General features: G+C 41.2%; 3 protein-coding genes and 1 pseudogene across 4 annotated transcripts; 3 read left to right on the forward strand and 1 right to left on the reverse strand.

The window, feature by feature from the left end:
* Positions 1–50,466: 50,466 nt before the first annotated feature.
* LOC147625551 (phosphatidylinositol-3-phosphatase SAC1-like) lies at positions 50,467–85,109 on the reverse strand. The gene is made up of 16 exons (XM_086817058.1): positions 83,701–85,109; positions 83,204–83,408; positions 82,860–83,025; positions 82,516–82,741; positions 82,311–82,387; positions 81,950–82,134; positions 81,768–81,865; positions 80,342–80,475; positions 80,125–80,259; positions 79,686–79,989; positions 53,091–53,212; positions 52,547–52,657; positions 52,003–52,215; positions 51,698–51,841; positions 51,511–51,613; positions 50,467–51,011 (listed from the first exon to the last, which is right to left on the reverse strand). The coding sequence occupies exons 1-16, from the start codon at positions 83,806–83,808 to the stop codon at positions 50,802–50,804; spliced, it is 2,541 nt and encodes an 846-aa protein (XP_086673184.1). The 5' UTR covers positions 83,809–85,109; the 3' UTR covers positions 50,467–50,801.
* LOC147625552 (uncharacterized) lies at positions 56,810–58,048 on the forward strand. The gene has a single exon (XM_086817059.1). It carries the CDS (start codon positions 56,825–56,827, stop codon positions 58,037–58,039), a length of 1,215 nt encoding a protein of 404 aa, XP_086673185.1. The 5' UTR covers positions 56,810–56,824; the 3' UTR covers positions 58,040–58,048.
* LOC147625553 (uncharacterized) lies at positions 58,648–59,759 on the forward strand. The gene is made up of 2 exons (XM_086817060.1): positions 58,648–58,748; positions 58,872–59,759. Exons 1-2 carry the CDS (start codon positions 58,704–58,706, stop codon positions 59,304–59,306), a joined length of 480 nt encoding a protein of 159 aa, XP_086673186.1. The 5' UTR covers positions 58,648–58,703; the 3' UTR covers positions 59,307–59,759.
* A 21,803-nt stretch (positions 85,110–106,912) lies between the features above and the next one.
* LOC147625554 (alpha/beta hydrolase domain-containing protein WAV2-like) lies at positions 106,913–117,861 on the forward strand (annotated as a pseudogene). The gene is made up of 7 exons (XR_015268705.1): positions 106,913–107,262; positions 110,121–110,156; positions 110,402–110,480; positions 110,625–110,679; positions 110,766–110,882; positions 116,963–117,127; positions 117,233–117,861. The product of XR_015268705.1 is annotated as an alpha/beta hydrolase domain-containing protein WAV2-like (transcript).
* The last annotated feature ends 26,318 nt before the right edge of the window (positions 117,862–144,179 follow it).

Here is a 144,179-nt window from a genome sequence, read left to right on the forward strand (position 1 = left end):
ATACGTCCCCCTAGTACAAAGCTTAGACAATGCATGGGAGACTATTGCTAGTATTGCAAACTTAGCACATTTGGAATGCTAGATGCACTAAGGCCATTGAGGGCACTTTTCTTTATGAGTCACAGTTGCAAGATTTGGAGTGATATCATCCACACCCTCATGGCCACTTCATCTAGATTTGGAATGGTATCATCCACACCCTCATGGCGACACTTTATCTAGAATACATGGACCTTCGAGGGGGGCTATAGAGAGAAAGTTATACATATATATATATATATATATATATATATTTTCATGCTGTGAGAACTGACAACCTGAGCGTAGGTGTCTGAAGCTAAAGGTACAGTTGGTACAGCATAAACTCTCACAAGCTTGCGTTAGTGGCTAGGCTTCCTCCTGTGGTGGTTGCTACAAAGCGGCGAATTAACAACAATGATGCCCGCTGTGATACTCTTGAGAGAGAAGAGAGTCACTGAAATGCCTGAGAGAGAGAAGCTGTAGCTACTGTGAACTTGTTTAAATGTATACCTAGAACCACACGCTAGAAAATTTGAAGTTCATCAAAAAGAAAAATAGGGTACACGTACGCTTTATACTTTTAAAGTGCTATCTAAGTTTAGAAATGGTACATACTATTTATTCATCACTTATAATCTTTTAAAGTGTTATCTAAGTTTATCTAAAATAAGCTTATGCCAACACATCATAAATAAGAAAAACTCTTAAGGCTAACTATAGGTAATCCCAAACCCTACAATGACCCTCCCTCCTCTAATAAAGAAACTTCCCCCTCAAAATTTTAGCTTAAGGAAGAGTCAACATTTAGTGCAAGATCCCAAATGGATTCCATCATTATACCATCAGATAAAAACACCAACAAGCCTCCATGCAAGTGACTTCACCTCAAATAATTTTGTGTTTCCTATCAATGATTTGGTCAAAGCTCCCCCCTTGTTTGGTTAATATCTATTTTAGCTTATCCTATTTTGTGCATATTGTTGGAGTGGAGATTAATGTAGCAACACACACATAGATTCAGCAAGCAAAGAGAGATAGATGGAAACACAACACTCCAAGTAAATTAATGAGAATGAGTGAAGTACAAGTGAAGTGACATGATAAGGTCATTTACACACTCATAGGAGTGTGCACATACGCTCGGGAGAAAAAGCCTCCTAAGGAGGGAAAAAGTGTACTAGCCCATTATTAAACTATGTCCACACACACATGACTACCATATAAATGGCTACAAATCTCTAATGTAGTGATGATTTGAGCATGTATGTATAGGGATCCTATGCAGGTCAATTCCCAAATAGCAATAAGCCCAAAAAGAGTCAAATTTCTCTTGTGAGAGAGCCTTCGTGAACATATTTGCCGCATTGTCATGTGTAGAGACATAATAAGCCAGGCTAATCTCTCTTGTAAATAATGTAATAATAATGCACCTCAATGTGTTTTATGCGAGCATGAAACACTAGGTTCCTTGCAATGGTTAATGCACTATGGCCATTAGTGAAGATGGAGGTGGGGGACTGTTGTCTAACACTAAGATCTACCAAAACGTGTTTGAGTAATACACACTCTATAGTCACTTCTATAAAAGCTGCCATGTACTCAGCTTCATAGCTCAAAGTGGACACTGACAGCTTCTTACTTAGTCACTATAAAAGCTGCCATGTACTCAGCTTCATAGCTCAAAGTGGACACTGTGACAGCTTCTTACTTAGCCATGATATATATGAATCACCAAGGTGAAAACAAAAACCCACTAGTGGACACTCGCATCATGTCATAACATCCAGCCCAATCGGAATCACTAAAAGCATGTAGTAGCAGCAGCTGGACATCACCCCCCTTAGCATAGAATAAGCCAAGGGACTGAGCACCCTGTAAGTATCCAAATACTCACTTAACAGCTTGCTAATGCTTACTTCCAGGATTGTGCATAAACATGCCCAAGTGTGGGAGACCCCAAATTGAATGTATGGCCTCATATTACATAGATAGGTGAGGCATCTAATAGCATGTTGATAAAGTGATGTATAAAATGGTTCACCTGCATCTTGGAGACTAAGCGTAGAACTTGTCTTTATTACTGGTGTAGTAAGAGGCTTACAATCTTCAAGACCAAACCATGTAAGAAGCCTCTATACGTACTTTGACTGCAACATCATCATCATGTTGTATAAACTATATGCCTAAATAATAATCAAATGAGCCACTCTTTGGTGGAAAGGTCATGATTTTTGGTGTTGGGATTTCAAACAGATTTTGCCAGTTGTTTTGAAGGGAGAAAGAGAGGACATTGCCAATTCAACATTATGTGGAGAGAGACCAAAGTGTTAAAGCTTATGCAGAAGAATGCAAGTAACTTGACAGAGGGAGAATTTGCAGTGGATCTAGACATTGGTAATGGGACTGTACATAGCAAAATAAAAGAAGGTGTTGTGTCAAAATATCCCAGAATGTTTTTTTTAGATAGTACCTATGCAATAACTCATTGAATGAGTTGAGTATACATAGGCCTCTTAAGAATTGGAGACTATGCAAGTTTTTTTTTAAAGAGCGTGCTATCCTTGCGCTTTGAAATGTTAAGGTTTCTCTAAGTGTAATGCCTGCAGAGCAGAGATCAAGGAATACTTGAGTGTAGATTTTGTGTCTGTAGCTCGTGAGGCTAAATTTTTTTATGCAATAGAATATCTTAATAGCTTAAATCTATGCAATGGTTATCCTACTCATTGATTGGTTTTAAAGGAAAATACTCCTATTATTTTGTTACAAAATTTAGATCCATGAAAAGGATTGTGTACTAGGGGGAAGAAATTTGAAGGATTTTTTAAGAGAGAGATGGTGGGTTGGTTTTTAGAGGGGGACTATGTGTGCATGTGTGCGTGCATGTATGTGCGTATGTTATCGTGTGCATAGAGAGTGTACACGTGAGAGCGTGTATGTGTTGTGTACACATGGGTGCATATGTGTTGTATACACATAGGTGCATATGCATGTTTTAAAATTTTAGTTGTTTTTAGTTTTGTTTTGGGTGTGTATGTACAATTAATAAGAAGTGATATGTTACATATGTACAATGGGGTTTTAAGGTTTTGCTTACCATGTGTCCTTATTGAGCAAAGGTGGAGAGTTGCTTCCCCACCCATGACGAAAGCCTTGACGTTAATACCATGTTGGCTTTGCTAACATGCTCAATTGAGCATTGTCTTTCTAGTTTCAATTGGTGAGTTAGTGTTATGGCATGGCACACACAGGTAATGTGGGTCGTGGGTAATGGCATGGCACACATGGGTACTGTGGGGTCGTGGTAATATTTTTAAGCCTCGGGGTTACTTGATGCCATGGAAGTGTGTGTAATATGGCCCTCTTTGGGGTTTGGTACCTTTTGTGGTTCTTCTTTTAATGGGAACATGGATAAGTAAGGCCAATACACATGGAAAAAGTACTATCTCTTGTTGCTTGGCATCCACTAAGTCCTCCAACTTCCCTAAAGGTGGAATCCACTACTCTCCATTCCTACTTAAGCTTTAGGGTTAGCATTAGAGGCATGGCTTTGGTCTCCACTCCATCTTTGGTTTGGGGTTAAGGTGGAGTGGCATATGGTAGGTCTTCTTAAAACTCTGAAATGCATGTACAATGTGTGGCGGCCAATTCAAAAAGTCCCTGTATATATTGCATGTGTAGTGCAAAGGTGTTTGATAAGAGCTATTGGAAGAAGGCATCGGGCACTTGAAAGACTGATTACAAGCCAGTTCTCGATATTCCATTGTCGAGAGTCCACATTTGTATAATGCATGCTCTTTGTAGAATCATTGAAAAACTCTTGTTTTTATACATATGTTTCGCATGGACTCTACAATCCAATACAGCAAAGGTCAGTTCTATTAGACAACATCGGCTTGCATGGTGGACATGTAAAGATTGAACAAGACGAAAAAGGGTCTAAGGGTGGGAAGGATGTACCTAAGAAACCTTCCATTGGGGGGGGGTGCTAAAGCAAGAAAGTTTCTATCTCCATTAACACCATAGGATAATCATCATCGTAGAAGAAGACGATCACTGTAGACAGTGAAATATAACTGATTTAAGTTTTGTGTGACAAGAAAGTGTGGAAGAAGACAGACCATGAAATCTTTCAAACAGGGTTAGATGAGTTCAAGCGATCAATAATTGATGCATGGATAGATCAACACATCACCCACTATATGGTATTTGATTAATTATACATTGAACAAATTTTTAAACTATATGTTGAACGATATACTAATTAATGTATTGTTTTATTCTTTTATAACAGATTATCTACAATCATACTCCTTGGTTTGCAAAGAAGTATGGTAGTTTATCAATATGGTAAACCCAAGGAATGGAGAAAACACATTATCAAGTACGCTCTGGGTATTTCAACCATACAAGACATGGTGGAGGAGTAGAAAAAGCTAACAGCTTAGAAGAATTGCATCAATGTGGACATATAGGAAGCTTCTTCATAGAGCCAAAAACAAGGAATAATTCAAAGCATAAAAAATTAATCAAGTAGTGAAAATTATGAACAGAGAATGAAAGCAAGATATATGGAGGCGATCTAATGCAAGTATTAAGCATGCAGAATAGACAAAGACATGGAAAGTTTTGGATACCCATAGATCAATGATTAATATTTAAACTTTTGTAGAAGTGGTTATATTATAATAGATAGGAGTCTACTACTACTTCTCATCCTTGGGTGCATGAAGCCTTGCCCTTTTTGAAGATGGCTATGCAACATCATGTAAAACTAAAGGAGCCCTGGGTTTCTTGAATCTTAGAAGCTCAATCACTTACCATCTTGGGATCCCTGATCCCACATGTTAAGCCGTACGTAGTATATGCTAAGAAATATTTACTCCTTATTAGTGAATATACCCCAAGGACATGCCCGAAGATTTACAACGCTAACTACTTCTCTAAAAGCATGACTTTGCCTGTATTCCACCTTTCGGGATGTCCTCCAAGGTACCTAGATAATGTCTTGATTATAAACAAAGGGAATTCTACATTGTCCTCTGAGAATTTCTTGTGAAAAATGATGAGTTGTGGAAATTTCAGTCAACTAATGTACTCTCCCAATGCTGAGTCCTTTCCCAGTGTTCCCACATGTTTGCCTACACCGCATGCGAATAAAATCATCCTTGAACACCACAAGCTGCAAAACAATGCTGTCCACCATGAGTCAGCAACACAAATGTAATAAGGAACTTAAGCATGATAATAAACATTGCTCTAAACATACCTTCTGATTCTCTTAATAAGTAAATCATCTGTCCATATGTTGATTGTTGAGTTGGTGTCTTGGACCGATGAGGATTCCCCTTTCTTTCCCATATGAGAAATATTTAGTCTTCATTGAATAGCTTGAAACTCCTCTTTAGTGGAAAGGTTAGCTTTATACTGAACTGCATCCTTGTACATCTAGCTAATGTCTCGGCAGGTAGAATTGAACTGACTATCCTTGATATTTGAATCCAATAAGAGATATTTATCAAGATCTGGATCAACAAAACCCTCATCTTTGCCAAGATTCTGTGCAATAATACTGAGACAATTACGTCAGACACAACTTGAATATTTATAGTTAAAACATATTCATTATCACTAATAGGAAATGGGAGGAGTGGGAGTGGAAAGACATCTGGTTCCTTTGTCACATAGGCCTCCTCATCACTTGCCACATTAGTGTTTTCTCTTCTGAGAGCATCAATATCAATATGTCCCCTTAACTCCCTCTCCGCCAACCAAGTTCATCTCCTTTACAATCTCTTAAACATCATCATCTGCCCTTGGAGCTCCCTCTGCTCGCTCCTCAACATCTTCCTTCCCAACTTTCTCATCCTCAAGCACCACATGAAGATAGCAAATAAAACCGTAGTGGTAGTTTAGGAGTCGATATTTTCGATTGTGATTGGGGAACTTATTGTCTATCTTCTTCTTATCCTCAGGCACCTTCAAGATGTCCTTGTTGAACTTCTTCCTTTGGGATGTTGCAACCAAAAGATCATTAACATGCATATATTGAACATTGTTGTAAATGACTGCATTGGTTGAAGTGATTTCCTAAAATTGTTGCTCTTTTTCTTGGATATACAAGCGTGCAGACAAGAGCAATCTTCGATAGAAAATTACAGTCAAACATGTGTGAAATTTTTAACTGGTGATGATGTGCAAGAAGTCGAACAAATTCTACTCAAGGGCTTCTGTAACATTAACATCAAGATTGATCTTAATTTCCAACAGAGCCATTTAAAAGGGTAGAAAAATACATCAACATGCAAGAATCTGTCGGCAAGACGAGCAACATTGAAGTATAATAAAAAAAGAGAAATAAAAAAATTATGAACAAGGTCTTCGAGATCCTTGAGAGGTAGCATATCGCGTTATAGTGATTTGAATAGAAAAGGACTCTAATAGCACAATAATGTATTAATTGATGACAAATGACATTAAAACTATTAAAAAAATCAAGATCATAATAACGTGATATGAGGCCATCAGAAAAAATCATTATGCCCTTTTCGCATTGTAGTGATTTGTCATATGAGAACATCAAACATAGGCATTAGTCAACCATGCATTCTGATTATTTGTTAAAATGTTGTAAATTTATCATCAGCACAACAAGTCCAAAGAAGTATAACCAAATGGAGCCATCTAAAATATAGAAGGAAGAAAAATGCATCAACATGCAAGAATCCGTGGACAAACAACATTAAAGGATAATTTAAAAAAAGACAAATCAATATAACGTGATACGAGGTCTTCCAGATCCTTGAGAGGTAGCATATCACGTTGTATATAAAAGGACCACAATAGCACAATAATGCATTAATTGGTGATGACATTGAAACTACATAAAAAAGGAAGGATCATAACAACGTGATATGAGGCTATTACACAAAATCATCATGCCCTTCTCGCGTTGTAGTGGTTTGACATAGCCATCATTCGTCCTTGCGTTCTAATTATTTGTTAAAAAGTTACAAAATTATGCATCAGTAAGCGTCCATAGACGATAATGCAATAACAAAAAGTAGTAAACGACAACGATTTAAGAAAAAAATTAAAGCACAAAAACATTTGCCGAATCAAACGTTGAAGACTTTGAAAATGTACCTGGAAGTTATAAATGGGCCGAAAAGTGCTAACGACAAGGATATGAAGAACACACGGAAAAAATTCAAGGAGAGCAAGAATGACCTTAGTTCGTGCAATCGATAATAAATGTGGGCATGCTTTATGTAACAGTATTTACACATGGCACTTATGCATGGTGCCGCCTCATGTAATCTTCAACATGTGTTGGAGTCACATGTTAAGCATGCATTGGAGACACGTGTCACACATGCATTGCCTATAATCATTTTGCGTCATAACTATTTATTAATGCGTACACATGTCATTTTACTTCTCACTTTTGCTTCTTCGATTGTTTTACGATCTTGTCTAGGCTCTATATATGCTTCGCAGGCTCCACCTCTTTGTCCTCAGCACTTTCTTCAATCTCATCTATTCTCTATCTACACTTCGCGGGCTCCACGTCTTCATGCTCAGCACTTACTTTGATCAAGGTAACTACAATTAAATGTCACAATGTAATATAAGACTTTGAATGTTTTTTGAATTTCCTTTTTGCGTTATAGTGTCTCCATTCATTTTATGCATTCTGATACATTTATGATTCATTTTATACATTTGTGATGCTTTTAATACATTTGTGATATATCCTTAAGTGCTGATCACTACAGTGCGAAGTGAGTGACACGAAGTCCTCGCATTATTTTTATCTTATATTACCAATTGTGTTTTTGCCTTAATTTGTTTAAGCTTCTTCGCATGAGAAATGGTGGTTAGGATTGCATGGTGGTAATTTCTGACGTCCCCATGTTAAAAATTAGTACTACGTGACAAATATCTACAACGCGAGACAAGGCCTTATATTTTTTTTTGAATATGGTCTTCACATTGTAGTGAGTCGTTCAAGTTTGTGCATGCATTATACGTTCTTAATCATTTGTTAATTTATTTAAGCTTTTGATTAGTAATTTTGTAGAGCTCTGCATGAGATATCACTACAACGCGAGGAGGGGATCAAGATTGTGTCTGATGTCCCCATTTCGCGTTGTAGTGATTTGGTGTCACTTTCTTGTTTGTTATATTTTCTGGGAGGACTTGTAACATAAATGCCCATTTTAATTTTTTGATGGCGCATATGAAATAGATCACAAGGTGCTCGGACGACGATCCTAAAGTAGGGAAAAAAGCTTCAAAAGCTAAGAAGGCTAGTCTTGGGAAGAGTATGTCCGCACTCTCGATAATGACAAAGTGGAGGTACGAGCAGCATAGATCTGTCCTCTGTGAGCTTAAGAAGGGTGCAGAGATACATGAAAAGTGCCATCCTGAAGCTCCCTTTTCAATGCCTTGTAAGATCCATTTGCGATAGGTTCAGTATCAATGTGTTGGGTGGTAGGCTTCTCCCATAGGTTGCCAGCAGGAGAATGCGGAGGACTTTCTTATTGAATTCTTTCCTGATAGTTATGTCCTCATTGCTCATGCGCACATAGTCACAGTGATGCCGAGGGATATTAACTCCCTTTGGCTTGTTAGATTTTGATATAACAAGACTCTTAAGCATGTGCTTCTTTTCGACACAAAGATGAAAGACATTCTTGAAATCCCTCATTTGAGGGGAAAAGTTAAGGTCACGGATGTGATAGATGTCACTCATTCTCATGACACACGGCTCAATTCACAAGCTAGAGGCAACCAAGCCACGGATTAGGAGTTGGAAGAGAGGCAGAGGAGGGATGCTACTATTAAAGATTCTTATCGTGTGATTCATCATAATAATGTTAAATCATTGCATATCTTGGGTCCAGACCCTTTCTCTCTCTAGAGGAAAAAGGCCCAAAATTGAGTCCAATTCTCTCCTAATGGTTTCAATATAAAATTCAACTTTCAACATGGACTAGGAATTGTTTATTGCGGGGTAAAGGTTGTTGTAGATGGTGCGAGGGGTGGGTGGCCTAATGAGATCCATGTCTCCCAAGATAACACAATAGCCCTAGTGTTAACTAAGGTAGGCCACACACCTAGTTGTCGAGGGGAAATCTAACCCAAGGTGAGCGGATTCCACCACTAGTTCTATTTCAAATATGTCAAGCATGAACAAGGATGTGATTTTGGCACCATATAATCCTTCAAAACTTGCCCTAAGCTTATGCGAAAGAGTGTCCATGGTTACAAAATTGAATCCAATCCTCAAAGTCAACACACTCCAAGAGGAGGTCATATTCTTGGTCCTCGTCTTTACCATCCCACATCTTGTTACAAGTTTAACAAGATGTGGGAGAGTGTCCATGGTTGCAAAATTGAATCCAATCCTCAAAGTCAACACAATCGGAGAGGAGGTCATATTCTTGGTACTCATCTTTACCACCCCACATCTTGTTACAAGTTTATCATATATCAATTAACGTGGTCCAAGCGGTTACGTTAGACTCATTGGTAAGAGTGCCTCAACCTATGGGGTGTCTTTCATTTTTTCAAGTTTATTTTTAAGGATTAGTTATGTTTGCGTATGTAAATGTGATTGGTTTCTCGCTTGTGAACCAACCTTGCATCTCTCATGTAAGGCCTTTCATGGTGTATGACCCTCTTCTCAAAAAGTCCATCACCAACGAATGTATGGGACGCTTAGCTCAAAGGTCTTAATTTTTGCATCCTAAAGTATGCCCAAAGGTTTAGTTGTGTGCTCGTTTGCAAGCTTGACCATGAGGCTCGTGCCTATGAGTGGTGGACTTCACAGATCTCCTAGCAATCCTTGGTGATTATGCTGACACCAGCACCACCATCTAAGATTTCACAGACCATAGTGCCTTTATAAATGATAGGTAACATGGAGTTCATCACTTTTGAGGTAGTGTCCTAGCTTGTTCGTGGGCACTTTTGGATGTCCTTATGTCTAGGGTATGGAAGGAGAGCCCTCAGTGTGGCATGACTCATCCTCCTCTTCAAGTTTAGGTGTGTGGGCTCTTAGGTACTCAGTGATCCAGTCTGATAATTATCTCCAAATTTGAGAATTTTATTGTAAAAGAGAACATATCAAGACTCGAAATTCCAAGGATAAGAAGGCTATGAGGCTTGCTATTGTTGGGAGTCCAAGCATTACCCACCATCATCACTAAAAGGAGTCATTTAGCCAAATGTGTATTAGTCCAAACAACCTTAGAGTCATTCAAGCTTTATAAAAGGCAACAAGCAAGCCATAAATTCTACCTAGGAATCTCTACAAAATCAAGTGAGAGTAAGAACCAAATGAGCCTACCTTTGTAAAAGGTAGTAAGGAAGTAAAAGAAATAAGTTCTACCTAGGAATCTCTATAAAATCAAGTGGGAGTAAGAACAAATGAGCCCACCTTGAATCTAGTTGAGGGCCTACATTCTGGGGAGGGTCAGAAGGAGAGAATAGTGGAGCATTTTGGGGGAAACTAATCTAACTCATGGGTGATTAGTGCTCCATTAACTCTTAATCATCATTATTAGTCCTTAAGCATGTTTCTAATTAAGCTCTCCTCATGTTATGATCCACCATAGCTACTCAATGTGCAATGCCATGTTTCTCAATTGGTATCAAAGCTAACTTATCCATCTTAGACGAGCCAAGTACCTTGAAGATTTTCTATTAGATTTTGAGCAAAGAAGGAGCTTCCTAGCATCTAGAGGACTAGTCTATGCTATGCAAAGTTCATCTTGAATAAGTGAAACCTCTAGTAGATCATTCTCTACAAAAAGGCAACGGGCTGTGAAAATTTGCACAAAAGGGTAAGAAGATCCTCACAAAGTATGGTGAGAAATGGTTAATTTGCTACATGAATCACATCTTCCTTTGTTTTGGTCTTAGAAATTGTCTATTGAGATAGAGTGATTAACATTGAATTATTTAGTATTTATGGGCATCTCAAGGTTCTAATCATTAGTTTAAATGATGCTATACATGCCTACTTTAACAAAATCAAATTGCCCCATGATTAAAACCTTAAATTACTCACTCTAATTTTTTGCATCAAAATATAGGATAATTATTCCTAATTACACTAATTAGCATACCCTTATCTAGTTAAACCTTGGCATTGTGAGCTTTAAGCTAATATCAAGGAGCATAGTCATGGTATGAGGTTATTTTCATTTTTCTTCATCATTATAACCTAGGCCTCATTAAGCCTCTCAAAATTAGTAATTTGTTCTCTACATGATGTCCCCATCTCCAAATCAAATCAAGGAAGACAAACCTATTTTAAATCCCAAAAAGAAAATTGTTAAAATAAAAAGAAAACCATGTTTTTATCATTATGCAAAATCAATAGGGTTTTTTGAACTTTTGAGCACAAATATGCATTTGTATGGTGAAGGGATCTAGAACATTATTGTACTAGGGGACTAGACACTGCCCTTGGGATCATTATTTATATGGTGAAGGGATCTATAGTATTATTGTACTAGTAACTAGACACTGACTACCTTTGGGATCATTCACTAAGAGGTAAGACCTTTCATCTATTTCGTTATGGCATCTCATTCCATGCATCTAGATAAGTTTGATGGGCATGGATTCCATGGATGGTAGATGAAAATAAAATATCATCTAATGAGAGAGAGCATATGGAATGTAGCCGATGGAAAGGAAAAGAAGCCAAATACTTGCATGGGCCACTAGAGATGATAAGGCATTCTCCATCATTGCATTAGCTTTGAGTGATAATTATATACATCATATTTTTTAATCTTCAATCATTATTTGATACTTGGGAGAAGCTTGAGAAGATATTTGGGCCAAAAGGAAATAATTCAAAAATTGCACTGAAAATTGAATTCTTTGAGAATGAAAACACATGATTCTTTTGCCACACATTAGTCACATGAAAAGTCTGATGAACCAATTATTATCAACCATTGGTACACCAATGTCAGATGATGCCATAGCTCGATGATATCTATGGCCACATTGCCACTACATTGAAGAACATTCCAGAGCCAAATTTGGAAGGGGTGATCACATCACTCCAAGAAGAGGAGAGAAATCTCCAAAGAAAGAAAGAAGGGGGAGATTTCAACATAGCATACTTCTCCAACAAAACTCCAACAAAGGGTCTACCAAAGGTCCAAACAAAGCAAAGGGTAAACTCTAATGCAACTACTATGGGAGGACCAATCACTTAGAGAAGGATTGTTTCTTTAAGAAGAAGTCTCAAGCCCAATTTGTAACCAATGAAGAAGAAGGGGAACCTAACTCAAGCTTGGAAGAAGGGGAAAACCTTGCCAAAGATTCTAAATGCATCAAAGGTCTTTGGGCCACCTCTAACTCCTACTTGTGCAAAACATCACCCATTATTAAAATAGTGAAAATCTATGTATCAAAATAGGTTAAATCCATATGTTAAAGTTATGGAATGTTGGGAGTGCAAGCATTACCCATCATCACTAGGAGTCATTTAGCTAAACGTGTATTAGCCCAAACAACCTTAGAGTCCTTCAAGCTCTGTAAAAGGTAGTAAGCAAGTAAAGGCTTTGTAAAAGGTAGTAAGCAAGTAAAAGCCATAAATTATAGCTAGGAATCTCCACAAAATCAAGTGGTAACTATAAGAACAAATAAGCCCACCTTGGATTTAGTTGAAGGCCTACATTCTGGGGAGAGAAAAGTGGGTCAAAAGGAGAGAATAGTGGAGGATTTTGGGGGAATTAAGCTTGGATTCTTCTTCTTGTGATGTGTCTATAAAAGAGGATTCATTTTACAAATAAATTAGTCATGTTTCTCTAATCTAACTCGTGTGGGTGATTAATGCTCCATTAAGTCATGTTTCTCTAATCTAACTCGTGTGGGTGATTAATGCTCCATTAAGTTATTTTTAGTCCTTAGCATGTTACTAATCCAGATCTCCTCATGTTATTATTCACCATAGCTACATAATGTGCAATGCCATGCTTTTGAACTATGTTCCTCGTGCAATTCACGCTCACTTGGATTGTATGCACTCGGAAGTGGGCTTGGACCTGCCAATGTCTAGGGGATGTGCACTGATCCTTTTCTAAAGAGGTGGTGCCTTTGATGGTGTGGTCTAAATGAAGTTGTCACCTATCACATCAAAGAATATATTATGGTGACTATGATGACCCATCGGAGAATATAATATATTATGGTGTGACTATGATGACCCATGGAAGGCTAATTTTCTATCCCCACTATAAGTGCATCTAGAAATGCAAGTCATATTAGATTAGTTCCAAAGGTAGAGGCTCTGAACTGGCTCTTTTTGTGACTTCTTAAGATCATGAGCTCGGTTACAATCTTTGGCACACTGTGATGTTCCCTTACTAGCTCTATGATTGACTCTAGAATAGAGTCTAAGATAGGTTCAAGCAAGGTCAGCGGTTTGTACTTGACCACTTGCTCAAGTACTAGTTCTAGTTCAACATGCACCTTCCTTATAAGCTCTTGGGCTTATTTCATTTTCTCCTTCTCCAACATGGGGTTGGGGTACTCTTTAAGTTTATTTTAAAGGCTTGTGTAGTTAAAATGTTCCTTCTCTCATGGAAGAGCTGGTTTGAGCGGTTGATCACTCGTTGTCTCCACGAGGAAGGCATCTTTAGAGCTATCATATGAACCACTTTCAATGGTCATGACATTGTTACCCTTGACAACTGATCATGCGCTACATTTTTGCATGCTCTTTAAGGTTTTCTTCTTTTTTTAGACTCTGGTTCCATTCCTTTAGCCTTTTCAGGGGTCTACAACCTTTGGGGCTTGTAGCTCTCATGCTCTTTGACTGCTAACTTAAAGGGTAAAGCTTGAACTTTTTGCTTCTTTGTTACCTTAGAGTTTTCCTTGGCAACTACCCTCAACTTGGTTTGGAGCCTTGTGATAGCTTTAAGGGGGACTATTTGAATAAGTCCACCTTGTACACTTTAATAAGTTAAGGCTCATTGAAGTTGCTAATGCTTTGATAACTCACGTGATTGTCACTTTGTTGGGAAAATTCTTGAAAGCATGTTTAAATCCGCACTTGTAACATGTACCTTCATATGGAATGATATTGGGATTTGAGACCTCACAGGTACCTCTAAAGAGCTTTAATGCATGCAACTCTCTGCTTCAACTCCAATTCAACACTAGCACAACCTCACCTTGGCAATGTACTCATGATGAGGCATCCAAATCTCTAGGCATCACACTATGAGTTTAGGGTATACTATCATGTTGTGCCAAGAAGATCCGGAGTTTCATCTAGTGATGCAAATAATGTAAATTATTTCCTTGGCGATCTCCTCGTGCTCATTCTGCCAATCTTACGATACAGACTACTTCTACTAAGAACTACACAATTTTGAAGGGTCCTAGCCATTTTCACAATAGAAGGAGGCCTCACATGAAGGAGGCCTCACATGAAGAACTTCTACACGTATATACCTTTCCTGCCACCTCAATAAGTTGCCTACCACTAGGCTAACCAAATCTTCTCACCAAAATATACCCTGCATCATTTGGCTGTGGCTCGATCCTGAACCATACCACTTAACCTTGCATATAACAGCGTCATGGCATATCCTGGACCATCCATACCTTTCCACCCCAGTAGCAACTTCACCATTAACTTGGGTGGCATGAGGATGTGATGACTATTAGGAAGGGGAATATATTGACCACTCAATAGGTTAACATGGTTTCACTACTGGACCCTAATATAAGGCACTTTTCCATCTTACCCGCTCGAATGAGTACTTATCTTTTGTAAGACAGCTATGGAATATATAAAGTGACCTTACCTTGTGCTTAATATCAAATAGGGAAAGTCTAAGGACTTTGTGTACACATTTACTTAAGACTAGGAACAGAGACCATACCACTTTTAAGTTTGGTTGACCAAGTGTGAAAACTAGTCACTTGTATATAAGTCATTTTTAACAATAAGAAATACATAATCATTTCCTTTTACTTGGGAATCCTCTTCTTCTCTATCCTTGCTTTCTTATATGCTATTAAATCTTGCTTACTTAATGGATGTATGCTAGATAGATTTGTTTGTAGATTTTTTCCTCTTGCATTAGCTTCTTCTTCTTCCATTAGGGGAAAAATATGGACTCTCTATTTTTTCCCTTAAGGAGTGAAGAAAAAAAGATGGGCCTAACCAATGAGAGAGCTAGGATTCTAGATCCATGTAACATGGATCTTTTTGTCATATCTTTGCCCAAATCTCTTAAGACAATAAAATAATAGAGCCCATATCTTTAAAAAATAAAGAAATGTCAGATTCCATATCTTTCATGTTAGATGTACCTTGTGGTCCTGCACATGGAAGTTTGAAAACCGAATAATCTTTTTTCCCTTTTTTTATGTTTAGATTTTTACTTTCCCTCCTTTTGCATTTCACTACCTTTTCATTTCCCCCCTTTTTTAGCGGAATTCAATTTTGCCATATCTTCTGCAACTCTAGTTATTTCTTCATGAAATTTTACAGGTATGTTGTTCTCCACCATAGCTCTCTGCAACTCTAGTTATTTCTTCACGAAATTTTACAGGTATGTTGTTCTCCACCATAGCTCTCTGCTCATAAAATTTCATCTCATTTGGACAAAACCTCTATAAATTATGTACGTTTTCTCACATGAACTTTCTCTTCTTTGCGCCACAAATAGCTATCTTGATCTAAAGTGGCATCAAATTCTTATGAGTAATGATCATATATTTAGGGTTTGTCTATGTTTTGTCTTGATGTAAGATAGGTTTGTTTATGTTTTATCTTGATGTGTTGTTTATTTTCACAGGATCAAGGTTGTGAGCAACAAGATTGTGCAAATCAAAGCAGTAAGTTGCTGTTTATTTCGTGTTGTTTTAATGTTTATTTGTTGCTTATAATCTTCTCTACACCACAGATAACTATCTTGATTTTAAGTGGCATAAAATACTTGTGAGTAGTAATGATCATAGGTTTAGGGTTTGTTTATGTTTTTTCTTGATGTGTTTATGTTCATTTTCATAGGTTGTAAGCAACAAGGTTGTGTGAATCAAAGCAATAGGTTGCTGTTTATTTCTTGTTATTATAATGTTTATTTGTTGCTTATAATCTTAATATAGATATTTATTAATCATGCAGTCTAACTTTGTTAATCTGGTGCTTTTTTTTAATTGTAGATGTCTTCAAGGAGGAGGAATATTAGTAATATTCACACAATAGAGGTGTTTAATAGGGAGATAATGAAGGTAATTGGATCTCTGATCAATACAGTAAGTTAAATTGGGAGTTTCAAGGTCAAGCTCAAAGATGTAACAGACCCCAACAAACAATGGAAAGGTGGAATCATAGAGTTCAGGAGACGCACCAATGGTACAATAACAGAGCCTTTCATTCATTGTGTTTATATGCACAAAGAGATTCAAGTGCATCATGACAACTTCAGTGTGCGAGACATAAGCCTAACAGTAAGTTTATATCTCTATGCTTTGTGTTCTTGCGCTTTGAGTCCATGGTTATTAGATAGAGTTTTAATACAAGCATGTGTGTTGCTTGCAACTTTATATCCATCAACTCTGCATGAATGGCAAAATGTAGAGTGCTTAAGTGGAAAGCTAAATGTTTTACATGCAGAGATAGGTGCCTTGATCTATGACAACAAGAGTGCAAGTGAATTGACATCTCAAAATGTTTACTTTTATGATTCCACATATGTTGTGGAGAGACATAGTTTGGAGTACATTCCACTACCACCATTGTCTAGCCCCAGGAATGGTATAATCCTAGCTTAGACATGTCAGAAGCATGTAGGGTAAAGATAAAAACTGACGTTCATGCTGCCATGAAACCCTCCATAGGCTCTAGAGATGTGCATCTAAGTTGGTTTGTACCATTTGGTTTGTTTACACATTTGTTTAGATCCTATGAAAGTAGTAAAGAAAACTAAGATTACGTATCAATGCAAGTGCCCATTTGAGGATTGGATGACAGTTACTAGGTGAGTCATTGCATCTCAAGAGAACTCATCATGATGATATCATTGAGTGTAGAATCACTGTGTCAGATGTTACCTTTAGGTAAGATTACACTACTATTGATTGTTTATAGTTTTTATTCATAAGTACTTCATTGTTGCAAGACACCGATCGTTGATTGTTGTTGTTGTTTTTATGTTTTTATGTTTTTATGTTTTTATGTTTGTTGTTGATTGTTGTTTTTATGTTTTTATGTTTTTATGTTGGTTGTTTATTTTTTATGAGTGACAGGTACTTCATTGCAAGACAAACTTTGTGCATTTGCTTCAAGTATAGGTGGTGGCGACTTCTACAATGGGGGAGTGGCTCAGCTTGGACTAAGACATGCCAGATGGCACACATTCAGCACTCATTGATGTGAATATTCTTTGGGAGGGTCATGAACCTTTTAGCGTTAATGTAGAAAGTCATTGGCCCCTTAGTTTTCTGAGGCAGGAAATAATCCAACTCATGTCCAATGATCCCAACTCATGTCCAATGATCCCCCTTGTAATTTTTATTTCAAGTTGGATGGTAGGAAGGTTGGAAGTCGAAGTGAACATTGCAAAACATGCAAGCAGTGTGTTGCTCCACACATCCTTGAAATTGTAGAGTCCACGTAATTCTTATTCTTCCAAGTGAATATTAAAAACCGTTTCTCTAAAAGTGTTGTAAATTTAATTTATTTCATTTTCATAAATTATAGTGATTTTTTTAAGTCTACTGTGTTTCGAACCTATTAATATGTAAGAAAACAAAGATAAGTATAAGTAAGTATAATTATAAATATAAGTATAAATATATATTTAAGTGTAAATAATAATATAATTAATTATCCTAGAAATATAAATATGATTTATGATTTCTTATACTTGAATGAAGTGTCATTAATTTTAAGTCTATGGATATAAGTATAAAAATAAATATAACTTTAAGTATATATTTAAGTATAAATAATAATATAAGTAACTTTGTAAATAATATAATATAATAATAATAATAATATGTAATAAAAAATAGAAGTATGATTTATTATTTATTATATTTTATTAAAGTGTCCTTTATTTACTAAAGTGTAAACATAAGGTATTAAAATAAATATAAGTTTATAGATATTTTAAGTATAATAATAAACATAAGTATTAATTGCATCCATCGAGCCTCACGAAACCTAAAGTCATGACCCACCACTAGCTTCATTGAGTGCCATCACCATTGAAGGGGTGGAGTACCTCCTCATGCAGGATGTGTTGGAGCTCTTGGAGTTTTAATGAAATAAATATTACTCCATTAAAATTTTAATAAAATATATATTACTTTATGAAAGTTTTAATGAAATAATATATAAATTTATATTTATAAGTATAAATAGAGGTTATTTTCATTCACTTCTATTGCATTCTCTATCTCTCACTTTCTATCCACCTTGCTTGTTGCTCCCTTTACGCCTTCACCATGGCTTCTCATCTCATGATGCGTTCAGTGGATGAGTGAAACCTGTTATGGTCAGATGTGGGACTAGATTTACCCTAGATTTTGTTATAGTGTTGAGCTAGAGAATATATTTAGGACTCTAGAGCCCGATAGCTCAGTGCTTGTATATTTTTACGTGGGATGTGATGATATCACATTTTTTATCCCTGACTCCACTGCTCGGGTGGATACCCCTAGAGTTCCTCTTCTCCATGAAGAGTGGTTAGGGACAACCATAGAAAGGTTGTGCAAAGAGCACTTGCACATGTTCCCCCCCCCCCCTTCCGATCTACCTCTGTGCCCCTCACTTTGGAGTCGGTAGACCCGATTAATCTCATCGAGCGGGATATTACCTTTGTTATTTGTATATTATGCTCTGATTTTGAAGAGGAGAATGATGAGGAGCCAGTGGTGCCTCTTCTCACCTATGAAAAGAAGGAGCTAGAGGAGACAGTCCTAGACAAGCAAGAGGAGGAGGCATGTAGTTTGGCTTTGGACTTGTCGACTATCCACCAGGAGAGAGCCCATCCTATACTGAGAATGAAAAACTTGCATCATTGAGTGCCATCACTATAGATGGTGTTGAGTACTTGCTCATGCAGGATGTCCTTGAGGTCTTGGATTTGAGGGAGGAAGAGCTATACTGCAGAATCAGGGCCATCCTCGCCAACCTTTGGTTGGCATGCTTGGAGGGCCCCAATGCATGCCAGCTTGCATGTGTGGGATCCCCGGGCCCCTCAGGCCCCACACAAACAATTTCAACTTATTTTAAAATACTTTTTTTCATGAAATTGTATTTTGGAATAATTTTTGATATTTTATTTTTGCATGAAAGTAATTTCTTCAAGAAATTAAATATGTCGATGAGTTTGCATCAAGAGCTGGTGGAACAAGGGGTGGCAGAGGAAGACTCCAGGATGCAACTTTGAAGGAGTATATTGGTAAGATTTTCTAAGACATCATTGTCTTCCACAAAGTATGCTCCCCTGATGGACAAGTCTCTCTCATGAAGATCAAGGCTTTAACAAAGGGTACTGCATTCAAGTCCATGCCTGTGACATCAACAAGCTTAGAGAAGGTGGTGATTGTGAAGCACTCCAAGCTTCTATATTTATTTGAAGCTCAGCGTGGAGGGAAGATTCATTCACTTGTTGGCCTAGGCCTTGCTACCGGGAAGATTGATCTTCATGCTATCCAACTCGAGCTCGATGGAAATTTTGTTGTAATTCCTTCGCCTAAAGCTCCTACTGACTCTACTGAGCCTAGTACTAAGAGGCGCAGAGTTTAGGGTTTTTGTACTTGCTTCTATGTCATAATGTAACAGTTTCTATATTAATAAAAATATATTTTTGAAGTTTTGTTGTATTCATGCGATAACAAATAATATTTAATCATTAATTTAAAATTAAAGTCACAATACAATTATGATTGCCAGATATAATCAAGTAGACACTTGGCGCAAGGATCAAAAAAATATTTTTTCATTAAGTAAAGCATTTACATCATGATCACATGAGATTACAAGATCTCCCTAAATCTGCAGCTCATCACCATAATCTTCCCTCCACTTTTGCATGCGTAGAACCAGCCGCATGTCTTTGCCAATCATGGTGACTCTCTTGGCATGGACTGTTGCGTACACTGTGTCACCAAACATGTCCACCAAAAAAGCTTCAATAGCCTCTTGAAGAGCTTCCAAAGCTACTGATGTCCATCGTGTGAGAGCCTCACTATTGTCGACCCGATGATGCCACCGAGATAACCGGCTCGCGTCTCCCTAACGAGGAGATGAAAAGGTCTCCTTGGGGATCAAAAGGTCTGTCATCTTCTGATACTTTCTTATTTCTCAAAGAGCGACGGTGCCAGGTCTCCACCGACGTTTGTGATGTGTGGGCGGTGTTGGGGGCCTGACCTTCACAGGATCAATCCTCCTGGCAGTCTGCTTGGTGCGAGCCATGTTTTTGACGAAGATAAAACAAGAATATAATGAAAATGAAAGACTCTAAACTTACATTTATAACTTCAAAATTTGAAAATATAACTTATATTTATATTTTTATAGAATAAAAATAAATAACTCTTAAAATTTTATTATATTTAGTAATTTTCTTATTTTTATAAGAGCCCCTCTGATGCAACATCTCACTAATTACCTAGGGTTTCTAGAGCTTCGTTCCATGTTTAAAGTAATCTAATTTTTAGAGTAATTTTTATTATATTTTTTTAGTAAAGACAAAATTTTTAAATTCATTTAGATTTTATACACTTATAGTCTTTCATGCATACCTATTGTGTGAAAAATCTTAAATCCATATGAGGCCTATGAACAAAAAAATAATGCTTTTGATAAACTTGAAAAACTATACGAGAGAAAAAGATAATAACACCCAAGATATTGAGAAAGAAATATCAAATTGCACTTGTATTAAAAACACTTCTCATAGATTACAAGTACATTGAAACACAGGTTTACAACACATCATATGATTTACTCAAATCATATTATCCATGTTCAAACTGAAGGCATCGCCATTATTTTACGAATCCTTCGTATGTAAAGTCTCAAATCCTTGTCTATAAGAGTGATGTGCTTCGCATGAATAGCTGCCAACTGACCATCATGCATGAGGTCCACCAAATATGCCTCAGCTGCTTCTTGAAGAGCTAGCACCGCTTAGGCTGACCATTGCTGCACATTGTTGACTGTAGAACTAAGTCTTGCATATAGCACCTATTACAAGACATTCGCTGCAGGAGATCTTGCAATATCTCTTTCACCAGTCTTGCAAATGGCACCCTCGGTATGATTAAGTTTATACTTTTCTGATACTTTCTTATTTCTTGAAGAGCAGCAGTGCCTAGTCTCCATCTATGCTTCTTGTGACGTGGCGGATGTGGATGCGTTGCACCTATAGTAGTGCCTCCTGGGGATTGTCAGATTGGGTGCGCTCACTATCAGTCTTCGTTGGTATATTGACCTGGAGTTGTGTTGGGCGAGTCTTAGTAGGGTTCCTCTTAGCAGTTTGCTTGGTGCGTGCCATGCCTTGAAAGCTAGAAGACTATAAAATGTAAATGTCTCACCACTTATAAGCACTTATAATAAGTAATAGTTTAGTCAACTTTAAAAATAACACAATTGTTCACACACAAGTATGCATATACTCTCACACATAAAATCATTTATAGTTAATGAGATTATGGGTGATATATCACATTGGTTTACAAGCTCTATGTGAAAGCCATTTTGGTTTAGTAGAGTAATACTTGCATCAACAAAAAATTATAGAGTTTCAACTTGCATTTGCTCATTTGAAACACTTGACTCTCGGGTTTTCCACTTGCTTCCCTCTCTTTCTTGAGTTCTCAGCCATTCAGCATGTTTCTCTCTACCTGATGAATTCTCAAATCGTGCCTTTCTAACCTCGCATATGACTCTATGTATTGCATGTGATCCATTAGACATAGGTTTACTATCTTTCTATACCACCATAGAAGTAATTGTTTCATTGGATTGACATCATAGATTCCACCTCCATGAGCAGTTGTCTTTTGGAAAGCACATCGTGCTTTGCCAATGAGATCGCTCCATGCCCTGTGTAGACCATATCACTAAACTTCCTTCATTTGCAAAGTAAGGACCATCGTGCTCTGCCAATGAGATTGCTCCATGCCCTATGTAGACCATATCACTAAACTTCCTTCATTTGCAAAGTAAGGACCATGAGCATGCAATATATGCTACATCAATAAACAACGTAATCATAGTTAGTCTCTAGTTTAACCATATAAATTAATTATAATGTTACACTTACCATGTAATGTGTTATACTACTTGAAGTACACGCTTCAACAACTGATGCATAGAATATACCAATCACCTCCTTAAACTTCTTGGAATCATCTGGTCCAAATGTCATCTTCTGCAAAAGCCCTGCCAATTTGTCAAGAGCAATCCACACATTTGCTTTTGCTACTCTAGTCTTTCCTCCATTGCTTTGATTAGGAACGGCCATATATAACTTTTTCCATGCTTCATATTTCTTTGGTTGTTGTACTAGTAGTTTTCCATTTTTATTTCGTGGTACAGAGAGAAATTTCCTTTCTTTTGAGCCACCAAAGCAAGGCTTGCATGGTACATCGCCGCTTGCTCTGGACTTTTTTCATCCTTATTTATTTTTACTTGGCCTTGATGTAAACCCATCCTAGATAATACTTCTTCCACCCTTTTACATGTTTCTTGGGCATCAAAAGCTAGCTGCATTTTATAAGCAAAACACACATATTCATAAACCAATTTGTCTATGATCCTCACTAGTGCATGCAAAGTGCAAAAGTGTACTATTGTCAAGGGGATGTCAAGAATAGGATCCCACTTAGGATCTACTCGTACCATTTGGCCCCCACCATGGCAAACAAATTGATCACATGTAGGACACCCTTCTCTGCCTATTTCTTTCCATTCTTACCTTTCTTTCTAGACCTCATACAATATATGTAGGGAAACTCTGCATTTGCTGCATTTGGCACACCAAACATGCACTTCAAAGTTTTGAGATCTCCAGCAAGGTGCCATTCCACTTGATACTCACCATAACCTTCCACGTGCAAACTTTCACCATGATTTTGACGTTGCACTACTGTATTAGGTATCGCTATCAAGTTAAAGAAAATCTTCAAAATCTCATGATCTTCCTTTTGTACTTCAAATGCAGCAAGCCACCAAATTTCATTCTCAGACTGTACACTAAAGTAATCAAGATGACCAAGCAAGATGTTAGGATCCAGTGCTCTATTTATGAGAGTTAGACTAACACGTTCTAACTTTTGACCTTTGATAACCTCACTTTCATCAAGCTTCAAAACAAATTTTATCTTTCCTCCACATTCTGATATACTGTAAAATTTTACCATTAGAGATTGTAACTTGCATTATTACATCTAATACAAAATTGTTATTTGTGTGCAAGACAAACGGCACTTCCTTTGACCCATACTTGTATACATGTCTGTGACATAAGTGCATTGGCTCACCAATTAATTGTTCCACTTTACTGTTTAATGATTGTCGTGCTTGCAATCACATGAAATGGTTTAGGAAGAGGCAATACCCTTTTCTTTTGCAACACTTTTTTAAACCTTGTATCTAAATGTTTATATATCATGCCATAAGAGTGAGAACTTATTCCTACCTTATCACATATTCCCTACATATCATTTGATGTGAAGGAATCACTTACCTCTTGTAAGCATGTGATAACTTCATCATGAACTGACTTAACTTTGAGCATTGAAGCGCGGACTTCACCATATCTTTAGTGAGTAGCTTTTCAATTCCTTGATTCACTTCATTTCCTAGATTACTAAACATCTTTTGCATGTTATCATATTGTGCATAGATCCTTCACCTGTATTGTCCACTTGTCTTTGCCAACATATGCATAGGTTTATATGACCTTTGGCGTTCACATACTTTCCATGTCGTTGTGGCCCATAAGTGACAGTCTTCTCTAGCATTGTCTTCATCTTCTTATTGCTAGCCTGTAAATCATTCACTTGGTTAATCAAACTGGCATTTTGCATTACCATGTCATGCATAACATCTTGCAAAACATTATTCTCTTCTTGTTTTGCCAACAATGATCTATTAGGTTTCATGATCTGTTGTGTAGAAACAAGGGCTTAGGTTGCAACTTGCAAGTCTCCAAGTATAACCTTGTAACCCTGCATTACCCTCACAAACATACTTGACAAATGATGTTAGTCCTGAGAATTGGGGAGATTGTTGTGTAATAGGATCAAGTGGATATATAGATCCATCAACCCAAAGATCTATATATTTTTTCCCTACTATTTTGTGTAATTGCATCATTGAAACCTCAATTCTCTTGTACAACGGGGCATACTCTTCATCTAGCTGGAAGTGTATACTTCTCTTCTTAGAGCTTCTTGCTTCCTAAAACATCAAAAAACTAGAAACAATTAGATACATCACTATCTCATGATTATTAACACATGTGTAACTTAACACCAACTTTAACACATATTATTATTATTAACCAACAGTAATGCACATATTATTATTATTATTAACCAATAGTAAAACATATCTTACTCTCATCTTACTATTAACTTTATTATTTACAAATAGTAATGCACATAACCAATAGGAAAACATAACTTATAGAACTCAATTGAACATAACCAACATCAAAACATTGCTAACCTCCATTTTTGTTCTCTGTTGCTTCTCTGTGTTGGATCTGTGTTGTCTCTTTGTTGCTTCTTTCCTTGATAGCAAGATTAATAAAGAGGGAAATGGTTTGTTGGCTCCAAGAAAATGGCACCAAAAAATCAAATCACTCTCCATTCTCTAGCTTTGTAGTGAACAAGTACAATAGAACAAGAGGGAAATACAAACTGTTTGGAGATGCAAATTTGAAAGTAGAAGAAGAAATGACCTCTAAAGAGAAGAAGAAGCTCTATAATTTTAAAAAAAAGAAAAATTCATAATGCACTATTCTCTAAAATAAGATAAAATCCTTCTAGAATCACGAAATGATTGCTTCTTCAGTCATAAATGAATCTAGGCATTTAAGAATGTCATATCTTTTGAAATATTCAAAACCAGCTCAAATAAAAAAATAGTTTTTGAGATATTCAAGTTCTGAGCAGGTCTGGTACACTTCTTGGACAGTCAATAAAATAATAAGTGAATCTATTATAAAACTAATATTTTGAGATGTACAAGATTCAAAAAGAGAAGAGAGAGGAGCAATATTATAACATTATTTTTGCACTTTTCCTTCATTCATGGAAGAGAGAGAAAGCCCTTAAAGGGTAAGTTTGTGAGTCCAAATTTTTCTAAGAGAGCTCTCCCTTCACCCCATTGACAAGGAGTATTCTGGTGTGATAACGGAGTGAGGATGGGATGGGTGAGCTAGCACGCCCATATAGGAAAGTTATAATTATGGATCTAAGGTAAGGCCTAAGTATACATACTTTGGCAAGGTTAAGGTAAGCTCTTGACATATTTGGCGCTGCTTATTCTGCCAATCATAGCGCCTGGATCGCTTCTACTAACTACTTACATATGAAGATTTTCTAGATCGCTGATACCTTTCATGCCACCTTAATAAGCTCTAAGCATCTTACCTCTTCCCTCGTCTTTTGTGAGAGAGAACCACCGTAAAAACGGGTCTTGATTTTCCTTTCATTTAGGTGAAGAGAACTCTCCCTCCTTCACCCCATCCGCAAGGAGCATTCCGATGTGACAACAGAGTGAACGCAATGGCACATGAGCTAGTGCATCCACATAGGGAAGTTATAATTACGGCTCTAAGAAGGCAAGGCACAATGACACATACTTCTTAGCAAGGCTAAGGTAAGGAGCATTTTGATGTGACAATGAAGTGAGGATGTGACGGACAAGCTAGCACGCCCGTATAGGAAAGTTACAATTATGGCTCTAAGGCAAGGCCCAATGACACATTCTTGGACAAGGCTAATGTGCCCTTGTAGGGATATCCTTAAAAAATATTCCAAAATTATCCTTGCCCTTGTAGGTACAAGCTCTTTAATGTGCCCTTGTAGGGATATCCTTAAAAAATATTCCAAAATTATCCTTTACTTAGGTATTCTTTACATGACATACTTGATATCAAAATCAAGGAGGTGAATGTTAAAGAGTGTCTTTTTTATTTTTTGCATTTCATTATACTGTTTACACTTGCCTTGTAAAAATGTGTTAGTAGACGACTTTTATTTGAGGTGATGGCTTCAATGTGTTAGCGGATGGCTTCTTTCCAAGTGAAGCTTCAAAATTATATGTATCTTTCTTAAAGAATCATCAATAAGGAATAATAATTGTTTGACCAATGAGGGTGGACATGCATGCATGCATGGATCTTAGGGGAACAAAAAATAAAAAAGAGAATGACTATGATTGTTAGCATGCCTTTATTAAACAATTGCTAATCAAAAAATACTAGCTAAGGATTTTAAAAATTAAACAAAATTATCTTTGACATATTTTATTGAAACAAGTAGACTAACATTATGATTATTTATTAACTTCTTTTAGGTTATTCCAAATCTCTCTCTCTCTCTCTCTCTCTCTCTCTCTCTCTCTCTTCATTGACACACACACACACAAAGGTAAGGAGCAAGGATGATTTTTTATGGGGTGGGTCATGCTTCGAAATGATGCGTCTAGTAGAAATAGTGTTGAGTTTTTATGCCCACAAATGGACATGATACACGATACACGTCAAAAAGCAACCTTGGGGGGAATATTAAACTTGGATTGGGCTCTCTCTTCCAAAGAAATGATGCTCTAAAATGTTCTTTTTTCAAGTAATACTTTTAAAACATCAAGGCAAAGGCCTATAGTGGCCCTATACTAGAGCCGTTCTTATCTTATCTTACACACATATTCAGGCTGACTTTCAATTTAATTAATTAGCGCCTTTACGAGCGCTAATTAATCAAATTTAGCTAAGCTATTAACCTTACGACGACCCACGTAGTGAAAAAAAAATTAAAAATTTCATCGTTTAGCGTGTTCTCTCTCGCTACGTTCAGCACTCTCTCTCTCCAACGCTCTCTCCTGCTCGCTTGCACGTTCGAAAAAAAAAATCATCGCTCAGTGCGTACGCTCGGTGGAGGCTTTGCCCCAGCTTGAATACCAACCACACCTGCTTTTAAAGCCTTCAATGAAGACTCCAGATACCGAACACTCTAGACATAGCCGATTTTTTAAAAAAAGAACCCTAAGGTGGCCTTTTATTTTCCCATGTCTAAGGTTCCCTCTTTCCAAGTAATTAATTAAATGCAAAACAGAATTATAGAGCCATTCTATTGTTTTCCTTGAAGAACTACACACTTCTTTACAAATTCTTGGGTGGTACATCTCGTTGTGAAACTTGGAGAATGCATAAATATGAAGAATGGACCTTACCCAGCTCCTTACTAATTGAAGGTTGGGAAGTCCTCATGTTCGTCTTTGAAAGCTGCTAAATACCCGTCGGAACCATGAGGTTCGAAGCCCTCTTCAGAAACTGCAAAATGAGGCATGTGAAGTGGCGGTGAAAGGAGAACGTTATGATTTTGATACTTGGCATGGTCATCAACGTCTGCATCAAAGAGGGATTGAAAATCCCACTCATTTAAAGGGAACTGATGATTATTATAAATATTGCAATGATCGACTCTCTCTTGAGTTACGTCTTGATCATCGAATGCAATATTCATTGATGTGTTTTCGTCAGGGCAGGGGAGTTTCTTCTGGATATGCTCACGGCCAGCAGTTTCGACCAAACCAATCATCTCTCCCCCCTCTTCGTGAACAAGATGGTGAAGCTGCCGACTTACATGAATCCAGTCGGCTGTGCCGCTAATTGGCGGCGCATTCATGCCGGTGAGCTGTTGCACCACGGACTTGAACTCTTCAGCTTCTGCTCTCACGAATTTGGGCGGGTAAATCTGAATGAACTTTATCGCCGGACAGCGTGATCTGAGTTTGAAATCAGCTGCAGCATCGACTGTGGAGGCCATGATATATAATATTGCCGCAACAATAACAACAATAATAATAATGCTGCAAAGAGGCTTATCATTAGTATCTATGATTGTGAGCTATAATAAGAAACATACATGTGTGTGTGCGTTGACAAAATATCCACAGTAGCTCTTCGAGAAGCGCCCAAGAAGTCAGGAGGAGCAACTGTGATGAGCGCAGGTCACTGCCTGCCTGCGCATCCATTTTCCCGTTCAAACATCACGTACCTATCACACAAAGAATATATTATTGAGCACGCATGCATGCAGCAGGTCAAGCAATATGTAACTTTGAATTCTCGGTGTTAATTAATCAATCCCATCAATTAGCAACCTAAGGTCAAGGTCAGTTATAGCTGGATTCCGTTTTCCAGCTATACATATATGACGGGGGACTTTGAATTGAAGAATCTAGCAATATCTGATACGTCATGAAACCTCAGATAGCCCTCGCCGGCCTCATCAATTTCTCAAATTTATCTGCTTCAAAATCGCGCCCAGTTTTTGCTTTCAGCTGAATATATATATACATATATATATATAGTTTATTTTTCTTTCCCCTTTTTGTTGGAAAATTCACGCAGCCATACACTGGGGCAACAAAGCAAGCAAAATTCAGTGAAAGAAATCAGTATTTGTATGAAAATTCGTAGTTTTTAATGCGAATTGAAATCATTATTTTGTTAGATTTGCTGCTAGCTTGCTGTAGACACGTGCACTACATGCAAACATGACAGCCCAAAACCCCCCTAGGGATTCACAACTTAATTATAGCCAAAGGCTAAATTTTTCCTGCTCTAATTTTAGCCATGCATGTTATTGTATGACCCAAAAATGATCGTAACCTAGGATTTTGTCATCTTTTGCATTAACTAAGAACAAACGTTCTTTCTAAAGGGGTTCTGTCACGTACAATGTTTTCCGCTTCCTTGTGTTGAATTCTGTGCCAATTGTTTTGAAATCATACATATAAGCCATGCCCGGCTGCACCACATATTATGCTTGGATCGACATTTATTCCAATAATACTATAAATTTTGAGTTCCATTCCTCAAAATTGAAATAAGGTTAAAAAAAAGTACTACTTAAAAAATGATATTTGTAGGCGCATTCAAATCTTGAATTCTTGTGTGTCCATTTTATTTGAAAACTCTAGTAAATCCAAATCTTTTTCCTCACATATTTCTCTACATTGAGGAAATCCACAAAACTGGGAGAAAATATCAAAAGTTTATAACATCATCATGCGTGTTAAAATAGAGAAACCACTCATTTAGTTTACGTCATAGCACTATTGCATGAAAGCGATAGAGTAGAATACAAGCATTTGGACGGAATTCCAAAATCCCATTCTTATTTCCACAATCCCAAAGATGGATGCGAACAATCCATACGAAGACAGAAAAACGATTATTAAAAATGATCTAATGTATTATTATATCACACAAATTTTGAGAGAGAGAGAGAGAGGGGGGGAGAGACTACAAGAGAATGAGGTACCATAGAGCGGCCCGGCAAGGGAGGAGAGAGAATCCAGGCAAAAATTTAAATATGGCCACCAGGCCTGAAATTTGATACCCATTTTGGGCGTCATCGACAAATTTGGGCGTCAAATACAGGCGTCAAAAGAAACCCTATAAAAACCCCTAAGGAGTCATTGGTATATATATATATATATATATATATATATATATATATATGGGCCTAAATATATAATTAATAGTGAGTCATGGACTCATGAGAATTGAACTCGTTACTACCTCATGCTAATATGCTATTTTTAAGCTTGATTTTTTAAGGCTTTTAACTATCGTTATGCAATCACACTGTTAATGAGTGATTTGATAGTTTGTAAACTAAGTGATTTACATTACTGGACAATGGCCTGTGGGCCGTAGGTGTTTGGGGCTAGAGATAGAGATCGATACATAAGGGTTGAAACCTTGAAAATTACATCAGGGTATCATTTGATGCCTTGAAAATAAGGGGAAGACGTCATTGGATTTTTTATGAAGCCCAATACTAGGCATCAAATTTCAGGCCTGATGGCCACACATACACAACCAGATGTGCGACCACACACGCAGCCAAACATGTGACTATGCAACCAAACACGTGACCAACTCCACGACCACACATGTAGCCACCCCTTGAGGTTGAGTGCTACCTTAGACTTACCATGGCTAGTACTTGATAATATCTAAAATATATTGGGTCATTGGATTTGTCATGGGAAAGAGTAAAATATCACATTTCTCCTACAAATATAAGACATCTAATTTACAAAGAACTACATGCTAATCCCATCCTCTACTAGGTCTTGATAAGTTTCTTCATCCACCTCAAGACCCATGGAAAAACATCAATAAAAAGGTTGATTCCACCATGTTCAAATCATCACCATGATCATCATCGATGTCAAGATCATCCTCCTCGTGGTAGTCTTCATCATTCTCCTCCTCATTTGCATCCTCCCATCATGTGGCACCTCCTCGTTTGCATGGGCTCCATGATGTGCATCCAATACCTCCACCTCCTACATGACTTCCAGGTTGAGATCTTGGAAAATGGCCTTTTCACGACGAGTTACTTGCACTACATACCACCATCTCGGTTCATTGATATTCGGATAGAACACACCCTTCCAAGATGAAAAGGGTTTTCTTTAGGCCCAACAAATGAAGTTAAAGTAAATATTGAAACTCACATATAGATATGTTTGGAAGTCTACATGTTCACAATGCATGGGCAAGACTAGAGTGTCCTGATTAGATCGCCAAAGCCTTATAGAGTCTATCTACATAAGCCCACTTGGGTGTTCACTTGCCTTATTGTTGCATTAGGACCTCTACCTATGGGCTCTCTGAACCACTTGATATAAAAAACAAAGACCTCAAAGATTTAGAATCCAAATTTAAGGATGTCTATGATGACGCCACAATAGTGCTCATCATCTATGAAAGTCCCCATGACCCCACAATCTTCGGTATTTCTCCTTGAGTCAATGCAGTGAGTGCAAAATGCCTCCCCTTCGACCAAATGGCATTGTACAAAGTACACTTATCATGGGACCTCATGTACTTTTTGAAGAATTAATCAAACTCATTTATACATAAAGGAATAAACCATAGAATTAAATCAAATTGACAAGATTAAGCATCAAATAAAACATGAGATAGAGTAAACATGACCATTGACACACTATTGGGTGCAATCTCCCTCCCCATGCATGCAGCTTCTCCTTTCACGACCAGAGTATTTTGAGAATTGTATTCAAAATATAGCCCAAGGAGTTAATAATAGTTAAGCATACAAAATAGCGTTTGCTTTTCCACTTTTACACAAATAACTCAAGCACTAGAGCTTATTCACACAATAAGTATAAAATAGCCAAAACTCTTCTAACATATGTGCCAGTAATATAGCAATACCATGCACAAGCATGCATAAATAAATTATAAAATAATTTGGCCCATAGCTAACAAAATAACTCATATGAGTCATAATAATCTGAAATGATATAGACAAGATTCTCCATGTGTGACACACACATTGCTCATCACCTATCTCATAAACGTAAACATATTAGTTGTTCCAATTAATTGTTATCACAATAATTAATGAAACATTGATAGGCACAAACACAACATACACTCACCACTTGTTACACTTTCAAGAGAGTATCATTATACACATCATCTAGCATGGCGTGTATTACCACTTGTTACACTTCAATAAGCATACTCTATACACATCATCTAGCATGGTACATCATTTACATAAACCATTTATTACGCTTCAACTGTGTGTAGTTGTCTACCATAGTCCACTTGTTTCCTTTGACCACACACAGTCGTCAAGCATGGCACTAATTGTTACACTTTAACAACATGCACCCATCAAGCATGGTCTCAAGCTATACCAATAACACTAGATGACTAGTATTTAATATGGAGTCACTAGCATCTGAGCATCCCCATTCAGCTACATACACCCATCAAGCATAGTCTCAAGCTATACCATCAATAACACTAGGTAACTAGTATTTAATATGGGGTCACTATTATCCGAGCATTCCCGTTCAGCTAAAGGTGGACATTATGTAACATCCCTCCTTCTTGGATAAGCATCTGACCTTAGTTGTGTGTTTGCTTATTGTGAGCAAAGGAGATTAATGTCTTACAATATACAAATTCTAGTATCTTCTCTAATTATGACAAAAAGACATTCTAGGAATTCTATGTGTAATAAATTCTAGTGTCCCCATACCACCAGAAATTATCCCACATAAATTTAGAGATAAGTATGCATCGGAATCCTTCACACAAGATGAATCTTTGTGTTCCATACCACAAGACTAATACGTAGTGAAAAAATCATAAAGCATAGTTCAAGATGAAAGGGCCAATTCTTCCAAAAAGTTCTACTTTTGATGCATAAAAACTCTCCTTAAAATTTACAAAAAGTCTTAAATAATTTTTTTGTAAAAATGATCAAATGAAATGAATATGTTACCTCAGGAGTTGGAATACTTGTCGTAGTAGGGGTATTCTTTGTTGTCATCATTGATCATGTTTATTCTAAGTGAAATATGCTTTGACTTTCGTGGACGATTCGATGCGATATGTCCAATCAACACCATATTGGGGAATATGGGAATTTCCCACAAGTTTGGGACACGTGTTCAAAAGTTTGGATTAACCATAACTTGAACACCACTAATCCAAAATGAGCGCTTTATAGCTCTTTAGATTCCATTTTTCAAGCGCTTTCCAACGATAGGTCATATGATAGGGTTTTGAGAAACTTACAAACATGTTATCCATGTCCCCTTTTTTAAGTATTCAAAAATGAGAATTGGGAAATTCCCAAATTCACTAATATGGTGTTAATCTCGTTGCACCTGAAACACTTCTTTGAATCATCTTTATTAGCTTGTTGAGAATCATCAACCTTGGTGTCAATACCTGTGTTATTACCATTAATAAGGGGGTTTATCAACAATGATTTTGGAAAGGTTTTAGGCTTCCAAAACTTTGATGTAGAGGTTTGAGGTGTCATTGTTGCTTTGGGAAAGACATTTTTCTTTTCACAATTTAAGGCTAAGGAAATAGCCGAGCTAAGAGAGTGCGATCGAAACATGTTCACTGCTGATCGAATTGTGGGTTTCAAACCTGTTGTAAAGTTTCTTTTTTGATCCTTGGTGTGAACTTTCTTACTTACCTGTATTTGTAATAATGTTTGCCAAAATCTATCCACATAAGCGGATATATTTTCTTTCTCAAGCTGTCTGAAGATAGACCATCATTGTCTAGCCCTAGCTTTATATTGTGAGGGTAATCTTTCTTGTTGAGCTTCTTAAATCTCTTCCAAGATTTAGGTTTGTGCTTGCTAGTTCTAGTCACATTTCACAATGCTGCATTATCCACCAAATGATTGGTAGCACACTTGATTTTATCATTCTCAGATAATTTCTTCCGCGAAAAAGTAATCATCAAGTTTACTAAGCCAAGCAAGTATTACGTGAGCATCTTTCTTGCTATAAAAATTTTGAAAGGTAAAAGCTTTATGGCTAATTTTTCTCTCTTTCCTAGACTTGTGAGCTCTAAGAATAGCTTGAGGAGGTGCACGCATGAGGGGGGAGATTGCACCCAATAGTGTGTTGATGGTAATGTTTACTATATCTCATGTTTTATTTTATGCTCAATCTTGTCAATTTGATTTAAGTCTATGGTTTATTTCTTGATTTATAAGCGAGTTTGATTAATTCTTCAAGAAATACATGAGGTCTCGTGACATTGGTATCAGAGCTATGGGTAACTTTGGACTTGAAGAATAGGGAGAAGCTCATGAAAATCCAAAGGATAAAGAAGACAAAAGCTTAAGGCCTCTTAGACAAAGTTTGGAAGGTTTATGACAATTTTTTGAGCCATAGGATGAAGAACTAAATCAAAGGCTAGCAATTCATGTCACCCTTTCTTCCAAAACTACTTATGTGCAAGAGAAACCATGCCTAGATTCACAAAAGTGGTTTTGGCAAATTGAGGATGGTTTGCATATCCTTATTTATATTGAGGATGGTTTGCATATCCTTATTTATATTGATCTATAAGGCTCCAAATGGACCCTTTTAAAGCCCATTGAAATAATATAAGCCCAGCCAATGAGAGTGCTTGGATTCTAGATCCATGTAACATGGATCTTTTTTGTCAGAGTGGTCCCCACAATTTCGAGCTAAAAAAAGAGGAATAAAATATATTGACATAAAACTCAAAAATAGAAGAATATTAGGCATGAATACCACCTACCAAAACGTATGTCAAAAGGAATATTAGGAAAGGGTGGTTGCAGGATCAGGGTGCCTAGTTTTGTCCACCCAGGCACCCTGTAAACAGTAAAAAAACATGCATTTATTTACCTTTAGTGACCAATCTCTCCTAGCTAACGAAGGAATTTCCTTTCAAATTCTTTTGTTAGAAAATCACATGCAAAGTTGGGAATATAGTTGCATATCTGATTAAGCATTAGATAGTCGAAATTCCTCATTTCCTTAGGTACAAAGTCAATGTATATAGCCTGTCCCAAATTTGGACTGATTCCATAAAATGCTAATATCTTTTACATATAAACTCATATGAGACTCCCACTTTAGACCTTAGATCTTCACATAATATAGATCTTAGCTTGATTTTTTTAGAAAAGTTTAAGCTATTTGTCTATTTTCTTTAAATATTTCAAGGTCTTTAAAGTATTATAATATATGCCACTTTTGCACCCACGATAACTACCACTTAAAATGCTCAATCTTGTAAACCAAAAGAGTGGTAGATAGTGAGACATTAGTATACTATGATGGTTAATCAAAATTACAAATCTAATGGTTGGAATTTTAATGATCTCTTTTCTAAAATTCTTCCAAGCTATCAGAGAAGGGCTAGAAATATTAATAATATAATTAGTAAAATTATATTTTTGATGTAAATCATCTAAAACCTATAGGGACTAGTGTACTTGTAATGGTGCATCTATGAAAAAAAATTGGATCACTCTAAGTATGGAAAGATCAATTTTTATCATTTGATTATTTTTGATTAATTAGACTAATTTATTATAATTTAAGTTATATTGGATTAATTTGAGTGCATGTGTATTTTCTATTAGTTGCTTGATCTCATTTGAAGTACTTTGCCCCCCAAATTTTCTCTCCAAGCATTGTCCCAGTCCAACATATACTGGACAAAAATGGACACCTTGATCTTGCAACAACCCATTTTTAGAGGTCAGACTGATTGAAGACTTTCTCCATAATTTGAACATAGTTCTCTTTGTTTCCTACCTCTCGGATATAGCGTCACTTATTTTCGCTATATCTGCTTCATCTCTTCTTCTTCTCTCAGCCTCTTTTTTATTCCATCTTAATAGTATGGTAAACTTCGTTAAGCTATGTTTGCTAATCATGATCTCTTTGTGATTTTATTTTGTTGGTTATGTTCGATAATCTTCCTGACCATGATGCCATTTGTGAAAACTTACAGGGTTATTTGTCAACTCGAAACAGAGTGTAAGGTTCACAACATTTCTTTAAAGTTTTATTTTTGTTATTTACATTGTTGAGCCCAACGAAATGGTAATAATATTTTGTTTTCCCTTTGTAGATGAGCTCTAGGAGAAAATGCATCTACAGCATTAAAAGTGTGTAGCTTTTCAACAGGAAGGATGCTGATGGGGTAGCTGGATCCCTCAGCGGTTCAGGAAGTCAAAATGGATCACGAGGAGATCCAACACTCGAGGAGCATTCAAGGTAAAACAAAAAGACATTGGTGATCCTAACAAGCATTGGAAAGGTAGGATCGTGGAGTTCTATAGTAGGTAGCCAAATGGTGCAATCGAGGTCCTTGTGCAGCATGTTTATATGCACACAAACATAATGCTACATCACCACGATGAAAGTACAAGATCTAAGACAAATAGTAAGACTCAATAAGTAGTCTTTGTTTTCTATGTTGTGCTCTATAGCTAAGCATTAAAATTTTCTTGCAGGTTTATATCCATCAAATGTGGAAGAGTGGCAGAATGTAGAGTGCATCAGTGGAAGAATCAATGTCTTCCATATAAAGATAGGCACATTGCTATATGATAACCCACCCAACCATTTAGCAGCTCAGGAAATCTTCTTTTATAATCCCACGTATGTTTTGGCTAATGCAAACAATAATGTTGGTAGAGTGGAGTCTATCCCACTACCACCATTGTCTAGCCCCCAAGAATGGGTTTGTTCTTACACCGACAGCATTGTAGCATATAAGAATAAGATAAGATGCTCACTGACACTAGGGTCTTGTCATATCTAAACCTAAGAAGCTGTAAACAAGTACAAGTCCTTTGACATTATTGTTACTCTATGTGCATGGGCAACTAGAACGTAGTTGTCCTGAAAATGCTCAATGAGCCAATCCTCAAACAGCTTCATATACAAGCAACCCAATATTGATCTCTGCTAACGCATACCATAGTGGTTCCTTTCGCAAATGGATCTAACAAGGTGCTGGAATGGGAGCTTTGGAATTGTGCATTGCATGTGCCTCTGCACCTTTCGCAGTTCACGTAAAATGGATCTATGCTGTTTGTTCCTTCGAGTCCTCATTGACCGAAGGCTAGAAATATTCTTTCCCTATCCAGCTTTTTTGACCTATTTTAGGATCCTTTGACGAGGAGGCCCTCGCAGTCCTCTTTGTCCGTGCCATCTATAACAAAATTAGATGATTGGCTCAAATGACTAACCAAGAAAAATTTTGGATAAATATCACTACAACGCGATATGCAAAAAACGAACACACTCAAACCCAAACATCGTGTTGTACTGCATTTAGAATCAAAGAAACTCCAACATGCAAAAAAGGCTCAAACAAAAAAAGTTGGATTAAATTCACTACAACGCGATGGGAAGACTTCCAACGCCCCCATATTGCGTTGTATTGAATTCACAATGAAGAAAACTCCAATACATAAAATCGGCTCAAAGGACCAATAAGGACGAATTTTGAACAAGACTCACTACAACACAATAAGAGGACTTCCAACACATTGAATCCCCCATATCGCGTTGTACTGCATTCACAACCAAAGAAACTCCAGCACACAAAATAGGCCCAAGTGACAAACAAAGAAAACATTTTGGATAAAATTCACTACAACACGATAAGAGGATATCCAACACATTGAATCTTCCATATTGTGTTGTATTGAATCCACAATGAAGGAAACTCCAACATGAAAAATCAGCCCAAATACAACACGATATACAAACAAACGACATATTCAAACCAATAAATCACGTTGTACTACATTCACAATCAAAGAAATGCAAAATAGGCTCAAACGATCAACAAGGAAATAATTTTAGATTGAATGCACTACAACACGATGGGAAGTCTTTCTACACATTGAAACCCCCATATCGCGTTGTATTGACTTCATAATGAAAGAAACTCTACACATGTTAGACACCTATTTTACAAGTATTGGTACTAATCAATACAATGCGAGATGAGATCCCGTAACTGTGATGTCCTCGTGTTGTAGTGATTATACTAAAGGGAGAGCAGTGTTGTAGTGTTGTGTTTTTTGTTAGGAATCTCTCGAGAGTCCACATAGAAAAGGAAGAAGAAATCATGATGCAAGTTAAAAAATTTGGATTGAGAAATGGATACTTACTTGTCAACAGGATGTTGTCCACACGAAGGGATGAGATGGCATAGACAACGGAGAGCAGATTACGTCAATGAAAAGCTACTTTTTACAAAGAGCTTTCTACTTAATTCTGTGATTAAGGGTTTAACAGAAGGGGCCCCACCTTAAGTAGATGTGACGTCGCATGATGACGTCAGAAGTAATGGTGTTAAGTGCACGCGGCATGCAATGATGATGATCGAATGCATGAGTGACATGTGTCTATCACTCATGTGAAAGAACGTGGGTGACCTCCAATGTAATCATGGCACGTGTAAAGACCGTGGGATACCACACATACTCCCACATGCATTATTTATAGCACGAGTTTTAAACACTCAAGAGGCTTTTTTTTTCATGTAACTATTTTCTTGCGCTTGCTTGCTCCTCTCTGCTGATAGTGCGATCGTTTTTGGTAATTCTCCTAATCTTCTCGACACTGATCCATGATAGTCCCCAACCTTAAGGCAATTTTAAGGTGAGTTCTCAAGTCTTATCGGCCTTAAAATGTTCGTTTTCATACTTGAATGATTGTGAGCGTCATTCCTTCTTTTCCTATGCAAATCATGTATAATTGATTTGAGCTTCAGTACAACGCGATGTAGGGCTTCCCTCAAGAATGTCTACCCTAAATCGCGTTGTATTGACTTGCATTATATACAAGGTCAATATAGCACAAATTCGAAACCCTATGGGCAATCGCCGGCCCATACTCGCGTTTTTAATAGAAATTGGCTAAATTCACAAGCTTTAGAAGCTGCTTTTTAGTGTTTTTTACATGTTTGTGCAGTATAGACCTAGTATATTATCAATACAATGTAATAAAAGGCTTCACCCACCAACATCCACCCTATATCACGTTGTACTGACTTGCAATATAGGTGGTTAGTATAGCACGAATATGGAACCCTATGTCCAATTGGCTACGTTGCATACTTGTGCAATGTGAAACCATACGGTCGTTGTAATGAAAAATTATAGTATTGCGAGCTTTAGAGGCCCATTTGTTGCATATTATTGCCATATAGACCTTGTATATATTGTGAGTACGACACGATATAAGGCTTCCCCCCTCACCAACGTACGTAAAGCGTGTTGTACTGACTTGCAATATAGAAGGCCATTTTAGCTCGAATATGGAACCCTATTGCATATCTCTGTCTCATGGTCATGTTTGCTGAAATTTTAACAACGTAGCTTGAATACATAACCTTACAAGGGATTGTTGTCTGGCCCATAGTTGTGTTATAATGAAAAGTTATAGTATTGCTAGCTTCTAATGCATATTTGTGCAACGTGGACTGTATATATTTTGGTTCAACACAATGCGATATCAAGCTTCACTCACCAACATCCACCGTGAATCATGTTGTACTACTGACGTTTGCACTGTAATTGTAGATCTCCATTATTCTTTCATTGTTGTGTAGATAACAATCATTTCGGCATCTTCTTTCTGCTTGTAGATGCATCTTTTTGAGATCAAGGTCGAACATGATATTGGGTTTGACCAAACTCCTAATGAGAACTTGTTCGATTTCCTTCACAAAGTTAGCCACACCATCTCCAACCTCAGATTTCACGTATGTTTTCTTTCCATTTCTCCATCGAGAGTATGATCTTGTCTAGATGCACATATCTCCAAGAGAGAGTAGCAATACCAGGGGACAACTTTGAATGATGTAGTCATCCTGGACAATGTTTAGTATATGCATGTGGACAATCTTTTTTCTGTCATATCGTCAAGAGATAAGGTAAACAAGGATATTTCAAAGGTTCTGGGGGATAAGAAGACAACACACAGTAAGTGCCTAGTACACAAGCATAAATGTCATCTTGTTGACTACCACTATGAGTTTATTTGCTATTTGCATCTGCTACTTGAGGATGAGAAAGGTTTAATAGAAGGAGATGAGGAAAGGTTAAAGGGAACCTTCAAGAGCAGAAGCTGATGAGGTTCACGAGGTTGCAGAGGAGATAAACTTGGCCGCGGAGAGGGAATTGAGCAATTTAATATTGATGCCCTCAGTGTGAGAAGATACCCAAGTTGTTATAGCTGCTATGAGGAGCTCATTGTAGTAGAGAAAACATAGCACATTCTGACCTCACTCCTCCTTGTATACCCAATAGGTGACCACCAGTATGTCCTCTTAACAAATATTCAAGCGTTTAACATCAGGGAGAACTACTACCTCACCATCATCGCACATAATCTTGACAAAGATAATGATTTCATCGATCCAAGTGTGGATAAGTATCTTCTACCGGATTCAAATATCAAGGACAGTAAGTATCATATTCTTGCTCATATATTAGCAATGATGTACAAGGATACTCGTCACTATGAAGCCAACCTTCCCAACTGAAGAGGAATTTCAAGATGATCAACAAAGATTCAATAGTTCACAAAGGGAAGAGGAGTCTTCAATTGTCCAAGATGCCAAGTCATTAATCAACTTATGGACAAATGATTTACTTGTTGATGACAAGAATCAAAAGGTCTAATTATAATAATTTTGAATATCATGATAAAGCTTCATATTTCATTTGTTTTGTTGGCTTATGGACAACTTTGTTTTGTAGCTGGTGGTGTATGACGATGATCAAGATCACAAGTGGGAGGACTCGAAAAGGACTCAACATTGGGAGAGTATATTAACCGGCTCAAATTTTTAGAGGTCATTATATTCTACAAAAAGTTTTCAAAGGATAAAGCCGAATTCCCATTGTTTGCAACATGTCTTGGGGGATACCCCATCAGGTGGAATGCAAACAAAATCATGCTTTTGGAGAAGCAGGTAGTGGTGCGAACCTTCGGGCAGGGCCCCGGAGTGTATTCTCTAAGGAACAAATATTACTTAGCCTACATCGCATATGGGATCAAGGATCGCAAGATGTTAAGTGAATATGGCAAAAGGCAGCTTCTCATATTCAAAAGACCAAGAGTTTCGCCAGTTTTACGATTGCAAGATGATGCTGAGCCACAGGATGATGCCAAGCCATCTATAAAGAGGGAAAAGCTTCACGCACCAGAGGATGCTAGCGGCAGGATCAAGAGTAGCAGAGGATGCTAGTCGACAAGATCAAGAGTAGCAATAGACTCCCATCCATTGTAAAATATTGGTTTTTTAATGTAATACAATGACACTTCTAGAGTATGGGCTTTTTGATTTGGCTCTATTGTTGTATCCATGTTTTTAATATCTAAAAGTTTGAAAGTATCCATGGGAGGTGGTGAATATAGAGAAGCATAAATTGAAACAAATTAAAATTTTATTCAAGTCACTAATTTATAATTGTGAATTTAATTAAAGAATCAAAATTTCAATATCTAAAGCATTAAGCCTCGTGAATTCAATGTGTTCTATCGGCTTTGGCTTCTTTCTCCTCTATCCTAACTGCAAACCTCATATACCACCACATGAGTAATTGTCTCAATGCACTCACTTCATGGATTCCACCACCATGCGAGGTGGCCTTCTGAAACCTACAACGAGCATGCCAATGTGACTATGCCTTGGGTCAACCAGATAGCTAAGCTTCCCTGATTTGCAAAGTAGGGACCACGAGCCTCCAAAATGTGCTGGAATAAAAATGACAACAGCATATGCACATTGGTTATTTTCAACAAGAACCACTAAACAACATAAGAACATACAAAATTGGAGATCTTACCATATAATGTGTTATGCTACTTAATGTCCATGCTTCACAAATACCTTGAGCTTCAGTTGCAATAAATGCATTCTTCACATCTTGCAATCGTGCATGCACAAGATCATCACTAATTGTTCTGAACATTAAAGTGAAAGTGTAGACTTCACCATTTGTCTTGACAAGACTTTTGAGAGTTCTCCATTGTTGTTTAAGGTTCTTCAGCTTATCAATCTCGACATGTATACGACGTTTGTGGTTACCACTATTTTTTGACAATGCAATAAGTGGTCTTTGTTCTCTTACTCGTTCACATGCATCCAAGTTAGAGGTGGGTCCATGTTTGACTGTCTTCTCTAATACCCCTTCTAATTTGTTATTCTTGGCCTCTAGATCCTTTGCTTTTTGTTCCAATTCATGGTTCTGCAAATACTGAGCATGAACAACTTCTACCAACTCATTGTATTCATTCTTTTTGTTAGACAGTTGAGCATTTAACTGCTTGATACGAGGTTCCTTCATCATCAGCATCCTTTGTGATGACGATATCCAAATGCTTTATACCTGACTAGCAAGCGTTGTTGTGTAACCCAAAAAGCCAACATTTCCCTCACAAACATATTTGATCAAAGAAGTTAGGCCTAAAAATTTAGGTGGTTGTTGGGTCAAGGGATCAGGTGGGTAAATTGATCCTTGTATCTATATATCAACATGCTTTCTCCCCAATTCCCGGGCTTGTTGCATTACATAAGGGTTGACCTTAGAAGCCTATGTTCTCTTATAAGAGGAGCATACTCATCATCCAGGTCCACATGTATAAATCACTTCTTAGAATTATCTCTGATGTTCTGCAGACCACAAAACAATATTGAAATTATAATCAACTCCTTTCTTTGCAAAAATATACGGTGTAGTAAAAAATTATAATTAACTCCTTTCTCTGCAAAAATATACGGTGTAGTAAAACATTATCATTAATTTCAGACACTTGCATTTCAAATAACATAAAAATTAATGTCCTCTAAACATGTGCGTACCTCCATTGAGCACTGTAGCAACACTTCTTGATCCCCTTCTTAATGCAATAATACTTCCTCGTAGCAAAATAATTGAGTATAGAAAATCAATGAAGGAAAATATGACTTTTTGGTTCCACTTGAAGGCACCAGAAAGCCAAATCTCTCTTCATTGTTGTCCATACATAAATAATATGTGAGGAAAGAGGAGATTCAGGTGAAAACTTAGAGGCTTCCTTGAGAGATTGAAGATTTGAATGGAGGGAATTAAAATGGAGAAGAGTGCCTATTGAATGAGAAAAACTCACCCAATGACAACCACCATAACTTCATGCAAATACACTAGAATAGAACTTAAGCATGTTTAATTGCGCTAACAAATGACTAGCTTTCACACTAGACTGGACAAAACATAAAAAAGATCAATGGCCACTAGTTCTAGTCTTAAGCAAGTATGTACACAAAGTTTGTGACTTCCTATATTAAGCTTTGGGTAAGGCCACTTCATAGATTCCAATGCTATTACAAATGTGAATGGCAATGCACCTTACGGTAGGATAGACGACAAAACTACGTTAACTGAAAAAGTGGTTAACATCCTTCCCTTCCTAATGGTGACTTTTTCTTGTGTCACCAAGATCGGGTGGTGAAGATGCTACCGGTTCCAGAGATGGTCAAAGATGTAGTTAGTGAGAGACCAATCTATGAGCTTTGGGTTTTGTTAGAGATAGAATTCAGTTAGTTGTTGAGTTAGGAAGCATGTCAAGGTTATATGTGGTGTATTGTGGGTGTAAAAATGATTGATGTGAGGCCTCATCTCCAGGGTTGTGAATTGTTTAGGTTCATACAAAAAGAAAGAGAGCTCATATATAAAATTGCTTTGCGAACGATGAGTGCGTGTAATACACTCTTGTTTACTCACTTCTCTTGTAATGTTTCTTAATGAGTAGCAAATATAGATATCTAGTAAGTATGTGTATAGTGTGTACACGCCGCTCTCATGCAATGTCATATTAGCTTTGCCTGGTTCGTAAAGTATGATCCCAATGAAAAATTGCTTTGTTTTTGGACCCACTCAATTTCATTGCCTCCTCTATTTTCCATTTGGGTTTCTAGCTAGTGTGAAATTTCCTTTATATCTACCTAGAATCTAGGTGGCTAACATATTTTCGGTGGTTCTATACATTGGCTCATTCTTGCTTATATGGTTTGGATAATTAATAATATGGTCTAAGTCTATCACAAATTTAGATTAGGACACTCCTTTACTATGGTGTCTTCCTCTTTCTCTTCTATTTCTTCAATAAAGTTCACCCTTACTACTGTATTAGGTTTGTTATGCTTTGTCAACTCTTATCTTTGTCTTTGTAAATTTTTTGTCCTTTATGATGCCTAAAATCCCCCCCTGTCACACAAGCCCGAGCGGAGCGGCCTTCCATAAACCAAGCTTCATAACACGGCTCCACCGACCTATCGAGCGCGTCTCGCGCGTTTTCCTTGCGGGTCTCACAGTCACTTGATTTCATCCCCAGCCCGGCTCCCACAACCTAGGCTCGGGACTTGCCTTCCATCCATGATCCGTCGGCGCGTCTCGGATGGCTCACCGGCTCATCGTTTCCATCGTTTTTGGCCCCGTTTCCATGTTTCGGCAATGTCACTGTCAAGGCGGGGAGGGCATCCCCCAGAGGCACTCGGCACCACGGAACCTCACTCGCAACGCGAGAGGCCTAACGTGCCTACCCGCCGGTGCGTGAGTGCTTCTATGTGTGCCTAAGATGGGTCCGTGCTACGCCGCTCCATCGCACCTCATCCCCATAAAGATGCATATTCTTTGGCACGGGCTAGCATACCCCCAAGGCACCAAGGGTCTTGGATAGTACTCCCACCTCACATACACCCCCCTTTATGGAATTGACGCCCTCATCAATTGCCTTCGACACCAAAGGTTGAGTATATGCATCTCAAAGTATGATCTTTGTGCATAGTGATAGATAGTAAGTAGACGCGGGAATCGTAACCCTGCTTTATAGCCATCAGCAAGGTCAGTGTCGAACCTGTTTTACAATGAAAAAAATGGTGCATATTTTTGTATTTTTGTATTTTTTTCATCTAAAGGCCCGAACTTCAAGCCCCTGCTTGAGAGTCCCCCAAATCCCCCAAAATTTGGCGAGGTGACTAAGTGGTCTCGTCGAAGCTCCTATGTGAGCTGAGTTTAAGTGATTACCTAAGGCAATGTAGTTTTTCCCGGAATGCATAAGCCTTCATGGAAGTCGAGATTTGTCCGCCGAGTTGACACCAACTTGGTTGCAACATCTTTTCTTCAAATCTGACTTCACATTCCTTTCCGTTGGAGCGTTGTTCTGAGCCTTGTTGCTCATCGATGCCCCTTAAGCTCTTTGTGCAAAAATCTTCATGGACAAGAGTTGCCCACCTCACTGACTCCAGCTTGGTTTGCCCCCTCTTGTGCCACTTCCAACCCTGTACTTGGTTGCCTTGGACCTTCTTGCCCTGCTTCAACCTGCTTTGGTACATAGGTGCATTGATCCTTTTTGACAAAGTGCCTTTGGCCCCACCTGACGCTAAGTGAAACCATCGCGATTCTTTGGCATTCGAACCTTTGCACCTCTTCGGCCTTGGTTCGTCGGCCTTGGTTCAACCTGACTGAGTGCTCTAGCTTGCCTTGACATCAACACTTGCTTTGCCATGCTCTAGACCCGAAACCTGTTTAGGCGATCTTGACCCTTGAGTTTGAGTATGCATGTTCATGTTCAACAAGGCACAAAGTCCATCAACTTAGTCCTGCTTAGGCCCCCATGACACCATGACGACCTTCACATGAGCCTTGTTTCCTGACTCTGCACCATCCCCTTGAACCTTTTGTTCAGATCGTGTCATGCCGTACTGTGAAGATTCTAGTCTTCTTAGACATTATCCCAACAAGCTCTGCTTGGACGGCTAGATCCCATGTTTTACTTGCTCCAACTCTGTCTCGGGCCATACCTTCTGCTTTGCACTCACTTTGCCCTTTGGCTGGATATGAGTGCTTGCCACAACCAAGTTCCCTTCTAACTTCAATGAGCCAGAAGCCACTCTATCCCACCCAACTGCATGCACACTGCCACTTGCACATCCAGCTGTTTCCATCTTTAGGTAGCCTGGGCCAAGTCTCCCTTTGGACTTCAGTGAAACGACTGCCACTTCACCTCACGCAACCATCTACACAACTGCCACTTTGCACAAACGGCTGTTTCCATCTTTCGTTAGCCTTGGCGAACCAAACGACTCGGGTCCACTTGACCAACTCCACTTGTACCTGTTCACGCCCTCACCCAAAGTGCTATGTTCCCGACACTACGATTCCATGTCCTGTGCTTGAGGGTTTGCAAGTAGTCACCTTCATCAAACTTGCTTTCCAAAGCCATTCAACTCATGAGCCATATAACCTGAGTCCACCTTCTCAAGTCTAGTTATACCTGCTCGCCCCCTCATACAGAGTGCTATGTGCCCGGCACTATGGTCCTTGTCCTGCACTTGAGAGTTCACAAGTAGTCACCTTCTTCAAACCTGTTTTCCCAAGTCACATAACTATGTGCCTTTGCAGTCCTTGTTGACCTGATCTGACACGTTGCTGCTTAAAGAAACTTCACCCTCCCCGGATTGCTCCAATTCGGGCCATCATGGGCCCCAAAGCGCTTGTGGCAGCACCTTAGAACCCATGGGTGTAGTCGAGGTAAATCAAACCTGCGTCGCTTGACAACCCACACAATGACCTTGTGCGCCGCTTGACGACCCGCACAGCCACTTCCTTGGACCACTACATGGCTCACTTTCCCTTTATTAAACGGGGCTCTTGGTGCCATGTCTCGGCCTTACCCTTACCCGAGTGTGGTTTTATTTGGTCCTGCTTTATTCGGGCAATGCGTACACCTCTGCGGGCTACACGACCACATGGGACCCCTCATGGTCCGGAGTGTTGCTTGCATTTCCCATGACTCTTGGTGCCTTGTTAGGCCTTACCCTCACCCAGGCGAGTCTTCGGTGTTGCGGTTGCTGGCGAGCAGCTCTCCGGACCGAGAGTGGTCCCCCCCTTGTGGCCGTGTAGCCCAGGGATCTTGGTGCCTCTCCTAGGACTTACCCTTACCCAAGTGGAGAGCTCAGTGTTGCTTTGGGTCATGGGTCTCTTGGTGTCGTCTTTGGCCTTACCCTCACCCACATGCCCGATGTGTGCCACCATCATTACATCTTCCGGGTTGATTACCGTACCGTAGCTCGGTGGTCTTTGTGCTTTGCCACCATCATTACATATTTCGGGTTGGTTACCGTACCGTAGCTCGGTGGTCTTTGTGAAGGTTGATTGCTTGGCTCTTAGAAACCTGAAAGGGATGTCGACACCTTCTGTCTCACCTTGCTTGGCTCTTAGAAACCTGAAAGGGATGTCGACACCTTCTGTCTCACCCTGCTTGGCTCTTAGAAACCTGAAAGGGATGTCGACACCTTCTGTCTCACCCTGCTTGGCACTACGGAGGAGTGCGGGGATCGGCATGCTTGCCTCACCTGAAGTGATCCTTGGTTGATCTGAAAAGGGGCTTCAGCTCCTCCACCAACCTAACCCTTGTTCTGGCACTTCGAAGGAGTGCGGGCTCCCTCTTTGCTGCGTTCACCCTTTGGCTTGATCCTGCATGATCTGAGAAGAAGATTTGGCTCCTCCGACCTAACCCGTGTTCTGCACTGCGAAGGAGTGCGGGCTCCTGCTTTGCTGCGTTCACCCTTAGGCTTGATCCTGAATGATCTGAAGAGGGACTCAGCTCCTCTGGCCTATCCCATGCTCTGCATTTTGGAGAAGTTGGAGCTACTACTTTGCTGCATCTGCCCAAGACGTAATCCTTTATGATTTGAAGGGGCTTCGGCTCCTTCGGCCTAACCCGTTTGCATCATGATGAGAGAGGGTGGCCCCATTGCCACATGGCACACCATGGCCTTAGCGGACGCCTTTACCACTTACATGATTCCCAAATGATTGGCTTGGCGGCTTGCATTCTACTCTTACTTTTGGGCACCACACCAACACGACGTCCCATTTCGCCGCATCCAATTTCTTAGCATAAGCAAACCCGGCCCCATAACCAATGCTCTTTGTGCGTGCGTGGCCCCTTTGTTTCCTTCTTTCCTTGACCTTTGAGTGGCTACTAGCCCGCGGTCCCCATTTGAGGTGATGCTGGTCTATCAAGTGTCACTTTATCTCATTGCCTACCTCGTCGTTTTCTTCAAAGCATCACCTTCCCTTGGTGGTAACTCTTAAAGATCCCGAGCTCGCTATTCTTCTTTGTTTGAAGTGCTGTCAGCCCCACCAGGATCCAGTTGCATGTTTCTCTAATCAACTTGAGTGCCAACATCTTCAGATGGACTTGCACCCGAATACCTTACCTCACATGGAACCCAACTGTCCATTGGCCTCATGGCCAGAATAGGCCAACTTTGGAATCTCTTCGAACGGACCACACGCTTGCTATCCCCTCGAAAAACTGATCATTTTTCATATATAGCGTGTCCCCAGATTCCATCGTTCGGACCCCCGTCGGGGACTGCGTTGTTCCGGGACGCCTCGCATCAGCAGCTTGGGGTCTGGCGGGTTCAACCAACCACACCATCCTATGCCTTGCTTCCCACTGCTCGAGATAGGTATAAGCAACCATGGGCAAAAGCCGCCCGCAGGCGGCCCTCCACAAACCAAGCTTCATGACATGGCTCCACTGGTTCGTCGAGCGCGTCTCGTGCGTTTTCCTTGCGGGTCTCACCGTTCACTTGCCTTCATGCCCGGCCCAGGCTCGGGACTTGCCTTCCATCCATGATCTGTCAGCCCGCCCGTCGCATGGCAGGGCACAGCTTGCTGGTCCGTCGGTTCCACCGTTTTCGGTCCCGTTTCCATGTTTCGACAATGTCACCGTCAAGGCGGGGAGGGCATCCTCCGGAGACACTTGGCACCACGGAACCTCACTCGCAACACGGGAGGCCTAACGTGCATACCCGATACGTGAGTGCTTCTACGTGTGCCTAACATGGGTCTGTGTTACGCTGTTTCATTGCACCTCATCCCTATAAAGATGCATATTCCTTGGCGCGAGCTAGCACACCCACAAGGCACCAAGGGCCTTGGATAGTATTCCCTCCTCACCCCCCTCCCCCCTCTTTCTTTCATAGGTGTACAACGAGTTGAAAGGGCCCTTGCCATTATTATTAATATCCTCTTTGCCTTTTCGAGATCCTTGATCAAGTTGTGTTCGGAAGAGGCACGTAACGAATCAAGAAAGTGTGCACGCGTATTGATAAAGCCAAAAGCTATGTGTACAGATTAAGGGCATCATTATCAGTCGAAGAAGCGAGATGAATTCTAGTACCTTAATCTGCTGGCGGCGGCGGCATGTAGTCGATGACGCCAACTTTTTCTCCATTCCTATAATTAAACAATTTATTAAAAATATTTTTGGTGTTAGATTTCTCTTTGCTATCCGTGTACCGACTCAGATACGCAGAAGGGTACGGCGGCAGCCAAAGAAGGGCGGAATGTGTACGCGGCGGACTGATCTACTAAAGGATGCGATGGATACTTCTGTTCTCAGAAAGGTATTATGCCGTAAGGATTCGTACGTCCGTGGAGGGTTTTGCACATCGATTTTCTTTTCTTTCGTTTTTTCTTTAAAAGGAGTATTTTCTCAAATTTAGGTTTTTTTTTTAAATTATCAACCTTACATGCAAACAGCATAAGTTTTAGCACGAAACCTCCCCGCAGCCAGCGAGCGACGATAAGAGAATGGGCCGAAATCTGATGATTTTGGGATTTGCTTCAGAATTCATTTTATTCTAAGCTCTATAAGAAATTCTTTAAACGTTTGTGTGTAGAGGAGCAATTGTGGCCTATTTGGAATCCTGCTTATCCTTGAAGCCTGTATACAAGAAGAAAATGCTGGAATTTTTCTTGAACTCTTTACCTAGTGGTTATGAATGCGTTTGATGCTTATAAAGCTGAAAACCCTGAGAAGAAAGCTGTGATGGATCTGACTTCTACATGCAGCTTCTTGCGTTAGTAGTTTTGCAGATCAAGAGTAGTGCTGTAACCAAAGTGCTCTTCTGCCTGCAAATACCACAAGGTCTATTGGCCGTTCATTAAAGTCAAATGTGTTCATTGGGAAAATGCTGCATAGAAGTGCCAGTGGATGGCAAAACTGAATATGCAGTAAAGCCAAAATGCAGAAGTGTTGGCATGTCAAACGTGGATGTATGGATTACATCTTACGCAAGGCTTGTGATTTGGCGTGACGGTGTGACTGTCAAATCTGCCAAATCTTTGTGAACAGTCTTGGTGGGATCATGTAAAGTTGTTAATGGGCTATTTGGATAGCCTATTAAACATCTTCTTGGTACACGAGATAAGTTATGGGGCTACAGGAGCAGCATGAGTTTGGGTGAAACATGTTCTATTGCTGTACGACCATATGAAAGATATCTAGAAATTGTTTTGAACTGGCCAATCAAGTTCTTCGAATGCCTGGGACATTTTATTACTGCCTGAAGATCCTTTGGTTTTTGGATCAAGGATGTCTGCAAAATGTTATGGAAGATTGGGAAGCTTTGATGCAGCAAATGACTGGACAACAATGGCCGGATATGCCTGCATTTGTTGCAAAGTACTCTTCCATAACCAAGGGAGAGTGTATATAAATTAACAAATATATAAGATAACATAATTAGATTCAATACCTGAAGGTGTCCCAGGAAGGTGGGCATGGCTCTCCTAACAACTGGCATGGCAGCTCATGTGGAACTACTCCGTTGCTTCTTGTCCACTGCCTTAACCAGAAAATATAATGAAATGACTTTCATGCTCCAAGAGGTACCTTCTACTCTGCTATGGCACGATCATTTGAAAAACCAAGTTAGTTCATAGTTCAAAAACTGAAGACATACACAATGCTTGGGAGTAGACTACTGCCAGGAGTTCCAACAGCTTCTGTTCACCCAATAAATTCACGCCTTGTCCTCCACAAATTCAGATGAGCTCATTACATGTGGACAATCCTAGCTAATGGATGAAGTTAAAGTTGTTAGAAGATAAGACGGACACTACTAAACAAGACCCAATGTGGGAAAAAGTTGCTCATCAAGATACAAGTAGGATGGCTGATGGTTAAAGTGAGTCAGCTTTAGCTTATGCACTTATTGCATATCATAGATGTAGCTTTTATTATTAAACGTTAGGGTGGACAATGACTAACAATGTATGTACACATTATTTCTTAAGGTGTGGTCTCGCTAGTAGCAGAGTGTTTGGCCTTTGTGAATCCAGTCCACAAAGCTTTTGGAGAAGACCCCGATAGACGCTGCTCGGATCCGTATGATCCCACTCCCAACATCGTGTTCTTGCAGGGTGCCGAATGCATCCATGTCGTCAGAGCTTTCCGTCCTTGCATCCCTGTTATACTTCCGCTCATTTGAATTGCCCAGCAGTGCATTTGTCAAGTCCTGCATTGAACACATACCATTCCATCAGTGGTTGAAAATCAATAATTGAATTAGGAACTGATTAAATTATTAAATACTTATAACATCTTATTGATGTATAAAAGGGGAAGTCTGACACCAAAGCCTGATCCTGGGAGCAGTTAGTGGATGAGCTGGGCAAGAAGGCAGAGTTATAAATGCATGTGTACAGGCACAGGCAAGCACATATGCCCATGAGGGGCGCACAAAAGTGCCCTTGCACATGAGGCTGGATACACAGCTCCCACCTGCCAAGGAGAAGCAAAAAGCGCTTTCAAAATGTCACTCTCCCCTACCCTACTGTTCCCCCAACCAACTCCCGCCCCTCCACAATTTCAGGGGAAAAAGCTGCAGCTTTGAGTTGACCCAACCTGGTGGGCAGGAGAAGCACAGCTGTCTGTATCCAGCCTGCCCATGTTCGTGTTGGTTTTTTTTTTTGGGAGGCGGGGGTGTGTATGTGCATGACATTGATGATCTATACCTGAAAATATTCATTGTTCTCATAGATATCTGACTCTTCACTTGTGCCAGGCAGAAGCCCACTGCCTTGCCAATTATCACCATCAGTAGCAGTCACCGAATGCCTGTACAAAAAGACAACCGCACTGATTTCTATGAGGAAACACCCCAGTTAGAACTCAACGATGACCATCTAATTGACATCTCACCTTTCCTGTGCATCCTCTTCGCATGAGTTACCCGACGAAGACAGCCAATCAATATCAGCACAATCACCAAGGCCTCGAGACTCTGCAGCTTTGTTAAGCGAACTGTACGCACCATGTAGCGTGAATGGGTTGGCTTCTTCATGCCTACACATTACACACTACCATCATTAATCCCTTGATGTTTTAAACAAGGCCCCTTTCCTCCCCCTCTCTAGTAAAGCATGTGAGGGAAGCTTGCAAAGCCACAGCCAGCATTAAAAGAAACAAACATTAATATACTGAAAAAACATGAAAAAAAAGGATACCTTGCATCTGTAAAGCACATAGATTCCTCATCTACGAAACCTTTTCTCATTTCTGCTTCACTTATTGTTAGACCTCGTCTTGCCAATCCATTTGAAGGAGGTGTTGTCTTATTAGTGTAAGTTGGTTTCATGGAAACTGTATCCGGCAACATGCTTGAGTTGCCATTCTGTTCAAGCATGTTCCCTGCAGACAAGGATCTTTTGAAGGATAACCTGTGAGCAAAAAATAATTAAAATGTGGATCTGAGAGCTATGCTCTGGAATTTCTTAAAGCATGATATTTTTTTCTGTAACGAAGATGGAGACAAGGTTAAAATATCAAAGAGACACTCCGTTATCTTTAAAGAGTATGTTAGGACCATATGCACTCAACAACTCGTGAAACACAGACGGCAGGGGCTATGGACGCGGCTTGAGGACGCGGCTTGATTGCGCCTCCATAGCCACCCACCATCGTCAGACCCTGACAGCACCGACAGACAAGGCATAAGTGTAGGGGAGCTTGATTACACACTTGATTATTTTAAAAATGTACCCCTCTCACCTCAAATCATTCAGGGGATCATCTCCAGCTCGCCTTATTTGCAGATGGTTATCAGAATCTAGCTGCCAAAGCTCAAGTTTACCAACTTCAGGACGGAAATGCCCCAGAAATCTGCATTCACAGGCTCATGCAACACTTGCTGTAAGGACGCGTCATCTCTATTAGTCTAGATTAAATTGAATGCAGATATATTTAAGAGCTGATTACACGCGATATTAGCTGCCAGAGTAGAAAGAAAACAATGATGAATCCAAAGTTCTAGCCCCGCAGCCCCCTGGCACAGCAATGTGGCAGCTGCAGCCTCTAGATTTAGAGGGCTTCGGAGATAGAAGCTCCAACGTCTAGATTAAGAATGGGGTTTAGAGGAGCTTGAACTCTCAAATGGGAGGGCACAAGCCCAAGAATGCCCACCCATCATCAAATATCTCAAATCATTTTGAGACATCATCTTGCACAACTCAGACAGCTGGACAGTATCCGGTCTCTGCACAACAAACACAAAATTGAGGCCGTAAAAAAAGAGAGGATTGATGGTGAAGCTCACATGTTTATAGCATCCTGCTTTTCCCCATCCAAGTAGGCATTATTATAATGTCGCCGTATGGATCTGAAAAATTCCAAAGATTGGATAGTTGCATTCCATCTACCTTGCCGCTGCGAGAAAACCTGTGATCGAAAACACTGGCTTCAATCAAAAGAAAATACGAGGCAGCTCCCCACCTGCACTGCAGCTTCTAGTTAAAGATGGATGGATTCAAGTCAGAGTCAGGTGTTCCAGTTATGATCACTACAAGCCAACCTGTAAGCATTAGTTCTGTTTTTTGGAGGCCTGGCCGGTTCTCATGAAAGGTCTTTTTTAAAGAACTTGATCTAAAGGGCAGACAACAGGTCCTGGCAATCCACAATGCACATATGTGATGATCCTTATTCCTGTTGAAGAGAATCTAGAGATTGTTCAAAGCACTGTTGCATCCATTAGTTTGCATTTTCTGGTCCTGAGTCCTGACCTTGCCAATGTTGTGAGTGAGGTGGTAAGAATGAACACATGCAAGATGACCAACCTAAGCCTTTGTCAATGAATGCTCAGCCATAAGTAGAGACCGTGGGGACGGAGAAAGCCGGCATGGAAACTTTCTGACCGTGTCCAACTAGGCAGGGGAAAACATGAATTGTTTTTTCATTTAGCTGCCTTAGGAGCCAAATTGGATGTTCATTTCAGATTGAGGAAGGTGTCCGCATGGATACACTGAAAAAAGGTAAAGGTGTGTGCAAGACTTGCCAGTTGGCTCGGAGACTTTGGCTCCCCTCCGAGTCTGTATGATCTTCTACCACTCTTGATTCACCACCCCCGACAGTGGCACAGCGGTCTCCTTCTTCCCCCTCAGTGTCGCCCCCAGTAGTGACTCGGACTGCGAGACAGCGTCCTCCGCTATCCTTTCTCAGGCAACCACTCTCTCCCTCCATGTAGGAGAGACAGATGACTCAGTGATATAGTCACCACCCATTGCTGGCCCCTGGCACACATGAAGCTAGGAGGGTCAGGGCACTGAAACCAGATGGATCCCTCGCCTCCTCGAGTCTAGAGGTGGTCTTGTGTGTCTTTCTGCATGCGTCAGTGGTGGTACCCCTTATGCCGGCTTATCACTGCCTCTACTGTGATGGGTGGAGCCCCAAGTATGCATATAGCAGGGCGAGAGCAGAGTGGGCTTTCATGGAAGGCAGGATCAGGACTCACCTAACTCGCCTTCAGCCACAGACAGATAGTGACTACTCCCCCTTCAAACCATCCCCAAAAACCCTCCATGCAGAGGGTGCACCGAGCAGGTCTCATTCCCTCCATCCGTAGCCATGTGGATAGTCTCCTCAAACATTCATGGGTGGGTGGGGTTCTTTTTCAAGAGCTACAGAAAGCCGTTGTAGGAGTCTCGGTGGACATCCTTTTCCATCGGGAGCACCACTTTCTAGGACGTACCTATAGAAGTGAGAAGGTCTTGCCACGCGTAAGCCCAACAGAGCATGCAGTGACAGATGCAACCACATGTATGAGAGATAAAGACAGAGAGAGAGAAGGGGGAGAGAGAGATGGGAATAGGGATTTGACATAGTACACCATGCTGAGTGGGGAACAGGCCCCGCCCCCTCTTCAGGAATTTATTTTAGGAACAATCCACGGGCTTTTCCAAGCCAAGACCAATACAACAAATGAATACAATATCAAACAAAAGTGTCAATGTTGAGATTGGGCCGAATCGGTGTCGAGGCACAAGATAACTAATGCCAAGCTTACCACGAGGATGACCCACGAGAGACTTACACCGGGCTAGTACCAAAATCCAAAGTTTGAATCAAACTGAAGTTCCCAAGTTTCCACAAAATTCTTCTACACTCAATTTGGACAAAGACAATCCCAAGTGACTCCACACCAAAGTGATGAGTATGTTTTTTTTTCCACAAGGTAATTCCTGTCACCAGCTTGGACATTTCCCAGTATGAAAGGGGTCCGGTGGACTCCAAGATGTCTAAATATTTGGAAAGTACAAGCTTTGGGAATGGGGGATTATCCTAGAATACAAAGGACCACACTCCTAAAATTTAGGAGAGTTGCTATTTTTGGCCCGACTCCGATGGAAATTCTGTTCGCGTCATTACATCTGGAATTAAGCAGATACCAAGAGTTGGCAAAGTGCCTATGACAGAATGTCTACTAGTTGGGATATTTTTAGAGGTAAAGATTATGGAAGGACCCATCTTTTAGATTGGGACATGTGGCAAAGAAAGTGGACCAAAGTGAGACAAGTGGCCTGACACTTGTTAGAAAATGGATCAAAGTGAGACAAGTGGCCTCACACTTGTCACTTCAGCTATTGTGTGGCTCAAGGTAGGATCAAAACGTATGTACGGATCCAATCCGTACCGTACATCCGTACAATACAGGGATCCGTACGTACGGAGGGATCCGTACGTTTTTTTTTTTGGGTGGTTTCGGGTTTTTGCTTGCGATAGCGTCTGTACTCCGTATTTTTTTTTTTTGGGTTTCGACGATAGCGTCTAGACTCCGTACAGCATACACCTTCCGGTAAGGGCCTCTACAGTCTCTCTCTCTCTCTCTCTCTCTCTCTCTCTCTCTCTCCACTACTGTTGCCACCGCCTTTCCTTCAATTCGCCTCCCTCCCGGTGCCTCGCCACCCACGCCATCTTCTGTGTTCGCCTGTTGTTGCCCCCCTTTCCCCACCCACGCCATCTTCTATGTTCGCGTACGTACGGAGGGATCCGTACGTTTTTTTTTTTGGTGGTTTCGGGTTTTTGCTTGCAATAGCGTCTGGACTCCGTATTTTTTTTTTTTGGGTTTCGCCGATAGCGTCTAGACTCCGTACAGCATACACCTTCCGGTAAGGGCCTCTACAGTCTCTCTCTCTCTCTCTCTCTCTCTCTCTCTCTCTCTCTCTCTCTCTCTCTCTCTCTCTCTCTCTCTCTCTCCACTACTGTTGCCACCGCCTTTCCTTCAATTCGCCTCCCTCCCGGTGCCTCGCCACCCACGCCATCTTCTGTGTTCGCCTGCTGTTGCCTCCCTTTCCCCACCCACGCCATCTTCTATGTTCGCTTGCTGTTGCCTCCCTTTCCCCACCCACGCCATCTTCTATGTTCGCTTGCTGTTGCCTCCCTTTCACCACCCACCCTTGTTCAGGCCCCCAAGGCAGCAACATAACTCTCTCTCTCTCTCTCTCTCTCTCTCTCTCTCTCTCTCTCTCTCTCTCTCTCAGAGCCTTAGCCCACCATCTGTGGACCGTGCACTGAGCTCTCAGCCTCTCTCTCCTTCAAGTCTCTCTCTCTCTCTCTCTCTCTCTCTCTCTCTCCCTCTCACTCTCACTCTCACTCTCACTCTCACTCTCACTCTCACTCTCACTCTCACTCTCAGCTGAGCTGCCCACTAAATATTATGCATTGCATGATTGCTGAATCCTGATTGAAATTGTATGGCATTGTGCATTGAATTTGTCAGAGCAATCATGCCGAAGCGAGAGAACCCATACTGGAAGGAGCACACAAACGTCATTCGCATTGTGACTACTCCAGGGCAGGCAGGTAGTGGCACTCGACAATGGCAGTGCAAGTACTGCAATTTCACCCTCATGAGTACAATTACTCGTGTCATCAAGCACCTCACAGGCATTGGCACCACCAACAATTGTGCAGGGTGCAAGAGAGTGCCACAAGCATTGAGAGATCAGTTGATTGCTGAAAATTTCCCTGCAATGGGGGCAGGAAAATTTCCCTGCAATGGGGGCAGCTGGAAGAGGAAGAGGCACACAAGAGACACAGGATGCGCTTCATGATGCTCTTCTTGGAGACTTGGCCGGTCCATCCACGCAGGCTGATGAATCTCAGCCTGCCTCTTCTGAGCAGGCATCGTCTGCCAGAAAGAGGCCTTCTGTCATGCAAGATGAGAATGAGGGTGATACATATACGAAAAGGCAAACCACCTTGCCTTCTCGTGTGCATGCACAGTCTTGGGTCAAAGAAAGGCAAAAGGTGGCTGAGATGGAGATTGCTCGCACTCTCATAGAGTGCAATATCTCCTTCAATGTTTTGAGGATTGACCAATGGAAGAGGATCGTCAGAGCTATAGCCCAGGTTGGACACACGGAGTCATGGTCAGGGCTTGAGTACAAAAAGATGCGCACCACGATGCTTGATGAGCAAAAGGCCTTGATAGACAAGGCATTGGTGCCAGTGAAAGCAGGTTGGCAACAATTTGGTTGCACTATCATTTCGGATGGCTGGAGTGACACACAGCGACGACACATCATCAATATTCTTGTCTCTTCATGTCTTGGTACGTATTTCTTACGCGCTGTGGATGCTGGGAAGGCAGGCGAACGCATCACTGCTGAGAGTATCTATGAGCATATTCGCCAGGCAATTGTTGAGGTTGGTCCAGAGAATGTGGTGCAGGGCAAGGCAATGGGAGACATGGTGGAGGCGGAGTTTCCTCGCATTGTGTGGACTCCATGTGCAGCCCATTGCCTTGATTTGCTTATGGAGGACATAGGCAAGCCGAGTTGGGTGCAACCCACAGTTTCTGATGCCACGAAGATCACTACATTCTTCAGAAAGAAGCAGCAGGCATTGGCTATCTTTAGGAGCCATGGCAACCTAGATATGGTGCGGCCATCCAAGACAAGATTTGCCTATATGTATTTGGTGCTACACAGGCTTTTCAAATTGAGAGATCCACTATTACAGACAGTTGTGGATCCAAAGTGGAGAGATATGTATCATTCACAGACAGAGCCCACCAAATACATACAGAGACAGATACTGGATGAGACCCTCTGGATGGATGTGCAAACTCTCTTAGTGGCTTTGCAGCTAGTATTTGTACTTCTGCGAGTCACAGACATGGAGGGCTCCACTTTGGGCTTAGTGTATCACCTCTTCATGCAGATGAAGAGTCATATTGCAGCCTGTACGTCCCTGACACAGAATTGGTAAGTAAAATCTTGATTCTTGATGGCCGTTTACAGAATCTTGATTCTTGAGTCTTGACTTACTAATTGCTCTACTTCTCTGTTTATTTTACTCTTGCAGCCGAGATGATATATTGGCTATTGTGGATTATCGATGGGGGTATATGAGTCGCCCCATTCATGGGATGGTTGCATTCCTCCATCCTTTCTACAAGACGCCACTTCTCTTTCATGATAGGGAGCTGCTCACCTTACGAGATAGGTACATTAATAGTATGTATGATGTGGAGCAGCAATTGGAGATTGATGCGGAGCTCTGCAGCTGGGTCAACAACTTGGGACCCTCATTTGCTAGAGCTGTTGCTCTTAGACCAGAGGCCACCAAGCTTCCTCTTACTTGGTGGCAAAACTATGGAAGACAGGGTCTTCCACAGCTTACAGATATAGCTCTGCGAGTGCTATCTCAGGTATGTATATCATGTATGTACTATGCCATATATACTAGTCTAGTGAAGCTTATTGGGAATTGCCGAGCTCACATGAATGAAGCACTGTTTTTGAATTGGAGTGCAGGATTGTTCAACAGGTGCTTGTGAGCGCAACTGGAGCGCTTACTCGCTCATCATACAAAGATACGCAATCGTTTGAGCACCTCTCAACTAGAGAGACTAGTCTATTGTAGGGCCAACATGAAGCTCGTAAGAGCTTATCATGCTTTGGGCACCCCAAAACAGGTGAGTTTATCCTATTCATTCTCTTATAGGGATTGGCCTCCCATTTACATAGCTTTTATACTATAGTATACAAAAAGTTGAGTTGTTGACACTCCGCGTTCTATTTGGTTTTACGTTGAATAGGTGGATCCAACACGTGTCAAGCTGGTCCCAGATCCTACCACCATTGATGAGGCAGAGCAACGGTTGAGAGATGAGCAGGACGAGATTCTTTGCCTCCTTCATAGAGAGCTGGAGAGTGTAGACAGGCGGGTGACGAGATCGAGAGCCCGGGCTTATAAAATTCAGCTACATGAGGGACCTGCAGATGCAGAGAGTTCTGGCCGGAGAGGAGAGCTGCCTATTCAGACTCCTCGAGCACGTGCGAATGAGGCCGTTCGCCTCATTCACACTACCCAGCAGGATGATGCAGAGGTAGGGACGGGGACATCTGAGGCAGCCCACCCACCTGTGCCCATGATGACAGGGCCTGAGTATGATGACGAGGGCAATGTCATCACGGAGGGTTATATGCTTGATTCTCTAGGGTCATCATCCTCATCGGATGATGAGTTTTGATTTGGATTACCTTAGTTTTGTTTTGGTGTTGTATGGACATGGCACATTTTGTCATTATTCATAGACTCGTTTTCAAATTCAATCATTTTTTGATGTGAATTGTGAGTTGTCACGACTCACTTGTGACAATGTGACTTGTCTTAAGTAATAAGTATTAAGTATTAAGTACGATTAACTTATTAAGTATGATTGACGACTTTGTGATTCTAATTTCTCACTTTTGAATTAGTAGGTTTTTGACCTTGTTGTGTCTCTATTTCGAAAGTTTTATATGTCAATGTGGACATGGACTGAAATTTTATGTAGGTGGCTGAAATTTCTGAGATTTTATGTATTTTTATGTATTTTTACCAATGGTACGTATTTTTACGTACCTTAAAAATTTTTTCCGTACCAAACAACGTACAGTACGTACGGATCCGTACAGTACATAACGTTTGGAACCACCTTGGCACTGTGGCTCTCCACTTGTCATTGTAGCCTTCTCTTACCATTTTAGCTCATGGGAGGCTCAAATCTATAAATTGGAGCCCTCTCTCTTCATTAAGAGAGGCTCTCTTGCTACACACTAGCCTCTACCATCGTTACACGCTGCCCTAATGATGGCTACTCTCTCTCTCTCTCACTTGAAGGCTGCCCATGAAGAATACCGGCTGTTGGGGACTGTTTTGGAAGCTTCCATCGCGAAGAAATACTGAAGGCAATGGTATTTAATCATTTATTATGGTTTCTAGCCATTGTACTTGTTGTACCAGCCTTTGTACCTACTGTACCAGCCATTGTACTGGCTGTACCAGTCCTTGTACTTGTTGTACTTGCTGTACCACCCATTGTACCGACTGTACCAGCCACTGTACCTGTTGTACCAACCACTGTACCAGTTGTACCAGCCATTGTACCTACTATACCGGCTGAATGGAGAGTTGTACTTGCTGTACCAGCTCTATTGCATGAAGACCCGTGGTTTTTGGGGGGAAGAATCAGTACCCACACGGAGGTATATGGATTATGTTGTTGGCTCGGAATTTCTACAGCCTATGTTCCGGCTTAGTAGCCTCGTGTTGGGCTGTGTTATGGCATTTGTGTATGGATAATCCGGCATCTCCCGTGGGGAGAGTGAGGCCCTCAAAGCTTGTACATGATATTATTCTCCTTGGGTAATAAAATACTCCAAGGGGGGGATCGGCCAATTCCGGCCTGTATGCGGTGTCACATGTGCAAGCTCCATTTTCAGCATTTGTGGATGTTTTGTCCATCTTTTATGTTTTATGCAAAGTGATGATGGATATGTGTTAAGGCTATGGCCATGTTTAAATGTTTTAATATGCATTGATGGTATCAACAAGTGTGTCAAAGGCCCTAGTCCCCCGGGCACCGCTGCGAGTTACATTGGTATCAAAGCATAGGCTTTCTTGGAAGCATAGGCTTTCTTGGAAGCAGAGGCTTCCTTCTATCAATAAGGAAGAGAAAAGATCTCAAGTGGGGACCACACTTACCATCATTGCTATTAAGCATGGCCAACCGCTTCATAGCTTATGAAGCAAGAGCATGAGCAGTAGACAGCTTGTTGATCTAAGGATTTATGAATTCACAAAATTTTATCTTGGAAGTGTGGAGTTGGCTTTATGTGCACACGTTTAGCACTCTTTCCATATGGATATTGTGAATTATAGTATCAAGCTTACACGCAAGCTATATGGAGATATATCTCAGGATATCTTAAGGATATGGTGAGGAGATATTTCTTTTGGCTTCATGACCAACCTGGCAAAGAAAAGCTAAGTATACTTTGAGTTTGCAAAGTTGATGCTTTGGCTATTTACTATGAAGTATTTTTTATGTTCACTAATCCTTGTGTAGCCATGCAAGGAGAAAGGTGGTGTTGTTTGCCTTGAGATGGTTTCAAGGAAACATTGTTTAAGGCTCCCTTTATTGGGATGGATTATATCTATGGAGATTTCTTTCTTGGACGAGATTTATATAGATATTGGGCTTCACACAAGCAATTTTTATGGACGAATCTGTCTGAGTTAATAGAGAAGAAATCTTTGAAAATCTCATGGATATGATGCTTTTATGGATAAAGTCCACCTCTACTCCGAGGTGTGTGGTTAGCACGGAGTATGTGGTTAGAGTTATGGTATACAGGTCTATGGATTCCTGGACTTCTTTTCTAGTGATTTGGATCTATCCTCAAGTTTATGGATTATTCTTTTTGGCTCCCTTTATTTGGGATGCATTGGACTTATGAAACTCATGGTTCACATACCCTGCGTAGTGTTCTCTTGTCCTACGTGCTCTCTTGAAGATTGCTTCTACCATGTGTGGATGGAACGATAGAGAGCAGATGGAAGGGAACGTGGGCACTTCAGAGGGTAGTGTCGAGCACAACATGCCGTGTGTAGTGTTCTCTTGTCCTGCGTGCTCTCTTGAAGATTGTTTCTACCATGTGTGGGTGGAACAATAGAGAGCAAATGGAAGGGAACATGGACACTTGAGAGGGTAGTGTGAGTTGGTGGCCGAAATGCCTATAAACTATGTGTAGCAAAAATGCTTATGGAACACCAGGTTATCTATGCCTGCAAGTGATTGTTTTATCTTGTTACTTGAGCCCACCTCTCATCCAAGGTGTGTGGTCAGAGTACCAACATGGAGTGCAAGTGGTAAAGTGGACATGACGCCTGGTTGGCACGGAACTTATATCTATGCCAAGGGTCATGTGGACCGATGCCTTATTGGCAGGAGACTTATTTTGTCTCGCTCATTTACTTGGGACATGGATTATGATATCTGGACTTATGGGACTGATTTGTTTCGCCTATTTATTTTGGGACATGATTTTGATATTGGTATTATGGAGACTTATTAAGTCTCACCGATTTCTTTGAGACATGGATTCTTCAGTTACATTGGATTTTTGAGACTGTCTTGTCTCGCCCACTCGATGGGACATGATTATATCTTGAATATATGGCTTGAAGCTTAAAGTTGCGGACAACTTTTAAAAAGTTGGGAAGGATGTCACCAGCCTGGACATTTCCCAGTATGAAAGGGGTCTGGTGGACTCCAAGATGTCTAAATATTTGGAAAGTACAAGCTTTGGGAATGGGGGATTATCCTAGAATACAAAGGACCACACTCCTAAAATTTAGGAGAGTTGCTATTTTTGGCCCGACTCCGATGGAAATTCTGTTCGTGTCATTACATATGGAATTGAGCAGATACCAAGAGTTGGCAAAGTGCCTATGACAGAATGTCTACTAGTTGGGATATTTTTAGAGGCAAAGATTATGGAAGGACCCATCTTTTAGATTGGGACAAGTGGCACGAAAGTGGACCAAAGTGAGACAAGTGGCCTGACACTTGTTAGAAAATGGATCAAAGTGAGACAAGTGGCCTCACACTTGTCACTTAAGCTATTGTGTGGCTCTCCACTTGTCATTGTAGCCTTCTCTTGCCATTTTAGCTCATGGGAGGCCCAAATCTATAAATTGGAGCCCTCTCTCTTCATTAAGAGAGGCTCTCTTGCTACACACTAGCCTCTACCACCGTTACAGAGGCTGCCCTAATGATGGCTACTCTCTTTCTGTCTCACTTGAAGGCTGCCCATGAAGAATACCGGTTGTTGGGGACTGTTTTGGAGGCTTCCATCGCGAAGAAATACTGAAGGCAAGGGTATTTAATCATTTATTATGATTTCTAGCCATTGTACTTGTTGTACCAGCCTTTGTACCTGCTGTACCAGCCATTGTACTGGTTGTACCAATCCTTGTACTTGTTGTACCACCCATTGTACCGACTGTACCAACCATTGTACCTGGTATACCAGCCACTGTATCGGCTATACCAACCATTGTACCTGCTGTACCAGCTGAATGGAGAGTTGTACTTACTGTACCAGCTCTATTGCATGAAGACCCGTGGTTTTTGGGGAAGAATCAGTACCCACACGAAGGTATATAGATTATGTTGTTGGCTCGGCATTTCTACAGCCTATGTTCCGGCTTGGTAGCCTCGTGTTGGGCTGTGTTATGGCATTTGTATATGGATAATCCGGCATCTCCCGTGGGGAGAGTAAGGCCCTCAAAGCTTGTACATGATATTATTCTCCTTGGGTAATAAAATACTCCAAGGGGGGGTCGGCCCATTCCGGCCTCTATGCGGTGTCACACGTGCAAGCTCCATTTTCAGCATTTGTGGATGTTTTGTCCATCTTTTATGTTTTATGCAAAGTGATGATGGATATGTGTTAAGGCTATGGCCATGTTTAAATGTTTTAATATGCATGGATGGTATCAACAAGTGTGTCAAAGGCCCTATTCCCTCGGGCACTGCTACGAGTTACAATTCCCCTCCTTTGTACTATCACCTGTGTGAAACCCCTATTCCCATCTCTCTCTCCCCCTTCTCTCTCTCTCTATCTTTATCTCTCATGCATGTGGTTGCATCTATCACTGCACGCTCCGTTGGGCTTACACCAGGCCGTAGCCACACTTGGTCACTTGCTTTTTCTCTAGCGGGAACCCAAGCGGGTGTTTGCATCTCAATCAATGAGCAGTTATTACCATCACTTTTGGACTCAGGCACCATTGTTCAAGGGAGAGCTTAGTGGGTGATTATTAGAATTGGGGAGGATCAGGTGGGCCTCTTTGTTTGTATTTGAAGTGTTTTCTTGTCTAGTATCGGTTACAGTGGGATCAGAGCTCAGCTTCTCCGTTTGATCAGAGAAGAGCACAGATCTTGGAAGGACCCAGATATTGTTTTACTTTTCTAAGACATCTATCTCATGGATAGACTAGTTTTTTTGACGCAGTCATGCGTCAAGAGCATGAGCAGTAGACAACTTGGCCTAAGGGATTTATGGATTCACATAAATTATCCTCGAAGTATGGAGTTGTGCCCATGTTGAAGCTTACACGCAAGCTATATGGAGATATATCTCGGGATATCTTATCATTATGGTGAGGAGATATCTCTTTTGGCTTCATGACAAACCTGGCAAAGAAAAGCTAAGTATGCTTTGAGTTTGCAAGTTGGAGCCTTTGATGTCTATCATGAAGTATTTTTGATGTTCACTAACCCTTGTATGCCTGTACAAGGAGAATAATGTGCTGTTGTTTGCCTTGAGATGATTTCAGGGAAACATTGTTTATCACTCCCTTTATTGGGATGGGAGTATGTTTTTGGCTCCCTTTGTTTGGGATGCATTCGACTTATGGAACTCATGGATATCTCATGGATCGATGATTTTTCTATGGATTTCTATTGGCGGCTGAAACGCTTGTAAAACTATATGCCGCAAAACTGTTTATGGAGCACTAGGATCTCTATGCATGTGACTCATTTTTTTATCTTATGTTATACACCTGAGCCCACCTCTCCTTCCAAGTATGCGATCAGGATACTACCACGGAGTGCATGTCGTAGAGTGAACCTGAGTCTATCACCATTTGGCCACCCAACTAGTTCACCTGTGCTTTCTCATTCTGTATATACAATGGACTGGCTCCATGGCAATTGCATATGCCGGGGATTGATGCCACTCATGTGATACTGTGGACTTGGCTTTCTGTTGGGACTTGTATCTGTGAGTACATGCCCGGAAATGCCTGGAGGATTGGTGTTCCATTGGGTCTACTTGCCTGGAACACTTCTATTTTGGTATAGTCTCATGAACAAGGATTGTCCAGATCAATGTTGCATTGCATAGCATCTTTATGTGCTTGCCTGCGAAATGAATTTGCATGTTGTTTTCATGCTTGCTTGACTAATGTGTAGTTCAGGGTAAGGGAGCTGTCACCAGGAGGTGAAACTTTTTGCAGTTGTTTTCCTTATTTACATTTCTTTATAAATATATATATTTTTCTTTTCTTTCTCTTTGGTTGCTGTTGCTTTCCCCCGGGATCTCTTGGAAGGGCTTGGGCCATTGCAATGTCAGAATGGGTCAGCCAGTGGGACTTTGGACCAATGGTTGGCTAAGCCTGAGAACTGCACTGGCCGCCATCGAAATGTGAATGTATCTTGAATTCTAAGCAAATTCTGAAGTGACCATAGTGGTCAAAGATGGTCAGGAGACCAGAAGGAATGCAGATGACATCATCCCTAAAATTTAGGGAACTGCTATTTTTGGCAGTGTCGGAATTGAAAAGTGTTCGCGTCAGTTTGTGCGGAATGTCAAGGGGACCAAAAGCTGACAAAGGACTGTTGTGAGAATGTGAACCAGTCAGGAGATTTTTAGCCTGGAAGATTGCATGTGGAAAAGGCTTAAAAATGTGCCAAGTGTCAAATTTTGGTGCATTTTCCTCAAAAAGAAGAGGGAAGCGTGGGAATTTGGAAAAGGAGGCTAAATTTGCAGCCATCGTGGTGTTTTGTTGCAGGAAAAACCAGCATTCGTGGTGCATTCCCTTGCCCTAACTCAGGAATTGAGGGTTGAGCTTGCTCCCCACAGCCTCTCTCTTTCTTTCTCTCTCTTGCAGACTATGGAAATGCTCTCATCAGATAAAATCAGGTACAATTGTGTGAATTTCATGCTTATATGCAAAGGCTAGTTGCCTCCTTGAACAGGAACAGGTGTAGTTGGTTCCTACACCAAAGCAGGGACAGAAGAGGGTGATAACCTCTTCAAAACAATGCTGTTTCAGCACTGTTTAGGTGCTGTTTTTGGGCTGTTATGTTGCCCGGTTGATGCCAAAATGCAGTAGGACTTTGCTAAAGTCCTCCAGGACAGTACAAGGGTTATTTTGGGCTGAAAACAGAGCTGAAAACAGGTCTGTGCAGAAAATTACAGCAAGCTGAATTGTGATGTTTTGGACTCCATTGGGTAGCTTGATGCCTATGGAAGTGAGCCTGTCAGTTGGGATTCATTCTGAGATGTTATGGAACAGTTTTAGTGCAGTTATGCTGGCAAATTTCTTCTAGAATTTGTAAAATTCAGCTGATGCAAGTAGAGTGCTTTGTTGCACTTGTGCTTTGTAATTTTCAACCTTTTAACAATAAAGAAATACCGCAAGGGGCGCCGGACTTCGGGGCCAATGTGTTGTTGAGCGAGGGAGCGAGGAATCTGTGAATGTGTGTCTCAGTAAGTCCAGGTTATTGTGAATGAACTACCGCTTTATGTGTCCATAGACCGGTTTTATGGTTCCATTGCCGGGATTGGGTCCTCTTTCCTGCAAGAGCCCGGACACGGATTGGATTGGGTGAACAGGAGACCACACATAGTGAGGTACAACTGATTACAGGTGAGAAAGAGTACGGTCTCTTTCTTTGGATACAGGTTCCCTCAAACTTTCAGTTGACACTATGACAGACAAAGGGAAAGGCAAGCTCCCTGCCGAAGAGAGTTCCTCTTCTACTCGCAGACAGCATATAGAGGTGACAGGTGCCCAGGTGTCAGCCTCTGCTCGGATGGAGCCAGTAGTACAGCCAGCCTTGTTAGAGGAAGAACAGGAACAAGAGGATTTATTTCATGCGCAGCTCCTGAGCATGGTTGGTACCTTTGAACAGTTGGTGAAGAATCCCAGGATGAAGAGGTATTTGCAGTCAAGGACAGGGGATTCCCAGGCTGAATCATCTCAGCATGCAGTTGAGAGGACACATGAACAAATGCCAAGGATGCCACAGCATGTACAGCAGACACCAGTAGTGGCAGCTGATACAGTGCAGCATGTTACACAGGCACAGGTACATGTATTTAATGGTCAGGAAAGTAATGTGCAAAGGGTCATGCCGACCATTCCTCCATTCGTTGCTTTCCAGCCTGGCTATTTTGGTGGTGGGTCTGTTTTCCAGGCCATGGCTAGACCGCCCACACTTTTGCCAGGATTGATGTCAAGAGGGTCACCAGGAATGATGCCTATGGAAGCTGTGAACCTTTGTGGATCACAGAGTTAAAAATTTGAAGCTGCCTGCACTCTTTTCTCAAATGTATTCTCATGGAAACCTGTGATGCTTTTAATACAGAAGACGAGCAGTTCGAAGAGGAGAAGGAGCTTCTTATCAAGGAATTAGAAGGCTTGACTAACCAGTAAAGAACTGCTGCAGGATGTCCTTGAAAATCTTTATTTGGTGAAATGCCATTAAATGTTCTTGCAGCCTTTCCTTATTTAATGAAATGAGATTAAATGCATATAGGTGTGCAGCCTGGATTTCAAACTTATTTTAGTCCACCTTTGGGGCCCGTAGCACCTGTCAGTGTGGCTGAATTTTCTCAACCTAGTGGACAAAGAGCAGTAAGGACTGATGCAGAAAAGGTGCAAAAGGATTACAAAGAAGGAGGTCAAGCAGTAAAGTTTGAGACTTTCAGTGGGATGCAGGACAAATTGAAAGCGCTGACTTTTATTCAGCAGTTTGATGCAGCATACACTGGGGGTAACTTTACAGAGTCTTCTAAGGTGCGGAAGGCTGCTACTTTCTTGAAAGGTAATGCATTGCAGTGGTGGACCTCACTGTTGATGCAAGGACAAGCACCTGCTACATGGGTTCAGTTTAAGCAGCAGTTCTCTTTTGCATGGCTTACAAATACTTTTGAAGTGGATGTTATGACAGCATGGCACAAACTTGATGCAGCCAACTGTGTAATTTGGAAGAATATAATAAGAAGTTTTGGGATGCACTCTTGCCAGTAACTTCCTACAGGACAGTGCCGTTGTCAGAGCAAATAGAGAAGTATTGCTGTGGTTTGCCCAAAGAAATCAGGGATTATTGCATTAAGACCAATGTTTCTAATATGACTCAGCTCATTGAAAATGCAAACATGGCTAATGCATTGCTACAGGGAGGTTCACGTGGCTTTAAGAGCACAGTGAACAAGGAACCTCAGGGCAAACAGGAACCACTTGTGAAGAGGGATTTCCCACCTAGACCATTCTATAGAAAGAAGCCATTTGAGAAGAAGACTTGGCAATCACAACCTCAGAAAAGTGTTGGTCAAGGCAAAGGACAGAAGAGGCCACTATATGGCAAGTCATTTGAAGAGAGAAAGGCATTGATGCAAGCTGGGAAATGTTTCATCTGTGAACAGAAAGGGCATATGGCTGCAAAATGCCCACAACAGCCAGCAAAAGATGCCGAGGATAAAGAAGGGCCACCCAAGAAGAAGACAATGCCGAGTGCAGGATTGGTACCTGACATGGTTGGTGACCAGCCATGTGATAATGCTACAGAATTGTGCAGAGCATGGGGTAAAATCAGAGATGCTACAGTGCTGATTTTCTTTGACCCTGGTGCTCGAGCCAACTTTATTTCACCGGCATTGGCAGCCAAGTTGGGAATTCGTGCTGAAGAGATGGGACCAGTTGGACAGGCTGATTTGGCATGCCCTGGGCATTCAGTTCCTGTCACTCCTATATTTGGCAAACTTCGCATGCATATACAGAGTTATGTGGACACAGAGGAGTTTCTTATCATGCCCTTGGAAGGATGTGATGTCTTGTTGGGAATTCCATGGTGTCATAGGAAACATGCAGTGTTGGATGCTTTCAACAGGAAAATCACAATTGTACATAGGGACAAGACCCATGTTCTGGATGTGAAGCTGAAAGGAGAGTCTGTCCCAGTTATTTCTGCTTCTGCTATAACTTCAGTAATGAAAAATCATCTTTCTGCGTACTTGGTTTTTGCAAAGCAAGTGAATGAAGTTGAAACTGATTTGTCTACACTAGACGAAGGTAGAAAAGCTTTCTTGGATACGTTCAGAGACTGCTTTTCAGAGTCTTTACCAAGAGAGTTACCTCCTGAGAGGCCAGAGGATCATGCCATAGATCTTATTCCAGGGTCTAGTCCGCCCAATAGGCCACCATACAGGGTTAGTGCAGCCCAGCAGAAAGAGATTATGACACAAGTTAATGAGCTGTTAGAGAAGGGACTAATTCAGCCCAGTAGTTCCCCGTTTTGTTCACCTGTGTTACTAGTACAGAAGAAAGACGGTTCATGGTGAATGTGTATTGACTACAGAGCCTTGAACAAGAACACGATCAAGAATAGATTTCCGATTCCGCGCATAGATGATATTCTTGATCGTTTGCAAGGAGCAGAAATGTTTAGCAGGATAGATTTGAAGAGTGGGTACCATCAGATTAGAATCAGACCCGAGGATGTGCACAAGACCGCATTTCGCACTACATTTGGTCTCTATGAGTTCTTAGTCATGCCTTTTGGATTGACAAATGCTCCTGCCACATTTAACAGAATGATGGATAGAATTTTCCGTCCTTACAGAAGCTTTGTGGGCACATTCTTTGATGACATGATTGTCTATTCAAAGAGTGAAGAGGAGCACAGAGACCATCTGATAGCAGTCTTTAATGAGCTGAAACACAACAGATTGCTCATTAATGGCAAGAAGAGTGAATTCTTTTTGAAAGAAATTCACTTCCTTGGGCACATTGTATCAAAGGATGGTGTCACAATGGATCCTGCTAAGATTGAAGCAATCGTTTCATGGCCAGATTTACAGACTGTGCATGATGTTCGCAGTTTTCTTGGCCTATGCTCTTACTACCGCAGATTTGTAAGGCATTTTGCAGAGATTGCTTCACCGTTACATGCGCTTGAAAAGAAGGCCATTAAATGGCAATGGACAGATAAAGAGAAATCAGCATTTAGATGCCTGAAACAGAAAATGACTACAGATCCTGTGTTGACATTGCCAGATTTGTCTAAGTCATTTGTTGTGCAGTGTGATGCATGTGGGAACAGCATTGGTGCTGTCTTGATGCAGAATGGCCGAGTCGTGGCATATGAGAGTAGAATACTCTCTGACACTGAGAAGAACTATCAGATTTATGAGAAAGAGCTGCTAGCTGTGATCCATGCACTTACTAGTTGGAAACACTATTTGCTTGGTGCTGATTTTGTTGTGCAAACGGATCATCAGACGCTCAGATACTTTCTCACACAGGCAAAGTTATCAGAGAAACACATGCGCTGGGCAAATGGGGAATCTTGTGATCGTCCTGTGTCATCCGTTTGCATGTGGACTTGCAATCAAGGTCGCTTGCTTCTTTCAAGAGGGGGGTATGTCACCAGGAGGTGAAACTTTTTGCAGTTGTTTTCCTTATTTACATTTCTTTATAAATATATATATTTTTCTTTTCTTTCTCTTTGGTTGCTGTTGCTTTCCCCCAGGATCTCTTGGAAGGGCTTGGGCCATTGCAATGTCAGAATGGGTCAGCCAGTGGGACTTTGGACCAATGGTTGGCTAAGCCTGAGAACTGCACTGAAAGATGATTGACAGTGTCCAGGACATGGGCACTGAAAGATGATTGACAGTGTCCAGGACATGGGCACTGAAAGATGAATGACAGTGTCCAGGACATGGCCACTGAATGAGGGTATAGGCCAGTTTACATTAGTAAGTGGCCGCCATCGAAATGTGAATGTATCTTGAATTCTACCTGTTGAAATCTCAGTTGTGGTAAGCTTTACAAGTTTTGAAAATTGGGCATTTTTCTCTGTGAAAATTTTCTGGCAGATACAGGCAGATTTTCTTGCAAAGAAATCTCTACAGGTTTTTTGCAAGGTTTTGGGTGCAGTAATTTTGGGCATTTTTTTGGGCATTTTGGCACTGTGTAAGCCATTTTTGCTGCTCTACTCAGTCAATGGTGCATTGTGTTGCACATTCAGAGGATTGAGAGTGCAAGCATATTTGGGTTAGCTGTATTCAGTGGAGTACAGTTGCTTTCAGGGTTCTTGCTATTGGGTTTTTTGATACACAGGTACAACATTGTGCATTGGCATAATGGCAAATCAACAGCAGAGTGATGTATTCACGTATTTGTCTAAGGAAGACAAGTTGGACGGCATGAACTACTCCTTGTGGAGTTTTATGCTGAGAAATGTGCTCGTGGCAAAAGGTCTTTGGGATTTTGTTAGTGGTGATGAACCACGTCCAGGTCCAATGGCTCCAGAGACTCCTCCCCAAGGGGGTGCTCGTGGACGAGGACAACAGGTACAGGCACCAGGTCAGCCATTGCCTGTTCAAAGAACAAATGCTCAGAAGACATGGGATGCCAGAGATGCACAAGCCTTGTCACTCATTGCATTGTCACTACAGAGGTCTATTATACCTCATATTCGTTCAGCTGGCTCTTCACGGAATGCATGGGTGACTTAGGAGCAGATGTATGCTGCTCGTCATGAGGCTCGGATCTTGTTTTTGAAAAGAGAGCTGGAAAATCAGAAAATGCATGAAGGAGATGATATGTCTAGCCACTTAAACAAGCTGCAGGATTTGAGAGAGCAACTCATCAATGTGGATGAGATTATTCCTGAGACACAGCTTGTGTCCACCATCTTGAACTCTTTGCCAAGATCTTACTTGGCTTTTCATACCTCTTTGAACCTCAGCATGAGGAATGCTGTTGAACCCCTTAAGTATCAGGAACTCGTTGCTCTCTTGCTACAAGAAGAGCAAATCAGGAAGAATATGAATATGAACACAAGTGCTGAACAAGCATTTACTACAGGTCAAAAAGAGAAAGGCAAATCTCAGCCAAAGAGTTCAAATCAGAATTCAGGTGACGGTGGTTCATCTTAGGATACCAAGAAAGGTGATGGACAGTCCAAGAAGAAGGGCAAATGCCATTACTGTAAGAAGCCAAGTCACTACATCACAGAGTGTAGAAAGAGGATTGCCAAAGAGAAGGCAAAGGAATCTGGGATGTCTGTAAATGATGCCTCTAAAGCTCCTCCAGAGACTGCTTCTTTTGTTGAGGACAGGGATTACTGTTTCTATACATGCAGCTATGATGCCTCTTGGTCCTCACAAGCACTCAGTATGACAGAGCATGCATATACTTGGTATTTTGATAGTGGTGCTTCAAAGCATATCACATCTCGCAGGGATTTGTTTTGTCATGTAGGCCCTGCCCCTGTTGGCAAAACTGTTCAGTGTGCCAATAATGCTTCATATCCAGTTCGTGGCATTGGGGAGATTCAGCTCACAGCCATTGATGGCTCTTTTCTTCGCCTTACAGATGCCTTATATGTACCAGGGATAAAGAAGAATTTGTTGTCCATTTCTTCTTTAGCACACTGTGGTATGCAAGTCCACTTTGATGATGACAAATACATGGTCAGAGACAAAGCTAATGCTTTGACCTTGATGCTTACTGGTACATTATGTCATGGACTTTATCAGTTGGATGCATTTCAGCCAGTGGATCAGTCTGCTTATAATGCATTCACTCTTACTCCAGCTATGGTTGATGCGGAGTTATGGCATGCTCGCATGGGGCATGTAAATTTTGGTAGTCTTATGCTTATGCAGCGACATAACATGTTTACAGACCTACCTCTTATGGAGAAGCCTCCAGATCACATTTGTGAAGGATGTATTTTGGGAAAAATGCATCGGTTTTCCTTCCCACGTGATCAGGCTCTACGAGCAACTGCAAAGTTGCAGCTTATATATAGTGATCTTTGTGGTCCCATGCAGACGAAGTCATTAGGAGGTTGCTTCTATTTTGCTACATTTATTGATGACTTCTCTCGTATATGCTGGGTCTATCCGTTGACACAGAAATCACAGGTATATGATGCATTTTTGGCCTTTGTAGCACTTGCTGAAACAGAGTCAGAATGTAAGGTCAAGACTCTCCGTTCTGACCGAGGGGGGGAATATAGGAAGAATCGGTCACTCATGGAGATGGCCAGATGTATGCTAAAGGCAAAGAAGCTACCACATATCTTTTGGGTGGAAGCTGTCATGTGTGCTTGTCATATTTTGAATCGATGTCCCACAAAGGCATTGGTTTCCATTACTCCTTTTGAGGCTTGGCATGGCCACAAGCCTTCGGTATCACATTTTCGTACTTTTGGGTGTCTTGCATATGCACACATACCCAAAGAGTTGAGGAGGAAGTTGGATGATAAAGCCACAAAATGCATTTTTGTTGGGTATAGCCGTGAGAGCAAGGGCTACCGGTTATATGACCCACTATCCAGGAGGATATTCACTAGTCGGGATGTAATTTTTGATGAAAAATCAGAAATATCCATGGCTGGTTATGATGCAAATCAGGCTGAAAATGATGTGTTTGAAGGTCTACTACCTATGGAGTTTCATTCCACAGTTGGTGATCCAACTCATGAGGGTACAGGACAACCAGTAAATCATGAAGGTGGTGCAGAAATTCAGCAGCAAATTGAGCCAGAAGCTGAACCAAATATGGGGCAGCAGGCACCACAGGTCAGACATATACCTAGATGGTATTTGAGGACATTACAGGACAGCCATCTAGAGGGTCCTCTTGCTGGTCGTACTCGTAGGGAGACAAGGACCAATGAACATGCACACATCATGGATTTGAATATGGTGATGGCAGCCAGTTTACAGGATGATGATGAGCCTGATTCATTTGTGGATGCACGAGACAATGTGCATTGGAACAAAGCCATGCAGGATGAGCTTGATTCTATTAAAAGGAATCAAACATGGGATTTGGTTGATCTACCCAAAGGCAAGATAGCCATTGGAACTAAGTGGGTCTATAAGTTGAAAAGACATGCAGATGGATCCATTGACAGGTACAAAGCCCGTCTAGTTGCAAAGGGCTATTCACAGAAGAAGGGCATTGATTATGAGGAGACATTTGCTCCTACATCCCGTATGTCGACACTTAGGTGTGGCTGCACATCGTGGTTGGGTTGTTCACCAGTTGGACATCAAGACTGCTTTCCTACATGGGAACCTCGAGGAGGAAGTTTATGTATATCAGCCCATAGGTTTTGCAGAACATGGTCATGAAGGGAAAGTATGCAGGCTGAAAAAGGCCTTGTATGGTTTGAAACAAGCTCCAAGAGCTTGGTATGCAAAGATAGATGCTTTCCTACTCACTCAAGGATTTGTGAACAGTCCATCAGAAGCCACTTTGTATGTAAAGAAAGAAGAGAAAGATCTGCTGGTCATCAGTCTTTATGTAGATGATCTCTTGCTCATGGGATCAAATGATGACAAAATTGCAGCTTTTAAAGCGATACTGCAACAGACATTTGACATGTCTGATTTGGGGCTCGTACACTACTATTTGGGCATACAGTTTGTGCAGGATAACAGAGGCATTGGGTTGTCGCAATCTCGGTATGTTGCTAAACTTCTGGAGAAGTTTAAATTTCAGGATTGCAAGCCTATAAGCACTCCTATGGAGCCTGGGATGAAACTGTCACTACAAGATGACAGTATTTCTTTTGATGCCACTACATATGCTCAGGCTGTTGGGTGCCTTATTTATTTGTGTACTACACGGCCAGATATTCAGTATGCCGTATCTCAGTTGAGCAGATTCATGCACAGCCCGCGACTGTCACATTGGCAAGCTGTGAAGCGTGTATTCCGGTATTTGCAGGGTACCTTGTCTCTTGGATTGCTTTATCCTGAGGGGGGTGACATGCAGTTATACGCTTACAATGATTCAAATTGGGCTGGTGATTTTGATACCAGACATTCCACTAGTGGAAATTATTTCTTTCTTGGCTCTTCATGCATTTCTTGGCTAAGCAAGAAACAAACCACAGTGGCCACTTCGTCTTGTGAGGCAGAGTGCAGAGCAACCTACACTACTACTGTTGAGTGTGTTTGGCTGCGTCTCATGACTAATATGGATATTTCAGTCGAGGAGCCTACACCTATCTATACTAATAGTCAGAGTGCCATTGCTGTGGCCAGGAATCCTGTGTTTCATGCTCGCACGAAACACATTGAGATTCACTATCATTTTGTTCGGGAGAGACTCCAGGCAGGTGATATCAGTCTGATCTACTGTCCTATAGATCAAAATGTGGCAGACATCTTCACCAAGGCATTACCACGTCCGAAATTCGAAGCATTCCGCACTGCTTTGAATTTGTTTCCTTTTGGTGGATGATGTACAGTGATCACATATCACTCCAGGGGGTTTGTTGGGTTTTATGCTGTGTATGCACCCAAAGGAGTGCTAGTGATCATCAGTAGATTACTGGGGCACTTTTTACTTTAGTTAGTGGAGGTTTTTTTCCCCAGTTTAGCTTAGTTTCACTTATAACAGTTTATAAGTGTTTTGGTCCACCCGACCGGCACACTTTATGGCCGGACATGTGAACACATCTTTTAGGTCACTTCATTATGTGGCTATTGTACTTCACATGATCACAACTGAATACACAAAGAGTCGTGTTCTCTCTCTCTGCTCTCTACGTTTCTGTTTGCAGTACCTCCAAACCCTAACCCTAACTGCTGAAAGCCTTCGAAAATGAATGAAGTACATGAAAGGGAGTTAGAATCAAATTGCGGATGCCTTGAGTAGGATTGGTGAGATGAACCGATTGAGTTTCACAGAAATTGGGGCTGATTTATATAAGACTTTTAGGAGACTATGCAAGACCGATGGATATTTTGGTCGGTATTGGCCAAGAGGGGAGCTCCATTGAAAATAACCATAGCTCGGAGAATCTAACTCTTGATACAGGGGTAAGGCGTCAGTTACTTATTCAGAATGGATTACTATTCCGAAATGGTAAGGTTTGTGTACCAGATATGCCGGAGTTGAAGAAGAAGATCCTCATTGAATGTCCCAATACTCCATTGGCATTTCATCCGAGGCTATGATTTGGTTAAATGCTTTACTAGCCGAAGATGAAGGCATATGTTCATGACTATGTCGTGAAGAGTCCTCGGTCTCGAGTGAATAAGGCAACACCTTAAGGCTGGAGGATTGTTGCATCCTTTGGTAAATGGGGAAGTATTTCCATGGACTTCATTGTAGAAATACCTCGATTCAGTTGAGAACATGAAGTTATTTAGGTAGTTGTTGATTGACTAACCAAGATGGCTAGATTCTTACATACTAAGTCAACCACAAAGATGGCGCAAAAATTTGTTCAGCAGCTTTTCATACTTTTATCGATTGCCTTCTGATATTGTAAGTGATAGGGACTCCAAGTTTACTCGACATTTCTGGCAATGAGTTTTTTAGAAATTGGAGACTACATTGAGTATGAGTTCCTCTCATCATCCTCAATCTAATGGGCAAACAAAGAGGATGAATCAGATATGCTTCACGCATACTATACCTTTGGTCAAGTTTGCGTACAACAGTGCCAAGCATATGACTACCAGAAACAATCCATTTATGCTTATGTATGGGTATGAACCCCGATCCCCAATGACCTTACGACTTTGAGGGTTTGAAAGTAGATGCGGCTAGAGATTTTTCGCTTGACATGCAAGAGATACTTGCGCATGATAGAGAGACTATAAGGAGTGCTCAGGATGAGGATGATTTTACGCTGATAGGCAGCATTCAGCAAGAGTTTTCTTCGAGGGAATTCTGGTGTTTTTGAAGGTACCTAAGAGTTACAAGACCTTGAGGACAGGGAAGTATCTGAAACTATCCACTAGGTACAGTGGACCTTACACAGAATCCTGGTGAGGTTGCTTATAGACTTGAATTGCCTCCCCCAATGCAAGTTCATCCCATTTTTCATGTGAGTACACTCAAAAAGAAACTGGGTGGCAAGGATAACATTGTGTCACCTCAAGGACTTCTTGATGTTGAGGACTTGTCCTTTGTTCCACATGAGCCAGAGCTCATTGTTGATTTCAGGATGAGGAAGCTTCAAAATAAGTTGATTCCTGAATATAAGATTAGTGAGGACTCAACTTGGGAGATAGTTGCCAGTTTGAGGCATAGATTCCTGGACTTCGTTTCCAAGGACATAAATGGGCATGTATGTTACAACTTACATAGTTGATGCTAACCACAGGGTCAGCCAACCTAATCCCAGGGCTAGGGGAGCCTGGATTAGGAAAGCACGATAATTATAAGGGTCAAGGCTTATAATAACTTATAAGAATAATCCCATTAGCATAGCTTTTATTGGAAAATGCTATCTGAGTGAGGGTCATGTGTGCAGGGTATCATTGTCACCATTTAGTCCCTTCACCAGTCTTGATTGGTGTTTCACACACTGAATGGAGCCAAGGTGTGAACGGGGATTTTCCACAGAAGAAAGCTGAAGCATCTACTGGCAAAGTTTGGCCCGAAAGATGGCTACAAAGCATGAGTAGCATGGGATTTTATTCATCAAAGTGACTTATAACGTTTATAAGTTGGTGTGTTCACACATCATTAAAACAGGGCTAGACTTATTATTATTTTGGGCATGTATATGCAGAAGGAGGCACCTAGAGCAAACTTGGGCTACAAGCCTGGGAAAAGCACAATAGTTGATATTTTGGGCATATTCAACCACTTTTGGCAAAAAGGGGGAAAGCATAGCTATTTATGGCCTGGTCGACTTCTTTAAAAGCAGGAGGAAGGATGCACATGAGGGAAGGATGGTGGGCAGTAGTGGAAAAACGTTTTCCTTCTCCCGAGCGACTGGCCGAACAGCAACACCCTTCTCTTTCCTCTCCTAAGTGTAGGCCATACAGTTCAGCTACAGCCTGTTTCTTGATCCCTCTGAGCGCTGGCCGTACAGCAGCTTTCTCTCTCTTCCTCCAGAGCTTGCTGTACATTGTTTTCTCCCTCTACTGGCTGCGATTGAGGCAGGCCGTACAGTGGACGACTCTCTCATGGTCTTGGCCTTGTTATGGGCAGATCCAGGACAGTTTTGAGAGCTCCTCTGGGGCTGATTTGAGGCTCCGTTTTGGGGTTGTTTTAACGTGGAATTCGGGACTGTTTTTGGCTCCATACTGGGCTGTTTTATGGACTGTTTACGAGCTGATTCATGGGACTGTTTTGAGACAGTTTTGAGATGGCTTTTGGTGCTGAGTTTTATCTTGGCACTGGATAGTTATATCTTGGCAAGAGATTTGCCGATGCTTTATGGAAAATCCGGTGCTGTATGCACCTGCACCTTGGTTTATTGTAAAAGCTTCTCTGTCAATAAAGAAGTTCCTACAGGGGCCAGCCGTTCCAGCTCAATGCGGTGTTTTTGTATTGTTTATGGTTCTTCCACTGTGTTTTCGTGCTCTGAGTCTGGTATTGAAAGTGTTGGTCTATCGCTCCGGGTCCCTACTTCTAGTTACAATCATTGTATTGTTGTAGCCTTGTGCTATGATGGTCAGTACCTAGGCCATGAGAGTACCCACTCCTCCCAATCCTTACTGTTTCAAACAGTGTTATCGGTCCTTTGGGACGGGTCATGGTGGTATGGAACACCAAGGCCCCTCTTGGTTGGGTCTGTCTGAACGAGAGCCTTGGCCCCTATGCTGGGGGGTGATCCGACATTCTCGGATCTACGGTTTGGTGGTGCCGGCTGATCCTCTCCTCCACTGAGAATTTCAACGAGGTGGATGTGAGGATTATTGGTTTCCATGATCACCAGTGGCACACTAACCCTCCTCTGACCAAGGTGGCCCGCGACAAATCTTGGCGACTTTGGCTCTAGGAGACGCATGTCTAGTGGGAGTGACAGGACCCTTTCAGCCCAAAGAGCCCGACTACCGCCTTTTTTCATTACACGGTGATGATCCAGATGCATGAGATCGATGGCAGTAGCCCACTCGGCCTCCCACGGCATCTCTTCCCACTTCCTTGGAGATTTTTGGAAGTACCTGTGGGACAGCTATCAGCCAAGGAAGATCACGCGCCTTGCCGCCACCGTCACCGAGAACATCCCATGGAGTCGCGGCGGCACTACCTTTGGGACTATCCCAAAGCATGACAGGTTTGGCAGAGAATCCTTCGCCTCTACACAACGGTCCGATATGTGCCGCTTACCATCACATGGCCCCGCTCTTTCCTGAGAGGAGGCAGCTGGAAGACAGGCTCTCCGACTCTCTTATTGCAGGATTGATACAGTACCCACTCCAACTCTCTTCCGGTAGCAGGAGGACAGGCTCTCTGACTCTCTTCCTGCAGGATCATCAGCAGAGCCCTGGTCTCCAGGGACTAGTCAGAGATGGAGGATCATCAGCAGCATAGCTGCATGGCGTATTTGGCGGGCCATTGTACCAAGGCCATTGAGGGCACTCCCCCCCAGTCCAGACAGTGAGGCCGCCTTGTGCACATGGCACCGGGGCTCCTTTCCTTCCAATCAGGCCGGTGAGATCACTTGGCATCCATGGCCATCAGGGTTACCTTACCCCCCCCCCCCCCCCCCCCCCCCCCCCGCGCGGCCCCAGAGGTAGTTTCCTTCTGAGAGCTGCCAGCCATGGAGGGAACCACCCTCCCCGTTTTCTTTTGCCTCTCATGAAGGTTCTTAGCATGTACACTTAGCCTATGGCTGCTGTTTTTAACTAATGGAAGGATCTCTTTCCCAGAAAAAAAGACTTGCCAGTTGGCTGCATGCATGCCACAGGCACTTTTGAGTTAATTCTTAAGAAGATTTAAACACAGAAGGTGATGCATTTAAAACTTAAACACAGAAGATGATGCATTCAGAAAATAAACATCCAACCTTGTTGTGAGCAGCTGAGCCACCATACTGGATCGCAAGCACATCACCCATGTTTTCATACATCTCCATCAATGTAACTGCCAAGCCACTATCTGATGCAACTCGGGGTATACAGCACAAACCAAGCACATGCATCTGGCGGCCCAAAGCTGCTAGACCAAAAGCATATTGTGCCACATTTGTGCGGTCCAGGCAATCAATGCAATTCGATCTCAAAACTCCATGTTGGAACATACTTCTCACAGACTGTTGATTTCTAGCCTCATCACCGTCCTGCTGTGTCTCATGATGGTTTTCTACCTCACTAGAACAAAATCCAGTTAATTAATCAGGATTGTGGGCTAAGATAGGAACCAAGCACATTGATCAACCATAAACCAAAAAGAGAGCACCTAAAACAATGCACTCAATACATGACTAATGTCACAAGCATACCTACTTTGAAGCATCATTAATGCTCTGTAAATCAGTATCAGAGTTGGCTTCATTTGCTTTCCCACTGTAATAAAACCCTGTGAGATCTAGCACATCAAGTGCTATTGAGTCCAGGACTTCCAGCACATTGGCAGATTTGCTGCACAAGTCAGCCAATGGCCAGCTAATCAGAGCTATGCAAAGAGAGATTTGAAACAAAGCATGTCATGCAATAAACTCACCGCCTTGCAAACATGTGAAAATCCCACTGTATGAACTTTATGCGATTGGCCTTTGGTAGTATATGATTCAGATAAGCGACAGAACTCGCAAACTCCCTGCACAGGATTGTCTCCCGAGGTCTTTTCTCCACTGTCTGAATATTAAAACACCCAAATGTAATGTAAGCCTTGCCAAATGACATTCTCACAATAATGTGATTCGTTGGAAACAAACACATGGATATGGAAAGAGCAGCCTGTACTATATAGCACTTCATATGAAGCTACACAGCACCACCCGGCCATCCAGGTTCCCCCATCAGAGATGGATGGCCAATTTTACCCATCCAAGCCCTCATCTGCGCCACATAGACGGGCAATAAGGTGTAACTACCTTTGCCAAAACCAAGAAATGGCAAGCAAAGTACATGGCATCCAATTGGCTTGTGCAATCATCAAATAGAAATCAAGATAAAGAGTGAGTTACCGAATTGAACTTTGACAAAAAACAAAAAAAGTTTAAAGGTAATGATAGCTTTGCCCTTCTGAAAAGGAAAGAGGGAGCTCATGTCCAGAGACATGCTTAGCATATGTGCGTGATTGTATATGTATATAAATGCATGCAGGCATGCACACACAAAAACACACACACACACACACACACATACACCTATGATTATATACCTAGATGAATCCAGGAACATGCCCAAATTCACCTTTTAGAAACGTGCATGTTATATACTCATGGTAGTCAACCCACAAGACTATATAACTATCAACTCCATTATGCATAGTATGGACTAGATACTTCGACATCCCCACTAACATCATCAGTGCTCAATAGTGGGAGTAGAACTCTGTATCAAGATATGCTCTTACACACGCACTCCAGACACACACATAAGAGCATATATTCACACACAACCCTTCGTACTAAGTTTCTGTCAAACCTCCGGAGATGCAGGGCAGACTCAGCCGAATGAAGCCTAGCACTAAGGGAAGTAGCATAGAAAGAATTAGTACAGCAAATAAGTATATTCACACACACACCTATGATTATATATACGTACACAGATACGTGCACACACACACACACACACATAATCAGAAACATTCACACAGACATACATATGAGTACCATGTACACACACACACACATACATAAATATCCCAAAGACTGATGGCATGCCTTATCCAACAACATAAAACAACTCTTGAGCAATCACACATACTGAACTTTCCAAGATCCCCACATTTCTTTTTAAATAGCCATGTCACAAAGACTAACAGATACTCTTTGATGATGTAACAATAAAGCTAAGAGCAGGCCCAGAATTGCATTATGTTAAAGGAGCGCCATTCTCATAAGCCCTACGGCCCTAATTGGACATACTTAAAACATTTTGAACTTCAAAATTGAGTCTCCAAAAAATACTTGCTAAATTACCTTGACAAGATTCAAAACAATAATAGGGTTCCCATATCTAGCTGCAAGGTTGTGAAAATGTATTTTTGTCGCCTCATAAGTAGGGTCATTCTTGTGTACTGCAAAGAAAAATTGAACAACTCAGAAATTAAGAATGCCCTTAAGAGTATCAAGTTACTAGAAGACAATGTGGGATTACTTACAAACAATGTCTGGCTTTGGACTAAGTATTGACGTTTCTTGGGACCAAAAAAGAGGAATTGACCCTCGGTGTTGAACTATGGAGCTGATTTGTCCCAATTTTCCAAGAGGTTCTTCATGGACTAATTGTTCCGTCTCTACATCATTTGCCACTCTACCTTTGCCATTAATACCCCTTTTGAGATATCTAAAAACAGTGGAATGTGTGAATCAGACACAATTTATACATACAAGATGCTCAAACTGACCTATTGACGGACCCGCGAAGACACAAAGCAAAATACATAGAGAACACAAGAGACCCACACCTACCGACCGACACGCAAGACAGCCCACAACAAGTCTATAAGGAAGGCTGCTTACCTGGTGCCTGCAAAATGCCTGGAGCGCCTTGCAATGAGTGTCAGTGTAAAATTGGCATTTCCAAAACTCAACTTCACCTGCAGAAATTTGAAAATTCCAATCCTTTAAATCCATGTCATTAAGACAGGCCCACGCAAAGGTATGGCGAGAGAAGCAAATGCGTAATTATCAGTCCTCATGAGACCGAAACTTAATCCATAATCACCTGTCTGAAAAATCCATGGACAAGTGCCACTGTCCATAGTGAGCTTCTGAGTTGGCTATGGATCTCACGAGTGAGGAATGCATTCCAGACAAACATATCATCATAAGGCATTCTCTGTTGCTCGTCGCTTGCTTTGACATTCCTTTGCAAACACCACATGATTCGATACGTATAGCTGTAGAAGAAGTCCTTGGTGAGATCAATCGAAGTGAAGAGCCTCTTGTACCTGCCCCATTCCACATGGACATTTAGATTCGACACTTCCCACGTGGCCATTTAGATTTGACACTTTGTAACCATTCCACATGGACATTACTGTCAAACATTATTCATTTTTGTGGAACCTGTTTTCTGCCTTCAAATGTGTGAGGTCCGTCAGAACAGAAGGATGAGGCACTGTCAGCAACAGGCTTTCACCTATGCCATAGATAGCATGGCCACAGATGTTACCGACCAGTCTGCGTTTCGTGATGAGGATCATGTAGTAGGGTTCCAAAAATTTGATAAAGCCTGCATCCAAGCAAGAGCAAGAGTGAATTTTTAAGCTTGCTATGATCAAAATCATGGTCTCGAAGAGTCAAAAAAATCATCATAAGGCCTGAACGTGCAGTTAAATTTATCCATTGAGCAATTTATTAGAACGTTTTCCTGCTAACACGTCTCTTTTCAACGGAGAGCATGTACTGACCCACAATCCCATATGCCTTTGTTACAAAATTTACACCACCGCATGACCGGTTTCCCTCAGCTAATCTGTTCAAAAGATCATTGCAGTCCTGCCTAGTGTAGATTGCTGGGTCTTCATAAATGTTGAGCACAGTGGGTTCCGATCTATCAATCTTCAGAACTCTCCATCGAGACCGGCTCTTATCCCTACCTACTAGATAGAATCTCTGCAGAAAAGCAAGTCTCCCGTATCAAACCAATGACTTCAAACCAACCATCCATACAAAGCATTAAGACCCAATAAATAACTCAGACATAAATTGTTCCAAAATCATAACAACGCCCAAGATCACTATCGTAAAGATGCAATGTAACTCAAGCCATTGCGGTCAACCAGCCAATAACATTATAGCAAAGGAAACTGCTCCAAGTCCCAGTTACTAGAGTGCAAAACATCGAGATTAGAATTCAGTACCGAAAAAATGTCATTGGGAGTAATTATATTGTAGCTTTTTTTACCGCTCGGGTTTCGTAGACGGTGAATTTCTGTAGAGAGTAGCTGTTAGGCTCCAGGTCTGCATCACTCTCCACAACAGGTTTTGTGCTCTTTGGAGAACATCTACTCATGGCGACCGGTCCTGTGTGGATTTGGTCCAGTCGAAGTTTTTTAGCTGCTCCAAATGGGTGACTCAGCCGCACTATAATTGGTTCAGCTGAGGTGCAAATTGGTGACTTGGCTGCAAAAGGGCATCCCACCTGAGACTTTAACAGGCAAACTAGTTACTCTGCTGCAAATGGTGTGCTGTGTGGTTGGTACAGCTTGGAACAAGGTAAATGGGTAACCGACTCTGCGCTTGAGATGGCACCCAAAATGCACATTCAACAACAGTAGATTTGCAAAGCAATCCATACAAGGCCTGCAACTTTGAACTCACACAGAGTGCCCAAATGGGCACTCTGAGCATAGGTTAGAAGGGTAGGATCAGGAGGCCGGCCCTCAATGATTGATATTCGTGGGTTTCTAATCCAATGTGCCCAATTCAGCAGAAGGCAGCAATCTGCGTGAGGGTGTAAGGGAATGTGCAGGCATCAAGTACCGGGTGTCATTGGATTGCCCGTCCCCCCGCAAAGAAGAGCCATATGAGGTGCAGCAGGAGGTCATTGTGCCACATGAAAGGGGACTAAGGGGAGGAGCCGATGGAGGGAGGGAAGAAGAGGAAGAGAAACTGAGAAGAGGGAAAGGGGGAGTTTTGCATAGTTTTGTTGAAACGGGCTGAAACAGAGAAGTTTCGAGCGGCTGGATCTGTGTAGAAGAGGAAGCGGGCTTGCGTTGTGTGAAGGTCCCCCCACTCCCTCCTCTGTCTCTCTCTCTCTTCTGTTGTGTATACCGGTATGCTTTGTTAAGCGTGTACTCCTTCGACTGTGCCGCCCGCCCGGCCTGTCGTGGGTGAAATTTGAGGCCTAGCTTTCCTGCTTTCCTGTAGCCTACGGCTATGGCTATGGCTATGGCTATGGGCCGCCTTTTCTCTGCTTGGTGGCGTGGAGGTGCTGACTAACAATAGGGTTTTTTTGGCATTTCGCAAGGGGACCCTTTCTATATGGGCTCCGCAAAGCTAGGGGCAAAGAAGCAACAAAATGCACACAGCACCACCACCACCACACTGTAGTGAGAGAGAGGAGGGGGGCGGGGGAGAGAGAGAGAAAGAGGTACTAACGTCAGCAGCAGCAGCAGCACCACCACCACCACCACCACCACACTGTAGTGAGAGAGAGGAGGGGGGGGGGAGAGAGAGAGGTACTAACGTCGGTAGAATGCAACACGAGGGCATGACTTGAACTCAGGTGGATCAAGAGAGAGAGACGAGACGGAAAAAAGGCAATAATTGGGAGAGCCAAAATGAAAACTTTGGTTGACTGGCATGCCACCCGCCCGTCAGAAAGCCGCCCTTAAATCCCCAACGTCAGGATACGTGCCACCATGGCATGTGGTTACACGATTTGCCCACGTGGCATTCCTCGAATTCATTGCCCATGTCATCAAAGCTACATAGTACACACGACGCAATGACCAGACTACGCTCAGTCAGCAAATCACCTACGTGGAACCATCGGGGGAAGTACACCCGCAAACGCCAGTCGCGTACGTGGACATTGCCAGCATGGACAATGACTACAAGTAGTAGTTAGGGGGACGTAATGACGAGCCAACAGTGCGGAAGTACAAGAAGAGGCATGCTGGCACGATACACGGAGGCCGACCCCTCCTGCCACGCCACCGTCCACATTTTTTTTTCAAGAATTTATACATGCGCTACGAGTAGAATCCAGATGCTTTTTTTTTTGGGGGGGGGGGATGATTTTCGGTTAAGCCGATTCCCTCCACGTCATCATCCCCTTCACGCTATATTGAAAGCAAACAAGCCTCTCTCTCTCTCTCTCAACGTTTCCATCCCCCCACTTTACACAAGCAAGCAAAAAGCCTTTTTCCAAATCCAAGCTTTGAGCTCGGTCATTGCTGATGAGAAAAGCTCTCGCTTTTGAATTTGCTCAACCACGTTAGTAGGCCTCACCCATTGCCCTAACGCAAATGATTCTCAATCATTTTTTAAGAACTATAAAAACAAGCCCTTGTCCATTTCACCTTCCAAAGTGCAAAATTGTCCATACCAATGCATGCTTGAGTGTTAGTCTGTTTGCTTGCATGCTAAAGCCTTAGACATGTTCTTCCAAGGGAGATACATGCATGTTCTTTTATAAAGTTCCTCTTGGCACTAGTCAAACCATGGGAACCACAACTTTACACCCAACAAATTCTTGTGATTCAATTTATATGACAAGCAAACACACTAAAGAAATGACAACTATGGTGCACACTTGTGTGGTAGGTAGTCTTTTGTGATGACTAGTTGGGAACCCGTGCTTCTCACTTCTTTTGAGGCTTCCAAAATTAAAATTTACCCAAACCTCCTCCTCTTCTTCTCGAACCTCCAAATTCTTGCCACGTGGCAGCTTTGTGAAACTCTCCCTTAAGATAATATAGAGAAAAAAGTAATAGTTATCTCATGACACATATATATAGATATATTGTATAAACTTTTACGTTAAAGATGGTGAATAACAAATCTTTTGAATAATAACAAAATTATGATGCCCCTGAAAAGCTAGTACAAGACATGCAAGCTATAATGTACATATATGCAATCTATTTTTGTACATGCATGCAATCCCTTACATGCCTAATCATAAGATGTACCTAAAAAGATAAGTTCACACATGGTGTCCACACAAAGTAAATCATAGACAATGGCAAAGATTAAAGAGAGTGCAAGGGATTTCATGATAGCAGTCCAACCCCTTTTTTTTGGAATGAAGGAGTTGGGGGTGGTGGGGTGGTTCTAAGGTAATAATGTGAGAATCATAGAAAGGGGAATTGAAAAGAACATGACTCTAATTTGACTACTAAGAATTTCACTTCAACAAATTAAATAAAGAAGTAGCTTGAAGACTCTTTTATCTCCACTTTATACAAAATTTCCATGATTTTACCATGAATTAAAAACACAATGAGTGTTTTTGATCTGTATAAATGCATTTGGAGAAGCATATGGATAGCTTTAAATGGTGTTTAAGAAAGAGAGTAATAGGTCATTTTTTATTATGTAAATTATGTTTGTCATAATGGTTCAATCACAGGAAGAAAACTTGTTAGTTCGCAACAAGGATTATTTTATTGTGGACACCATCTAGATATAACACATTGATATCATACATTATGTTTATGGAGTTAAGACTTGAAGAACCCAATCGTGCGACATTTAGTTTGCATATAATATAACAAGATCTCCCAAAACCATGTTATGCCTATATTTCCCTCCCAAAAGCTATACTTTTTCCTATGCGAGGTTCAATGCACAAGCCCTTATATATATATAAGGAAACATGGACATGACACATGGCATAGCATGACATGATTTTGTTTCCAATCTAGTGGTCCAAGAATGGGAATCATAATAACGTGCTTAGAGTTGGGTGGTTGATTTGGGGTGACACAACATTCAACAATTTCATGTTTGTTGCATTTAGAAGAGTTTGGAGAAAATTTGTAGAGTTAGAGGAATATAAGGTTATAAGATATGTAAATAATAAAGTTTAGGGGGGTGTAATTTGAATATTCTCAAGGGTGATTTGCATGTGTAAGAAGGTTAGTGTAGAAAGGGTGGGTTAGAGCTTATGAGGTTAGTGTAAGGTTACAATGTAAGTTTACAATTTAAGATTATACAATTAGTGTAGGGTTAGTGTAAGGTTACAATGTAATTTGAATCTTCAAGGGTGATTTGCATGTGCAAGAATGTTAGTGTAGAAAGGGTGAGTTAGTGCTTATGATTTTAGTGTAAGGTTACAATGGAATTTTACAATTTAAGATTATACAATTAGTGTAGGATTAGTATTGGGATAGTGACAAAACCATATGAAAGAGATGCAAGAACCCCCCGCCCCCCCCCAACAATCACCTACCCCTTCCCTCACTATGCTCCTTGATGTTGCTATGATGTTACTCGTCTCTAATCTCTTCTAGGGCCACCCCCCCCCCTCTCTCTCTCTCTCTCTCTCTCTCTCTCTCTCTCTCATCCTTGCGTAGCTTGCAAAAGCCGTTGCAAACCTTCTCTCCTTCTCAACACAATAAGATAAACTCTTCTCTCCTTATTGTAGGGTCTCTCCTTTTGTAGACACAGGTTATCTCTTCTCTTCTCTCTCTCTCTCTCTCTCTCTCTCTCTCTCTCTCTCTCTCTCTCTCTCTCTTTGTGTTATGAGTTTGGTGCATGTAGGGTTGGGTGAAGGAATAGGCCAACAAGGAAACAAGCTAAGGTGAAGGTGAAGCTAGTTGAGTATTAGTAGTAGGGTGGAGAAGTACCATAACAGTGGGGCTAGCTAGAGCAAAGGCATAACAATAGTAGAGCACGGCTTGGTGGGGTGACTCTACGGCTTGGTGGGGTGGAGAGTCCACCCCACCAAGCCGTGCTCTACTATTGTCTTGCCTTTGCTCTAGCTAGCCCTACGAGAGAGAGAGAGAGAGAGAGAGAGAGAGAGAGAGAGAGAGAGAGAGAGAGAGAGAGAGGCCTATGTAAACCATGGGTGCTTCACTAGTACAACCATGTGATATGTACATCTATGCATGTGGCCTTTATACACACATTTCCATGTAGGACGGAAGATACATGTCATTATCTTTTATGGCATCATTCGATAGAATTTTTTTAATAGGAAATAAAATGCCATGCTACCTCATTGCTATATAGCTACAGGCTTTACTTTAGTCCACCCAGTGAATCACAAGGTTTGTATCTAAATATGTAGATAAGCCACTAGGTGTTCCATGACCTCTCTCCATTTCCATTGGTTCTTGGGTACCACTAGGTACTACATGTAGATCATGGATTAATGTGTTAGTATGCTTGGGTGAGTGTGATGTATGATGTAGGAGGTGGCAAGAATAGAATACTCCCTCTTGGGTGAAGGAAAAACCTTGGTTTATGACATAGGTTACTTGGTCTCTTTATGGACAAGAGGTAGATTATTTTCTAAAGTATTTAGATGCCTTGAAGCGTTCGAAGGGTTATGTGAACGTATATTCAATAAAGCATGAATGGTGCACCATTTTAAAATTTTACCAAATAATAATATTGGTGTCTTTGAAAGGTTAGAGTAGTGTCGTGAGTTGTAAATGGGTGAAAAATAATCTAGGATGGGTGAAAAAGGTGTAGATGAGTTGGATGGATAGAGGATGCATTTATGGAAGTCAAGGTGGTGGATGAGATCTAGAGAATTCCATTGGGGACTATAAAATGATGTAAAATGCCACGCATTGTGTGTGAGTTTAATGAAGGTTTTGTTATTATTATCTTGCTTATCACTTTGTGATTAGTGTTATCTATAATCATCTATAATCGTTATCTAATCATGGAGTTTAGGACTTGATTTGAGGCATCCTAGCTTGCCTATAAATTTAAGTAGGTAGTAGGGCATCCTAGGTTGGCTCATAGTAAGTGATTAGAATGATTATCTTTCATGGAGTTTAGGACTTGCTTTGAGCCAACCTAGCTTGCCTAAAAATGTAGGTTGGTAGTAGGGCCTCCTAGGTTGGCACATACTAAGTGATTAAAAGCACAAGACTAGGATTTTCTTCATGTTAGAATAAGTTTAGGGTTTAGGTATTATATTAAGAGAGAAAGAGCTTCTTGTGCAAGTTGCATTGAGAGAGAAGGGTTTCTTCTATCATAGAAAGAGCTTCTTATGTGACTCACATTGTGAAGAGCTTCTTGTGTGAGTTACATTGAGAGAGGGGTTTATTCTATCATAGAAAGAGCTTCTCATGAGAGTTACATTATGAAGAGAGAAGCATCATTATTGTAAAGTTTTTTTAGAAAAGAAAAAATCTCATTCAATAGCAAAGGGCAACCTGCCTCACAATATTTGATCTAGGTTACATTGTGCAAAAAAGGAGTAACTACATAATAGGGCTTCAAGTGCATTAAGCTTCTTGTGGAAACAACTCCATAATTCATAAAAGCTAGATTCAAAAAGAAGAAGAGTGGAACTTAAAACAATAGCTAGAGCATGATTATTATCATTCATTTGTATATCTCAACATGGGTGTCCCATGCGGTAACTTGACTTGCTCCTGCCATTGGTATGGAATAGAAGAAGGCACATCCCAACAACAATGCTACATGGGACAATAGGGCTTCAAGTGCATTAAGCTTCTTGTGGAAACAAGCTCCATAATTCATGGGACAATAGGGCTTCGAGTGCATTAAGCTTCTTGTGGAAACAAGCTCCATAATTCATCTTAGCCCTAGGGAAATAAAAGCTAGATTCAAAAAGAAGAAGAGTGGAACTTAAAACAACAACTAGAGCATGGCAAATAGTTATTATCGTTCATTTGTATATCTCAACATGGGTGTCCATGCAGTAACTTGACTTGCTTCTTCCATTGGTATGGAATAGAAGAACGCACATCCTAACAACAATGCTACAATACAAAAAACACACCACTAGTCCCAAACTTCTACAAGTCCAATAGCTACATTGTTATTCTTACTACACCTATTACAAAGCAATATTGCACCCCACAACACACATGTTGCAAGAAGCTCTTTGACTTCAACTCCAAAGTATTTCTTTGTAGCTTGGTGGCAATGTTATTACGGTCAGTCCACGTTATGCCCTTATCCATTTTTTAGGGTTGAGAAGGGTGTGAAAACATTAATAAATGTTGTGATGCAAACTTAACTCTTCTAAGCACAGAAGACCATAAGGGATTGTTTACACACACAATTAAAGACATTTCACAACATTAAGGGGTAAAAATCATCATGCGCCTCCACAAGGTTGGCAACATAGTCGTCATAAACAATAAGCTTCATTTTAAAAAAACTCATTGGATTCTTTATGATCACAGTTAATTTCACTAAACACCAATTTTACTTGCACACCAATATTAACTTCTAGGCAAGCTAAAGTGGCTTACAGAGCAAGTCCTAAACTCTATGATTAGATAATGAGTGGTTTAAAGCAAGTCCTAAACTCTATGATTAGAGGATCATTAGATTAAAGCAAGTCCTAAACTCTATGATTAGATGATGATTGTAAATAAAATTAATCACAAAATGATAAGCAAGATAATAAGCTTAATAGTGTTAGCAATCTTCATTAATCTCACACAAAAATATGTGTGTTGCTCTACATCATTTTTCCAATAAAACTCTAAATCTCATCGACCACCTTGACTTCCATAAATGCATCCTCTATATCCATGTAACACACCTATCCATTAATAACTCACCACACAATTTAACCTTTAAACAAGGCAACAATACAATTTGATTATGATTAGATGAAGATTGTAAATAATACTAATCACAAAATTATAAGCAAGATAATAAGCTCAATAATTGTCCACAATCTTCATTAATCTCACACAGAGAAATGTGTGGCACTATACATCATTTTTCCAAAGGAACTCTCTAAATCTCATCGATCACCTTGAATTCCATAAATGCATCTTCCATCCATGTAACACATCTACCCATTGATGACTCACCACACAATTTAACCTTTGAACAAGACAACCATACAATTTGGCATTATTATTCACCTTAAATTTCAACACTCTCCATCAATGTCAAATTGAACTCATAGGTATCTAAGATGCCTTTAATACCATTGAACTTAAGAGTCAAGGGAGCATGTTGTTCTCCTCCTTATCGGCATCTTACATAGTTTAATTTCCAACGTTGGGGTTAGTCTTTGTATTAAGAATTTCAGTTATTTTGAGCATCAAATGCTCAAAAAGAGCACACGTAAAATTTTCCTCTTTCCACCAATGCTCAAGAAGAGTACTCGTAAAAATTCCCTATTTCCACCAATGCTCAATAAGATCATCAATGTGCTCAAGAAGAGCATCAAATGCTCAAGAAGAGCACCGGTAAAAATTACCTCTTTCCACCAATGGGAAAATACAATGATCCAAGTGATCGAGTTTTTAATGCAACATGATTAAGTATCTCCTTAATGATAATATGTCCAAAATTATCTCATGGCAATTTTACACCCCTTCCTCTTCCCCATGCCCTTCCCCCCTCCTCTCCTCTCTTTCCTACCCTCCATCCGTGCCTCCTCCTCTCCCTTCCTCCATATTCCAACATGTCTTACTGGCATGCCAATAGTAAAGAGGACAAGAAACATAATGTGCTAAAAGCAAAGAGGGGCTTAGTTGTGCGCATTGAAGAAGAGGGACATTTAGGTTTTCAACAAGCAAGGGGAGGGGTTTTCAATGGTCAAGGGAGATCACAAGGTGGAAGATAAGGAACAAGGCACACGAAGTGGAAACATGCAATATAATAGTTGGTAGGTAAGAGGGTTGAAAAACTATGCAAGAGGTGAAGAAGGGGGGAGGGTCGTGGTGGGTTGTGGTGGGAATGGGGACATGCAGTATAATAGTTAGTAGGTAAGAGGGTTGGAAAACTATGCAAGAGGTGAAGAAAGGGGGAGGCTCATGGTGGGAATGGGGACATGCAATGGGTTTGGTAGGGAAGAGGGTTGGAAAACTATGCAAGGTGAAGAAGAGGGGAGGGGTATGGTGGAAATGGGACATGCCATGGATTTAACAAGTTCACAAGGTGGAAGGAGATGTCACAAGTTCATAAGGTGGAAGGAGATGTCACATGACACCCAGGGAAACAAAAAGAAGAATCTATGGCTACTACTATCCTACTCTTGTGGAAACTTTAAAGTTTAGGGATGCTTGCCTTCCTCACATTCTCTTATTACACTAATGCTTGCTCATGTTCTCCACATTAACATCGCCTACTTCTAAGTATTTTATTAATTGCATCTCTTTGGTCCTTTGGAGATTCAATCTAACTTCCTCTAAACAATCAAGGGTCACACGGGTGTAGGCAAATATCTGTGTGTGTGTGTGTGTGTGTGTGTGTGTGTGTGTGTGTGTGTGTGTGTGTGTGTGTGTGAGAGAGAGAGAGAGAGAGAGAGAGAGAGAGAGAGAGAGAGCCCATCTATTACCAATGGGTCTTTGCAAGGATAGGAAAAGTCCCATTTTCAAACTCTCATGCATGAACATGGCAATATCCCAATCTTTCAATTTACTCTCAAAATCAGATAGTCACATAAAAGCAAAGTGTATATGCGAAGTAAAAAGCAAACACAAACTATACCATATTTTTGGATTGTCTTATCTACATACATTTTAGTGCCATGATTTCTATGTCTATTTAGCATCTATAAACTTTTAAGTGTTAGAATTTATATATAGCTACTTCGAAAATCTCAAACATGGTCTATGATAAGAAGATTAAACTGTTAGAGAGCATATAGAGAGCCAGCCACCATGGAGCTCGAATTAAGGGATAAAGCTTGGAACCAAGGTTCGTTGCTTAACACTGTAGCATGGTTGGACCTTAACATATGGAGAAAAATATATAGCGCTAGGCAAAACAAGTAGCTCAACTCCATTCAAACTTTGAAGGTTCCAAGTTAAAATGGGTAGATAAATACTCTCTTAGGGATGGTATCAGAGTGGTATCACAAGTGTGCCTACTAAAAACATTGATAAGGATGAGGCTTGGTGACTAACTCCTCCTACAATACCCTTGATGAGGAGGAGGAGGCCAAATTCAAATTTTCATTCAAGAATGATCCATATTGGGCATGTGTAAGCATATAAGCAATAAGTGATAAGCAATAAGTGGGAAGCCATAGTACTTCCCATATTATTTAGGTTTGGGCTACACATCTACAATGTGGATTTGCTAATACCCGTTTGAAAGGGCCATGTCACAGATGGCTACTTTTGAAAATGCACATTCTTGATTCGAGGATGGTAATAACAAGTTTTACAAAGATAGAGAAGATTGATGACTTACTCATAATCAAGATAATTTATTTCAATGGAAGGTGTCATGAGTTAACCCTTGCTAACTTTTCGTAATTATTCATATCCCCCCTGACCACTCCAACAAGTTTCACACAAAAACTAGCACTTGTTGATACGGGTGCTAACTACAACTTAATGTCCTATGACACATGGCATTATCTCAGGATGCCAACCTTACTACCCACCCCACCACCATTACTATTACTTTGCATACTGTTCAATGTTTAGGTGTTGGTACAATTCTATTTCATGTTGGAAATAACCCCTTGTAAGGCATGTTCTATGTCATACCTATAGGAACAATGCAAGAAGAGATCCTTATAGGACGTGGATGGATGAGACACAACCGGTGTCAAATTGATTGGGATGCAAGGATGGCAACACTGTAATTAGCCTCAAGACAAGTTAGTGTCCTTATAATAGATGAAGAACCGGAGCCACCCATAAGGTGATTCCTCCCCTTCACCAACCATAATCACCATGTTTACCAGCCAACATAGGACTAGGCCACCCGAAAACAGGCCTTTCCTTCACCAAGATACCCACCTGCCCCAAGCTTCGTAAAACAACACAAACCTTCACCAAGATACCCCATACACTCAAGAAGCCTCACCTGCCCCAAGCTTCGTAAAACAACTCAAACCTCGCCAACTGAGCCCACTAACACAGCTAACTCTCCTAACACCACTAAAGTGCCAACAGATACCAACTCACCCTTGTACTACCCAACCCACTGATTCTCACTGTTGGGTACCCAAGAAGATTCTCATTGCCCAGGGTTATTATATGAGGGTGTTAACACTATGGATTCCCGAAAGATCTAATCTCTCCTCTCAAACCCAAAGCTTCTGCAAACCCAAAAGCTCCTATTCCTCGTCATATGGGCCGACTCTTGTGGGGCGGCCTCCGATAAGGCAACCACAAGCCCACAAAATCAAGGAGAACATCCAACAAGACCCTCATGATTGCAAAAAGGTAGTCACCACCCACCTCATCCTCAACCCGCAACTACGGGTGGATACCTAAACCTCTTCTTACTGCCCAAAAGTTCTATGAAGGCAATTAGCAAATCTGGTTACTATGACTCCCGACGTACACCCCCTACTTCCAAGCTCCCAGCACCACAACAATTCCAATGGGGGCCAAAGCAAGCCCCATTTGTTGTCACCACCAGCACTCTGAAGGATAAGGGGAAAGCAAAGATCTAGGAGGAAGCCAAGGCCACGCAACCCCCGCCTAGTGTCTCCACCAGTGATATCCCATCAACCTCGACTATCCCTCTAGCCCTTATCATCCGACTCCCTCACTGCACCTTACTCAACCGCTTACGTCTCCAACCCCCCATCATCTAGCAGCTCCGTCCTATGAAGCACCAAAGCTTCCTGAACGAGCTATCGACCTTGCCTAAACCCAATTGGACCTGCCTTCTCGCTATTGCCAATTAGGTAAGGAGTCAGTACAAAACCCATGTAACGGGGTGCTAACCATGTAGTCTTGGGGTACAAAACTTGTTCACAGGGTGCCCAAACGTACGGCCGTTCATTCAAAAACCCACAACCATTTCCTTAAGAAGCCATGGCCATTCATTTAGAAACCCATGGGCCGTTTCCTCAGGAAGCCACGACCATTCGTTCACAAAGCCATGGCCGTTTCCTCAGAAAGCCATAGCCGTTCACTTGTCCATCCACAATTGTTTCTTCCTATAGCCAGGGTCATTCCTCCATAAAGGAACACCCGTTCCTTTGTGAAGCAATGGAATCTATATAAAGGTCCACCCCCATTCATTTCACTCACTTTTCTCCTTGCCCCCTAGACGAACTATTGCAGTTTTTCCCCCACATTTTTCACAGCTTCCTACCTACTCACTCACCCACAGCTCTCATGAAAATCTATATAAAGGCCCACCCCCATTCATTTTTCACAGCTTCCTACCTACTCACTCACCCACAGCTCTCATGAAAATCTATATAAAGGCCCAGCTCCTAAACGAACTATTGCAGTTTTTCCCCCACATTTTTCACAGCTTCCTACCTACTCACTCACCCACAGCTCTCATGAAAATCTATATAAAGGCCCACCCCCATTCATTTCACTCACTTTTTGCCTTGCCCCCTAGACGAACTATTGCAACTTTTCCCCCACATTTTTCAGTGCTTTCTACTTGCTCGCTCACCCACAGCTCTCATGGGTAGAACAATCACATTTTGACTCCTCCTATGAAGTGAGTGCTCATACCCCCAAAAGAAAAGGAGGCATGCCAACCACTGAAAAGATGCAGGGGAGAAGAGAGCTTGAGCTCTTGCAAGCACACACACACACACTCACACAAACCCTAGAAGAGAGCACACAAGGTGAGAGGCTGAAAATTCTTCTTTTTCTTCACACAACAAAAGAGGTCTACAAAGAAGATAAAGTGACTAACACACATAATAGAGTATATACAAGCGGTCCATAATTTGAACACGCTAAGAGGAGTGGGTATATGTGGGCTAGTCAGTGTAGTCTAGCTATAGAATCTATGGTGAAGATATGTTGGTGCCAGCTACCAAACCCGCCAGTGATATAAATGTTGAACAGTCATGCAAGCGCTTTGTGAGTGTCAACTCATGTTGAGCTTGACATCTCAACACTCCCCCTCAAGCTCAACTCTAGCTCATGAACTCCAAGCATATCTCAAAATCTGCGAAGCTTCTCAGCTTCCAAGGCCTTCATGAAGATGTCAACGACCTGATCTTGTGTGTTAACGTAGGCCAAGTTGATATCGCGTGCGAAGACTCTCTCCCTAATGAAGTGGTAATGTATCTCAATGTGTTTCACATGGAAAATTGGGTTCCTGGCCAACTGTATGCTGCTAAGATTGTCACAATATATGACAATCTTTCTCTCCACATACAACCCCAAATCAGCACAAGTAGCTTGCATAACCAAGCTACCTCACATGTTGCCACTACAGCTCCTCTGTACTCTGCCTCTATACTCGACAAGGCAACTGTGGGCTGCTTCTTGCTGCTCCATGTCACAGCAGCACTCCCCAATGAAAACATAAATCCACTGGTAGATCTCTTATCTGAGATGCTACTTGCCTAATCTGCATCTGTGTACCCATATAGCTCCAATGGTACTCCTATTGCATAAAACAATGTATAATCAACAGTGGCCCTCAAGTATCAAAGTGTGCGCCGCGCACTATCAAGATGTGGTTTGTGTGGAACCTGCATAAACTGGCTCTCTAAGCCAACAGTGTAGCTCAAATCTGGCCTGCTGATCGTGACATAAATCAAACTCCCCACAAACTTCTTGTACATACATAGTGGGATCCTCCAACACATAACCTGCATCCACACTAAGCTTGCCATTTTGATCTAATGGCACCAAGATTGGCTTACAATCAACCATCCCATACTTGGACATGTCCAATGCATACTATCTCTATGACAGCCAAATACCCTTAGGTTTGCGAATGACCTCAATTCCCAAAAAATAGCACAGATCGCCCAAATCCTTCATCTCAAACTTCTTTTTGAGAAGACTTTCACATGCTCAATCTCTTCCAAGTTGTCACCCCCAACAATAAGATCATCTACATATATGGTGATGATCACAATACCCTTATCACTCTTGCGCACATACAAAGAGTGATTTGCATCTGCCATATGAAAACCTATCTTGTCACGCCATGCTCGTGGAGCTTGATTCAGCCCATACAAGGCCTTACGAAGCATACATACATACTTTGGGTGACATGTATCCTCAAAACCTAGTGGCTAATCCATATACACCTCTTCTTACAAGTCACCATGCAAGAATGCATTTTTGACATCCATATGATGTAAAAACCAGCCTTTAGCTGCTGCAGCCACCACCACAATCACAACTCTCACAGTTGTCATCTTTGCAATTGGGAAAAATGTCTCCTCATAATCAATCCCATGTGTCTACGCATATCCTTTGGCTACCAAACTAGCCTTGTACCTGCTTATGCTACCATCACCGTTATGTTTCACCTTATACACCCACTTACAACTAATAGCTTTCTTGCCTTCAGGCAATCGCACCAAATCCCAAGTCTCATTTCCATACAATGCATCCATCTCTTCATCCATAGCTTTTTCCCAACACACATTTCCAATAGCCTCATCAAAACATGTGGGTTCTACAACCTGCACAACTTTTGCCATATACACATAGTGATGTGCCACATAACCATCGCCCTCGACCTCGTCACGGATGCACTCCACCTCCCGCACATTGATCAACCTTATATTAGATACAACCATGCCATCATGCACTATGCAATACTTTCCAGGGGCCACCACCAAGGATGGAGTTGAATGGCCAAACATCACTCACCCGGAGCTCGTGATGCCTGCCCGTGTCCTGTCGTTTCCTCCTCACCACCCCGCTGGGGTCAAACAGGTTTAACAAGTGCAATCTTTTGACCCTAGGGCTTGCATCCACCAAGGAGTCCTGGTCAATTGGGCAGAATGCCTTTCCTGAAGAAGGTACATTGGGATCACCCTCTACATCACAAAGGCACACCATGGACACCATATGCTGGATCCACGTGGGGGGTACTGTACCAATTTCCCTCCTTCCACCACCTTGCCCCTTTTTTCCTCGCCTTCTACAACCCCCCCTCACGTTCCCTCGCCACCTCCTTCACCCACACCACCATCACCCTCTTCATCCCTCCATCTGGGATTGGGCATGCTTATAGCCCCCAAAGAGCTTCCCTCTACATCAACCCGTCAATGCCTCCCCCTCCCTCTCCCTCAACACCACTCCCTCTTCCTTATTAGTAGCTCCTCCACCTCCACCACATTTCCCTGCCAACCTCCCTTCACCCATGGAGGAAGGCGAAATCCCACCCCAACCCTCAGGAGCAAGAGGAGGTGGATCCCTCGCTCAACCCACTCAACTGGTGTGATCCTTTGGACCGCATAATGTAGTTCAAACAGACCATCTAAATCCTACTTGATCGACAACTCCAGTAGTAGGTGCCCATCACCATGCTCACGGACCACATGGAAATCCATGTCCTCCAGCTCTACCTGGATGCCAAACATGACGCGTGGAAGTGCCAGCATCCGCACTGCCAACGGCGGAGGTTACCCCAAGCGCCACTTCGAATTTTTTCTCCTCACATTCGACCTCATGGGTGAGCAGCCGGTTTGGTGATGCTCATTCCTCCTCAAACCCTACATCTGGATGGAGTATACTGCAAGGCCCCTTAAGAACTTTGGATTAATCTCGCTTACCTCCCAATCCACTGACACTGGACCTGGGACCTGTTCTGAATTGAGCAAAGGAGAAACCCAATTTACAATTCAATTTCCCTTGGTTTGCTCCTCCTATATCCCAGAGCCCATGCACGAAGGATAGCATAATTGCTAAGATACATGCATTCAATTCTAGATATGATTAGGTTCTCAATCTAGTAATCGTGGGGCCACCATATGTTTTTTCAACCTCATCATCACACTTTTGGAGGCCTTTCCACAGTGGCACCACTTCCATGAGGGAGCTCAAGGCCTCACCTTTGACCTCAACAAAGGCCCCACTTTGAAGCAGTTCTTCAGCTACTGCGAGGACATCCAGTAAATGCCCGCTTAGCGTCTCCAAACATTCAAAGATATAATGGAGACGGCCTTCTGGACCAACTACAAAGCTTCTCATAGATCTCCCCCCAATATCCGAAATCGCGATACAATTTCGTCCGAACATACTCCATCTACTATCGCTAATTCTCCTTGCCAGCTCCTAGGATAGACCTAAATTAGGGAGGGGGTATGTTAACCACATTGGTTAACATTATTTTTAACCATGGTTATGCTTCATGTACCTCATTTTATGAAAACCGCACTAAGCACTTCATGTAAAAGATATATGGGATGACCGAGCTTACAACTTGTGTAATGTCGGCCATGAGTATAAGCCTGGGTATACATAGAGCTAAAAGAACCAATTTTGGTCCCTCAATTATAGAATGGACGGCTCACCTATCTTGTCAAAAGCTCCACTTGAGTGACATAAGTGATGATGGAGTGAGCCCCTAGCGGTCTCACATCAAGGAGTTAACCCTCATTAAGGTTGGCTAAATGCTAGCTCCCAAACCGACCCTTGCATTGTCTCCTTTATCTCTCTCTTGTGCAAGGAAGCTCTTAAGTGTTATAGCCACATTACCACTGTTTAGCCACTATACCTTTAGATTTACATGGGTAGATCCACCTATATGACAAGTAGAGTTTCTATCTAAAAGAACTCAAGGAAAAGGATGAGATTTTTGTGATCTTTAACCAAAAGATCAATTTGCATAGTATCATCTCATAGTAGGCAAGTAATCTCAATGAGCAAATGAGTTACATGGAGGAACATATCAAGCACTATGTTGTGGGCTTATATGGAAGAATGAGGACTAGTCCCATGCAACTTGCTACTAATGTGCATTAATTTAGAGCCCTCTTTTGCCAAACGCCTTTATTAGTTCACAAAAAAATTATCCCCTAACAACTATAAAAGATATAGTATAAAAGATTTGTATATACTTTGACTATATAACATCACAATACTATCATCATGCTACATAAACTATTTGAGCAGCCTTTGTATGTACTTTCAGTGTAACATCACAATACCATCATCATGCTGCATGAACTATATGCCCAAATAATAATACAATGAGCCCAAATTTGTCATCTCAAAAGATACTTGATAAGATATTCAATCCCTAGATCTTAGCCAAAGTCTTATATTGCATGACAAGATGGACCCATCTACCCAAAGCTAGCAATGACATGCTAAAGCTAGGCTATTAGAGGGGTAAGGAACATTCACCTACCCATAAGAAGCTATGAATAGAGAGTGAGACAAAGATTGGCAGCACAACAACACATGTAGGGTTAAGTGACACCGTCGCCCATGAAGCAATGTCCCTTTTACACAGATGAAGCCTAGGCCACATCCTACCAATAGCCTAGCAACTTAGAGCACCCTCTCCAAACACTAACTTACCAAACACTCCACCACATATACCAATTCACCCTTATAATTCCCACCACCACCTTTAAAGATACAGACAGAGAGCAAGGAGACTTGGGTGCAAAACTTCAAAAGGACATGGAAGCCAATCTGTCATGCAAAGAGCAAGGAGACTTGTTACAATATCAATGCTATCCCCAATTCTTGACAACCAAGTACAAGAAGAGAAAAAGCCAAAACCCTTAACACCACCACACATAGAAATTCCTACCAAGGAAGCAAGTCCACCCCTAGATGAAGAGAACAAAGATAATGTGGATCCCCCCAAGGGCATCAATTTGGAATATTATGATCCCCCTTGATAATGTGGATCCCCCCAAGGGAACTTATGGATATATCAAGGATATATCATAACATAGACCTAAAGGTACTAGAGGTGTGGATGCGCTCATCAAATTATTCTCCGAATGGCATCACTGGCAAGAAGAGGAAAGAGCGGGTTACAAAAATCCCAACAAGCTTATAAACATGCCCACAAACAAAGATATAGAACTATAACCTTTGTTGGTCATAGCCATTCCTTCAAAATCTTACCAATTGCTATGTCTATTGATTGCTATGCCGCGCAATATATGTGGATTAATAGTACATGCTTACCTATTCCAAGGCACTCAAACTAGAGGGAGTTTAAGGAACTCAAAGAGAAAGATCCCAATATAGTCTTCAATCGGCCCTCCTTCCATAATCCACAAGAAACTGAAAGAAGACAAGATGGTTGAAAGAATGGAAAAATTGACTGCTTATCATAGACCTTGTAGGTTGTGCCAGAAAACCTTGCTAAAAATCTTACCTCGTGTTCGACCACCTCAACAAGGGACCTAATATGGCATAAGTTCTACAAGTTATGTTTCTTGGCCGGGACTTTATCTCATTACTTTTGAGAATATTTTAATGGCATATTTTTGGAATCCCATAGTCTACTTCAAGTGTACACTTTAGATGAATCAACAACCTCTTGTGCTAAAGAGCCCTTTGTTTAAATTCTTTAACAAAGGCTACTAGTCAATTTTGAGGATAAAATTGAATTAAGAAGGGGATTACATAAACTTCTATGGTTAGAATTGCCAACACTTCGTATAAGTGTGGCAATATATAAATATTGTAAGTGGGCTATATAAACCGCTATGGTTAACATTGCCAACACTTGGGCATAACGCCATTATTTTGTAAGTGTGGTAGCACATAAATATTGTAATTCCTGCACTAAGTGCTTAATGTCAAAAGATACTGGAGATATGCTAAATTTAGAAGCCGGAACCATCTTGTATATAGGAGTTTTGGACCACGGGTACCTTAGACACATAGTCTTGGGTGGTCATATATATAAGACACTTTTGCTAATGAAAAAGGATACAATCCCATTATTTAAACTTTAGTGAACTTTCTTGCTCTCTTGTGGTGTGAGTCTCTTGTGTGTATGCTAAGTGTGTTTAGAGAGGAATTGTTTGCATGCTAAGTGAGTCTATTGCATGTATGCTAAGTGTGTTTAGAGAGGGATTGCTTGCATGCTATAATAGTAGATTTATTCTCTACTCTTTCTCTATCGCAAACGTGTTGTGGAGTTGAGTTGGAGAATGCCCACATAGCTCTCCATCCAACCATGTCTCCAAAAATAATGGGTTGAGGACTATTATAGAATGATGACCGGGCATCGATTTTACCATTAAAAGTTGAGTGATGGCAATAATGGTAAGTCCCCTAATGACCCTTGCATCAACGAGGCTAACCAAAAGCGAAGAGGTGTTTAGCTTCAGGAATTACAAATGATCGATTTGTTGCATTGCCTCCACAACTTACAAAATGACTTGATCTATAACTATCCAAGCCACCATCATTCTACTTGAGCATTAAAAAATGTATAACTATCCAAGCCGCCATCATTTCCTTAAGCATTTTAAAAAATACTACTAATAAAATCAAATTTCCAAGGCTTATATAAATGTTGAACGTATGTCAATGTCATAATCAAAACAATATAGTCAAACCACAATCCCACAAATTGGATCCTCAAAGATGGTGGTGATTAATTTAATGCCTCCCCTAAGCTTATGAGAGTTTGAAAAATGATATTGGAAAAGATCCTCCGAAAGATGGTGGTGATTAATTTAATGCCTCCCCTAAGCTTATGAGAGTTTGAAAAATGATATTGGAAAAGATCCTCCCAAAGATGGTGGTGATTAATTTAATGCCTCCCCTAAGCTTATGAGAGTTTGAAAAATGATATTGGAAAAGATCCTCCCAAAATATTTGATTTGTCGAAGATAGGCATTTGTTGCATTTCCTACATTTGCCAGGTGGTTGTTGCTTGTTGACACCTCTCACAAGGCTAATTGAATACATTTTTTGAAGTTGTTTCTTTTTTAGGTGTGCAATAGTAAATACATATGTGAATAAGGGACCAAGGCACCCACAGGTATTTAGAGTATAATCCCAACCAAAACTCTTTGATAAGGTTTATAATAATTACATTATTTTTAGCATGGAATAATCTACTTTATCTTCTATTTTGGGATTCCTCATCCCTTTTAGTGGGGATTTCACATCCCCCCGCCGTCTCTCTCTCTCTTTGTGACTTTGCAGCAAGACCATTACAGATATGATCTTTTAGTAGCAAGCAAGTAAATTTTGTGTTCTTTTCTGAACTTGAAGGGTTTGTGCGTTGGAAGGCAATGTGCAGGAAGGAAGGAAGGAGGGCGTGCATGTTATTTTGAGTCAGCCATCGTGATGGTGGCGGAGCCTAATGAATCAATCAATGATATCTTGATCAATTAGCGAATGTTTTTGTTTTGTGGAGCTACAACCTGCCAATACGTTCCTTTGTCTATCTCATTATTTTTAACTTTTATAAGAGGTCGCACCCGGCGGCCATAATTTAAAAAACGAGAACTAGCGACATCCTTTTTATCAACTCGTTATTTTTATTCCTCTTTGGGTGGGGCTAATTAACTACTAACTTTTTTGTTTGGTGTGCATATTTCACGTTTTTTTGTTTGATGTGCATTTCTTTGCGTGCCAAGGACTACCAAATAACTTTTAAAGGCATGCTAGGCTACAGTATGAAAGATCTGCACAAGAATCACTTCAAGTTTTTCTGCCACAATGTATCATCTGAAGAAATAACTCATGTCTGGGAGCTATACGCTCTGTATGGTCAAGACGATCTAAAAAATAAGGTATACCTATCATCATTGGTCAATTTGCTCAAGCATGCCTATATCTTCATGGAAAATTACATTCTAAATAAATTGGGTGCGACAAGTATTATCCAACTGCATCATAGATAATACCCAAAAGAGGAAATGGCATGGATAGGAAAAGAGCTTTGGCCACTTGGAAGGTCATGAAAATTCTGCACTTGACACTATGCATTGATGTAGAAACAATCTTCTATGGAAATAATAGAGAGGGTGAGAATCTGACAAATGATCGTCGCATTCAAGAACGTAAGGAACCAATCCGTCAACATCCAATTGTGGTCGATGGTGAGGACCTCAATGAAGAAGAAGACTTCAACAATGCATACTTTTCAGTGCGGCAAAAAATGGTGAGGTTCAAGCAAGCATTCGTCAATGGAGAAGACTATGTCCCTTTGTTACCTATTACTCGTCAATATACTGGCCTACCAAGAGAAGATGCTTGTTTTGTGTAGATTGACACTTTGTGGTGGTGTGGCTTACGATGTAAAAATCAAAATCCTCTTTGTGTTCAAGTGTTCTTTTATATGTGCATTTGCCCATAGCTTCTCACTGTAAATTGCATTGTGAATGGGTATGTAAACATACATCTTTTGCTATTCTCACATTACCAAATCTATTTGGGTTGTCATTCCTTCCTCTTCCGTCTCGTAAAAGTGTCTACTTTAGAAAATGAAGGTTGCTATTTGTAAATTATATGCATGTGGACTTGACACAATCCTCTATACATAACCAATCCTCCTTGTGGCTTAAAGAAATCCCATTACATATATCTCTTAATGAGTTTGCCAATACTTATTAGAGCTGGTGCCATGATAAAAACAACCATTTGAAAGTCAAGATGGTTGAGTGTTCCACCTTTCTCCAACGCGGACATTCATTTGAGGCACTCCATGTGCACAAACTCTTCAAGAGGCTCCCAATTTGAGACATCGATATCACCACTCTTGATGCCTATCATAATTGAGGCCTCAATAAGTTTGGTTACTTCTTAGCATTCATATTCAAAGTGTCAAAAGACTTTGAAGCATAACGTAGATATATGAGAGTACTGTGTGAAACATACTAACATGCATGATGCAAAACAACAGTGGAAAAGTGGAAATATTGTTAGTGTTGAAGGGCAACAATTTTGACTGGTTTGTAAAAAGATAGTATGTTGAACGCGATGCAAATCAGGCTATACTATTCACATACCATATCGGCGCTGCATAGAGGACAACACATGCACGATTATAGAACGTGCATGTGTGCCAGAAGCCACCAAAAGTAGAAAAGAGACAAGGAATATCCATACCCTTGAAACTAGGAGCGGATCATGAAGCCCGGAAGATATGGAGGAACGTACTCGGGCACCATCAAGTGTATCAGAGATGCCCAACAGGAGAAGAGAAACATCAAAGAAGCTTTGCTAGTGTACAACTACAGGAAAAATAAAGGCATTGTGAAGGGTGACGAGTTGATCTAGGTGAGGGATGGCGAAGGATACCATGTGATGAGACTGATTAGAAGCCAATAGCACCATGAAAAACCAGGCAATATCATAGCAAACGATGAGGATGCCGTTTCCACAGGTAGAATCTAGAAGCGGAGAAGAAATCAAGTATCTTCGAGTAGCAACGCAAAGCATCACAAAACACTGCGAGAAGAGCGGCCAGGGATGACAACAGCAACAATAGAGCACCATGTGAAATATAATGACGATAATGCAGACAAAAAAACCATGGAGTCGACTCGAAGGTTACTGAAACTCCTGAAAAAGAACACAGCTGAATAAATAAACGAAAAACACAATAATAAATGGGGAAAAACATTTTGGTTGCTTATTAACGAAAATGGATTTTTTCATTAATTAATCATACAAATAGAAAACAAGAACTAAAGGTAAAAGGAAACACAACCTTGGGATCTTGCCCTTATTTTGACAGCCAGAAGATTACGAACGCACATAGGGCCTTTAGGAGGGGTCAATATCCTTCCCAATGTAGAATTGCGAGCTCCATTTCTAGGAAGAGTACTGCTAGTTGGTTCTGCTTCATGACAGAGAAGAGGTGTGGAAGCATGAGCGGGTGCAGAATTCATGATATCACGCAGAGTAAACCTTTTAGGCACCATGCTCACAAGCACATTAAGAATGAGCAAATGACGATATTTATAAAGGATTGCCCAGTTTTGAGAGCTAGAAAAAGAAGTAACACACTGCCATGTATGGTGACAGTGCATGCACGTGACGTGCATACGATGAAATCATGGACTCCCATGCAGAGCAACATGGTGAGCCTTCTAGAAGCCTGTTGCCTGCGAGAACCTAGCAAGAGCACGGAAAACCGGGAAGAATAAAATCTACGATCCACAGACCATACCGACGTTGCATGGAGGACAACACATGCACAATTGTAGAATGTGCATGTTTGCCAGAAGCTACCGAAAGTAGAAAAGAGATGAGGAATATCCATACCCTTGAAACCAGGAGCGGATCACGAAGCTCGGAAGATATAGACGAATGTACTCGAGCACCATCAAGTGTATTGGAGACGCCCAATAGGAGAAGAGAAACATCGAAAAAGCTTTATTGATTCGCAACTCTAGGAAAAACACAGGTGTTGTGAAGGGTTAGGGTTGATCTGGTAAAATCCATAGGCCCCAACTGTGAGGGATGGCAAAGGATACCAAGTGATGACTCATCAGAAGCCAGCACAACACCATGGAAAACCAGGCAATGGCATAGAAAACGATGAGGACGCCGTACAGTCCACAGGTGGAATCTGGAAGAGAAGAAGAAATCGGGCATCTCTAAGCAAGAGCACAAAGCATCACAAAACACTGCGATAAGAGTGGCCAAGGGACGACAACAACAACAACAACAACAACATCAACAGAGTACCATGCGAAATACAACGATGAGAACACGGACAAAAAAAACATGTAGACATCACTAGTGAAACTCCCGGTAAAGAAGACACCCGAATAAAGAAAGCATTAATAAATGGAAAAAAAAGCATTTTGGTTGCTTATTTAGTAACATTTATTCTGACATATTTACACACACTTTACTCTTGGTTTGAGCTGTCCCTCAATAAAAGCAGATCGAGTGAAGGCCACTCTTGCGTTTCTGTAGATCGAATCTGATTGGGAGCAAAGACCACAAAGCAGAAGCATTCCGAGGGCGAGATGGTGAATTTCCTAAATGGCCTCCTGTACGGCATAGGGGGCCTTGCCTGGTGCTTCTGGTTACCTTTCAGGAGAAGCTTGTGTACGTGCCAGTCATACCTGGCCTCAGCAGGAGCTACCCCATCACTCCTGACAGGCTTCACCTCAAGTATGAAGATGTCTGGCTCATCGCCTCTGATGGAGTCCGCTTGCACAGTTGGTTCATCAAGCTTTACCCCGATTGCAGAGGTCTGGATCTATAGACCCTCCTCATAGCTTTTTTAAAAGCCGAATTTCATTTTTTATGGTTCGTTATACTCGTTATTATGCGCCTTCGAGAATGAGAACGTGCACCTAAGACCTCATTACATTCGTAGTATCGTTCACTTTATGATCTCCCTGGGGGGCACATTGAGCATTTGCACCATGTCATTAGGGGATGTGCAGAAAGTATGTGCAACATTAGAATCATCCATCATAATGAGCTCTCATGGGAGTGCATCGAGCATTTGCACCCGCCATGTTAGCATGCGCACCATAAGAATAACCCTCATCACGTCCTGAGTACCATTCATCTTCATTGACTATCATGGGTGGTGCGGGTAAAGCATTTGCATGCCTTCTCACTACCCCCTTCCTAGATACCCTGTTTTAGCTACTATGGATACTGGGATGTGCGTGGCACATGGGCCATCACTGGTGTGAATGATGCGACCATATAGAGATAACCTCATTGCGCATCAACATTATCTTCTATTTGTATGTCTGAGAGATGCTGTTATGCCATCCATGTTATCCTTCGCCCATTATGGTTATGCAAAACAAGGTAGTTTCAAACGTACGAAACGAGACGAGTTTAGTACATGGTATAGAACGTTGCTGGCTGATAAAGTACGTAAAAAACGTTACGTACTTTTTAATGGTATCATCCATGTGTTGTCATGACATGTTCCATAACATGAAAATAAGCTAATTTTGAAGAACCAACGCTTAGACCTCCCAATGGGCAAGCCAAAAAGGACACGAGGAAAAAACCTCTTCTAAAGAGAGTAACAAGTGCAAGTCCAAAAAAAAAAAAACCGGGTTTGAAATGTTTGAAACGTTTGCAAGTCCAAAACGTCCTAAATAATAAAAAACGGGTTTTAAATGCAACCTTTGATGCAAAAGCATGTGCTCCCTTATTGACAGAGTTAGGCTCGGCACATCCACATTATCCTTAGTTTTTGTAAACCAAAAGGGGTAATTCTCTTTGAAAATAATAAAAAATTCATCCAAAACATACCAAAATCAGTGAGGTTGCCCTCTAGCGGCATGCAGCTTCTTCTCTTTTGGTCTCCCAAAAAGTGTAATCCCCCAAGCTTTGGCCCCAAAAAGATCTTCAATTTTTCTCAAAGCACAAACTTGAGAGTACACAAAGATGATGATTCCACTCATAACCCTCATTTTATATAGATTTATCCAATAAAAGCTATACTTATGGGATTATTCACTTATAACTTACTTATGAGTTATTATTGACCTTGACCTTTATAATCAGCCTACTTCCCTAATCCTAAGGCCTCTTGCCCCTGGATTAGGTTGGCTTATCGTGTGGTTAGCATCTGCTACATAGGTGTTGTCCCTTCTCAGACATTTACGTCCTCGAAAAAGAAGTCGGAGAAATCTATGCTTCAAATTAGCAAATGTTTCCCAAGTTGAGTCCTACTCGGTCCTATCTTTTCACGTAATCTTATATTTAGAATTCAACTTATTTCTAAGCTTCCTCTCCTAGAAATCAACAATGAGCTCCGGCTCATGTGGAGCAAGGGACAAGTCCTCAATATCAACAAGTTTATGAGATGACACAATATTATCCTCGCAGCTCAGTTTCTCTTTCAGTTTGGCGCAATGTTATTCTCACGACCTAGTTTCTCTTTCAATTTGCTCACATGAAAAAGGGGATGAACTTGCACTTGGGGATGCAATTCAAGTTTATAAGGAACCTCATTGACCCCTTTTGGGATTCTATAAGGTGCACAGTACCTAGGGGATAGTTTTGAATACTTTGTGGGATTAGAGCCTCATGGGGAAAGTTTTGAATACTTTGTTGGGATTTAGAGCCTCATGTGTGTGTCCACCTCGTGTGTGTGAGCCCTTGTTTGTGTATCCGTATGTGTGTTTGTGTGAACAACCCCTAAAAGGATTAGTGTGCTAGTAGTTGCTAGTGTGAACACTCTTATGAGTGGATGGGATAAGTGTGCCATGTATCACTTATCTAGTGTGTATGTGTGATTTCTATGGTTCAAAAGCTAAGGCTACATGCCTATAAAAGCATTGTACTTGGTGAAGATTAATGTATCATTAGAAGCAATCATTGAGTTGTGCAATACTCTCTCTTCAACTATCACCTCTCTCTCTCTCTCTCTCTCTCTCTCTCTCTCTCTCTCTCTACACACACACACACACACACACACCATGGATATATTCCATCCACCTTAGCTTAGGTTCTTCTCTACAAACCCTAATGTCTACAATTGTTATCAAAGCTTGATTTTAGGCTTTCTTTAATTTTAGGGTTTTTGCACCCACTATTACCATTCTCTCTCCAGAGTTTGTAGTCCCACTCCTTCACTCCGAAGGGTGGTTTGTTGGATATTTCGGAGTCTAGTAAGTGTCCAATGGTGTGTGAGTATGAATACCCTCTAATTAAGAGAACATAAGATAGGGCCTTGGTGCCTATATAAAGCATCGTACATGATGGAAGTATTATCATAATACAATCCTTCTTGTGTTGTGCAACAACTCTGTCTCTCGTGTGTTTTATCACATCTCTCTCTCTCTCTCTCCCCCCACCCATCCATCTCTATGCACCAAGTCACCATGGCTTGATCTCTCCATCTGTTATTCCACTCTCAATCTCTCATAGCTGAAACCATGTTCACCTACATAATCTTCATCCTCATAGTTAGCATGTCACATAAAGGTCTTAGGGTGTTAAGCATTACCAAAAATGATGAAAGGACCTGCAAGCGGTAATAAGAGAGAAGGCACTGGAGTTTTAAACCAAATGTAGATAGTTTTTGGAAGTCGTGTTGAAGTGATTGACAAGAAACAGCGCATTTTTGCAGGTCCGACTATCCTTTTCTTCCAGGAGAATGCGGGCAGTATCCTATCAGTTAGAACACAGTCTGCATGCATTCATGCTGGGTGATGCTTTTAAATAAACATAATATCCATTGGTGGGCTTTTGCTGGAGTGGCTACCGCACCATGCTGCCAAGAAGGATGCATGAGTCTGAACCTCCTACACCTAGATATGTACATATATAAACTCACAAAACAACGAATGTAAATACCAACCTACTATTTTGCTATGATGTTTTTTTTTTCATCTTACATCAAAATCTTAGATATTGCGCACCGGCTTGAGTTTATCGACTTAATGATGCAACGCCTGAGGTGTAATGTGTTCATGCTTTCATATAGAGGGTATGCTAACCCCCCCCCCCCCCCCCCCCCCCCCCCAAAAAAAAACCCCACCCTCTCCCCTCTCTTTTTTTTTTTTTTTCAGCTGAATTTTTAATTATTATGATCACCTTTAAATAGTAGCTGGTGAACATCCGTGTGATGCAGGTATGGTGCAAGTGATGGCTACCCATCTCAACATGGTTTGACAAGGGATGCGCAAGTAAGTACTCAAAAATACAAATACCATTAAATTAAGTGGTTGCTTTATTTGTATGACGATACTATCTGCTGCTTTGCTTCCAACAGGCTGCATTGGATCATCTCTTGGAGAGGACGGATATTGATAGCACCAAGTTGGTTGTATTTGGAAGGTCACTTGGTGGAGCAGTTGGAGCAGCCCTTGTGAAGAACAATCCTCAAAAGGTTAGCCTTTTATTATGCATATATCTTATCAATTAAGAATGTTCTCTGACAGCTTTCCTTCGAAAGAGCACGGTTAAAAGGGATATGGTGGTGTTATACAGACATGGGAGCTTGTCCTCCTAACAATGTAGTTGCCACTTGTACTACAGCAGCTGGTTTACACCATTTTTAGGTGCAGCCAACAAGTGGCCATAGTTTTTGCCAATGAATGGCTGGGCAACAGGCAGACTTGGGCCGCTTGTGGTGGCTGGGCACAGCAGCCAGGTCAGGGCGGGACAGCAGCCTGAAAGGGCGCCTGCAGGGCTGACAGCTGGGTGTCTAGTGGGAAGGCCATGTGACACGATGGTGGCAGGTCACCTGGGAATTAGGGTGGTTGCTGCACAATGATCTCGTTACCTGCAAAACATCAATACACAAGACTCCATCAGAAGAGCTGGCAAGCCCAGGTTCCAACCATAGCTTCCCTTGGGAGCACCCCAGAGCCTGAGGCAAGACCAATACCAGGCTATGCTTTCATCAAAGCCCTGGTCGTCCATATCACCAGAGCTCACGCTCCATGGGAACTTCCATTAATGAGCCAGCATTTCTTTTATATAGACTCTTATTTCCTCCTTTAAGTTAGAATTTCCATCACATGGAGAGGTGTGCAATGACATTTCAGTTTTTTTTTTCCCAAGAAAAGATCCTTCCCTTAGTTACCAAAATGCAGCCGAAATGGCTAAGTACATGACCCAATCTCAATCACAGGAGATGAGAAAAAACAGATGGGGACATAGAGGGGCTCTTCCTCCTCGCTGGCTGCCCGCTCTCGCAGGAAGGCTATCTCATACAATTAGGGGGGGGGGGGGGGGGGGGGAGACAGCCAAACAGGTTGCCTGTAATGCTAAGTGATCTCACTGTCTCTAACCCTGAGGAATGGACTGCTGCTCCATATTCTCAGAAAAGCCTCTTGGCATTTCCACATACACTTGGAGCCGCCTTGCAACTTCTCCCATTGGCCACAGAGGCTGTGTATAGTGTCCGTCCATATGCTCTGGATGGACTTGGCAGGCGGCATGATAGTGCCCTCTATGGCTTCGCTGCAGCAAGCATACCAAATGTGCCATGCTGCAATGCTACTAATGTTCTCCTACCTCTGACTGGTGCTGGTGGTACTCCTCCCTTCTGGGGTTGCTAAAAATAGGGCTATCGTGATCCTGCGGTGAGAGAGGCAAAGGGCGAGTCCTATCCTGTCCCCTCATAAGCAAGGGCTGGTGTTGACCGAGAAGTGCAGGGAACCGCCCCTCAAGTAATGGTGTGGGCAGATGCCTCTCAAGAGTCTCAATGTCATTGCCTTTGGGATTGTCCCAAGGCGTAGCAAGTATGGCAGAGGATCCTCCGTATCTTCACCATGGACCGGTGCCCACTGCCAATCTCCTATGAGCTATCTGCCAATGGAAAAGAGTGATCTTCTGTGGCCGGAAGTTGTCCCACGGCCGTTTCGAAAAATCCTAGAAGAAACGTGTGGGGATTTCTTGGGTCCGCCAATGTATCGTTGCCATTGGCATACTATCAACCTCCGGCATGTGAATCCTGCGGCCCAGATGGATTGTATACTCAAAGAAGGGGATGTCGGGGGCATCCTTTGGGGCGAAGGGATCGTGCCATTGCCACTCGCCCAGATCCCATTGCAGTCTCGTTAGTGGTCCATCCTTCCATAATCATAATCTCCATAATCCCTCTCTGGCCACTTTAGCTGGAGGAGGGTCGACATGCCACAAGTAGTCATGAAACTCTCTCTCTCTCTCTCTCTCTCTCTCTCTCTCTCTCTCTCTAAGGCCCAAAAGCTCACTACAAGGACACCTATACGGTGTGGCATAGTGGTACGGGACACCAATTTTATCGCGGGGGAGCTCTGCGTAGGGTGTAGCTAAGGCTTGCAGCCCGGGGGTGAGTCCGGATGGACTCTATGGTTGGGAGGTGAGTCTAAAGCCTTGCTTCTAGGTGTGTTCCTAGAGGCAACTCAAGAGATCGAGAAGTCTGGAATCCTAGATGAGTCATATAGAAGAGAAGATAGTTTAGTAATATTCCATTCAGAATGGGTTATTGATAAGAAGTAACAAAGTTTGTGTGCCGGACACTGCGGAAATTTGGAATACGATATTTTTTGAATGCTTGGCCACTGTGATACGCATTTCAACAGCCCTGAAACGTGAAATCTCTGAAACGCCTGAAACGTTTCGAAGTTTCACTGAAATGCTTGCTTGAAACGTGCAGTTTGAAACAGCTAATTTTTTCTTGTTTTTTTTTCTAATACTTATATCTCTTGATTTTTTATATATATATATATATATATATATATATATATATATATATATATATATAAACATTTCGGGTTGAAACTCTACGTTTCGAGGTGAAACGTTTCATCTGTGCCACTTAGATTCTAGTGTCACCTATCTCCATGGATTTTATTGTGGGACTACCTAGAACGAATCGAGGACATGATTCTATTTGGGTAGTAGTGGATAGACTAACCAAGATGGTCAAGTTTATTCCCACACGTGTACGATTAGTTAGAGTTGGCTACTTTATTTGTAGATCGGTTATAAAGGCTTTATGGATTGCCTAAAAGAAATAGTGAGTGATCGGGATGGAAAATTCACTACAAGGTTCTGCCTATATATATATATATATATAGGCATTTCGGTCCGTACTTGTCTCGGGGTGAAACATTTCGGGTTGAAACTCTGTGTTTCGAGGTGAAACGTTTCGGGGCTGAAACTTTTCATTTGTGCCACTTAGATTCTAGTGTCACCTATCTCCATGGATTTTATTGTGGGACTACCTAGAACAAATCGAGGAGATGATTCTATTTGGGTAGTAGTGGATAGACTAACTAAGATGGTCAAGTTTATTCCTACACGGTGTACGATTAGTTAGAGTTGGCTACTTTATTTGTAGATCGGTTATAAAGGCTTTATGGATTGCCTAAAAGAAATAGTGAGTGATCGGGATGGACAATTCACTGCAAGGTTCTGGCAAGATATATTTGCTAGATTGGAAACTAAGTTAAGTATGCATGAGTTTACCTTGGGACAGCAGCCCACTCTCTGCTCACCATCTCACCCCACTCGGGACGGCAGCCCTCTCTGCTCCTCACCTCATCGAGGTAAATATAGTTCTTATTCAAAGACAGCTGACTGACACAAAACACAGGGTAAAACATGACCTCATAAGCTCTTTGGTGTGAGAGTGATACAGTGTTTAGACTTTAGCCTAGTCCCCAAACCACTCAAGTGAGTCTTCTAAAAGGAGATTGTGAACTTTGGGATGTCTCTCCAATGCAAAATTATTCTGAAGTGATTAAGTGGAATGAAGCGAATCCTTGCTCACCATTGAGGATGCAATCGCTTTGACGGCTCTCGGAAATTCCAGCACAAAGTGCTTAGAAATGTGTGTGTGTGTGTGTGTGTGTGAGAGAGAGAGAGAGAGAGAGAGATCACATTAATGTCTGTGGAGGCCAAATATGACATATGGGACTGAGTACAAGTTTGAGGACAGAAATGGCTTTGTTAGAGTTGTACAATAAAAGTCTACTACTGATCTAATGAGAATTAGCAAATGGAGATGCATCAATTAAAGACTACATAGAGTTTGCCATTTTGGGGGTACAAGATTCCTGAATCACGACTCTGCCATTGTGAAAACCATCCATTGCCCGCTTGGTGTGCTGCTCACATCTTGACTAGCTCTGCCCCTTTTTGCTTTAGTTGGGGGCTGATGTGAGCTCCTCTGCTATCCATAGGGTGGTGCCCTTGAGTGTATCCGAGTGTTGAAGACCATCTGTTGGGTCGGTCTTATCTTTCTAGGTGATAATTGCATGGTTATTACTTTTTCTTTTGATATAGCTTGTGGCAGTGATTCCATGTGAAGTCCGGTGTTGTCTTGAGTATGTTGTACCATGAACCGTGGTAATCTCCTTGATTATTCCACCCATTGGGAAGCCCTCCTATTTGAAGTTGATGAGATGCTGATTTGCGGCGTTTGTGCTCCACAAACTCAGATGTAATTTGAGACTTGCATCCTTGTGCGAGGTTCCTGACTGTTATTTGAAGGTTATTCTTGACTTCCTTGATTTTGGTCAAGATTTCCTCTGTAAGGGGCAGCCCCCGTATAGGGTTTGGGCTGACTCAAGGGCTGCAAAGCAGCTTTCCCCACAGAGATGTTCTTTTAGTGGTGCGTTCTCCTGTTGGAAGAGAGTGATTTGTTGCTATTCTGTCCACTTGTGTTGACGAGTGGACGGAGGCTACCTCTGTGACTGAGGCGCCTTGCTGGGCATCCAGAGGACGACTAAGAGACCAGCCACGCAGCCCATGGGGTTGGCCAGCACCCTGGGACAGGTTGGGCAATGGCGGGCAGCAGCACGAGGGCCTTATCAGGCAATTTGGACAGGCCGAGCAGCACAAACATGTGTGAACATCTTCTGTAGCAAGTTGTGGAGCACCTTGACACCCCAGAACAGGCTGACCGGCATTAAACCCCCCTTACTATATAAACGGTGTTGGAGAATTCAGCCCCAATTTCATTGTCTATGGAGCACATCTTGGCAGGTGCAATCCATGCGTTGGAGAAAATGATCTACAGCAAACGCTGGGCTGAGCACTGGCATCTAAAAGCTCTTGGGCTGAAGATTGGGGATCACCTTTTCGGGGTTCTATTGTCATGTGCATAAGCAATGCCATGGACCTTCTCAAGGCTAAATCTAGAAGGGGGCAAACAGATAAAGACCATGAACCAGTAGAAGATAGGTAGAACCAGAATGTAAGAGCTTCAGGTGTAGCATCTGTGGTGGACATGGAGCAGGACAAGTGGGATCATGGAGGGAAGCAGACGACTGAAGCGCATGATCCAGATAAGGGCTGTTGGCTGCAGGACAGAGGATACTGGCTGCCAGAAGAGCTGTCGGCTGACGTCAGCAGGGTGTGAGCAGCAGGCGCATAATGAACAAAGAGTATAACCAGTCGGCTGCATTAAAAGGGCATTAATGAATTTGTGAACTGGCCGACCAGCAGTCGGCCAGTTCCCCATGGTTTTCAAGGGGCTATAAATAGCCCAAGTGCCCATCATTGTATTCATTTCTCTCCCACTAGGGGATTGGATCATTAGAGGTCCCATAGGGGACAGATTTAGGTGTCATCACCTTTTATGTAAGGCAGCCCATGGCTGCAGATTCAGATACCTTTTTGTATCATAGAAGAATATACTGAATTTCCAGCACTTCCCTCTCTCTCTACTCTCTCTCTATATCTGCGTTTTTGCATCAAGAGTGTTTAGGGCTGAAAGAAGATGTACCCAGAGCTTCCGCGTGTAACATCTATTTTGTACTTAAGGAACATTCAATTCTAACCTTTTCTTGTACATAAATTTACAGTAGGATTTAGGGTTTAGGGCTACTTGTGTGTACTTGTGTTTGAGTTCCTTGCACTCTTCTCTCTCTATCTTTGCAAACTCTAGCACATAGGTACAAGTACTCTACAACCTTGGTGAAAGAACCCCTGAGAAGGTGGGTTTCTTCTTTACCTTCTCCACTCTTTGCTAGATGGGAGTGCTTAACAAACACACAACAGCCTCCCTCCGCCCCCCCCCCCCCCCCCCCCCCCCCCCAACACACACATACAAAAATTCTAGTGGAAGTTAGAACGCGTCCATGGTTATCTTCAGTGTCCGCCCAAGTATGGAAGTCGAGGTTGGAGATTATGGTTTACCTCATCTGACGTCTACGTTGGCTGGAGGCGTCAGTTTCTAAGGTGGTCTGGAGGCGGACTCACAGAGTATGGATGGGTGCAGGAGCAGTAAGAACAGGAGGAGGGCTAGCGCACTAGATCTAGAGCAGCCGTTTAATGGCAACTGGGGGTTGCAACTAGCATGGGTGCGCACTTCTCTGCAGCTGACTTCGCTGGGAGACGGCAGTCCAGGGGGAGCGGATAATTTAGGTGAAGCAAAGACCCTGGTGCTGGTGCGGTGGTGTCAGAGAGAGAGAGAGAGAGAGAGAGAGAGAGAGAGAGAGAGAGAGTCTTAATTGGTCACTGGATATGCAGATTGCTGCATTGATACTAGAGAACACATTCACGTCAGTGTTGGATATGGCAGGAGTCATGCTACCTATTTTGAAGTGGTTTATCGGAGGGACTGGTAGTAAGGGCCTTCGAATCTTGAACTTTCTCGTGCGATCACCCTGGAACACCCTTGATATTCTCAAGAACGTATGCATTGGCTCTCTTGAAGTCCTGATTTCTGCAGCATGCTTATATTGTATGGCAAGACGTGTTTGCATAGATCTTTAATAACTTAACTACTGTGTTTGTTAGGTATCAGAACCTATTTTGTTTTTGTCCGGTAGCCAAGATGAGATGGTTCCGCCTGCACACATGAAACGGCTTTATGCTGCATCTTCTTCTAATTCGTCCTTGTTCATTGAGTTTCCGACTGGAATGCACATGGATACTTGGCTGTCTGGTGGAGACAGGTACTGGAGGTCGATTCAGCTGTTTTTGGAGAAGTATGTCGGAAGCTGCCTGGATGGGGCTGGAGTGGATGGTGGACAAGGGTGTGTAGTGGATCCTGAGTAGAATCATGCTCTATCTGGTGCTGGCCATTGATTATTGTGTCAACTTGCTTATTACCTTATGGTACGCAAGTGCTTCCATGCCGTTTGAGACCACCTTTTTTAAAGATTATTTTGATGACGACATTCGGTGTGCATAAGGTGTCTTTCCAGAGATGGCAAAATTTGTTTGAAGGTGTCTTGCAAACTGCATTGCTGTATTTCAGTAATAAACATTGTGCCACACTTTTGAATTTTGTTTTCTTGTGCCACACCTTGATCAACTAATCCACTTTTTATGGACACCAAACTGGAAGCGTATAGTCAGCGAATTGAGTTTAGCTGTCTGTAACCTCAGATTTTGTAATTTGCAATTGTTGTTTTGTTTCAGCACATTGATTTCATAGCTTTGTAATATGCGGATTGCACTAATGGGTAATGAAAGTATATATTCTTTCTTTTTACACAACAATGAGTAGGCAAACTTCCTCTCTAAAAATTACAAGACAGAAATGTGCTGTCTTCCTTGGAAGAAACATGTGATTTGTAGTATGTGGATATTGTATTCTGCAAGTGTTGTTTTAGTGAATTGATTCTAGAATTTTGTAATGAGTGGATTCTAGTAATGGAGCATACGTACTTTCATTTGAACAGTATATGTGTGTTTATACAAATATATTTATATACAATATAACCACACTTTCATGTGGATGGGATGGAGAGTTGGTACCTCTACATGGTGAGCCGTTCCAAGTAGCTGCGATAGTGAAATGTGACGCAAGAAAACATACACAAAATGAGGTATATACATATAAACACTATGTAGAAACATTCATTGAATCCAGGCTTACAAATTGAATTACATATGATACTAATCATGTGCATTCGATTAGGCATTTAATAAGACAATCAGAATGATGACATGATGTTTCTCATGATGGTACCCAGTGCATTTTCTGAGGTTTTTTTACACGATTCATACCACAGTTGGGGATGCCTTGTAGTGAAACTCCCACGCATTTAAACTCCCTATTTGGATAGATTAAAAATCACTCAAGAAATTCGTAAACTAAAAAAGCGGGTGATTTTTACGATGTATTGATGGAAGATTGTGAAAAGATTAGCATTTTGGGCCGAAACCAACCCACTAAATCCCGAGGAAGTAATGGTTGACCCAAACAACCTGGCAAGAAGTTGGTAGAATATCTCAACCCAATTGAAGACGAGCAGGATGGAAGTTGCTCAAGAGTTAGTTAGATCTTGTTTATACAAATCGAAGGAGACGTTCTCTAGTAGTTTTGCATACAAGAACTTCTATGATGAATGCCAACTCAATGAATACTGAAACGGAGACCCGGAAAGAAACTAGTTCTCTCTATGGTCATGGAAGACCTACTTGAGGCAAAGAAATCAGAGTTAGGCTCAAATCCATTATGCATGGGTTTAGACATGATTTATTCAAAGGTCCTAGGTGATGATTTGAGAGTTCCACTCTTGGAAGGACATGTACACATTTTGTATACAATTGCAAGTATGGATAACTACCACAGTGAGAGCACTTGTACTCCGTCTTTTAGCTTTCCTATTCTCTCAAGTCCAGCCACCAATAGGCTTCTTATGCCAAGGTAGCCTAAGCTTATGGAAGGACTTGAAGGATGGATGGGAGAGATTAAGTGTCAATACAGAAGAACAACTGCCACTGGACTCCTTAGATGAGTTCAAAGCCGAGAAACTTCCTTGAGAAGTCAAAAAGCTAAAAATTATTCCGAAAGTGCTTGTGAACAAATTGGGTCACTACTTTGTAAGTGACGACATAAATGTGGCACTTCCAATGAAGTATAATGGACTCCATGTCACAACAATCTTAGATGGAGTTGCTGGAGTCAACATCATCACTAGGCAATGCTAGGATAAATGGGGACAACCACCCGTGAACAGCACTCCCTAGTCTAATAGTGAAGCTTGCTAAGGGTGTCGTCACAAATCCCATGGAACTTTTGTGAGGCCTTAAAATCAAAACATTTGGCATGAGTTTTTGTCACTCATTCTAGTGATGAACTTTGCATAGTAGCCGAACTCCTATGACTATATTGTGAGTTTTTGTCACTCATTCTACTCATGAACTTGGCCTAGTAGCCGAACTCCTATGCTTGTCTTGTTTGTTCATGCAAGAAACATGATTGGTCTATGATTGGGACATGAATCATATCTACATCATGAAAGATATCAAACTCTTTAACTTCAATATGCAAACATGCAAAACACATCACAAGGTCCTCTTGTTACAGAGTCAATCATGAGTTTATGTTCCATAACATAACGTTGGATGAAGAGCGTTAAAGTTTGGACTTTACACCTCCTAGAGTCTCAAGACTTTGAGAACTGGACACATATCGCCAACTATGGACATTCTTCCCAAGAAGAGTGGAACTAGTATGTCACAGTTGAAGCCAAGAAGATACGTTCGATTACATGTTGACAATGTTCAATATTCTTGAGACCATTGCAAGGAGGAACCACCAAGATCTTCAACCACCAAAGAGAGACATGAGAAGCTCAGGAAATGAGGCATTTTTGTTCATATGATCTGAGTTGTTGACTTGGAAGAAGAGGATTGGAAAGTAAAGCCAGTAGGCATGATGATTGAGACTGAATTTAAATAGAAGCTAGCTTTAGTTGATATCGGAGCTAGCCATAACCTTATGTCTCATGAAACCTGGTGTTCATTAGGCTAACCTAAACTCGCACAACCAAGATACACATCAAGATTGTTAATTTTAGCATAGTTTCATAACTTGGGGCTATCATTACCGTATTCCACATTGAAGACCATATTAGGGAGTTTGGGAAAATCCCAATTCCCATTTTGTAAGAAAAAAAAAGATGGGGGCACGGTGAACCCTTTTAAGATTTTGTCAAAACTAGCTCATTTGACATATCATTGGAAAGCTATTGAAAAGTAGGTTCTAAATCTATATTCTGTGACAACTTTGGATTCAGTATGCTGACGATACACTAAAAAGTATATTGAAAAACAAATTTCCAAAGTAATGGGATTTTTCCAAATCTTCTAATATGGTCTTATTGGGAGTAATTTCTTGGAAGGGAAGTTCTTTGTGATGCTTTTTGTATGTATAATGTAAGAAGAGGTCCGCCTCGAAAGAGGATGGAGGGGACATAATAAATGTCACATTGACTGAGACTCAAGGATCGCAACCCTTTAACTTGCCTTCGGGCAAGTTAAAGGTCTGCCTCGAAAGAGGATGGAGGGGACATAATAAATGTCACATTGACTGAGACTCAAGGATCGCAACCCTTTAACTTGCCTTCGGGCAAGTTAAAGGTCTGCCTCGAAAGAGGATGGAGGGGACATAATAAATGTCACATTGACTGAGACTCAAGGATCGCAACCCTTTAACTTGCCTTCGGGCAAGTAACCATCCGGATGTCAGAGAAGAACCTGAGTTCGAACCACAAAAGAAGAAGGGAAGATATACTAGAATCCCTTCCTATAAAAGTGTGTTTCCCTAAGGAGACAACATCAACTATTTCACTAAAGAAGTGTGTTAACCACTCAATAGGTTAACATGGTTTCACCACCTGACCTACCGTAAGGTGCGTTGCCTCTCACCTGCTCGAAGGGACACTTGTGTTTTGTAAGACAGTACTGGAATATATAAAGCGGTCTTATCTTGAGCTTAATATCAAATAGGGAAAGTCGAAGGACTTCGTGTACATACTTGCTTAAGACTAGTAATAGAGGTGGATCATTTTTAAGTTTAGCTCGCCTAGTGTGAAAACTAGTCACTTGTATATAAAGTCCTTTTTGACACTAGGCGATACATAATCATTCCCTTGCAATAGAATACTTGCAATCTCCCCTTCTTCTCTATTCTTTAATGCATGTATACTATTGAATCTTGCTTGCTTGATGGATGCATGCTAAATAGGTTTATTTGTAGGTCTCTCTCTCTTGTATTGGCATCTTCTTCTTTCCCCGCCTTCTTTTGTTAGTGAGAACCACGTAAAAAACGAATCTCTTTTTGCCTCCATCTAGGCATAAAGGGCACTCCCTTTACCCCATGGGCAAGGAGCGTTTCGGTGCGACAATGGAGTGAGGATGTGACAGACAAGCTAGCACACCCACATTGAGAAGTTACAATTACAGTTCTAAGGTAAGGCCCAAGGACATATGATTTGGCAAGACTAAGTTAAGCTCTTGATTTGAACATATTTGGTGTGTTACCGAGGACCAGACCGTTCATCCATCAATTCCAAGCTATTGGGATTACTTAATATTATGCCCGGTGTTGATTCGGAGGTCACACTCTGAAAAACATACAGTTTTAGAGCCTTGAATGTGTTTGTTTTGTTGTTTTTTATTTTAATTTGAAGTTCATTTACATTAGGGCATTCTATTTTCATATCTTACAAGGGAAAAATCCTGGTTTCTTGGTGTTTTGCATGACTTTAGAGCCCACAAGACTTAGATTTCATTGCATTGAGCCAAGGAATACCTTAATAATTGTGATTAAGAGTGAAATTTGAAAACATAAGCAAGACTTTAGAGCCCACAAGACTTAGATTTCATTGCATGTAGCCAAGGAATAGCGTAGCGATTGTGATTAGGAGTGGAATCCAAAAAATAAGCATCAAGCTCCATTAGGTGTAGATTAGAGTGGGATAGTTAATTGTTATATGTATTTTAAAAATTTTCGTGCATTATTTGAATTGGTAGTTTAGAAGCATGAAAATGCAAGAAAAAACAATAAAAAAACACTTTGTTACTTACATCACCACCATTAACTAGGATTAAGACCCTATATCACTCCCTATCAAGTCTAAAAAGTCTCAAAAACTTAAAAACCAAGCAAAACCAACTCTCTAGTTAGGGGACGTGAGCCCACAATCTAGTGAAAAAAGATGTGTGTGGATATGTGAATCTAGAGGTAGGTACATCTAATATTGTACCAACAAATTATTACTACTTTAAAGACTTGCAAGGACATACCTACTTATATGCTTTAAGGATTTTCTTGTCATACAATCTGTAGCTACAAATTTCAAGAAAAATTATTGTCCTTTTTAATTATTGGGACATTAAAGTATAGTTATCTCCCCATAGTTGCACCACCTATCCTATTGTAGGCCTATTATGTAAAAGTATACGCCCCAGGTAGGCCTATTTCATATAAAAAATAAAATATGTGAGTCTAGTTCATACAAAAAAGGTGCGAGTCTCCAGACGTGAACCTGTAGGAGTGAGCTTGCAGACATGAGTGTGGATACGTAAACCTACAGATGTGAGCTTGGACATGTGAGTCTAGAGGTGTGAACCCAACAAAAAAGTAGGTTAAAAAAACACTCAAAATAAAAATTATGAAATGTTTTTTTGGTAGCTTAAGCATAAAAGACATGTTTGAAACTAGTTTCAAACCTGCTTTAAGAAGCACTAGAGAATGTTTCACAGAGTGAAACCCTTGTTGATGTAAACCCGATTTGGACTTATTCATAGAAACGGCAACTATAGTGTATTAAACTACACTTCCTCAAACCCACCTAGCCTTTGGTCCTAGGCAAACGATGAGCAATAGAGGCTTCCCTATTAAGAAGGCAAAAATCCTTCAGATCCACCTCTAGTGGAGGAGATTTGAGACGAAATGAGCCAACTAGATGCAAATGTGAGTGGTAGAACAACAGAACACTTGAAAAGAGGAGTCACCACGATCCTCCGAGTTCGAAATTCAATTGGCAGTGTAAACAGTGCCATAAACTTCACGAAAAGGGCACTAACCACCCTATCCAGTGAAGTAGTGGCACTAGGAACCTCAAGGATCACTCCCTTAGGAAGTGGTCAAACCATGTCCGACACCTAGATGTTTCAAACATTTGTTATTGATCCTGAGTTGTGTTTATCCCAATTGAACCATGGCTATAACAAACTATACAATAACCACAATTAACAACAATTGAGACATGTCTACTTTACTGTGTGTAGCAGTAGGGATGAGTATTCCACAAAACACCCAATTAAGCATCACAACTTGTGCAAGGAAGACTAACTTCTCAATCAAGATTCCTACCTTCTCATACAAGAGTCCTACCTTCTCAAGCAATCCACTATAGAAACTTCTTCACCACGAAACCAAGTTCTTGTTCTTCTCCATTCAAATGAAGAACCTGGAACATGGGAAAGGGTAAAGATCCAATGCCTGGGGCTACCTTAAACTAAAGGGATCCACAAGGACATTCACAAAACGTGTCCTTAGTCACCCACAGCCTCAAAGCAACATCGGTGGAGGACAAGTGCCATCATTTAGTAAAGAAAACCTACACTGCCCTTAATGTTGTTAAGTTTTTCTTGAAAGACATTAAGATTACATGGCTTACCTAGAAGGATTATAAGTGATAGAGATGCTAAGTTCACATCTAGATTCTGGATAGTGTTCTTTGAAGGAGTGGGCACTTATTTAGACCTTAGTTCTACTTATCATCCAAAAATGGATTCACAATAGGAAGGGTGAATTTAGTAATAAGGGGTATTTTCTAACCTTATTGTGGCTGAGAACCATGTAGATGAATTACTTTCATCTAGTTGAATTTGTCTATAATGCTTCTTATCACCACAATATATTGGCATGAGTCCATTAAGGTCCTTTATGGACAAGATTTCCTAACACCCTAAACTTGATTAGATCCAATGATTAGGGTTAAAGAGAGGTAAAAAGAGCTATTTTGATGGATTTACTTAACGAATTGACTGCACGGCCATGAATTTGTGTGAAATATTCCATAGTTGGTAGCTCATTTTTAGGTTAGAGAATAGTGTGGCATAAAATTAAGAGAAGTAGAATCATCCCCTTTTATTTGTATGGTGTAATTAGTGCTTACTGAGTTCATTAAAGGAATGAGGTAGCGGTATCCTTACGTTATGGTGTAGTAATGACAAAATCTCTAATTGAGGTATTAGGTTCCCACATGGCCGTGAATATTATCATTGAGCATAGGGACCCTTACTTGAGATCAGGATTGGTCGAATCAAGGTTATGTGGTCTAGTTATGAGATCTTAGTTATGACTTGGAAACAATAACAAGAGTACTTATATGGACCATATGCTTAGCATTAATAAAGGTGGTTGATTGGTCTATATAAGAGTACTAAAATAGTCAAAGATATATGTCAATACAAGAGTAAAGAAAGAGCTCAACTGATATGAGTATATGAAAAGCTATTGACAAGTGAGAACTTGTTTATGATAATTTTCCATTCCAAAAGGATGACTTGGGAAGGAACCTCGTCTAGGATGCTCAAGTGGAAAAGGAATGTGAAAAGAACCATGGGAAGCATGGTCGGGATTCATCTAAAAAGAATAAATTATCTTTGTCTAGATTGCAATAGTTTACTCACCATAGTTCTTTGAAATTGCAATGGTTTACTTACCATAGTTCTTCCTTGAAGCATGTTTTCAATTCTGTTATGAGCTTGTGATATGTGTTATTGTGGCACGGCCTGTGAAGGTACCTCAAAACAGGCAGGATACAGTCCATGTGAATGTCACCTATATTTCCCGGTAGGAACTTTTCTAGTTGAGCCACTTCGATAGCTACTCATCATGTGAATTGCACAGGAGGCCTCAAGTGAGTCTCTCCACCCCTGTAGAATAGTTTCTAGTACCCAATAGTCTAAAATTAGGGGGTAGGGGTCTCACAACTGGTGTGTAAAGTGGTTGGCCACACCACTTCCTCTTCCCATGCTTCCTAGTAGGTACTTGAGTGTTGCCCATAACATAGTGGGTGATGATGCTTCACTCAACTAAATAAATGATATGGCACATAATGAAACTAAAAAAATTGATGCAGTAAAATTCATTTGATACTTATCCAGATATAATTCAAAGCCTCATTTCAGCACTTAAAGAAATGTCCTCTAAAAATGTAACATAAGAATTGAAAGATCTTTTCACAAGAAAAAAACACCATTTGTAAGATAAAAGACTCCTACTAGGAAACAGAAATACTCCATTATAATCATACATTTTTGGGAAAATATTCTCTTGTAGGAGGAGCTCATATCACTGGACCACCCTCGAGCTCAAATAAGACCCTACCAAAAGGTCTCCCTGTGCCCTGATAAACCTATTGTAGGATCCTGCTGCTATACAATCCATCCCTGTAGAGACGTGTAACATAAACCTCCCTAGTAGTACAACACGCACACCATGTCGAGAACTGCCACTGTGCCCTCTCTTAACATAAAAACCTTCCGTAGAAGCACCGGAGTAGTAGTAGTAGCAGCAGCAGCAGCACCACCGGCAGTGAGTGATCTTATTTCATACAGAAGCTTCAAGCAACATTATAGCAACCTGCTCTTATTAGATCAACAGTCTAAAGCATTTATGAATTTGTCCGACTGGTCACCCATGCTTCTTGCTTCTTCTTCTTGGGTGGAATCTTCTTTTTATGTAAGTTTCAAAGTGGTACTACGCAGAATTTGTGAGAGACTCAAGGGGTTCCTAGGGATTTGGACCAAAGCGAGATTCTATCTTCCAACCAAGGTTGATTTTAGACACCCATTTTGGACGTTTTTGGCTTTTCCAAACGTTTTTTGCAAGGGACAATTTTTTTCATCCCATCATTGATGAAGGGAAGAATTTCCATGAACCTTTCATTTTGTTGTGCAACTATTTAAACAACCCGTTAGATAATACTAAATTTATCATAAGAATATATATATATATATATATATATATACCCATGGGTCATAAATACCATCGCTGTGTTTATGAACTGGCAAGAGCCGAGCCAATAGCTTTTCAGCTTTGGCAATTAAATGTAGAGTGAGAATAGGTAATTAAATGTAGAAAGTGTGCGCAGAAACTACCAATCAACCTCTCTAAGAGTCGCAAGAATAGCACCTTAGAAGGTTTAAGATTCAAGGAGGCCTCAAGCCTAGGCTGCCTAAGGTGAGTCACGACCTCCGTTTTGCAGAAGCACCACAACCAAGCCTAAAGCCACCCACTCTCTGAGCACCACCACCACACATGCTACAGAAGCACCACCACTAGGAGTCACGACCTCCGCTCTGCAGAAGCACCACCACCATGCCTAAAGCCACTCACACATCGGTCACTCTCTGAGCTCTCTATTTTATGCACACATAGAGAGTCTGAGTCTCCTAGACCCTCATTTAACAAAAGACTCTTCTCTCTACGAACAATAGACCGGCTTTTTGAAGAAGGTGCACCTCAGCCTTGATGTGAATTGTGAGACTCTTAGAGATTATGAAGCTTGATGCCCATAGTGTTTTAAAAATCCACAGTATCAATTGGTTATCATGAGGCCAAGTTATCAAAAGTCTTGTGAGCATATGCCTACTATTCTCTCTACATGGGAAAAGGCTTGTGGGCTTGATGCTTGCTATTCTTTCTACATGGGAAAAGGAAAAATTCAAGGAGTGGTATGGTAAAAGCAAAAAAATGTATTGTTGTGAAATTTTGTTTGCATATGCTTGCAGATGTCTTAACAGAGTTGAACTTTCTTAGCTTGAAGATACAGGAAGATAATGTGGATTTGACATCCATTGATCATCACAAGCGCTCCTTTTTAAAAGAAGGATCTTTTGGTTAGGATGCAACACACCTTTCACACTTTTTGAAGTGTTCTACACATGGTTACTTGGAGATCAAAGATAAGGATGATAAGGTGCATCATCATGAAGAAAGTTAGTGTGGTAGAAGCTGAGCCTCAATAGATGGATAAGTTGAGGCCATGCATTGATGGATCCTTGTAGAGTTGCATTGCATATTGACAAAAGAATATGTTCAAGCTCTTATAAATGGATTGAATAGTCGATTTTGTGACCTTCCTCTCTTCAATACAGCAAAGTTGTTTAGTCCACCTATGCCGAAGATGAAACATTAAGGGAAGAAAATGCAAGAAGGTGGCTCAACAAACTTCTACAACATATTCAACCAAGTAAAGAAAATGCACTCTTACTCATCGTCGATAATAATGCTTGTGAAGGGGAATTATTTAGATTTGTTGATACTTTGCATCTTAATTGTGAACGACTTTCCATGAAGGAGGCATGGAGAATGTTTTGCATTATGAAGGATTGGCAGGAGAATTTCTAATCTCATGGAACTTTGGCAAGCATTGCTTGTTATGCTAGCAAGCTCAGTGGCATATGAAAGAGGATTTTCAAAGCAAAGTCTCATCCAAGATGACATGAGGACCAGGCTTAATATCAAAACCTTGGATGATCCTATGAGAGTGTAACTTATAGGTCTAGCACTAGAGAATGTCGAGTGGGATTAAATTTTTAAAATTTGGGAAGATGAAAAAGATCGAAGGATCTATGATGTTTAATCTTTCTAATCTACCTTAAAGAGGATTTTTGGGAGAGTGACTTCTACACTTGACTTTTTGTAATCCATTGCACAAAATACTAGTTTCAATTTTTGTATTTGTGATCTCAAATCAATTTTGAGTAATTGTGATGATAAGCAATATTCATTGTAAAAATCATATATTATTTTGTTTCAAAAAATTTAAAGTTCTTGTAAATGGATTGGATGCCTTAATTTTGGGGTTCATTCATTTATTAAAACTATGAATGTTATCCTTTTCTAAGGTTTTTCATTTTCATTTTTTTCTTTTAAATATTTTAAAAATAAGAATTCTTGACTCTTGTTATGGCGTGCTTTTTCCCCTTAAGCATTTTCGAGGATAGTTATTTTGGTGCATATTGATATTTCTAGAGAAATAGTTTCTCTCTCCCCCTAATAGATGAGGCCACTAAGTAGATGCTTGTTTTCTCCCATTGTCACCATACTCGTTTTCTCTTATTGTCCCTCATCACTATGAAGCTGGTGGTTGAGGTAGGTAGTGTAGAAATGATAAGAAGAAAAACATTAACTACTCTCTCAATGTAACCTTACGAACGGCTGTCACGAGTGAATGCTCTCTTCCTCCCTCAATGCAAAGGCCTGAAGGGCACTTCAAGCCATGGGATGTCATACAAAGTGCACGTTGAAGTGATTACTTGACATCACATTTTCTTTGACAGGTGCAGCCTCATGTCAAAAATCAACACTACTTCCAACTTCGTAGGTTTGACTCTTGATTAAAGAGATGAGCTTGAACTTTGCAATGGTTTATAAAAACTCTTAGCCCTGCAAGCTTTGTGTGAATCACACATTTGTTGACAAAGTGCTCTCAGGCGACGTCATGCGCTCATATGTGGACATGCTTGTGTGGCTCGTTATTGGCAGGCAAGTGCTCTTAGGTGACGTAATGCGCTCATCTGTGGCAGCTGGTGGGTACTCTTGTATTCATGCTTGGCAAGCAAGTGCTCTTAGGTGACGTAATGCGCTCATATGTGGCAGCCTCTCGCAACACCTCCTCTTTGCGCGGCAGCTGGTGGGTATGTGGAGCTTGTGTGGCTCGGCTCATTATTGGCAGGCAAGTGCAGTTGGGCGACGTAATACGCTCATATGTGGCAGCTAGTGGGTACTCTTATATTCATGCTTGTGTGGCTCGGCTCGTTATTGGTAGGCAAGTTCTCTTAGCGACGTAATGCACTCATATGTGGCAGCTTCTCGCAACACCTACTCAGCTGGTGGTTACTCTTGTATTCATGCTTGGTAGGCAAGTGCTCTTAGGTGACGTAATGCGTTCATATGTGGCAGCTTCTTGCAACACCTCCTCTTTGCGGGCAGTTGGTGGGTATGTGGAGCTTGTGTGGCTCGGCTCGTTATTGGTAGGCAAGTGCTCTTAGGTGACGTAATGCGCTCTTATGTGGTAGTAGCTGGTGGGTACTCTTGTATTCATGCTTGTGTGGCCCGGCTTGTTATTGAGAGGCAAGTGCTCTTAGGTGACGTAATGCGCTCATATGTGGCAGCTTCTCGCAACACCTCCTCTTTGCCCGACAGCTGGTGGGTATGTGGAGCTTGTGTGCTATTGTATTCATGCTTGTGTGGCTCGTTATTGGCAGGCAAGTGATCTTAGGCAACGTAATGTGTGGCTCGGCTTGTTATTGGCAGGCAACTGCTCTTAGGCAACTGCTCTTAGGCAACGTAATGCGCTCATACATGGTAGCTTCTCTCAACACCTCCTCTTTGTGTGGTGGGTGTGTGGAGCTTGTGTGCTATTGTATTCATGCTTGTGTGGCTCGTTATTGGTAGGCAAGTTCTCTTAGGCGACATAATGTGTGGCTCAGTTCGTTATTGGTAGGCAAGTGCTCTTAGGCAACGTAATGTACTCATATGTGGAGCTCATCATTGGTAGGTGAGTGCTCTTAGGCGACGTCATGCGCTCATATGTGGAGCTCGTCCATTGGCAGGTAAAAGCTCTTAGGCGACGTCATGCGTTCATATGTGGAGCTTGTGTGCTATTGCATTCATGCTTGTATGGCTTGTCATTGGTAGGCAAGTGCTCTTAGGCAACATAATGCGCTCATATGTGGCAGCTGGTGGGTACTGTTGTATTCATGCTTGTGTGGCTCGTTATTGGTAGGCAAGTGCTCTTAGGTGACGTAATGCACTCATATTTGGCAGCTTCTGGGTACTCTTGTATTCATGCTTGTGTGGCTCGTTATTGGTAGCAAGTGCTCTTATAGGCGACTTAATGCTCTCATATGTGGAGCTCGTCATTTGCAGGTAAGTGCTCTTAGAGGTGATGTCATGCGTTCATATGTGGAGCTTGTGTGCTATTGCATTCATGCTTGTATGGCTTGTCATTGGCAGGTAAATGCTCTTAGGCGACATAATGCACTCATATGTGGAGCTCGTCATCATCGGCGGCAGGTAAGTGCTCTTAGGCGACGTCATGCGCTCATATGTGGAGCTTGTGTGCTCTTGCATTCATGCTTCTATGGCTCGTCATTGGTAGGTAAGTGCTCTTAGGCAACATATGTGGAGCTTGTGTGGCTGGATGCAACTGGTGAGTGCTCTTGCATTCATGCTTGTGTGGGAGATGGGGAGAGAGCTTGTGTGGCTGGATGCAATTGGTGGGTACTCTTGTATTCACGCTTGTGTGGCTCGTTATTGGCAGGCAAGTGCTCTTAGGTGACGTAATGCGCTCATATGTGAAGCTCGTCATTGGCAGGTAAGTGCTCTAGGCGATGTCATGCGCCCATATGTGGAGCTCGTCATTGGCAGCAGGTAAGTGCTCTTAGGCGACGTCATGCGCTCATATGTGGAGCTTGTGTGCTATTGCATTCATGCTTATATGGCTTGTCATTGGTGCTCTTAGGCGACGTAATGCACTCATATGTGGAGCTTGTCATTTGGCAGGTAAGTGCTCTTAGGTGACGTCATGCGCTCATATGTGGATCTTGTGTGCTCTTCCATTCATGCTTGTATGGCTCGTCATTGGCAAGGTAAGTGCTATTAGGCGACGTCATGTGCTCATATGTGGAGCTTATGTGCTCTTGTATTCATGCTTGTGTGGCTCATCATTGGTAGGCAAGTGCTCTTAGACGTCATTGGTAGGTAAGTGCTCTTAGTAGGCAACGTCATGCGCTCATATGTGGAGCTTGTGTGGCTGGATGCAAGTGGTGAGTGCTCTTGCATTCATGCTTGTGTGGTCCGTTATTGGTAGGCAAGTGATGATAGGTGACATCATGCGCTCATATTATGGAGCTTGTGTGGTTGGTTATTGGCATGCAGTTTTGGTGGGTGCTCTTGCATTCATGCTTGTGTGGCTCATTATTGGTAGGCAAGTGATCAAGAAATCGTCGTGTCATGGGAGAAAAGCTCAAAAGAGCTATTTATCCCACATACTTGGCCTTGATTCTTGGCCTCAAGCAATGGTTTTTATGATTGAATTAATTCTCTACTTTTCCACAATCAATTCCTAGAATAAGATTCCGGTTGCAGTGGTATCAGAGCTTGGGCTAGGAGATTTGTGGAGAAGGTAGGAAAGGGCTTCTTCTCAAAAATCAAGAAAGTGCAGGAATTTATCCAGTGGACAGAAGGATGTTTTGTAGGTCTTTACCCAAAGGTCAAAGATTCAAAACTAGATCTACTCTCAAACCCACTCACCACCCTGCAAAACCATCCCTCTCTATCAAAAAGTGGTTTTTCCAAATACTCAGTGAAATCAAAATCTGACCGTATGTATGAAATCCTCATAGCCAAAAACCTCACGGGTATCTCTCAGAAATCAGAAAGCTTCAAGCATGAGTGAATCTATAATGGACGGAGCAAATTAATTAGTGTAAAAGCCATCAAATAAATCACACAAGGAAATTCGTGGAGGAGGCGCACGGCGGCAGCCTGCCGGCGCAAAACGGCGTGTGGAGAAGAAAAAAAAATACCACAAGCTTAAGTCCATAAGCTAATCAAGCTTAATCCTTGTTAATCTTAATCAAGCTTACTTTTTCCAATCCCCATACAAGTCACATCACTCCTTTTTGAACCTTTACTTTTCTCTATTTTCAAATTTGAAGAGAAATTCAAAGGTTTCCAATTCTGAAAATTTCTGGGTGCAGAAAAGTGATTTACAGGTTTTAAAAGGCTTGAAAATTGCCTAGAAAAGGCCAGAAAATTCCGAAATCGCTTCTGAAAAATTCTGAAAAATTTCAGAAAATATTACAAAGATTGGGCAAGGTTTACAGGACTGTTTCAGCAGGTTTCAAAGTGCAGAAAAATTATTTCATCAACAATTCAACTAGCCCAAGACTCTTGAATCACGTGGAATCGTTCGGGAGGTTTGAGGCAACGAGAATTCAATTCAGCCATTGAACAACGTCTTTTTTCAGCTTCAACCAAGATCAAATTGCGGGAGAAAAACAAGATAAGTACTTATTTTTGCTTTATTTATTTACATCAAATAAAGTAAAATTTTATTTATCTACATCATTTGCACAAGCACTATGGCAGATTTGCCTATCTCGCCATCAATTCAAGAGCAACTCCTTTCTTTACAACATCAAATTGTAGAAGAAAGAGAGAAGCGTATTGAATTGGAGAGATAGCTCTCGAGTCATAGACGCAAGCGTGACTCTTCGCTATCTTTTGATGACGAAGATGACACTATTCAAAGGGCTGTAAATGCTACATTGCAAGCACAAAGGTCACAAAAAGAATCCAAGATTAGTCGAAAAGCTTTCACATTTCAAAATTATGATGGAAAGAAGGATGCTAGGGTCATTTTAGCTTGGCTTAGTCAACTAGATGACTATTTTTCTGGAGAAAAATTTTCAGAGAATGATAAGATTAAATGTGCAGTCAATCATTAAGACAGTGCAGCTTTATGGTGGAGTGTAGTAAAGCAAGGTCGTGACAAGCCAGATTCTTGGAAAAGATTTCAACGGCTGGTTAAAAAGCACTTTTTACCCTCACAATTCAAGTCCAAAGTTAGGCATCAATGGGACACTTTGCATCAATTGGAAAAGGAAACTATGTCACAGTATGTAGAAAAGTTCTGGAATACTTTATTACAGGTGCAGGTTGTGGATAGAGTCAGCGAGAAGGATCAAAAAAGGAAGTTCATATCGGGCCTTAGATCTACCATTAGGGCCGATGTAAATATGTTTCGACCTCATTCACTATCTTCTGCAATATCTTTGGCAACTAATTCAGAACGTAAAAATGGTTTTCCTAAAGAGATTAAAGCACATGAGGGTACTTCTTCTAAACCATTTACTAAATCTTTTTATGCTTCAAAGAGGATGTATAAACCAGGTTATAACAAAGGTAAGGACGAGGCTAAAGGCAACATGAGTACCAATAAGAAAGTCAATGGTGGAAAACAGAAGACATCTCCTATCAAATGTTTCAAGTGCCACAAAGAAGGTCACATAGCACCGAATTGTCCGGAGCGTACCAAGAATTCGACACCAGCAGCAGCAGCTCGAGTCAACATGATTGAAGAAGACGACAATGAAGAAGAATCATTCGAGCAAGAGGATAATTCCGATCCAGATTACTCAGAACAAGAAGGTAAACCTCATGTTCATTCTTTGCTTAAAATAAAAGGAACGATAAATGGATATGAAGTTCTTATTTTGCATGATGATGGTAGTACACATGATTTCATTTCTGAAAAGGTACTTAAAGCATTAAATCTTCATTCTTCACCTATGCACTATAAAGTCAAAGCAGCATGTACTGGAACAAAGTATAATTGCATGCAAGAGGTGAAAGATTTGGATTTATGCATCAAACCTTTAACAGAAAAGAGGGATTTCTTAGTTGCACCTTTACAAGGGGTAGATATAATTTTGGGTATGCCTTGGAGACACAAATACAATCCTATTATAGACTATGACACTCATAGTATTTCTCTAAGGAAGGACAATGAAAATATTATCCTCCAACCAGTTTCAAGTCAAAGGAGAAATGAGTCCTTTGTTGAGTCACACTCAAGCAAAGAGAGCTCTAAGAAAAAGAGACAAGACTTATATGGTATGGGTTAACCAGCTTGATGCTGAGTCTGACACATCCAAAAGTCCAAAGTTTGATCTTTTTATCTCCAAATTTAGTAACTGTTTCATGGAAGATCTGCCTCCAGGATTACCTAAGTCTAGGCCTGAGGATCATAGTATTAACTTATTGCCTGGAAATTCCCCGCCTTGTAAAGCTCCCTATAGAGTCAACAATTTAGAGCAAAAAGAAATCCAAAGCCAAATAGAAGACTTGCTAGAGAGAGGCCTTATTTGACCTAGTAGTTCACCTTTTGGAGCTCCAGTACTTCTTGTTAAGAAGAAGAACGGAACTTACCGAATGTGTGTAGACTATCGTGCATTGAATAAGATTACTGTCAAGAACAGATATCCTATTCCTAGGGTAGATGATCTTCTTGATAAGCTTAGAGGATCAAAGGTTTTTAACAAGATTGACCTAAAGTCTGGGTATCATCAAGTTCGTATGACTCAATCTGACATTTTCAAGACAGCTTTTAGAACCCAAACTGGTCACTATGAGTTTTTGGTTATGCCATTTGGTTTGACCAATGCTCCAGCTACTTTCAGCCGTATGATGAATCATATATTCCTTAAGTTTCAAAGTTTTGTTATAGTGTTCTTTGATGACATTCTTGTTTTCAGCAAGGATCGACAAGAGCATGAACAACACTTGGAACAAGTGTTCAATCTTTTGAGAGAAAATGAATTGTATGTCAATCCTGAAAAGAGTTCTTTCTTTCAAGAGGAGATTGAATACTTAGGTCATATAGTGTCGGCTGAAGGGATTCGTGTAGATCCTAAGAAAATTGAGTGTATTGCTTCTTGGCCTACGCCTAGAAACATACATGATCTTAGATCTTTTCTTGGTTTATGTAGTTATTATAGGAAGTTCGTCAAGAATTTTGCTTGTATTGCTCATCCTTTGACTGAACTCCTTAAGAAAGCTACAAATTTCAATTGGACTGAAAAGCAAGATAAATCTTTTGCAACACTCAAGAATGCTTTAACACAAGCACCAGTTCTAACACTACCTGATTTTCAAAGACCATTCTTTATAGTAGTGGACTGATGCTAGTGGTGGCAAAGGATTTGGAGCTGTTCTTCTTATGCAAGACAACCATCCTATTGCTTATCAAAGTAGAAAGCTTAAGCCTGCAGAGCAAAATTATAGCACTTATGACAAAGAATTAGCAGCAGTAGTGCATGCTTTGAAAATCTGGAAGCATTACCTAATGGGTTCTGAATTTCTCATTAAGACAGACCAACAAAGCATTAGGCATTTGCTTACGCAACCTCTTATTTCAGATAGGCATATCAAATGGGCAGCTTTCATTCAAAGTTTCCAACCTATGATTCAATATCAACCTGGAAAAGAAAATGTTGTTGCCGATGCTTTGAGTCGAAGACCAAATATCAACAACATTTCCATAATTGAAAGTGAACCATTTGTACTTATGAAAGAAACTTATGAAGTTGATCCAGATTTTTCTCAAATATGGATCAAATTGCATGAAAACAATTGGACACCTCACGGAAGTTATTCTCATAATGATGGCTATCTTTTCTTTGAGAAGAGATTGTGTGTTACTCAACCTTATAGACAGCTTGTCTTGGAAGAGATGCACCAACCACCATTTGTGGGACATAGAGGAGTTTCCGCAACACTTCAAGTAGTTTCTCGAGAATTTTATTGACCTCATTTGAAGAATGATGTAGCTAAGTTTGTAGCTGAATGTAACATTTGCCAAACAATCAAAAGCTACAAAGGCAAAGCTTTAGGATTGCTTATGCCTCTACCTATTCTTGATAGACCATGGGAACAACTGTCTATGGACTTCATTACTGGCTTCCCTACTACTTCCAGTCACCATGACATGATTTGGACAATAGTGGACAGATTTAGTAAGCAAGCCTATTTCATTTCATGTAAAAAGACACTAACTTCTCAGCAAGCCGCGAACATATTTGTTAAGCAAATTTTTGTTCATCATGGTCTACCCAAAGTGATAGTTTCTGATAGAGATTCTAAATTTTGTAGTCACTTTTGGGTTGCTCTTTTCTTAAACTTAGGCACTAAGTTAGATTTTTCCACGGCTTTCCATCCGGAATCGAATGGACAAACCGAAGTTACAAATAGCACTATCTTAGATATGCTTAGAGCCTATGTTTCCCAGCAACCTAGTGCATGGGATAAGTACATACACCTACTCCAATTTGCTTATAATAATACTCCTCATACTGCTACTGGTCGAGCACCATTTGAGATTATCTATGGAAGAGCATTGCCTATTCCGGCTACTAGACTCTCTCATAAGATTGAAGCTGCCGACCAATATGTTAGAGACTTTGATCGCATTTTATCTGAATTGTGTGATTGTATTGCAAGAGCTCAAGAGAAGTATACATCTCAAGCAAATAGGAAGCGTAAAGATTTTTCATTTCAAGAAGGTGATTATGTTCTTTTGAGAATTGAAAAACATCGATTAAAGAGTGGAAAAATTCCCTGCAGTGAAGCTAGCGCCTAGATATTATGGGCCATTTAAAATCCTTCAAAAGATTAATGATGTGGCCTATAGACTAGAGCTTCCATCTAATTGGAATATCCACAATTCTTTTCATATCCATCTCTTGAAACCTTTTCGAGGAACACTACCTACTCATCCAACATATGAGGAACCACCTCTTATTGAAGGAGAGGAAGAAGTATTAGTTCCTGATGCTATCATTGACCAAGAGATAACAACAACAAGGACAGGTAATCAATACTTCAAGTATCTTTTGACTTTCAAGAATCATCCTCAAGAAGATGCTAAATGGATGCCTGAGAAATTTTTTCGAGTTTACCCTGAAATTCTTCATTCTTTTCAAACCCAGCAAATCCGCAATTGAGGACAATTGCAAACTCAAGCAAGAGGGATGTCATGAGAATATATTTTAAGTCCTCTAGAAAAATATTATTTATCCCCTCTTGAGTAATTTGGGGACGCCTAGATTACTCTTGCGTCATGCCGGCTAGGTTAATATCGTGGGTGACACCACTATAAATATTAATACGTGCGGTATATGACGTATGTTTGAGGCCACCTATGATTATTTCAGTTAGGTTTGTATGGCAGGGTGATTCCTGGGGTGCTTACGCCTCATGAGTTGGTGATGATTTGTGCCTGTTTAATATTTGTGGGATTAATTTAATAATTAATTGGGCTTATATTTTCAGGTGATGAAGACTATGGGAATTGAAGAGTTTACTTTGGAAGAAATGTCTTGGATCATCACATTTCATTTTTGGCAAGCATAGTAGCTTGTAACCTTATCAAATGATTTTTCCATTTTGAACTTTAGGAAAGATACATTTATTTATGTGGAATTTATTAAAGCCTATGGCTTTACCCTAGTCCCAATTTGACACTCTATTTTTGTTAAAGAAGAGTGCCGTGCTCTCTAAAAAGCACATCTTGTATTTTGGGGGCTATGGCCTAATTTTGGTGAAAAAGAAAGCTAATAAAGAAATACTCTTGTGTGGGGAGAGGCCACGCACAAGAGGGGGGAAGATTGCACCCAATATGGTCTATGAGCTAAGTATTTTTAATTTTGTTTAAGTGTTTAAATTCCAATTGATTTGATTTAGTTGAAGCTTACAAGCAATGGTTTTTATGATTGAATTAATTCTCTACTTTTCCACAATCAATTCCTAGAATAAGATTCCGGTTGCAGTAGTACAACACGCACACCATGTCGAGAACTGCCACTGTGTCCTCTCTTAACATAAAAACCTTCCGTAGAAGCACCGGAGTAGTAGTAGCAGCACCACCACCACCACCACCGGCAGTGAGTGATCTTATTTCATACAAAAGCTTCAAGCAACATTATAGCAACCTGCTCTTATTAGATCAACAGTAAAGCATTTATGAATTTGTCCGACTGGTCACCCATGCTTCTTGCTTCTTCTTCTTGGGTGGAATCTTCTTTTTATGTAAGTTTCAAAGTGGTACTATGCAGAATTTGTGAGAGACTCAAGGGGTTCCTAGGGATTTGGACCAAAGCGAGATTCTATCTTCCAACCAAGGTTGATTTTAGACACCCATAGTCGGTTTTGTGACCTTCCTCTCTTCAATACAGCAAAGTTGTTTAGTCCACCTATGCCGAAGATGAAACATTAAGGGAAGAAAATGCAAGAAGGTGGCTCAACAAACTTCTACAACATATTCAACCAAGTAAAGAAAATGCACTCTTACTCATCGTCGATAATAATGCTTGTGAAGGGGAATTATTTAGATTTGTTGATACTTTGCATCTTAATTGTGAACGATTTTCCATGAAGGAGGCATGGAGAATGTTTTGCATTATGTAGGATTGGCAGGAGAATTTCTAATCTCATGGAACTTTGGCAAGCATTTCTTGTTATGCTAGCAAGCTCAGTGGCATATGAAAGAGGATTTTCAAAGCAAAGTCTCATCCAAGATGACATGAGGACCAGGCTTAATATCAAAACCTTGGATGATCTTATGAGAGTGTAACTTATAGGTCTAGCACTAGAGAATGTCGAGTGGGATTAAATTTTTAAAATTTGGGAAGATGAAAAAGATCGAAGGATCTATGATGTTTAATCTTTCTAATCTACCTTAAAGAGGATTTTTGGGAGAGTGACTTCTACACTCGACTTTTTGTAATCCATTGCACAAAATACTAGTTTCAATTTTTGTATTTGTGATCTCAAATCAATTTTGAGTAATTGTGATGATAAGCAATATTCATTGTAAAAATCATATATTATTTTGTTTCAAAAAATTTAAAGTTCTTGTAGATGGATTGGATGCCTTAATTTTGGGGTTCATTCATTTAAAGTTCTTGTAGATGGATTGGATGCCTTAATTTTGGGGTTCATTCATTTATTAAAACTATGAATGTTATCCTTTTCTAAGGTTTTTCATTTTCATTTTTTTCTTTTAAATATTTTAAAAATAAGAATTCTTGACTCTTGTTATGGCGTGCTTTTTCCCCTTAAGCATTTTCGAGGATAGTTATTTTGGTGCATATTGATATTTCTAGAGAAATAGTTTCTCTCTCCCCCTAATAGATGAGGCCACTTAGTAGATGCTTGTTTTCTCCCATTGTCACCATACTTGTCCCTCATCGCTATGAAGCTGGTGGTTGAGGTAGGTAGTGTAGAAATGATAAGAAGAAAAACATTAACGACTCTCTCAATGTAACCTTACGAACGGCTATCACGAGTGAATGCTCTCTTCCTCCCTCAATGCAAAGGCTGAAGGGCACTTCAAGCCATGGGATGTCATACAAAGTGCACGTTGAAGTGATTACTTGACATCACCTTTTCTTTGACAGGTGCAGCCTCATGTCAAAAATCAACACTGCTTCCAACTTCGTAGGTTTGACTCTTGATTAAAGAGATGAGCTTGAACTTTGCAATGGTCTATAAAAAACTCTTAGCCCTGCAAGCTTTGTGTGAATCACACATTTGTTGACAAATTGTGCTTCCTCTTTATTTTCTTCAAAATGATTGAATGAATCAAAGAATTCTAATATCCCCAATAACCTCATTTCAAAAGGGTCTTCAAAGTTTAGAGCACACATGCAAGCTTTGTGTGAATCACACATTTGTTGACAAATTGTGCTTCCTCTTTATTTTCTTCAAAATGATTGAATGAATCAAAGAATTCTAATATCCCCAATAACCTCATTTCAAAAGGGTCTTCAAAGTTTAGAGCTACATCCCCAATTTGTAACTTGTAAGAAGAACAAATCCTTGAATCTTTCCTTAAAATACTAAATTAGTCTTATTGTGGTCTTCTCTTCAAAATGCTTTGATTAAATGCTTCCCAAAACTCCCTAAAATCATTCCACTATAAACCCTTTTGAGTCTTAGAGGTTCTACAAGAAAGTGAAACTAGGTTTAGACAAAATTAAATCAAGTATCTTTTCCAAAAATTATCTACATAAACCCTTGTTTAAATGGTGAAAATTATGTGAATTCTTGATCTTCAAGTACCCTAAAATCCCCTTTTCATATCCCTTAATGCAAAGCTTCTAAACATGTTGACAATTGCTCTAGTTATGAGCTCCCAAAATCCCCTTGACAATTTCATTCAGTTTCAAATGATCAAGAAATCAACGTGTCATGGGAGAAAAGCCCAAAAGAGCTATTTATCTCACATACTTGGCCTTGATTCTTGGGTGCCTCCTATAAAGGGTAAAAGAGGTTCATGAAGGACAAAAGAGGCTCCCCTGTCTCCCTAACCAAGTGGTGGGAGATGGGGAGAGAGCTTCTCGCAACACCTCCTCTTTGTGGTAGCTGGTGGGTACTCTTGTATTCATGCTTGTGTGGCTTGGCTCATTGTTGGCAGGCAAGTGCTCTTAGGTGACGTAATGCGCTCATCTGTTGGCAGCTGGTGGGTACTCTTGTATTCATGCTTGGCAGGTAAGTGCTCTTAGGCGACGTAATGCGCTCATATTATGTGGCAGCTTCTCGCAACACCTCCTCTTTGCGGTAGCTGGTGGGTATGTGGAGCTTGTGTGGCTCGGCTCATTATTGGTAGGCAAGTGCTCTTAGGCGACGTAATTCCCTCATATGTGGCAGCTGGTGGGCACTCTTGTATTCATGCTTGTGTGGCTCGGCTAGTTATTGGTAGGCAAGTTCTCTTAGGCGACGTAATGCGCTCATATGTGGCAGCTTCTTGCAACACCTCTTCAGCTGGTGGTTACTCTTGTATTCATGCTTGGTAGGCAAGTGCTCTTAGGCGACGTAATGCGCTCATATGTGACAGCTTCTCGCAACACCTCCTCTTTGCGGGCAGTTGGTGGGTATGTGGAGCTTGTGTGCTATTCATGCTTGTGTGGCTTGGCTTGTTATTGGCAGGCAAGTGCTCTTAGGTGACGTAATGCGCTCTTATGTGGCAGCAGGTGGGTACTCTTATATTCATGCTTATGTGGCTCGGCTTGTTATCGATAGGCAAGTGCTCTTAGGCGACGTAATGCGCTCTTATGTGGCAGCAGGTGGGTACTCTTATATTCATGCTTATGTGGCTCGGCTTGTTATTGACAGGCAAGTGCTCTTAGGCGACATAATGCGCTAATATGTGGCAGCTTCTCACAACACTCCGCTTTGCCCGGCGGCAGCAGCACTGGTGGGTATGTGGAGCTTGTGTGCTATTGTATTCATACTTGTGTGGCTCGTTTTTGGGGCAGGCAAGTGATCTTAGGCAAGGTAATGTGTGGCTTGGCTCGTTATTGGTAGGCAAGTGCTCTTAGGCAACGTAATGCGCTCATATGTGGCAGCTTCTCTCAACACCTCCTCTTTGCGACAGCTGGTGGTGGGTGTGTGGAGCTTGTGTGCTATTGCATTCATGCTTGTGTGGCTCGTTATTGGTAGGCAAGTGCTCTTAGGTGACGTAATGTGTGGCTCAGCTCGTTATTGGCAGGCAAGTACTCTTAGGCGATGTAATGCGCTCATATGTGGAGCTCATCATTGGTAGGTGAGTGCTCTCAGGCGACATCATGCGCTCATATGTGGACATACTTGTGTGGCTCGTTATTGGCAAGCAAGTGCTCTTAGATGACGTAATGCACTCATCTGTGGCAGCTGGTGGGTACTCTTGTATTCATGCTTGGCAAGCAAGTGCTCTTAGGCGACGTAATGCGCTCATATGTGGCAGCCTCTCGCAACACCTCCTCTTTGCGCGACAGCTGGTGGGTATGTGGGGCTTGTGTGGCTCGGCTCATTATTGGCAGCAGGCAAGTGCAGTTGGGCGACGTAATACGCTTATATGTGGCAGCTAGTGGGTACTCTTATATTCATGCTTGTGTGGCTCGGCTCGTTATTAGTAGGCAAGTTCTCTTAGGCGACGTAATGCGCTCATATGTGGTAGCTTCTCGCAACACCTCCTCAGCTCTGGTGGTTACTCTTGTATTCATGCTTGGTAGGCAAGTGCTCTTAGGCGACGTAATGCGTTCATATGTGTGGCAGTTTCTTGCAACACCTCCTCTTTGCGGGCAGTTGGTGGGTATGTGGAGCTTGTGTGCTATTCATGCTTGTGTGGCTCGGCTCGTTATTGGTAGGCAAGTGCTCTTAGGTGATGTAATGCGCTCTTATATGGTAGCTGGTGGGTACTCTTGTATTCATGCTTGTGTGGTTCGGCTTGTTATTGAGAGGCAAGTGCTCTTAGGTGACGTAATGTGCTCATATGTGGCAGCTTCTCGCAACACCTCCTCTTTGCCCGACAGCTGGTGGGTATGTGGAGCTTGTGTGCTATTGTATTCATGCTTGTGTGGCTCGTTATTGGCAGGAAAGTGATCTTAGGCAACGTAATGTGTGGCTCGGCTTGTTATTGGCAGGCAACTGCTCTTAGGCACGTAATGCGCTCATATGTGGTAGCTTCTCTCAACACCTCCTCTTTGTGGCAGCTGGTGGGTGTGTGGAGCTTGTGTGCTATTGTATTCATGCTTGTGTTGCTCGTTATTGGTAGGCAAGTGCTCTTAGGCGACGTAATGTGTGGCTCAGCTCGTTATTGGCAGGGAAGTGCTCTTAGGCAACGTAATGCACTCATATGTGGAGCTCATCATTGGTAGGTGAGTGCTCTTAGGCGACGTCATGCGCTCATATGTGGACATGCTTGTGTGGCTCGTTATTGGCAGGCAAGTCCTCTTAGGCAACGTACTGCGCTGGAGCTCGTCCATTGGCAGGTAAGTGCTAGGCGACGTCATGCATTCATATGTGGAGCTTGTGTGCTATTGCATTCATGCTTGTATGGCTTGTCATTGGCAGGCAAGTGCTCTTAGACAACATAATGCGCTCATATGTGGCAGCTGGTGGGTACTCTTGTATTCATGCTTGTGTGGCTCGTTATTGGCAGGCAAGTGCTCTTAGGTGACGTAATGCACTCATATTTGGCAACTTGTTGGTACTCTTGTATTCATGCTTGTGTGGCTCGTTATTGGTAGCAAGTGCTCTTATAGGTGACTTAATGCTCTCATATGTGGAGCTCGTCATTTGCAGGTAAGTGCTCTTAGAGGTGATGTCATGCGTTCATATGTGGAGCTTGTGTGCTATTGCATTCATGCTTGTATGGCTTGTCATTGGCAGGTAAATGCTCTTAGGCGACATAATGCACTCATATGTGGAGCTCGTCATTGGTAGGTAAGTGCTCTTAGGCGACGTCATGCGCTCATATGTGGAGCTTGTGTGCTCTTGCATTCATGCTTCTATGGCTCGTCATTGGTAGGTAAGTGCTCTTAGGCGACGTCATGCGCTCATATGTGGAGCTTGTGTGCTCTTGCATTCATGCTTCTATGGCTCGTCATTGGTAGGTAAGTGCTCTTAGGCGACGTCATATGCTCATATGTGGAGCTTGTGTGGCTGGGTGCAACTGGTGAGTGCTCTTGCATTCATGCTTGTGTGGGAGATGGGGAGAGAGCTTGTGTGGCTGGATGCAGTTGGTGGGTACTCTTGTATTCATGCTTGTGTTATTGGCAGGCAAGTGCTCTTAGGTGACGTAATGCGCTCATATGTGAAGCTCGTCATTGGCAGGTAAGTGCTCTAGGCAACGTCATGCGCTCATATGTGGAGCTTGTGTGCTATTGCATTCATGCTTATATGGCTTGTCATTGGCGCTCTTAGGCGACGTAATGCACTCATATGTGGAGCTCGTCATTTGGCAGGTAAGTGCTCTTAGGCGACGTCATGCGCTCATATGTGGAGCTTGTGTGCTATTGCATTCATGCTTATATGGCTTGTCATTGGCGCTATTAGGTGACGTAATGCACTCATATGTGGAGCTCGTCATTTGGCAGGTAAGTGCTCTTAGGTGACGTCATGCGCTCATATGTGGATCTTGTGTGCTCTTGCATTCATGCTTGTATGGCTCGTCATTGGCACGGTAAGTGCTATTAGGCGACGTCATGTGCTCATATGTGGAGCTTATGTGCTCTTGTATTCATGCTTGTGTGGCTCATCATTGGTAGGCAAGTGCTCTTAGGCAACGTCATTTGTAGGTAAGTGCTCTTAGTAGGCAACGTCATGCGCTCATATGTGGAGCTTGTGTGGCTGGATGCAAGTGGTGAGTGCTCTTGCATTCATTTGCTTGTGTGGTCCGTTATTGGTAGGCAAGTGATGATAGGTGACATCATGCGCTCATATGTGGAGCTTGTGTGGTTGGTTATTGGCATGCAGTTTTGGTGGGTGCTCTTGCATTCATGCTTGTGTGGCTCATTATTGGTAGGCAAGTGATCAAGAAATCAACGTGTCATGGGAGAAAAGCTCAAAAGAGCTATTTATCCCACATACTTG

This window comes from Cibotium barometz, chromosome 23, assembly GCF_041138505.1.
Source record: "Cibotium barometz isolate CiBa-2024 chromosome 23, ASM4113850v1, whole genome shotgun sequence".
In the NCBI taxonomy this organism is placed as follows: domain Eukaryota; kingdom Viridiplantae; phylum Streptophyta; class Polypodiopsida; order Cyatheales; family Cibotiaceae; genus Cibotium; species Cibotium barometz.

Bases quoted from the DNA above. Each gene is read 5' to 3' on its own strand.
- LOC147625551 (XM_086817058.1), bottom strand. From the start codon at position 83,808: ATGAGTAGATGTTCTCCAAAGAGCACAAAACCTGTTGTGGAGAGTGAT. The intron at 79,990-80,124 runs GTAGGTATGCTT...ATTTTGTTCTAG, and splicing joins AGCATTAATGATGCTTCAAA to TGAGGTAGAAAACCATCATG. The intron at 52,658-53,090 runs GTGAGCTTCACC...CTGTGAATGCAG, and splicing joins AAGCAGGATGCTATAAACAT to ATTTCTGGGGCATTTCCGTC.
- LOC147625552 (XM_086817059.1), top strand. From the start codon at position 56,825: ATGGGGGCAGCTGGAAGAGGAAGAGGCACACAAGAGACACAGGATGCG.
- LOC147625553 (XM_086817060.1), top strand. From the start codon at position 58,704: ATGAAGCTCGTAAGAGCTTATCATGCTTTGGGCACCCCAAAACAG. The intron at 58,749-58,871 runs GTGAGTTTATCC...TACGTTGAATAG, and splicing joins CTTTGGGCACCCCAAAACAG to GTGGATCCAACACGTGTCAA.